This window comes from Coenobita brevimanus, chromosome 84 (genome assembly GCF_032717465.1).
Source record: "Coenobita brevimanus isolate Jiangsu-jjx chromosome 84, ASM3271746v2, whole genome shotgun sequence".
Classification (NCBI taxonomy): Eukaryota; Metazoa; Arthropoda; class Malacostraca; order Decapoda; family Coenobitidae; genus Coenobita; species Coenobita brevimanus.
The window spans coordinates 40,064,666-40,208,844 of NC_137037.1; the positions used below are offsets into that span (position 1 = coordinate 40,064,666).

The following is a 144,179-nucleotide window of genomic DNA, read 5'->3' on the forward strand; positions in this document are numbered from 1 at the left end:
GTGAGTAGGTAAGTAGGCAGATAGGCAGAAAGGGAGGTGCGTGGGGAGGTAAATAGGTTAGCGGGAATGTCGATAGGGGGATAGGTGGAAAGGCAGGAAGGTAGGCAGACATGTTGATAGGGAGGTGCGTGGGGAGGTGGATGGGTTGGTAGGTAAGTAGGAAAGTTTTCGGAGAGAGAGAGTTTGATGGTACTGCTGCTGCTGCTGATGATGATGATGATGATGATGATGATGATGGTGCTGTTGCTACTGATGATGATGATGATGATGATGCGGAGGAGGCAGAGGAGGAGTATACTGACACCGGGAGAGAAGGAGGAGGATAGCACTGAGGAAAGATGATAAGGAGGAAAAGGCTGAAAATGGAAGAGGATGAGGCTGGTGCCTTCATACACCCAATTAAATCCTCTTCTCTTTCCCTTCTCTTCCCCCAGACAAATCGCATGTGAAAACGGTGTTCTCAGCCCAAATCACACATCAAAAAACAAAACTGCAAATATATCGAAAACGGTGCATTTTAGAGGAAAACTGAGTGGCGTCGACAACTGTTTAACTAATAATATCCCTTTTTTCAGTCCTCTATCCCATGGGCCAGGTCTCATCACGATACCTTCATAGGGAAATAGGCAAAAATGGGTCCCTTTTTAGATCTTGGGCATATAGAGGGAACCAAAGGATATATTGAGAAAAAAATGAAGCCTCAAATACATCTGGGTTTCACCTAAAAATGGTGTCCAATATTTTTGATGAAAATGCAGATGGGTAGGTAGAATAAGGAAGAGCTAAGAAATAAAGTCTACGGGTGTTTCACACCTCTTTGCATTCGTGATTTTTCATCAGATCTCTTTGTAATTTTGGCAGGAAAACGACCATCAGAGGTAAGTTGGTAATAGGCTATTTTCTGAAAAGGAGCATTTTAGAAGTAATCAAATGTTAAACGGAACAAGGTAGAGAGGTGGATGTACAGTAGGTAGGCAGGGAGATGGGTATGCAGGCAGGTAGGTAGGGAGTCGGGTGGGTGGGTAGATAGGCAGTTAGGCACTAGGTATATAGTGAGATGGAAAGTTAGATGGGAACAAGTAGGTAGGCATGCAGGGAGGCAGGTAAGCGGGGATGTAGGTAGGAAGGTTGAGAGGGAGGTAGACAGAGAGGTTGGCAAGGAGGTAGACAGTGTTTCTCAAACATTTTCACTTCATTCCCCACATGTGGGGATCTTAACATCCTCGTGGCCCCCTTTCACAAATAATGATGAAAAAAAAAATGTTGTGGTGCTCTTCATTTATTTTAATGTTTACAACTGTCGATCAGAGTGCATACTTGAATACATATCAGTGGGATGGGTGACACTGTTTTCTTTCAGTCAATCGAATGATTAGATTCAGTCGCTGATATCGCGCATCTCGTGTGGGTCAACAACCAACCAGTTTTGGCTTTTTATATATTAATAGGCGGAGAAACCAGATTCACACTAAAATGTTGTGGCAAATGGCAAGAGGACTCTAAGTGGGATTTCACAAACACTCTGAGTTACTACTTACACTAGCCCGCCATGGTCCTTCTAAAATCCTGCCGTGGCCCCTTTGGGGGCAATGGCTCCCAGTTCGGGAACCAGTGCTCTAGAGTGACTGGGATGCAGCATATGGCTTCCACCCTTGAATGGATCCCCATTTAATCATCATCATCAACATCATCATCATCATCATCATTATCATGATCATCATCATCATCATCATCATCATATACCTTAAATAGGTAAACTGAGAAATAATGATAATCACTGCAACTGGCATCATGTAATATTTGATAATGTTTATTAAGATCTTCATATTGTAAGATCCTTCTGGCAATCTCTGATGATTAAAGGACCCACTAGGCAAAATTTCGATGGATATCTGTCATTTCTCGATCTTTATTCGTATTAAAATGATCATAACTTTACATCATCACAAAGTTTTATGATGATAAATAGTTTCGAAGTACTAATCCATCCCCTTTTTTTTTGTGATGCACCTGACGCTCGTCTCAATTAAGGTGTTCGTCTACATTTTTCGTATAAATCTAATCACCGTTTGTGCATGTTTTTCACCCTAAAATCAGACACTCTAGGAATGTCAGGCAACTCTATGTTGTGGTGGGGTGTGGAGCGGCAACCACTCTTCCCAGTTTGTGGCCTCTCCAGCCTTCACTGAGAGGGGTGGATATTACACTCCGTCCTACGTATGTATAAGTTTATGTTTTGCTTTATAAATATGACATTTAGATGTATCTCTGTGCTGAATCATGAAGTTAATTTGTAAGTCACTTAATGAAGTGCATAATTGTTATTTGTGTTTTTCTTTATTATAATATTACATTATGTTGTATTAGTGTTGCTATGAAGATGGGAAGTCACTTAATGTGGTGCTTGTTTTATATTACCTAGCTTACAAGTCGATGAATCTAGGTTCCTAAATAATGTTAATAAAGTTTGTCTTCGTCAGTGCCAGCTTGAATCTTGTTCTTTGATGAAATATAGCATGCCAGCGTGAATCTTGTTCCTTGATAAAATATAGCATACTCCTTTTTGATGTAGTCTTGGGTAGGGTGCCCCCGTGTCTAGTTTAGCCTAGAGACCCCTGCCGACCATAGCCTAGTGCCAGAAGACTGTTCACAGTAGGAGAGATCCCTGGACCTGATGAGGATGGGATTAGTCTCCATTTGAGTCGAAATCTGTTTGAGGTATCCCAGACGATTTTATTCAGCTCAAAAAAGACTTAGGTAATGGAGGGGTTACGAGTAGATAATATCCTTCATTAACATTTCCTGGCCGATGACGCATTCCTTCATGGTTTTTCGTAATTGCCGTTTCTACGTCTTGAATGCTCAGCTGTAAAAGTAGATTATTACTAGAATATGGCGCTAGTCAAGAAGAAATACCATGGAAAGGATGTAGAGCTATATTCTGGCACTGAGCTTCGGTATAAAAGCTGCCATGAATTGAAAATATCCTTCTAATTAAAGTGACTCTACTGTAGTTAGTCCCAGACGATATTATTCAGCTTGGAAGAGACTTTCCGAACTGAAGGAAGAGTTAGATATAGCCTCCAGTAACCCTTCAGTCCAATGACGTATTCCCATGTTAATCTAGCTAATTCCAGATGATTTTATTCAACTTAAGTATAGACTTTTCAAATTGGAGGATTAATAAAGATTTGAATATCCCCTTCACTGTATGTCCTTCTTAATTCAATTCTACCTTATATTGGCATCTTGATTAAAATGAAAAAATCCCATCGGAATGAAGACCTTAAGGTTGACGTCTTTATTTTTGCCATATCCAACGGTTATGTCTATCATGGAAGAGACTTCTCGAACTGGGGTGCAACGAAATACCGAATTGGCGGTCATTTACCGAATTGGCACCGAATCGGCAGTTTTTATGGAAAAAATTGTTATAATTTTTATCACCATACAGGTTCATACACAGCTAATTATCTTAAATGCGATCAAAATTTTGTGCTTAATTTAACTGTTAAAAAAAAAAAAAAAAAAGAATCAGGATTCAGAGCGAAAACAAACTAAAGTAAGCGGAAGTGTTTCGCCTGTAGCTCGACAACTCGCCTTGACAGATTTGTAGTGTGTATAGATATTGATTTAACATGCAGATACATTTATTTGCTCGCCTTGACAGATTTGTAGTGTGTATAGATCTTGATTTAACATGCAGATACATTTATTTGCACTGTAAATCAATAATGATGCAAAATGGCAATCTGTCAAGGCGTGTTGGCGATCTGCAGGAGAAATATCCGCTAACTTTAGCAAGTTTTTGCTCTGAATCCTAATTTTTTATTAACAGTTAATTTAAGCACATTTTTTTTTACAGGATTCCAGATAATTCGGCGTGTATGAACCTATATGGTTAAATATATAAATATAGGTAGATAGATAGAGAGATAGATAGATAGATATAGACAGATAGAAATAGATGGAGAGATAGATAGATATAGTCCTAGTAAAAGTGAAGATTTGGTATATGACCTCCGATTCGGTATTTCGTGGCACCGTTCGAACAGTAGGGGTCAGATATGAATGACCTGTATTCCCTTCACAACCAAAGAATTTCCACACCTGGAAGCAAGTAAATCGTGTGGAAGTAGCAGTTACTGAAATACGTAAAGACGTCATATTAAACATTAAGATAGCATGACGTATTCTAATTGGCTTTGGTTATTTCCTGACACCCTTTGTTTAGCAAGTATCTTTTTGCATGTCCCTGATACATAGTATGTCGATACTGAAACGATATAAGGATTAGGGCACTTCATCCTTTCGATAGCATTTTTTTCGTGTTTTTTTTTTTTTTTTTTTTTTTTGGTAAATGAAAAGATGGTAAATTAATATCCAATTAAGGATGGTAGAACAGTTCAACAGTAACTGCCGAGCAGCCGTAGAGCGCAGGTGTGTGCCGACAAGACCTCCCGCAGCCTTCACCGCAGTCACCACCTCAGTCACCGCAAGCGCCCCGGGCCTCGCCCTTCAGACCATACCTATAGCAACATGGCCCAGACTGATGCCCATGGTAGTCTCCCGTCCTCGGAGAGGCCGGCGATGTGCCAGCACCTGAACGTGACATGGACTTCGTTGTCTCAGAGGAACGACGTGATGCCAGAGTGAAGCTGAATTTTCCCTTGGATTGTGAGCTCTCCCTCTCACAAAAAGCAAAGTGGGCCAAGTCAGTGGCAAGATAGTTTCCTGCTTTTGAGATATTGTTCAAAGAAGGTAAGACACATCCATACGTGACTGTGAATACTGGCCCTGCGGTAGATTGCCTGACCAGTGATACCTTCGGCCACGGCTGGTGCTGATTTGTTTCACTTTATTCCTTTACTATTCTAGTACTACCCTTTACTCCTGTATACGTCATACGAATGCCACTGTATTTCATGAAACAGAGTGTAACCTATATATATATATATATATATATATATATATATATATATATATATATATATATATATATATATATATATATATATATATGATAATTTTTTATCAATGGGTATGTGGCTACACACACACACACACAAAAAAAAAAGTGTGGCCACACCCACGAAAGTCCATTTACTAACTGTATGTAACTGCATTGCAGTGATTCTCAAACTATGGGTGGCGACCCAAAGGTGGGTCACGAGAGGAATTTTGATGGGTCGCAGGGACATAGAATAGGCCTAATGTTTTCAGTGTATTTTATTTACTTACTCGAATTTATAATTATACTTATTACACTATTAGCATATTCATAATAAGTAAGCTAGGCTATATAGCGGCCACTTTCTGTGTGTGTGTGTGTGTGTGTGTGTGTGTGTGTGTGTGTGTGTGTGTTTCATTTACTTTCCCTGTGGGTCGCGAAGTCTTGAAATATTCCAAATAGGGTCACATACTAAAAAGTTTGAGAACCGCTGCTGTATTGGCTGAAGAAGGTGTGTGGCACGACCCACCACCTTCTTCTGTTGTATTAGCATTCTGTACCTCTTACAGCAGTAAATATTTCAGTTCAATTCAGATAGCAGAGCAGTCTTTTTTTTTTTTTTTTTTTTTTTTTTTTTTAAGGTTCTTGATTTACCATTCAGTACAAGCCCCAACACTCTGGGGAACACTGTCCCTGAAGGCCAAGCAGGGAGGGGTGCATGAGGAAAAAATCGGTATCACAGGGCATAGAAGGTACAGAAGGGATTATCATTACAAGCACAATAATGAACAAAGACATACAATGATACATACATGGTACAAAGTTGGCACAGTAATTATCATTACATGTTTTGATATGAGTGAAGTGGTACATAGATACACACGTATGTACATATATATGCAGGGAGAGGCACATATGCACACATACATATACGCATATATCTATACATATATGTATATATTCATGCATATGTAGCAACAGACATACTGCATGTACAGGATAGGGTACGTATATATAAAGATATGGGTATGTATAGCATACAGGCGTGCATACATATACAGTACATATGCAACACGCACATATATATGATATATTCATATATACAGATACATAGACAGGGAGACATGTGTATACATAAACACCCTAAGTAGATACCTTTATATAGTCACATACACAGGTGGATAGAGAAAAAAAAAATAACGCGATATGCATTATAAAAGTACCTCTTGATTCAAAATCCCAGCACTAGGACACTACATGCACGTACACCTGATGTGTGTGCGTATGCGTGGACAACACACACACACACACACACACACACACACACACACACACACACCTAAATGTCCGATCATTGTCCTAGTGCCAGGGCATTACAATGAAAGGAAGTCGGGGTGGAGGGTGAGAATGTCTTCGAGTACACCAAGATGTGTGATGAAGTAGGTACACAAAGCAGAAAACAGGAGTCCAGGGGGTCTGAAGGGGGCAATAACTGGGCAGTTAACGATATGATGGGATAATGCTTCATCCATTGGATTGTGACTGAGTTTACATGGCCTGTTGGCGGTCGGTCGTCCGGTGATTTCCCCTGGGGAGCGATACCCCAGGCGATTGCGGACGACTGTCACATCACAGCGGCGGGTGTGGGTGGGGTGCTTGCCATAGGTATGTCTCACGCCACGGTAGGTGTCACAGTGCTGGATGGTGACACAAGTGGGATGTTCAGCATCGGTACGCAAGGCTAGGTCCTTCCTGGATTCCTCGAGAAGGATTCTCCTGACAATTGTCGTGGACACAGGGAGGCGGATGGCAGCTAGGGGGAGGTTGCAGGCAGCTCGGGCTAGGCGATCTACCTGGTCGTGGCGGATGTGACCAACATGACAGTATCAATAAAAATTAGTGTAGTTACGGTTTAAAGTTCCGTTTTCTAGGATTACAATATAACAGAAAATGATTATTTTGGATAGCCTTATGTAAAATATTTAAATTCTCGACTACATTCCTGTTTGGCTTACAAACACATCTCGAGAGCTTGAGGGCTCACATTGAATACTAAATAAGAAACCTAAAAGAAAACATTTCTAAACTGGAAATGAACGCTGGAATTCTGATCAGCTATGTTATGGCTGTATAAGACTTACCTTTTTCGATTTAACGTTCCTCTTTTTCAGGGATGGGAGAGGGGGAAGTAAGGGACATTTTTATAACCTGACAGTGGAGTCGCCCACTTATATCGATGCCATCACGTTAAGGTATTTCTGTCCAGCATCCCTCAAATGGTAAAAAGGTTAATGGAGGCTATACCTAACTCTTCCAGTTTGGTAAGGCCACACTTAGACTACGCAGTACAATTCTGGTGTCCTTACTATCTATCTATCTATCTATTGCCAGACGCCATAATCCCTTAAGGAGTGGCCATTTGACTTTGAGTAATTTGTTTTACGGGGAGGGGCACTAATCCTCCACCAACCCACTTGCTGACACGTAGGGAACACGTATGATTTGGTTATATGGTTACCACCCAGCGTTGTAAATGGTTTCTTGGCTTACAGGAAACCATTTGGCTTGTCACTCAATGTAAAGCGACCTGTAAAGGAGAGAAAAGCAATAAGTGACAAGAGAGATGGGAGAAATAGGAAGAGAGGACGACAGGCACAGAAAAAGAATGATAAAGGCTAAGGAAGAAGTAGGCAGCACTACATCAAGTGAGTGGATGATGGATATTAACTCGTTAGAAAATGTACAGAGAAGAATGACAAAAATGATAACTTGATGTTCGGAACCTGTTATATGAAGACAGACTGAAAAGACTAAGTCAGCACTCGTTAGAGAGGCGTAGAATAAGGGGAGACTTAATTGAGGTGTTTAAGTGGATGAAAGGTATAAATAAGGGAGATATTAGCAAGGTACTTAAAGTTAGCATAGAGGATAGAACTAGCATTAATGGTTTCAAACTAGAAAAATTCCGTTTCAGTAAGGAAATAGGTAGAAATTGGTTTGGTAATAGAGCAGTAGACGAATGGAATAAGCTGCCTAGTAAAGCAGTTGCTGCCTCTTCCATTCAGAGGTTCAAGCATAGGCTAGCTAAGCATATGACAACTAAGGGGTGGGTATAGAAAAAATAATCTTATAACCAATACTAATTCATAATTTTTCCTTTTCAGGTTACACTATGATAGTCTCTATTCTCCTTTCACACTTTCCTATAAAATGTCCACGCCAGTTTTTCTATACTGTGTGGTGTTCTTTCTGACTTTTTCCTGCCGGCTTCAGCTGGAGGGTTTGGAGGGCGGGGGAGAGCCTTCTTCTTTGCTATCCTTATCTCATTCTAGTAGTTCAGTTACTCTTCTAGGAGCTGACAAACATGGGCCAACCGGCCTGCTGCAGTTATCCTCTCTTCTTATGCTCAATGTTCTTATGTTACTTCTACCCTGTCCTGTTATGCCCTGTCCTACTTTGCACCACCCTGCCCTGCCTAGCCATGGTCTACCCTGTCCTGCCCTATCCTGTCCTGTCCACTGATCTGCCCTGCTTATTCATGTCCTGCCCTACCCTACTGCCCAGCGCGTGTGCGACGAATTATCGAATCGGCATTTTTAACTGGAAAATGTTATAATTTTCATCACCATATGAGTTTGTAGCCTACACATCTAGTTATCTAAAATCCGGTCAGAAAATTGTGTTTAACTATTAATATTAAAAAATCAGGATTCAGAGCAAAAACGTGCTAAAGTTGGCGGAAGTGTTTCGCCTTTAGATCGCCAACTCGCCCTGGCAGCCTTCTATTTTGCATAAAATTTATTGATATCAAATGCAATCAAATGTAATGGCAGGCATATTTTCACTTGTTACCGATATTTTGGTAGTTATCCTTACTTATATTCCAGTAAAAAAATTGAGGATTTGCGGAGTGTGTTTTTGGGCTATAGGCTATTTAAAGCAGTAGTGTGACTATCTATTGCCAGACGCCATAATCCCGTAAGGGGTGGCCATTTAACTTTGAGTTATTTGTTTCACGGGGAGGGGCACTAACCCTCCACCAACCCACTTGCTGACACGTAGGGAGCACGTATGCTTTGGTTATATGATTACCACCCAGCGCTGTAAATCGTTTCTTGGCTTACAGGAAACCATTTGGCTTGTCACTCAATGTAAAGCCACCTGTAAGTGAAAGAAAAGTAATAAGAAGTGACAGGAAAGATAGGAGAAATAGGAAGAGAGGAAGGCAGGCACAGAAAAAGAATGATAAAGGCTAAGGAAGAAGTAGGCAGCACTACCTCAAGTGAGTGGTTGATGGTCGCCACCACCTACCACTAACCATTGGGCTATTTCTTGGTGCCTGGGATAAACTCTGGCATTGAAGCAGATGAGTTTCTTTGTACTATTTAGAGCGTTTATGTTACTAAAACTGTGCTTAGAACAGGTAAAGAAAGCACACTTGGTGGTGATGGTGATAGTGGTAGAGGAGAAACTCAAAATATGCCCTGGAGAGGCTCCAGAGATTTACCTCATCACGCCTCTCTCTCTCTCTCTCTCTCTCTCTCTCTCTCTCTCTCTCTCTCTCTCTCTCTCTCTCTCTCTCTCTCTCAAACTGTGCTTAGAACACGTAAAGAGAGCACACTTAGTGGTGATGGTAAATGCCACCAGGGAAATTGGCTGGTCAGCTACCATTAAATACAGTGGACCACAGTAGCCTGGCCTAGCCTCAGGCCCATACACCTCGTAAAGAGGGTAATCTATAGCACTTATATGCAGTGCCCTACTACCTACCAACTACCTACCTGCCTACTACATGGCTACTGACACATCACAATGACCATTTAGCTACCCTCTCACCTTCCTATCTACCTGACTACCACATTGCCTACCTACCTACCTGCCTACCACAGTGCCTACCTACCTGTCTACCACCGTGCCTACCTACCTACACGCCAGTTTCTCACAGTGCCTACTTACCTACCCGCCAGTGGTGAACAAAAATCATGAGATAAAAAAGTAAAACGAAGGCGTCCTTGGCCTTAATGCGTTATCTTGAGATGAATCGTCTGTCGGAAGTCTAAATATGATAAGAAATGCGTCCTTGTAGTGAAAGAGCTAAATGTTGCTTTTGTCTCAGTTTATAATTACGGAATAGACACAGACACACCCAAGACAGGAGGTGCTAACAGCGATAAGGTGGAAATTCACGATATCTACGAAGCCGGTGGGGGTGGTACAGGGGGAAGAGGGAGCGATGACTGGCAGAAAATGTCCCCCCCTTCTCTCCCTCCTCACCTCCCTATTCCCTGTCACCCCCTTCCCCTCGTTCTCCCTCCTCCCCCTCGTTCTCCCTCCTCCCAGCTCCGCCACATCACATCAACATATTATGGAGGGCAATAACACTCACCTAACACTGCCTCATCACCTAATATTTTTCGTGTGCCTCCCGTGACAGCAATACTTCCTTCATTTTTACTAACAGCAATATATTTACGCTCTTCATTGTTAAATTCATACATTAATATTGCTTTCGCAGATCACCTCATGTAGAATTATTATTATTATTGAGCATTTTTTAAACAGGTGAGGAGATGGACTGTTGTCATGCTACAGGTTTCACAGTCGCAGTAAAAAATCTATCAACTGCGATGGCCGGGTATCGAACCCGGGTCAACTGCTTGGAAGGCAGCTATGCTCACCACTATACCACCATCGCTATATTAATACAGGAGAAACTAGAGTAACTAATCTTTTTTCTCTTTCACACTACCTGAGCTCTGGAAAAGGAGGAATGCATATTATAATTATTTTGTGCCTGTTGACTATACGAGGCCCATTAAGACATCTATTTTTTTTCTGTCTCAATCTTCCCTCAGACTACGACACGCAATCGTCGAATGAACAACCCAGGTCCCTATTTTAGTTTTAGGGGCGAACAGTTTGGGTACTTCGTCGTAGCTTTTCTGTGCCAAGGAAGATGTCATCCACTCTCACAGGCCTAAAGTAGTGGCCATGGCTGAATTATATCCCTGTAATTATCCAGCATATTGATTTAACTATACCTTTCTCACTTAAATTTGGACAAAATTTGCCATATCTTCACCTTCAATGCAAGTGAAAAATGGATGGACTGCTACTACTATTGCCACCACCACCACTACTACTACTACTACTACTACCACTTCTATTACTACTACTACCACCACCGCCACTACTACTACTACTACTACTACTACCTGTACTACTGCAACAGCAACAACAACAACTACTACTACTTACCAGAACTACTGCTACAATAACAACAACTACTACTACTACAAGTATTACTACTGTTACTACTATTATTACTACTACTACTACTACTACTACCACGACCACCACTACAACTACTGCTATTGCTGCTGCCACCACTACTACTATTGCAACAACAACAATAACAACAACAACAACAACTACTACTACTACTGTTTTTCCTTACAAACGATTTTATTGGGTCTGGGAGTGTCCCTGTAGTAAAAGAGATAACAGAAGCTACATCTAACCTCTCCGGTTCAAAAATTTTAGCCTAAGCTGAATAAAATTGTCTGGAAGTAGAGAGAATAAAGTGGAAAATGCTTAATTGGACTGGAGAGGCTAAATCTGAATTCGGTCTATGTAAGAGGGCTATAATTCGTGATGCGCTGTGAACCCTCGCCCAAATTCCAAATATTAAGTCAAAACACACACACACACACACACACACACACACACACACACACACACACACACACACACACACACACACACACACACACACACACACACACACACACACACACACACACACACACACACACACACACACACACACACACACACACACACACACACACACACACACACACACACACACACACACACACACACACACACACACACACACACACACACACACACACACACACACACACACACACACACACACACACACACACACACACACACACACACACACACACACACACACACACACACACACACACACACACACACACACACACACACACACACACACACACACACACACACACACACACACACACACACACACACACACACACACACACACACACACACACACACACACACACACACACACACACACACACACACACACACACACACACACACACACACACACACACACACACACACACACACACACACACACACACACACACACACACACACACACACACACACACACACACACACACACACACACACACACACACACACACACACACACACACACACACACACACACACACACACACACACACACACACACACACACACACACACACACACACACACACACACACACACACACACACACACACACACACACACACACACACACACACACACACACACACACACACACACACACACACACACACACACACACACACACACACACACACACACACACACACACACACACACACACACACACACACACACACACACACACACACACACACACACACACACACACACACACACACACACACACACACACACACACACACACACACACACACACACACACACACACACACACACACACACACACACACACACACACACACACACACACACACACACACACACACACACACACACACACACACACACACACACACACACACACACACACACACACACACACACACACACACACACACACACACACACACACACACACACACACACACACACACACACACACACACACACACACACACACACACACACACACACACACACACACACACACACACACACACACACACACACACACACACACACACACACACACACACACACACACACACACACACACACACACACACACACACACACACACACACACACACACACACACACACACACACACACACACACACACACACACACACACACACACACACACACACACACACACACACACACACACACACACACACACACACACACACACACACACACACACACACACACACACACACACACACACACACACACACACACACACACACACACACACACACACACACACACACACACACACACACACACACACACACACACACACACACACACACACACACACACACACACACACACACACACACACACACACACACACACACACACACACACACACACACACACACACACACACACACACACACACACACACACACACACACACACACACACACACACACACACACACACACACACACACACACACACACACACACACACACACACACACACACACACACACACACACACACACACACACACACACACACACACACACACACACACACACACACACACACACACACACACACACACACACACACACACACACACACACACACACACACACACACACACACACACACACACACACACACACACACACACACACACACACACACACACACACACACACACACACACACACACACACACACACACACACACACACACACACACACACACACACACACACACACACACACACACACACACACACACACACACACACACACACACACACACACACACACACACACACACACACACACACACACACACACACACACACACACACACACACACACACACACACACACACACACACACACACACACACACACACACACACACACACACACACACACACACACACACACACACACACACACACACACACACACACACACACACACACACACACACACACACACACACACACACACACACACACACACACACACACACACACACACACACACACACACACACACACACACACACACACACACACACACACACACACACACACACACACACACACACACACACACACACACACACACACACACACACACACACACACACACACACACACACACACACACACACACACACACACACACACACACACACACACACACACACACACACACACACACACACACACACACACACACACACACACACACACACACACACACACACACACACACACACACACACACACACACACACACACACACACACACACACACACACACACACACACACACACACACACACACACACACACACACACACACACACACACACACACACACACACACACACACACACACACACACACACACACACACACACACACACACACACACACACACACACACACACACACACACACACACACACACACACACACACACACACACACACACACACACACACACACACACACACACACACACACACACACACACACACACACACACACACACACACACACACACACACACACACACACACACACACACACACGGCGAAAATGCTGGTCATTTTGGATGTTCAAACATGCAGGTGGGGCTTCGAATAGTCAGTCGTAGATTCACAGACTTACGATAAATATCCTCTCCCAACCAGAATTTGTTCCTGCAGGAAGGGCCAGAAAATGAGAAATTAGAATATTCCCATGTCTCTTGCTTCTCCTGCCAAAAGCAAGTCACAATTTCGACAAATAATTAATCAGATAATTGTTTGTGAACCTTTGCTCAGATGCGTAGCTATAAGGTATGAAATTGCCCGTTTTCATTTGCCTTCATACCTACCGAACACTTAACAACCACAATGGAGTGAATATTAAAGTGAAAATTACGGAAAAGAAACCTGATAATTAAGCGCCTAGAAAACCAGCTGTTTAAATACAGGCTCAAATCCTTTATGAAGATTTGCTTAGGTTCCGCAGATGTCACGACCCCGTTGCGCAGCACCGCCACGCAGTCGCAGCGCCTTGCTCTCATTCCTCCCTCTCCGCTCGTTCTCAGAGCACTTGCACGCATACCACCACTCTCCTGCATTTTGGTGAATATTTATTATACTTAGTTTGCTTTATCTTCGCCTTAAATCACCACTGCTTCACCTTGAATGCTGAGTTTTAAGAGACTGACATAAGATTATATGATGCTAGTGACGGAGAGTGCTGTGAGTTGGATGTAGATTGTAGATACTGTAACTTTGCCTAAAATGATCACCTCTCCATCATCAGTGTTTAACTGTAATTTTAGGAGATTAGCACCAGAATATGATGCTTAAAGAGAGGGTCACATTGTATGATGTAGAGTGTCTAGCCGTGTCATTGCCATTCTGCCACTGAGCAACGAAAAATCTGCTTCAGGGGAAAAGATCTTCGCTAGTTTGTAGGATGACTGCAATGACAGGTTAGTCTGTCGATTGTTTCGCAGTTGGCGCTGTTTTTATGGTAATTTTGATGTTCATTTATAAGCTATTATCGCAAGGTTAGTATGATAATTGTATTTAGATAATTAAAAAATTTGTCAGTGTTACAGGTATAGTAGTGACGAGTGCTGATGAGGCTAGCTATGATGAGAGGAGGGATTACCAACATAAACGACCGTCATCTTGCACTACGGTGCATCAAACAAGGTTAGTGGTCGCTTGTGACTTAGCTACCGTAATTTTTGTGCAATTTTGGTTTGTTGGTAATTTTGACATTCATCTTTGGAGTAAAGATTTTAAAATATTGATAGTGTATACTGAATAGTTAGCCGTGTGGTGTAGTAAAAAAAAAAAAAAAAAATCTAGATTATGTGAATTGCTTTTCTGGACTACTGGAGAAATGTGCAGGTGTTGATGACGTGAACAGGTGTTAATGGTAAGTTCTCATATGTACACGACGTTCTGACACCCTGCTCGTCCACCTTACAAACGAAAAAAAAAAAAATCCTCTTCCTGCATTTTTCGGTGGTTTATTGATCTGTTTTCGATACATTCCTCCGATTTCACGGACTTAAAATAAAAAAAAAAGTCAGTGTCAGCGTAGTTGTTCCCCCCTTGTCTCACTTCATCCATCTGCACGAATAAGGACCTTGATGTGACATAGTTGCTGGTCGTGTTTTGGGGGAAGATTGGGAAGTGGCAAAAATGAGTGTCTGTCTTAATGACCCTAAGTCAGTCTTGTGTATTTATTTATTTTTGCCATCTTCCATTCCAACATTCCTTCAATCTGTGTTTCCAGTTAACCTATTGTCAATATTAGATAGATTATATATTCGTACGTTTGTCAAAAGTTCTCTCTCTCTCTGTTCTTTGCCTAAGTCACTCGTTCTTGACTGTATATGTTTTTAGGATATTCTAATTTGTCTAACTGAGAGCGAATAACAATTAAAAATGGTGTGCTTCTTCATGATTAACCTGCATTGACTATTCGTCTTAACTTGCATTTTTTCTCAATCCACCAAAAAGTAACACAATTTTTCTTACTGGCTCAGCATTCAGATTACTTTCTATTCCCATTCAGAATTTTAAGTGTCCTGGGTACACAATAACTCAGTCATTCAGGCATCTGATCTCGGTATTTCCTGACATCTTTGAGTTTTATGGTAGGATTCAGCTATGACACCGTTGCTCGAGGTACCCTTGTTTGGCCATGAAATGTTCTATTCCAGTTGGATCAATAGTTTTTTTTTTTTTTTTTTTTTTTTTTTTTTTTTTTTTTTTTTTTTACAGGTGGCCTACGGTTTACAGTACAGACCCTTATTACCGTACTACTTCAGAGAACGGAACTTTGTTAACTGTCTTGACAGCACGAAATCTCTTGGTCTGTTTGCTTCAATATGAACACTTTGAAATATCTTACATGATTTGCGTAGTTAAATCCGGTTACTTAAAAAAAAGGAAGGGGAGCATTTCATTTATTCCCTAGCGATAAACCTGCCTTGTATGATTAACCCGTTAGCTGTAACTTAAACCATTAGTGTCCATGCCTGTGAGAAGGATTTTGCTGGATGGGTATTTAGCGTACCGCCCTCCGCCTGTCAGCTCATAGTTTTTTCCGTATTTCTACCCTACGTGAGAAACGTTTTTTCAGTATAAATATAAATTTGTCTATCTATCTGTCTATCTATCTATCTGCCTATCTATCTATCTGTCTATGAGTGTGACCTGATATGACCACTTTCTTCACAGGTAAGCTGTTGACTCTTCGCATCGTCTTCACATCATAGTCATGCAGCATCGGCTTGTGTCACCTTTGATTAACCTCCACAGCGTCGCAGATGGTGAGTGTTTACTCTTCCATTCCTTAAATGCTAGGACGTAAGGGCATCTAGAATATTGGAAGGAATTTTTTGGAACAAATAAGAACACTAGTTTCTTTTGTAGGTTCATTGTTCCAGATAGGCAGGAGCAGACTTTTGGGACAGTGATTAAGAGGTGAGGTATTGCAGTCTGTGGCAGGTACTTTGAGGAGGGCGAGGGGAGTACTGTAGGGAGTGGGAGCACTTGTTAGGGCAGCGCGAGGTGGTGTGGTGAGGGAGAGACGGATTGGACAGTATGATGGAAGGAGGTGGGTGGTGGTGTAGTGGAGGAGAAAGGTGGATAGGACGGTGCTCGTATGGTGGTGGAGATATGGACAGTAGTAATAAACAATGGAGAGATAAATAGGGCATGGTGGCGATGGAAAAGATGAGATGATGGAACTGGAGAAAAGAACGGGGAAACATGAGGGTGGAGGGAGGGAGAAGATGGGAAGGGACGGGACGGGGATGACAGTGAAAAGGACAAGGAAGGTGGAGGGGGAAAAGGAAGCATCAGAGAGAGGAATTGGTGGGGATGAAAGGGGATGAAGGGGGAGAGTTGGGGATAGGGAAGGGGAGGACAGGGTGAGTTGGAGATGGGAAAAGGGGTGAATAGGGAGAATTGTAGATGGGGAGGGAAACGAGGAGAGATGGGGATAGGGATGGGGAAGAGGGAAGACATGGAGAGTCGGGGAAGGGAGGATGACGGGGAGAGTCTGAGAAGGGAGAAAGACAGGAAGTTGGGGAAAGAGGATGACTGGAAGAGCTGGGGAAAGAGGAAGACAACGAAAGTGGGGGAAGGAGGAGGACAGGAAGAGTGAGGTGAGGAGGAGGAGGACAGGAAGAGTGAGGTGAGGAGGAGGAGGACAGGAAGAGTGAGGTGAGGAGGAGGAGGACAGGAAGAGTGAGGTGAGGAGGAGGAGGACAGGAAGAGTGAGGTGAGGAGGAGGAGGACAGGAAGAGTGAGGTGAGGAGGAGGAGGACAGGAAGAGTGAGGTGAGGAGGAGGAGGACAGGAAGAGTGAGGTGAGGAGGAGGAGGACAGGAAGAGTGAGGTGAGGAGGAGGAGGACAGGAAGAGTGAGGTGAGGAGGAGGAGGACAGGAAGAGTGAGGTGAGGAGGAGGAGGACAGGAAGAGTGAGGTGAGGAGGAGGAGGACAGGAAGAGTGAGGTGAGGAGGAGGAGGACAGGAAGAGTGAGGTGAGGAGGAGGAGGACAGGAAGAGTGAGGTGAGGAGGAGGAGGACAGGAAGAGTGAGGTGAGGAGGAGGAGGAGGACAGGAAGAGTGAGGTGAGGAGGAGGAGGAGGACAGGAAGAGTGAGGTGAGGAGGAGGAGGACAGGAAGAGTGAGGTGAGGAGGAGGAGGAGGACAGGAAGAGTGAGGTGAGGAGGAGGAGGAGGACAGGAAGAGTGAGGTGAGGAGGAGGAGGAGGACAGGAAGAGTGAGGTGAGGAGGAGGAGGAGGACAGGAAGAGTGAGGTGAGGAGGAGGAGGAGGACAGGAAGAGTGAGGTGAGGAGGAGGAGGAGGACAGGAAGAGTGAGGTGAGGAGGGAGGAGGAGGACAGGAAGAGTGAGGTGAGGAGGAGGAGGAGGACAGGAAGAGTGAGGTGAGGAGGAGGAGGAGGAGGACAGGAAGAGTGAGGTGAGGAGGAGGAGGAGGACAGGAAGAGTGAGGTGAGGAGGAGGAGGAGGACAGGAAGAGTGAGGTGAGGAGGAGGAGGAGGACAGGAAGAGTGAGGTAAGGAGGAGGAGGAGGACAGGAAGAGTGAGGTGAGGAGGAGGAGGAGGACAGGAAGAGTGAGGTGAGGAGGAGGAGGAGGACAGGAAGAGTGAGGTGAGGAGGAGGAGGAGGACAGGAAGAGTGAGGTGAGGAGGAGGAGGAGGACAGGAAGAGTGAGGTGAGGAGGAGGAGGAGGACAGGAAGAGTGAGGTGAGGAGGAGGAGGACAGGAAGAGTGAGGTGAGGAGGAGGAGGAGGACAGGAAGAGTGAGGTGAGGAGGAGGAGGAGGACAGGAAGAGTGAGGTGAGGAGGAGGAGGAGGACAGGAAGAGTGAGGTGAGGAGGAGGAGGAGGACAGGAAGAGCGAGGTGAGGAGCACAGGAAGAGTGAGGTGAGCAGTGTGGGAAGGCAGACGGGAAGGGGGAGGAAGAAGATTCAGATTGGGTGGAGGACGGGGCTTTGGAGAGGGGAAATGGGAGAAGAAAAATATCACATACTGGGCAGGACAGAGGAAGGGCAAAATGGAATAGGAAGGAATGGACGAAATGAATGGATAAGATGTGGTTATGGTAATAACTATACGCAGCTTCAAGTAATACACATCCATTTAGAGGGTAAAAACATCTCCCTGTCTAGGGAATTTTTGGTGCATAGCTTTTTGCGATTGGGTGGAATCGATTGCCTATCTTCTCACTCGATTAGAGCTACAAAAATATGCATGGATTTTTTTTTTTTTTTTTTTTTAGGTTACATCATATATGGATCTTTGTGGTGGAATGTCAGTGAATATAATGTAACAGAAAGTTTGACTTCAATATGGAACAGTAAAGCGAAAAACAGCATGGCTGAATCCGTGCTGAGAATCCAGCACTCGACAGATCTTATTGCACGTTTGGGATTTCTTTTTCCCGACAGTTTGCAGCAATCGTCGGAAGTATGTAGCTGATTTTAGATTTTGATTAGGCATCAGGTCAATAGAGAAATTCATCTGTAAGATGACGAACTGCAGTAAGGAGTTTGTGAGAGGGAAGCGTGGCATAATTTGTTTATTTGACTTAATTTAATGAATGCTAGAAAAAAATGTGCCGTAAAGTTTGACGTTTTAACTCATGGTTGCTTTCTCTCAAGTGCTTTATTCCAGCTCACCGTGGACGATTTTACTCAACTGATTCATATGAGCCTGAGTGCAGATACTGTTACCATTAACCTTTTCATGGTCTCAGACAATACTCGGCACAGGTGAGCAACAGAAAAGACTGACTTAACGGTACATTCGTGTTCTTTAGCGGAGTAGAGTAGGTTCGAATCCTCCTCAGGTACAATATTTTTTCGCAGTAAGTTTCTCTGTGTTTTTAAGGAATAATTTTAGAGACAACACGAGGATTAAATGCGCAGCATTTTGGTTCATTTATCATAGTATGGGAATCGTTCTTGTCGTTGAGAATAGTTTAAAGTGACAGAGATTAAACAATTTTTTTTTTTCCTAACTTAGTGCTGAAGATGAGAATGTGATAACTGCTGTATCAGAGTTGTCACAGAATGTAAACTGTGAACTGAAAGTTCAGTGTCGTTGCACTGCAAACTGATGTGTACGCATACACCTTCGTTGTTTTAATTGCAACATCTAAAGCCTTGCAGATATTTAATTTTTCCTCCCTATAAAAATTTGAATGACTTCATTGACACATACAGAAGTGCACAGTGAATTACGGTATTGAAACTGAATATACGAACGCCCAGGCGAGGCTGGGAACGGCTGAGACAAGCGACCCCAACGAGAGAGCACAGCAGCCTGGTGCAGGGTGGTGGTGTTGGTCGTGAATGGGGGGTTTCAAAGGGTCCCCGCCTGGTGGCTCCACAGGCGTCACTCAGCCACCTGCATTACGCACCCCTCTGCCCCTCTCCCCTCTCACCCCCCACCACCACACACATGCCGCTGTGCTGGTCTGGTTTAGGTTTGCGCAGAGAACTGAGAGCACACGCACACCTGGTGATCCTCCATCATCATCATTATTGCTTTTGTCTGAAGTACAGGATAGGTGCATGGGACAGGAAGTTCGATTTTTTTTTAGCTGTTTATTTTTTACTGTAGTTTCTGAATAGTCACTTTAGGAGTTGAGTGGAGAAACAGGAGGACAGATGAAGTTCGGGAGCGTTGTGGTGTTCATGCTGAAATGTTAGAAGTACCCTAGATGATTTGGCCATGTGGGGAAAAAAAATAACAGTGACTGCGGGAGTGTACGTGAGGTAAAGCGTCGGGATGGATAGGTAGCCTAGATGAACGATGGTGTACAAAAGGGTAAGGGCTATTTGCTGTCTCATTTAGCCAGTTAGCGGTGTGCACCCTCCTTTCATCGTCGTTACGCATATAATATCTATCAGTAAATGTTTCATCTCAGCCCAAAAGTACGAGTACTAAACGGTTCATGAAAGGTTAGCTTAATCAAGAGAGAAAGTTGGGTGTGGGGGTTGAGACTGACCCATTCTTGTGATCCAGATTCGAAGTTAAACTCTTTTGTAATGGTTTCCTTTATTGATGAAGATGTATCTGTCAGTTACTTTTAGGGTGAAGAGATAACGTAATGAATTCGGAACGGTCACCCAATAATAGCCTATGATGTAGTTAATACTTTTACAGTAGCTGTACCTAGTATCGGCTACCACTAACAATAGCAACCATCCTCAACAAAATCAGTATTAGCCTTTGGTAACCGTATAACCAAACCATACGTGCTCCCTACGTGTCAACAAGTGAGTTGGTGGAGGGTTAGTGCCCCTCCCCATAAAACAAATAACTCAAGAGTCAAATGGCCACCCCTTGCGGGATTGTGACGTCTGGCGGCAGATAGATAGAATGTCGACCAGCTTGCCTACTCTGCTTCCATCCACGTAGATTCAAGCTTAACCCCTTGAACCCCATGGCGTACTTTGTGGTTTATGCTTGGTATATTCAGACGATTTTATTCACCTTAGGGAGGGTTTTCCGAATTAGCGAGGTTAGGTATAGTCTTCAGCAACCCTTCCACTAGGAGATCTCCCCACAGCTGAACACATTTGTCTGGAAATAGCAAGAACATTACAAAATATACTCATCACGTTAAAGGAGGCAAATCATCTTCAGGTAGTTTACAACTCATTTTCACGGTACCACCAGTAAAATGTATTCAGCACTCCCACTTGCGCCCAGCCACCGTTCGGTCCTTTATGAGCTCCCTCCCACCCATAGAATCCCTTTGGCAAAACCTCTAGCTCTGTCAGGGGCGATTCACAAAGAAACTTAGGATCGGTTTTTTGTCGTAAAGAAGATGTATTTTTGCAAAGGGGACAGAAAGGATAGTGCAGAATCCTACAATGTCTCTTGAGCTTCCTGTAAAATTATATCTAAATTATGAGAGGTGAGTTATGGTGTCATCTTCTTATTTTCAGTCCGGCGCTCAAAATATCACCCCGGGGCGTAAAGAGATTGTAGAAGTTTGCGAAAAGGATGCGATCTTTCCAGTACTCGTTCGTGCCTAGGTCAGCTTCGTTCGTGAGAACCGTAAATCTGTATTGTTGTAAGAGAGGATCATTTTCTTGACTCCAGCGATAATACTGCTTCATAATTTATCCAAAGACATGTGTGTGACGGGGGTTGCATAGACAGGCAGAAACGACGTGATCTGTACTTATGCAGGTCAGCGCCTCTCTTAGGTACCGCAAATAGCAGTTCTTGAGGATTATTTTCTTGAGAGATTCCAGCGATAATAAGGCTCCACAACCTAACCAGGGGTGCGTGCGAAATGAGGGCATAGAGTCCTTGTATCGGTACCGTACGCGAAAAGGTGTCATTTTTGCGTACATAGGTCACCATCTTTCCTGACTACCGTATATCTCTGCAACAGTACTTAAGTTTTGTTTACAATCTCGGGTCGATGGCACGGTGCTTCCAGATTACTGTAGTTAGCTCTCCGTACTCATTGCCTCCTTATGGTGTATTGCAGCTGCGTTATTACCAGGAGTTGTGTGTATCAGCCAGGAACTACGAATTGCAAAATGAGCACCAGTGAAAAATAACACCATCACCCAGTCCATAATGTTCCCATCGATAAAGATGAGGTGAAGTAAAATATAGAAATAGAAAAGGAGGAGGAGGAGGAGGAAGCATGCCTAGTGAAATGGATCAAAGAGTCATTTACACATCACTCAAGCCTTTGGAATCCTGGCTCCTCTTTGCAAGCATCATGGTCTGCGAATATCCTTTCCTCCCCAAATGCCTGACATGCACCTGTCGGTTGTTATTACACAGACTACCAAGTTCAAACCAGGAGTGCCAAACTTTTGTCATGCGATTCTTATTTACTCACTTCGATCTATTGTCAGTTTCTTAGTCATTAACTTTCATACCTCATCTTTTCAAGCACAGAGTGTTAAATTATGGCAACTTATGGAAACATAAAAACACAATATAATTTCCATTATATTATTGGAAACTAGATAATTATAGTTCACTCACTCTAAACTGGCCCAGGTTTTCATCGTTTTGCAGCTTATTTCACGTAGTCCTGTGGCAGAAAAAAAAAAAATGTGGCTCTACATCCTTTATGTAGCATTTCTTGTGACTTGCATCATAGTCTGTTGCTACTCTTTTGTTTAGAACCCAGCGTTAGTGATGATGGGATGGCAATTTTGGGCCTAGGTAAAGTGAAGACAGTATAGCTTTCCCATCCGCCGTCAGAGTACGACTGTGCCACGAACTGCTCAGATAGAATAATGATACATACTAAATTGTCCTCACAGTAAAGGCATTCAATCTCTGAGAATATTTCTGTGATTATAGCTTTCTTCAGCCAAAGCAGTGTTCTTACATTATTTTTTCAGCAGTTAATTGCCTAGAACTACATCACATAATTCAAGATCGTACTGATTGTACTAAAGTACTTCAACGCTCTCCTAGACCATTTCTCCTCCGAGTCTAACAGTTGTCCTATAGTTTTAAGAATTTCACTGCCTGGAGTAAATAATAGACTACACCGTTGTTCAAAATCATATCACTAAAGTTATTCAGGTATCTCTAGCACTCTCCACTGTCATTAAGTTTTGGATATTTTTAGCACACACATTGCTGTCAGGGTGAAGGATAGCCTGTCATCCGTATCAGAACTGTTCTTGATTACTTTCCGCACTTGATTACATAGATAAAGCTGATATTATTAGCACAGTTGATCTGATGGTAGCATCTTTCGCTACATCTTAGAGTTCAAGATGATGATAGCACAATAAGGGGTCATTAGCACTCTCCGTTTTCATTGTTTTGGGTCACTTCACCTGGCCAGAGCATTTTTTTTTCTTTTAGTGTTCGATTGCCAAGAATTACAGGTACTTGAAGGACGTACTATTCGTGCAATTTGTACCGTAATTTCCAGCATTCATAGTTCAAGGTGGTGCAAAATTTCCGGAGTTCTTCCTAATAATTTCCCTCAAGTTAAAATCGCAACTCTTAAAAGGAATAAATTTGTCTGGAGTTTATTAAGGATGTAATTTTAAAAAGGTTACTGTACTGAAAAAGTTGGAGATGACTGCACACGACAATGACCGCATGTGATGTGCGGACAGAGGTGGTGGTGATCAGAATGACGACGACCATGGCTATGGGTGATGACGTTGCTTTCTCCGTTTTACCCCGTCACTTGAGTCTCATTCGACCACCCACACACCACTCATCCCGTCCCGTCACACCTGCCTCCCCCCCTTACCGCTTCACCTGTCTTGGCTCACTCCTTCTCTTATCCTACTCAAACGAATGACTTGTATGTATGTACGGTATGTATGTACAGTACAGTATGTATTTATGTTTACGAGTATATGTATGTACTGCTCACCTCACAGCTAAAGGTCTTGTACATGTGACAATTCTTGTTTTCAAAGCATCTGTTAGTAAAAAAAAAAAAAAAAAAAGGAAAAGAAAGAAAATGTTATCCTCATAAACTTTCTTTTCAGTGGAGAAGGGGATATTGTCGGCCGCGGGCTCTGATTGGCTATAATTTCTCCTTTAGCGATAAGTGCACAGAGATTCAAAATATGGCACCCGCTACACTGACCTGCCTCACTTGCCCTTCAGGTTGCCGTTTCGTGGAAGTAGTCTTCTAATATCGAAAAACAAGTGAGCGACGGACCTAGACGTAGAAGAGACGGACTTCTTTCCACACTAGTGTGGAAAATTTCCACACTACCCCTTTGTGCTATTTTTTTTGCTATAAATGGGATTTTGACATGAATAGGAGTCATTAATATGTACTGCTGCTTACAGTATATCGTTTTTGAATAATACACACATTTAAAAACAAGGAAAAATACGTCGTGGACCAATGTCTACTTGCACCCGGCCGGTAGAATCGCTGCCACTGAATATAGTATTATTTAGCAAATTATTTACAAGACAAATGCCAAACACTGTCATACTTACTTTAAGGTGTTCAGGAACAGCAGAAGCAATTATCTCAGTAAATCGCTTGTACCTGAACTGTGAACGAATTCGGCATAGTATGATGGCCAGCAATGAATAACAGGAACCGTAACAGCTATTTTCCTACTGACTGTGGATAAACTCAGGTGATCTATTTGTGGTTGGTTACCTGTACATTTTCTTTTATCGTGTAGGGAAAGACTACTGAATGTAACAGCTGTATGTTCAGTTTCTTTTATTATTTGTTGGTTGTAGATAAAATTATTTTTTTCTTGTTTGGTTACTTTTCAGCACGTCCTGAAGATTTACTTTGATATATTAACCCCTTAACTTCAGTGCACATCAGTCAGGATCGGTTTTATTATTCACACCTTCTTCAGCAATACTCACATAAAATAAATATATTTTTAGTTGTGCCATCATCACGTTTTCTATCATCCTGGCCACTAAACAAGAACGTGTGGAAAAATGAAGTCAGAACCAGCGTGGATTTACGGCACTCTGCTTCCAGTTCCCACATCACTCACTCGCCTTACCACCATCATAAGAGAGAGAGAGAGAGAGAGAGAGAGAGAGAGAGAGAGAGAGAGAGACCATTATTCGCACCCACGTATACATTCTTAGTGATACTCGTGCATGTAATCACTATTCTCACTCAAATGTCAGAGTTAATGGTGTAACTTCCACGCATTACACCTCTTTCCTCCCAGTTTACGTGAGAACCTGCAGTGTTCCGCTTCACGCCTCTCATAAGCATGTTTTATAGGGACATATATGTGACACTGATCTTTGGCCAATTAAATGATCTGTGTCGGCTGCTGCGGGTTCACCTCAATGGGTTTTCAAACGCCCGTGGAGAGAAAACCAAGAAATATGGCAGAACTTTTGATGCCGACTTTGCCGCATCAGTCAGCGTTTGAAGGAGAGAATCTCGTAAACTCTGAAAAAATATTCGGGAACTACCAAAAGCAGGTTTTGGTTGAGTGTGATATCCTGGTCAGCGACTCCATTTTACTGTGCGATAGGGGTTGTGGGTAAGGAGTAACACATGGCTCTCAAGTGTGTATTGTACGAGCATCCTGCCATTGAAAATATTTGCAAAGTAGCCGCAACAGTACCCTACCTCTCCCTACCTCACTCTACCTCCCCCTGCCTCCCCCTACCTTACTCTCGGACTAAATCTCCCTACTTCACTAACTCCCTCTCTCTCTGTCTCATTCTATCTCTACATCATCGTACCTTATCCTCCCTTTCCCTGCCTCTCCCCACCTCAGTCACTCCGTACTTCACCTTTTCTACCTCTCAGTGCCTCACCTTATTCCTGCCTCTCCCTGTCTTTGCTTATCTCTACTTTTCCCTGCCTCACCCTCTTCCTACCTCTCCTTACCTCAGCTTCGATCTACCTCTCCCTGCCTTGCCCTCTTCCTACCTGCCCCAACCTCAGCGTTTCTCTGCCTCGCCCTACCCCTTCCTGCCCCACTCTCCCGCTATCTTAAATTAATTCACATTGTCTCTACCTGTCTGTGCCTCATCCTCTCCTCTTCTCTCTCCCCTCCCCTCTCTCTCCCCCTCCCCTCCCCTCTCTCTCCTCCCCTCCCCTCTCTCTCCTCCTCCCCTCCCGTCTCTCTCCTCCTCCCCTCCCGTCTCTCTCCTCCTCCCCTCTCTCTTCCCCCCTCTCTCTTCCCCCCCCTCTCTCTTCCCCCCCTCTCTCTTCCCCCCCCTCTCTCTTCCCCTCCCCTGCCCCTCCCCCTCTCCCTCCTCCTTACCCCTTTTCAAGGCCACTTAGTGAAGGGCAGTCGTGTTGGGTACGTCCGCGCACTCGCACGCGCTCATGTGCGCGCGGTCGCGCACACACACACACACACACACACACACACACACACACGCACACACACGCACACGCACGCACGCACGCACACGCACGCACACGCACGCACGCACGCACACGCACGCACGCACACGTACACGCACACGCACACACTACGAGTATTTAGGTATGTATGTGCCTTGTATCTCTCTTTCTCTCTCTCTAACTGTATTACTGTTCCTCCCCCTCTCCCACTAACCTCCCCTTCTTGCTTCCATCCCTTTACTTTCCCTTTCCCTCACTCTCACCCCTTACTTTCCCTCTCCCTTCTTCCACCCTGTCTTTCTTGCTTTCATATTATCTTCTCTCTCCCTCCACACCTACCCCGCCTCTCCTATCCTCGTTTATGTTTCTCTCCCTCCCTCCCTCCCCTTTCCTCTCCTCTCTTCTCCTCTTCGCTCCTCTCTCCTCTTCTCTCCTCTCTCCTTTTTTTAATGGAATGGGCATCAGAGAGAGAAGAATTTTGGATGAAGAATATACATTATGTGAAACAAAAAAGTGACAGAATTGAGCTCTCTTGTTTAGGTTACATGATATTAGTGTTTCGGTTGGCTTTTTTTTTCTTTTTTATTTCTATACCCCCAGCATATCAAGGGTCTGTATGTTCATCTGTTGTGGGTTTAGGATCCTTACTCTTACCCCCTTCCCATTCCTTCCTCACATGTAGCCCTTCCCTCCTTCCAAATACTTTTCATCTCTCTCTGCCTCTGTCCGTCTGTCTGTCTGTCTGTCTGTCTGTCTGTCTGTCTGTCTCTCTCTCTCTCTCTCTCTCTCTCTCTCTCTACTTATATCTCTTCTCCCTCTCGATCTTCCTCCCACCCGCCTCCATTTATCTCTATCTTGCTCGCCTCCACCTCCGTCTCTCCACTTCCCTCCCTCCCACTGTCTCCCCCACACTATCCCTCCCATCCTACTCATCTGTCAGCCCCCCCCCCCTTCCATTCCACCTTAAACTATCGTACCCACCCACACCACCATCATAGGCACTACCAATCCCCACTCACCCAGCATCACTACCACCACTGAAAGCATCAGCCAACATCGTCTGAGGCCACATCTCCCGTAACGCTCCTACCATCTACCACAACTACCACCATCCTCGTAAGTTTGTTAATACCAGGAACATACACGTATCTCCTTTACTACGTTGGTGCCTTTTCACGATAGGCAATCTTCACATGATATTATTTAGCTGTGATGAGAGGTTTCGGGCTGGGGTGGTTAAATACAGGCTTCATTGACCCTCTTCCTTCATTGACCCCTTCACTGTGAGGGCGTTTTCCTAAACTGGAGAGAATCGTCTGGTAGTGACAAGATTACCAAAAACAGGCCATCTTACTGGAGGATATACAGATGAGAGGGCGAAGGTGGATGGAGTGTCTCAGTTTCAGGATCTACCCTTTTCACTCTCATTTGGCCTAAAACTGCCGTCTCCTCATCTTCAATGCTGAGTTAGTTAAACCAAGAGATTAGTCGTGCCAATAGCTGTTACTCATCGTGCGTATTTTGTATATCAGTAAAATATGCAGAGATAAATATTAATGAGTATAATGATAAGTATGGTGATTGATGAGATGATGATAAATCACAATAATAATAATAATAATAATAATAATAATAATAATAATAATGATGATGATGATTTTGATGGCGATGATTTAAGACAGCAATAATAATAATAATAATAATAATAATAATAATAATAATAATGATGATGATGATGATGATAAATTAATAATCATTAATATTCAAAATAAAAAATATGAATGATCATAATGATTTGATAACAGTAATAATACTGATAAAATATTATTAATCATGATAATTATAACACCATTGCTAATAATAATCACAACAATATAATGTAAACTGACAAAGCATATCATATGTTGCAAAAAAAAAAGATCTACATGAAGGACTGGAAGCAAACCCGATCACTGCAAGTCTGGAAGGTAAGGCCGATGGAGTAGCATAGCCTGTCATGCATCTTGTTTGTCATCCAGTGCGCTATCACCACACCAGCATTACACCATCACCGCATCACCATCACACCATAACATCATCATCATTATACCATCGCTGCAACACCGCCACACCATAATAACACCATCATCATCCTTGAACTCAGTGCCTTCCACGTTGTAATAAGCAGGGATGAGGGGAAACGAAAGGAAGCATCATAACTGCGTGTCGGCCGTCTGTCTTCCAAACCTCTAGTGATAACATACGTTTCGAGGCCGTCATGTAGTGATTTTTAACAGGCCAGGGGTATACTTGGACATGTCATTCTACGTAAACAGCTGACTCGGCAAAAGTACCCTGTAGCGATGATATAGTGCAGTGCTTGTGGCGGTGTGATAGGGTACTGATAACCCTATAGTGTTGAATTCTGCTGTATCTACTGTTTAGAATATCACCATCATCATCATCATCATCATCATCATCATCATCATCATCATCATCATCATCATCACACTGACATTTTTCTTTCTTAAGGATGGGGCAAGGTGATAATAATGAAATGGATGAGAAACAAGGCGTGTGGTTGACTGGGTTGTTGGGTGAAATGTCGCTCCAAAAGCAATTCTCCACCATCACCGTTAGTGTGCAGTTTTAGCCACCCATAGTACTACTGGCATTTACATTATTATTATTATTATTATTATTATTATTATTATTATTTAGATATTGCTGTTGTAATGAAAATACAGCAATATCTATAATTCTCTCTCTCTCTCTCTCTCTCTCTCTCACTGTATTACTGCGTCCTCAACCTCCCCCCCCTCTCCCTCTACCCCCCTCCTCTCTCCTTCCCCCTCTCCCTCTACCCTCCTCCTCTCTCCCTCCCCCTCCTCCTCTCTCCCTCCCCCTCCTCCTCTCCCCCTCCCCCTCCTCCTCTCCCCCTCCCCCTCTCTCCCTCCACCCTCCTCCTCTCCTCCTCTCCCTCCACCCTCCTCCTCTCCTCCTCTCCCTCTACCCTCCCCCTCTCCCACTACCCTCCCTTTCTCCCTTCCATCCCTTTACTTTCCCTTTCCTTCACTCTATCCCCTTACTTTCCCTCTCCCTTCTTCCTCCCTGTCTTTCTTGCTTTCATATATCTTCTCTCTCCCTCCACACCTACACCTCCAACCCTATCCTCGTTTATGCTTCTCTCCCTCCCTCCCTCTCCTCTCCTCCTTTCTCCTCTTCTCTCATCTATCCTTTTTATAATGGAATGGGCATCAGAGAGAGAAGAATTTTGGGTGAAGAATATACATTAGGTGAAACAATAAACAGTGACAGAATTGAGCTCTCTGGTTTAGGTTACATGATATCAGTGTTTGGGTTGGCTTTTTTTTTTTTTTTTTTTTTATTTCTATACCCCCAGCATATTAAGGTCTGTGTGTTCTTCTCTTGTGGGTTTAGGATCCTTACTCTTCCTCCCTTCCCACTTCTTCCTCTTATGTAGCCCTTCCCTCCTTCCAAATACTTCTTTTTATCTCTGTCTGTCTGTCTGTCTGTCTGTCTGTCTGTCTCTGTCTGTCTCTGTCTGTCTGTCTGTCTCTGTCTGTCTCTGTCTGTCTGTCTGTCTGTCTGTCTGTCTGTCTGTCTGTCTGTCTGTCTGTCTGTCTCTCTCTCTCTCTCTCTCTCTCTCTCTCTCTCTCTCTTTCTCCTCAACTTATATCTCTTCTCCCTCTCGATCTTCCTCCCACCCACCTCCATTTATCTCTATCTTGCTCGCCTCCACCTCCGTCTCTCCACTTTCCTCCCTCCCACTGTCTCCCCCACACTATCCCTCCCATCCTCCTCATCCGTCAACTCCCCTCCTTCCATTCCACCTCACACTGTCGTACCCCCCCACATCACCACCATAGGCACTACCAATCCCCACTCACCCAGCATCACAACCACCACTGAAAGCACCAGCCAACATCGTCTGAGGCCACATCTCCCGTAACGCTCCTACCATCTACCACAACTACCACCATTTTCGTAAGTCTATTCATACCAGGAACATACACGCATCTCCTTTACTACGTTGGTACCTTTTCACGATAGGCTAGCTCCACATGGTATTATTTAGCTGTGATGAGAGGTTTCGGGCTGGGGTGGTTAAATACAGGCTTCACTGACCCCTTCACTGTGAGGGCGTTTTCCTAAACTGGAGAGAATCGTCTGGTAGTGACAAGATTACCAAAAACAGGCCATCTTACTGGAGGATATACAGATGAGAGGGCGAAGGTGGATGGAGTCTCTCAGTTTCAGGATCTACCCTTTTCACTCTCATTTGGCCTAAAACTGCCGTCTCCTCATCTTGAACGCTGAGTTATACCAAGCGATTAGTCGTGCCGATAGCTGTTACTCATTGTGCGTATTTTGTATATCAGTAAAATATGCAGAGGAAAAAAATTAATGAGTATAATAATAATGATGGTGATTTGATGATGACGATGATGATGATTAATAACGAAAATAATAAAAAGATAAAATAATAATAACAATAATAATAATCATCATCATCCATCCATCCATCCATCCATCCCCCAGTCCTATGTTGCCTCATGAGGAACGGAGGAACCCGGTATTAGGCAAGTTGGTCCTGGCATTAAAGACGAGTGACCAGCCTCACTCATCCTTGAGTGGCATTACTTGAGCAATAAATACTAACCATCCCTTGGATATAAACCTACACAGGCTCAATCCGGCTGGAGCCCCTCAATTACCCCCTAAACCACCAGACGCCAAAATCTGGTTATATGGTTACCACCCAGCATAGTAAATGGTTTCCTAGTGTACAGGAAGCCATCTGGCTTGTCATTTAGTGTCGTCACCCATAGGCAGAAGGAAGGCGAAAGAATGAAGGAAAGACAGAAGAGACAGTGTAAAGTCGCCCGTAGGCAGAAGGAAGGCGAAAGAATGAAGGAAAGACAAAAGAGGCAGTGTAAAGTCACCCGTAGGCAGAAGGAAGTGGAAGAATGAAGGAAAGAACGACAGAAGAGGAAGGAAGGACGAGAGGAAAGGGCAGACACCCAAAGCAGCACTACGTCAGATGAGTGGATGGTGAGCCTCCCCACCTACCACCATATAATAATAATAATAATGAATAATTGTAATATTAAGAATGATTTGATATGAATCAAATTAATTTGATAATAACAATAATAATAATATATTATTAATCCTGATAATTATAACATCATTTCTAACAGTAATCACAGCAATGTAATGTAAATTGATAAAGTATATCAGATGTTGAAAAAAAAAATCGGGCCGTTTTAAACATCTCGACACAAAGGACTGGAAGCAAACCCCATCACTGCAAGTCTGGAAGATAAGGCAGCTGGATTAGTGTAGCCTGTCATGCGTCATATTTGTCATCCACCTCCCTATCACCACACCAACATTACACCATCACCGCATCACCACCACATCATGACACCACCACCATTATACCATCACTGCAACACCGCCACACCATAATAGCACCATCATCATCCTTGAACTCAGTCCCATCCAGACTGTAATAGCAATGATGTGGGGAAACGAAAGGAAGCATTATAACTGCCTGTCGGCCGCCTGTCTTCCAAACCTGTAGTAATAATATACGTTTCTAGGCCGTCATGTAGTGGTTTTTAACAGGCCAGGGGTATACTTGAACATGTCATTCTACGTAAACAGCTGACTCGCCAAAAGTGCCCTGTAACGATGATACTGTATAGTGCAGTGCTTGTTGTGATGTAGTATGGTACTGATAACCCTATTGTGTTGAATTCTGCTGTGACTGCTGTTAAGAATATCATCATCATCATCATCATCATCATCATCATCACACGGACATTTTTTTTCTACCTCAGGATGGGGTAAGGTGATGATAAGACGGTAATGGATGAGAAGCAAGGAGTGTGGTTGAGTGGGTTGGTGGGAGAGATGACGCGCCACAAGCAATGATCCACCATCACCGTTAGTATGCAGTTTTAGCGACCCATAGCACTACTAACGTTTACATTGCATTGCTCTTATTATTACTGTTACTACTACTACTACTATTATTATTATTTTTATTATTATTATTATTATTATTATTATTATTATTATTATTATTATTATTATTATTATTATTATTATGTAGTATGGTGGTGATGGTGATTTTGATATTGCTCTTGTATTGAAAATAAAGCAATATTTATGATTGTCTGTCTGTCTGTCTGTCTGTCTCTCTCTCTCTCTCTCTCTCTCTCTCTCTCTCTCTCAAGCCCTGTTCACCTGACAGACTCAAGTAGGTGATAAGCAGGTACATTTCATTATCACGTTTCAATCGCCAGTCATACTTATTACTTTCATCACATAAACATTACCCTAAAAAAAAATTACCATCCTCCTCCTCCTTATCATCATCATCATCATCATCATCATTATCATCATCCTACATCCAGAAACAAGAAGAATGAGGGTAAAGTTGGTGCTTGTAATTTTAGATCAGCTTATTACAGTGACAAATTACATGACTGATGAGAGAGTATGTGTGTAGGGCATTTACTAAACATTATTTCATAGTTCACTGGCTTTTGTAATTTACTGTTCTTGTTTCTGGATTCATATTAGCCAGGAAAAGGATGATGCTAATTGTGGTACTAGTGATGATGATGATGATGATGATGATGATGATGATGATAAACGTGAACTAAGCAAACTGCAAGCTGAAGTCGTCCATCTCTTCGGCAGTCAACCATCCCCCTTTCGTGGGATAGAAAGGGCCTTGAGGGACGTTTCTCTTGGTCAACAGATCTGCCTAACTGCAACGATGGCACCGCATGATGGCGTCCGTCTCTAGTTCATGATGATATCTTTTAAATACAGCAACACATTTATTCCTATCCATATCATACGACTACAAATTAATCGGTCAGAACAATGAACATAGGTGACTGTGGTGTTCATTGCAAATTCACTCAAGGCAGGAGATGATATAGTAGTAAGAAGTATGCGTCCTCATCATCATCGTCCTCGTCCTCATCATCTTCGTCCTCGTCCTCATCATTTCCGTCCTCGACATCATCTCCCTCGTCTTCGTCGTCGTGATCGTAACCCTCATTTCCAACTAAGAAATGGGGTAAAGTAAAAATTATTCAGATCTGGGAGTCAAACGTCGGTCTTGTACTTTTATGCAGCTGATAATTATAATAAAGTCCTATGCGTTAAATCAATCAGTCGTTCAAGTATAGCTATAGTTTTCAGTTTAACACTATTGTCAGTTTAGTGTTCGTCTATTTTTGTATTCATTTAGTTTTGTGGATATCAGTTTTCTTTGTAATTAAAGTTTCTGCCTGTCTATACGGGTGGTTGTCATATTCTTCGCGTTCACTCAGTACATCAACAGTTCGCTAAAATTAATAAACTCTGTGAATTTAACCACACGTGCCTATAACAGGGGCAGCAACATGGCAACCGTTGTGCGCCAGGTGGGACGCCATGTTGGTCCTCCACTGCGCCGCACCCTGGCCAGCGCAGCAGTAACAGCAACAACAGAGGAACAGCACACAGCCACAGCCACAGCCACAGCCACAGCCACACCACGCCCTGTCACTGAGATACCAGGACCTAAGATATACCCTGTCATTGGATCACTGCCCGAACTGCTCAGCAATAAGTGTAAGACGGAGAGGAAGTTTGTCTGTGCGTGTGCGTGTGCGTTTGCGTGCGTGCGTGCGTGCCTGAGCGTTTGCGTGCGTGCGTGCGTGCGTGTGTGTGTGTGTGTGTGTGTGTGTGTGTGTGTGTGTGTGTGTGTGTGTGCGTGTGTGTGTGTGTGTGTGTGTGTGCGTGTGTGTGTGTGCGTGTGTGTGTGCGCGTGTGCGCGTGTGCGCGTGTGTGTGCGTGTGTGTGTGCGTGTGTGTGCGTATGTGCGTGTGTTCTTACCTAATTGTTCTTACCTAATTGTATCTTTACAGGAATGAGTCAAGCTCGTACTGTCCCGTGTCTTAAACCATATTTATCGTACATATCCTTAAATTTGTGAATTGTTTTGGCACGCACTATTTCATTCGGTAGTGCATTCAACTGATCAATTGCTCTGTTTGGGAAACTGAATTTCCTCACGTCTTTATCGCCTCTCCTCTTATGCAGTTTTTTGCAGTGTCCTCTTGCTGATGCTTCCCCATATGTTAAGTAATCATTTATGTCTATTTTCTCCTTCCCTGATATTCATTTATATAGCATTATCATGACACCTCTTTTCCTTCTCTCCTGTAGCGTTGGTAGATTCAGTTTATTTAGTCTTTCTTCGTAGCTTAGATCCCTTAAGCTTGGTATCCATCTTGTAGCGGCCTTTTGAGCTTTTTCAATCTTTGTGTTTTTTGAGATGAGGACTCCAGACTACTGATCCATACTCCAGGGGTGGTCTGATGAATGATGTTATTATCCTTCTTAGCACGTCTTCATTTATGTATGTGAATGCTATTCTCATATTTGCAAGCAGTGTAAACATGTTCCGCACCTTCTCACTGATGTGGTCAGCCGGAGATAGTCTGTTATTGTCTTTCTCTCTTTCTGATGTGTGTAGGGTTTTATTTCCTAACGTATAATCCCAATCAGGTCTTTTTCCACTTTTACCAAACTTGATTACATGACACTTGTCCACATTGAATTCCATTTGCTATGTGTTACTCCATTCATGAAGTTTATTAAATTCTTCTTGTAGCTCTTTACAAGAGTCTGTGTTAGTAATTCTCCTTTGTATTTTTGCATCATCTGCAAACATATTTAGATAGCTTTCATTTCCAGTGTTACTGTCTATATCATTTATATACCCTAAAAACATGATTGGTGCCAGCACTGAGCCCTGTGGTACTCCACTAGTCACTTCTTTCCATGATGAGTAGTTTCCCCTTAGTATTGTTCTCATTTCCCTCTTTATGAGAAAATCTTGCATCCAACAAAACAGTTTGCCTCGAATTCCTCCTTGATGGTACAGTTTCCATTAAAGTCTTTGGTGTGGTACTGTGTCAAATGCTTTCTTGAAATCTAAATAGATACTGTCCACCCATCCTTCTCTTTCCTGTATTGTGTATGTTACTCTGTCATAGTAGCTCAACAGATTAGTAACACATGATTTTCCTTTTCTGAAACCAAACCGTCTTTCTGTTATCATATTGTGTTGTTCTAGATGATTTACCCAAGCTTTTCTTATAAGCTTTTCTAATACCTTGCTTACAACACTGGTCAGTGAGACTGGTCGGTAGTTGAGTGGATTTTGTCTATTCCCTTTCTTGAATAAGGGGACAATATTTGCTTTCTTCCAAATATCAGGTAGTTTTCCTTGACTCAAGATTTTCTTGAAAATTAAAAATAATGGTTTACTTACCTAACTCCTTTGCACATTCTCGTAGCACCCAACATGAAATTTCATCAGGACCATTTGCTTTTCCTCTGTCTAATTTACTTAACTCCTCCTGTATTACTTTTTTTACTTTTTCTGATATTTGTATATCTGGTAGTGTGTGTGTGGACATGCATGTTCCACATAGTCCCTCTCAAAATTTTTTTCTTCTGTAAAAACTGATTGGAAATTCTTATTTAGTGCTTCACAAATATCTTTCTCTTGTGTATAGGTGATTCCCTCGTCCGTAATGGATTGTATTATATCTTTTACTTTGGTTTTGCTTCTGATGTAGCTGTAAAATAGCTTCGGTTGATCACTACTTTTATTTAGTACATCCTCCTCAAACTGTTTTTGGGCTTCCCTCCTTACTCTTATATAATCGTTTCTTGCCTGTTTGTAATTATTATATGACCTTTCACTATTGTCTTCTGTATCTATTCCACAACAAATCTCTTCTTTTTTTTTTGTTTACATTCTGTATTGAACCATTTCTGTATTTTCTTATCTGCTTCTTTGTGCTGTGGGATGTACTTCTGGACTCCTATTTCATAAAATTCACAGAATTTTTCATATACAGCATTTAAATCTTGTCCTCTAAGCTCATTCTCCCAATCAACTTCTAAGAAATACTTCTTTAGGTCATGATAATTTCCCTTTTTATAGTTTAGGCTCTTTTTGTAACTTTCATTGCTGTTAACTATGTCCTATGCTATCCTGAAGTTGCAATTTAGTACTGCATGGTCGCTTTTGCCGAGTGGAGCGTGATATATTAAACTGTCTATCATTTTCTTGCCGAGTAAATATCAATCTATCTATCTATCTATTGCCAGACGCCTCAATCCCGTCTAGGGTGGCCACAAACAAATCGCCTCCAAGTCGCCCTGTCCCCCGCCATTTCACTGCCCTGTTCCCAACTCATACTCCCCTCTCTCATATACCTCTCCACCCCATCCCTCCATCTCATCCTCGGCCTCCCCCTCCCTCTTCCCCCCTCCACCTCACTCACATACACTCTCTTCGTCAGTCTTTCACCCTCCATCCTCTCCACATGGCCAAACCACCTCAGTGTGTTCCTCATAACGCTTCCTATCACATCCACATCCACACCACAACGCTCCTTTATATCCTCATTCGTCAGCCTCTCTCTCCACGTGACTCCACAGGCTCCTCTTAAATAACTCATTTCCACTGCTCTCACTCTTGACTTGTGTCCTTCCAACAGTGTCCAAGCTTCACTTCCGTACGTTAGAGTTGGTATCACAATACTGTCATGTAGTAACTTTTTCACTTCCATGCTCACTTCCCTGTTTCTTATCACTGCTTTCAAGGAACCAGCAACCTTTCTTCCCTGCTGTACCCTTTCAAGCACTTCACCCTCCAAACCTCCATCCTTACTCATCACACTACCCAAATACTTAAACGTACTCACATTTTCCAATTCCTCACCATCCAACCTCGCTGTACATCCACTAACTTCACCTCTCTCAAAGACCATCACTTTACTCTTCCCTACATTCATCTTTAGGTTCCGTTTCTTACACACTCTCTCAAACTCATCCACCAAGCCTTGCAGCTCCCCTTCGTCTTCACTCAACAACACAGTATCATCTGCAGACAACAGTACAGGGAGTTTCCAAACACTATCCTCTCTCACCAGGGCCACTCCAACATCCACTACCCTACCTTGTACCTCTTTTATTACCCCATCCATGTACAGATTGAACAACCATGGAGACATGACATCCCTGTTTCAAACCAACTTTCAAAGAGAAAAATTCACTTAGTTCACCATCCACACGCACTGCAGCCTTCGCACCATCGTACATACTCTTCACAGCATTCAACAACTTCCCATCTACTCCATATATTCTTAACACTTTCCACAATCCTTGTCTATCCACCCTGTCATATGCTTTCTCCAAATCCATGAAAGCCGCATACAACTTCTTTCCCTTCTCTAGAAACTTTTCCACTAAAGTTCTAAGAATGAATATCTGATCTACACAACCTATTCCCTTCCTAAAGCCTCCCTGTTCTTCTCCAACTTAATTTCTCTGTTCTTTCTCTAACTCTGTCTATAAGTATCCTACCATACACTTTTCCTATTATACTAAGAAGACAAATGCCCCTATGATTACCACACACTTCTTTTTCCCCTTTTCCTTTGTACAAGGGAATAATTATACCTGACTTCCAATCCTCCGGGACTTTACCTTCCTCCCAGGCCAATCTGCACATCTTCCACATCCATTCTACTACTATCTCTCCCCCATGCTTCAGCATTTCACCACACACTCCATCAATTCCTGGGGCTTTCCCCGATTTAACTTTCTTCATTGCTTCCACAACTTCTATCCTACTGATTTCTTCCTGTCTTCTCACCTCCCTCCTTCTCCCAGCCATTCCCCAGCCACTTATACTTGCATTACTTCCATCCTCTACGTTCAACAATTCCTTAAAGTGTTCTCTCCATCTGCTCACTTTTTCTCCCTTCTCCACTAGTAATCTACCATTTTTATCTTTCACTCCCCTGCTAACTTCACTTCCACCCTGTCTTACTCTTTTCACTTCTCTCCAGAACATTTTCTTACAGTCCCTCCACTTTACACTCAAATTCCTTCCAAATTCCTCATCCACTCTCTTCTTACTCTCTCTTACTAATCTTTTCACCTCTCTCTTCCTTTCCACATATAACTCTCTCTTCCGCCTCTCAACTTCTTCCATGCCCCTATTTCTCATCCATTCATTGTATGCTTTCTTCTTTTGTGCCACAGCCTGTTTCACCTCTTCAGTCCACCACGCTGTTCCTTGCACCCCCCTCCGTCTTCTCTTCCTTCCACACACCACATCACATGCTGCACATATTTCTTCTGAAAATATCTTACACATACCTTCCACGTCTCCCATCTGCTCCAATTCATATTTGCCCAATCGTTCCTCCACTTCTCTCTTATACTCTGCCTTTTTCTCATCCTCTTGTAACCTTTCCACTCTCCTTGCAACTACTCCTTCCTCTCGTCTTTCCTTTCTTCTATTCCTCCATCTTACTTGCATCCTAATTCTGGCCACCACCAAGTAGTGGTCAGAAAGTCCACTCCCCCAACCTCTATACACTCTTGCATCCTTTACACATCTTCGCATCCTTTCATCCACACACACATAATCAATCATTGCCTTCCTTTCATTCAGTTCACCACCCACCCTTCTCATCACTCGCCATGTATACCTGTGGATCATTTTATGCCTGAAGAGGGTATTGGCTATCACCAACCCCCTCCCAGCACAAATGTCCACTAACGCACTCCCATTCTCATCTATCTCAGCAGGCACACCCCACTCACCAACTATTCCATCCACGTTCACATTACCAACTTTACCATTCATATCACCAATCAAAAACACAATCTCATTCCTTCCAAACTTTTCCATGCACACTTCCACATTTGTCCAGAACTCTTCTCTCACTCTTCTAGCACGATCTTGCGTTGGCGCATACACACACACAATCGCCCACATTTGTATTCCAACTTTCAACTTTACCCACACAATCCTTGACCCAACTGATCCATACTGTCTTATGCTCTTCTTCCATCTTTTACTCACAACTATACACACTCCTTCCTTTGCCCTCTCATTCTCATCTACTCCTGCACATATACCCCTTCCATACTCCCATTCTCTCACACTTTCTCCTCTCCATTTTGTTTCAGTTATTCCACATACATCCACTTTCGCATCCTCAAGCACCTGGACAATCTCTCTCTCTTTCACCTCATCATTCGCTCCTCTTACATTCCATGTACTCATTACCAAGTCCTTTGTCTGGTCCTGGGTCGTCATCGTTTGGTCAGTCCTTGTCCGAGGCTTCTTGTTTGTTTTTTTTAGTTAGTTGTTTTCCGGGGAGGGGCACTAACCCTCCGCCAACCCCTTTAGTCGCCTTTTACGACAAGCAGGGATACTTGGGGAGTATTCTTGAAAACCCCCCTACCCCCCAGGGGTAAATATGAGATCTAGCATTGAAGGTACATCGAGTCCTCTTTTTCTGGTGGTTTACCTCACATGTTGCATTAGGAAAAACTCTTGCACGAGGTCCAGGAGCTTTTGGTCCCAACAGCTTTCTTGGCTTATTATATCTAGAGTATTCCAATTTATATTTGTATTAAAATCTCCAGTTAGTATAATTCTTTCCGATTTCTCTTCCATTTTATGTAGTAATGCTCTTAAACTCTGAATTGTACTCTCTGCCAGGTCCTCATATTCGTCTCTTTCCCATGTGTTTGATCTGGGTGGCATGTACAAATTGGCTACAGTTATTTTCCCTTCAGATGTGTTGATCTCTACTGCAATCAGTTCTACTTGTGAGGGTATATCTAGTTTTATTTCATTGACTTTTAGATTTTTCTTAGTTAATATTATAATTCCTCCTCCTTTTTTTAAGTTTCTATCTCTTCTCCATATATCATATTCCTCTAAGTTTAGTATGTCATTTGATATCCTTGGTGTTAATTTTGTTTCAGTTAGGCATATTATATGTGGTTCATTTTCTGACATAATCATTCATCTCTAATAATTTAGATACCATTCCATCCACAGTGAGTACATCAACTTTATCATCTTGTTTATATATTTGTCATGACTTGGTTCTACTACCTTCCTCCTTTTTATTCCCTCCTGTTTATGTACCACTTTCGTACCTGCAATCCTATTACTTTGTAAAAAAATGTGTTCTCTTCTGATCTTCCCTCATAATTTGTTTTTGCTTCCTCCCTCTTCTCTTTCAGTAATTCCAGTTCCTCTTATGTTAAGCATCTTTTTATCCATACATTTTTGAACTCCTTTTTTTCCATAAGATTCTTTGCATTTTTTAGTATCTCCTCCACGGTGTTTACACTCTGGAAAGTTACCTTTAGAGGTCTTGACTTGCTTTTCTCGTATTTCCCTAACCTTTTGTGTTCCTCTATGTCTTTACTACAGATTTCCTCTGATATTTCTTTCAATAAGCTCATTACATTTGCCATCTCCTTTTTGTCTCTTGAGATCTTGTTTTTTACTTCTTCCTCTTCTGTGTGTTTGTGTGTGTGTGTGTGTGTGTGTGTGTGTGTGTGTGTGTGTGTGTGTGTGTGTGTGTGTGTGTGTGTGTGTGTGTGTGTGTGTGTGTGTGTGTGTGTGTGTGTGTGTCTGTGTGTTCGTATGTTTGTATATGTGTTTCTTTGTATGTTTGTTTTTCAAGAACCCACTACCTGTATGTTTAATAGAATTATATTTACCTATCTCCCAATCTATATATATATATATATATATATATATATCATCAGCCGAAGTCGGGACGATACAGCCAATGTATCTCTACCAAGTGGCTTAGGCTGTCTGGTAGAGATTGTATGTAGGGTGAGAAGTGCTTGTAAGTGTAATTGTAGTGTTGGAGTGGCTTTGGATGTGTGTGTACTCTGCGAACCAAGTGTAATCGGCCCGCGCAAGCCGACTGGGTGCAAGCATACTTTACTGTAAGCGACACTGGTTCAACCACAGCACCCCTTGTGTCCGCCATTGCAGTACGTGGCCGGGTGAACACTCCCAAAGTTTATTACCCTGGCGGGGCGCGAACCCTGGTCCACCCTTGTACGAAACGCACACTACCACTTTACCACAGAGGCTCTCTCTCTCTCTCTCTCTCTCTTTATATATATATATATATATATATATATATATATATATATATATATATATATATATATATATATAAATATATATATATATATATATATATATATATATATATATATAATGAACTATTCCCTCTCACTTTTTTGCATCCCGTCACAGGTAGGCCTATCACTGCTTCCGCACAGGGGTGATGAGTATATCCGCCTCACAGAAAACAAACGGCAGAATTAAATTAACATTACCTTCCTCACGACCTCTCCCAAACAGCTTCATCTGGACCATTAATAAAGTGTGGCTGGGGATGATAGGACTCAACAGCCCTATCGTCTTTATCCATCTATCTATCTATCCCCAGACTACTCCATCTCGACCATCGACAAACTATGGGCTTCTCTGATCGACCGATACGGCCCCATCGTCCGCCTCATCAACCCTGGCATGGAACCAGTCGTCTTGGTCAAGGACGCTGACGAAGCGGAGACGCTCAATAGGTAAGCATCGTAGTAATCTTCATCACCATCATCATTATTATAACCTGCAGAATCATCGTCGTCACCGTCATTCTGTGCCGCCTAAAACAAGACCCAGTGACGATGACGATGACTCTAAGGATTACGATGACGACAAGGATGACGACGACGATGATGATAATTACTGTTGCCAGAGGGTGGAAAAATGTGTTGACTCTCTCAATCTTTATACTGAAGAAATGGTGACCTGCTGCATCTTTTTTTTTTTTTTTTCTTTTTTTTTGTGTCCGACTCTGGGCAATAGGCTTCACAGCCTTCTCCCAATGCCCAGTAGTACTCCTACATACCATACACCTCGACATGGACTTACTGGCATTTCTCTGGGAGAAAATTCTGCACTTTTTAATTAATAATAATGATGTTGATGATGATGATGATGGTGATAATAATAATAATAATAATAATAATAATAATTGATAATAATAAATAATACTGCTGAAAATAAACTATTATTTATTATTATTATTATTATTATTATTATTATTATTATTATTATTATTATTATTATTATTACTATTATTATTATTACACATCCTCTTCTGTCTTTTTCCTTCATTCTTTCCTCTTCCATCTACCTATGGGTGACTCTTCATTGAGTTACAAGCCAAATGGTTTCCTGTACACCAGGAAACCATTTACTACGCTAGGTGGTAACCATATAACCAAATTAAGGCGCCTGGTGGTTTAGTGAGTTTTTTTTAAGGCGCTCCAGTCGGATTGAACCTGTGTAGGTTTATATCCAGGGGGTGGTTAGGGTTTATTTGCTCACGAAATGCCACTCAGGGATGAGTGAGGCTGGTCACTCTCATCTTAAATGTTAGGACCAACTTGCCTAACCCCGGGCTCCTACGCTCCTCATGGGGCAACACTGGATTGGATGATGGATGGATAGTTGGATTATTATTATTACCCTTGTTATTATTATAATTATTATTAAGCTTCCCCATACACGTGTACAGTATATGGCGACGCTTATTGTTTTGTTTTGTTTTTTCCTCTTTCACTGATTTTTCTTAGATCTTGATGATGATATTATACAGGAAGGTACTGTAGGGCAGTCCAAGTACTAGTGCCAAATATAGATGACCTTGACTTGTTACTGAAGGTCATATACTAATTTTTGGTGCAAAAACTGCATATTTGAAACTGAAATTTCTCAGAAACAAGTTGAGATACAGCTATTTAACTGAAAATCTTATGATATAACTTTTTGCTGAGAATTTTGGCTGAATATTTTGCCATTTAACCAAATGGAAAGTACCGAATTCAAATCTTCTTAGTGTCTAATTTGTAACACGTTTTAGAGAAAACCACAAAGGCTGTAAAACCGTAATTTTACAGAAATATAATTGTGGTCCCTCTCATTATGTGGAAGGAGTATGGTTACGATAGGTATACAGTCATCCAGTTTTGAGATCACTGTAAAATGTACCCATGCCTGCAAAAACAATCATTACCGGCGCCATAAGCAGTTATGGCGAAGCTTTCTTATTGTGGCTACACAATAAGTAAATAGGTAACTAACTATTATTATTGTTGCTGTTAGTGGTGGTAGTGCGGCTGCTGCTGCTGCTGCTGTTGTTTGTGTTGTTGTTGTTTGTGTCGTTGTTGTTGTGGTTGTTGTTGTTGTGGTTGTTGTTGTTTGTTGTTGTTTTTGTTAATCCAACCTAAAAGGGTCATATTCTCTCCAGGGCCACGTATAACATGCCCCAGCGACCCCCTCTGGCCTCACTTAAGAAGCTGAGGGATGAGATAACCGACTACTTTGAGAAGAAGGGAGGGATCTTGGTTGAGTGAGTACAGCCTAGAGTACTTTGCTAGGGAGAACTTCTAGAGTCAAGTGCCATGAGTATATACACTGAACAATGCTGGTGAGTACAATGTACAATAGTGTCATAAGTACAGTCTAGTGTATAGTGCCAAGAGTATGGTCTAGAGTACAGTGCCATGAGCACATCTAAAGTGCCCTAAGTACAACCTACAGTATTGCCAACGAGTACAAACTAGAGTACGGAGTCAGTGAGTACAACTTAAGATAGATTAGGTTGTTTGGTTAGACTGTATTCTTGTGTTTACAGATTAACAACGTAAGTTAAGATTACCTTTGGAACAAGACTAATTACTCCCCCTTGCCCCCAGCTAATCCTGATCCCAAAAGGACCCCGGTGGAAATACGCCGCATAGGCCTTTTGGGGTTAGGCTTGGTTGGTTTCAAGCATGACTGGTACTTACAATAACTTGTTCAGTGTTTAATGTGCCACTGTTTGAATATGCTTCAAATAAAATTGTATTATTACCATTTATTTTTATTATTATTATTATTATTATTATTATTATTATTATTATTATTATTATTATTATTAGGACGGTGTGGTTATCACGTTAGGTTCGGCTATTTAATTTGCTAGAGCCTGTCCACAAGGGTCCTTAATCAAACATATTCTAACGCAATCTGCCCATTCTGTAGGTTAGGATACATTCTGGAAGAACACAGTTTCAATCGGCCGCGTTCTGAACAAGGCCTTTCTCACTTCCAGACGCAGCATATGTTACGAGAGAGAGAGACAGACAGACAGACAGACACAAACAGACAGACACACAGAGACAGAGACAGAGACAGACAGAGAATGAATTACTGTGATTTTGTAACAGGCATAATAAATCGCTAAGTGAATGGTGCTAGGAAGCCTACAATGTCACGAGTGTCTAACACTGGAACTATGGCTTCAGACAGAACGAGGAGTGGTGGCGGGTGAGGAGTAAGGTGCAGGTCCCAATGATGAAGCTGCAGAGCGTCGAGGTGTATCTGCCGGACATGGACGCCGTCTCCAAAGATTTCCTAGATAGGCAAGTGCTATTACCTGTTCTCGCCCCGGAGGGGCTCGGGAACCGGTATTGTTTTCACTCAGTTTGTCTGTTTGTTTGTCTGTCTGTCTGTTAATAACTTTATGCAAAAACTATTATTGAGATTTTAACCATTTCGTGCGTGGATAATAAAATGCAGTATAATATCACCGAGGGCAACCCAACACCCCAAGAAGGAGCCCACAGAGAAGCATATACGGTACGCCTGGACTCCGGGTGACAGGGACATAAGTTTGCCCGGGCCGTGCGCCCCTATGACCCGGAGCTCATCCGCCGCCACCATAGCAGGAATGTGAGACTACCTTCCGGGCGAGCCGACCATCGACAACCACAGGGTGGAACTGTTACTCTAGCTTTAGTCAACACCCCTGAAACGGCCGGTATCTGCTCAACCCTCCTACAGGAGATAGAGGGCAACCACTCTGGAGGTAACAAGGAGACGGCTGGTAGCCGCTCCCGCCTTCATCAGGAGACAGCCTGAAGGTGCCCCTAACGAGATGATTGGTAGCCGCTCGACCCTCCTACAGGAGATGGCCTGCAGCTGCTCCGGAGGTAACAAGGAGATGGCCTGCAGCTGCTCCGGAGGTAACAAGGAGATGGCCGGTAGCCGCTCCCGCCTTCGTCAGGAGACGGCCAGTAGCCACGCTGAAGGTGCCCTGAACAAGACGGCCGTTAGCAGCTCGACCCTCCTACAGCAGAAAGCCTGCAGCCACTCTGGAGGTAACAAGGAGACGGCCGGTAGCCGATCCCGCCTTTGACAGGAGACTGCCAGTAGCTGCTCTGAAGGTGCCTGAGTCAGCCTGTAGCTGCTCCCTTCCCCAGGCCACGGCCAGTAGCCGGGCCTTAGTGACGGCTGGTAGCCGCACCCCTGGAAGGCCACAGCCAGTAGCCAGGCCCTACGGTAGGAGACAACCGGTAGCCACTCCTCTGTCAGGTTGTGACTCCTGCTCAGCAACCTACCACCCAGAGGGAGCCCCCAGCCTGGAGGAGTACTGGAGAGGCCCCATGATTACCACCGGGCTCTTCTCCCTGCAGTTGGTTCCTGAGAGGACTCGCCTGATGGACCCCGGCATAGGCCGACACCGCAGCCCCCTCCTGACAGCGTCCCTGACCGCCAGGGACTGCAGCCCTTGGGACCTCCAGACCGCCCCCAGGACCCCCAGGCAGGATCTCCCTACACCCCAACGTCGGATATCTTCGTCCTCCATCAGGCACCTGAGCGAGAAGTTCAGGAAGCTATTCAGCCCCGGCCTTGAGGGCCAGACTCCCGCCCCAAGCCCTGAAAGCATGGGACCCTTTGCCACCAGCAGCCCCGGATGAGAGACGACGCCCCTACGTGTGATTCCGTGGCCCCTGAATACAGAGGCCCCTGGCTGAACTCAACCCTGCCAGTAGTGAGGCTGAGTCACCTCCGCTGCCCTTGTACCTGACCGCCACTACTCCCAGAACCGAAAGTGAGCGACAGTGAAAGCACAGTGTCCATGACATAGTGAAGTAAGGACAGAACAGTGAGTTAACAGAATAGGGGAAGTAAAAGCACCAGTAATAATATAAGAGTGGTCCAAGATAACGGTGAAACAATGAACACGGCAAGGCAGTGAAATACGGGTCTATCTCAGTGAACACGCCACCAGATAGTGACACCGCCTCACACTAAGATCATACAGAGGCCCAAGTGCTAAAGTAATAATTAACTACCCGACCAACAAACCCGTTAGCCTACCCGCAGTGAAATAGTACCACCAGCTCCATCAGTGCACAGAACCTAGACTTTCCTACAATAATAGTGCATAACCTCTCTGCCCTAAGTGCTATTCACCTTACCCGATCTTGTCCTGAGTAGTATCCTGAGCGATACTAACACCCCATATCTGGGCCTTAGAATTATAATTGTCCAGTATACTCATATTTGTGACATCTGCCCGTTCCACAGTAGAATTTAACAATACACATGTAAGGTTGTTGCCTTGAGTTTTTGTGTCCTCCCTCTCTCTTATTTGTCTAAGCTCTGGTCTAGAAAAAGAACCCAGCTGCACACTAGGCGTTAGAGGGATGGGAAGCCGACCCTAAAACACCCAGCATTACAGATCAATTTTTAAGTTTTCTGTTCCACGACACATCGGCTTTTCTCCCCTCCCCCCCTGACCTCCGCATGCACAGAAAAATATGTATTCTCTGCTTATTTTTACGACGCGAACATATTTATTTTGCCTCAAAACCCACATATTCCTATTCGTCGATGTTTGTTCTACACGATAAGCAAAAAAAAAAACACACACACACAAACTATACGTACGTTAGGGCCGTGTGAATAAACATTCAGGAACATACATCTCACTTGCCAACATCATAAATCGAATGTTTACTAATCAATCTCTCAATGTTATGTGATCATTGAAAAGGGAATTTTATGAGCTTTCGAATGGGTGTGGTCCCAGTTTGATGTGAGGTACGGTATTCGAGTAATAAGCGAAAAAGTAAAACCCATTTCCGACAGACAACAGATTTTTTATTCGGGGAGCTCTAGCGAAAAACTTTTCTTAGCAGTGTTATGTTTGTATCATAATATGCAGAATTTCATTGGCTTTTATATGAGACCACAACGGTGATCCTAGGCCTCACAGTTTTTGAGAAAAATGCAAAAAGCTACGGTGTACCCATCCGCACGCTGAACTGCTGTCAGTTGCGTTCACTTACGTTATTTTCCCAAAGTTTGCAAACATTTTTATGCTTGATAGGTATGGTTTCTTTGGTTTTATACCAGCAACTATTTTATACAGCTCTGTTTTGTTTTTAGTCCTCTCAGAAACCATACTTGAACACTAAACCTGTTGCTAACAACTAAAACTGAAGCTGTACTTATTTCCCTGTCATTTGTATTGAGGTAAATAACAATATAAATGTGTATGTGTAAATATACTGACATAAAGATAGGTAAATAGATAAATAAAACAAGAAAATCACTTACTTCTCCAGTGGTGATAATCTTCCTGCAGGACCATATGGGTTGGGAGGTGAGGCGTTTTGTAGTGTGTGTGTGTGTGTGTGTGTATGTGTGTGTATGTGTGTGTGTGTGCGTGTGCGTGCGTGTGCGTGCGTGTGCGTGTGTGCGTGCGCGTGTGCGCGTGCGTGTGCGTGCGCGTGTGCGTGTGCGTGTGCGTGTGCGTGTGCGTGCGCGTGTGCGTGCGCGTGCGTGCGCGTGCGCGTGTGCGTGCGCGTGTGCGTGCGTGCGTGTGTGCGTGTGTGCGTGTGTGCGTGTGTGCGTGTGTGCGTGTGTGCGTGCGTGCGTGTGCGTGTGTGCGTGCGCGTGTGTACGTGTGTGCGCACTCTCCACTAGTGAAGGTATCGCTCGGCATGGTACCGCTCGAAACTATCACCGATGCAAAGCGGCACATCACATACAGGACACATGTTCCTTGTGTCCTTCCTCACCCCCAACTTGAAGCACAAGGTACACCTGAGCCTCTTCCCATTGGGGATCCATGCCCAGTTGTGGCCCAGAATGCGGTCCAACATCACGTCGTCATCAATCACCCGGCGATGCTTGCTTGGATGCCCTCGTGCTCAGTGATCCTGTCATGCAGGAGTGGCAGCTCCAGGCTCAAGCACGGGTTCTTCTGACGGACCAGCAACTGGAGGTGGTGGCGATGCTGGCACCCATGATGGGCGTCCTGCAGGCGGTGCTGGTGTTGGTGATGGCCCCCATGATGGGCCTGCTGCAGACGGTGCTGGTGGTGGTGATGGGACCCGTGATGGTCCTCCTGTAGGCAGTGCTGGTGGTGGCCGAGCCAGTCCAGGCGCTGGTGCCTGTGCCTGCTGTGTGCCAGGTCTTGCTGGTGCTGGCCGTTGGGTAAGTAGGTCTGGGGCGTGGTGGATAACGTGTCCAGATGCGGGCCAGTCCGCTTCATGGAAATGCAGAAGATCATAGATGATCTGCTCCACAAATTCAAGGAGAGTTACTATCCCACATCTGTACTTTTTGTACAAGGCGAATGCGTTGATGAGTGCCATGTGGATGAAGTAGAAGGTGATCTTCTTCATCCACTTGATGGTTTGCCATTGGATTAGGTAGTACTGGACCATCTGATTGAAATTATCCACCCCACCCATGTACTTGTTGTAGTCCTCCAAAATGACAGGCTTGTTGACGACCTTCTCTATATAGGTTGTCTGCCCGTCATTACCCCGCACCTTCCCACCAACCCTCTTCGGAATGATGTCATCACTGTGGAAGGTGGACACCATGCTGACAAAGCACTTGTCCCTCCACAGCAAGATGAGCACATTGTCCTTGTGCCTGAACACCATGTCCCCCTCAGGCAGGCTCTTAGCCCTGGCAATGGCCTGCAGCTGGCATGGTGCTCCTCTAGGCAGTTGTAGTGTCCCACACACGTAAAAGCCTGCAGTGAAGAGTCGTTTGCACAGGGCTACAGAATTGTAGTAGTTGTCCATGAACAACTTGTAGCCCTGGTCCTTCAATGGTTCCACGAGGCTCTACACGGTGTTCTTGAGGGTGGGTCCGCTGCACCCCTGCGTAGACCTCGAGGTTCTGGATGTAGCCCGAGGATGACTCGGACAACATGTAGAGTTTGATTGAGTATTTGGTGGGCTTCTGGGGGTTGTAGATGTGGAAGGACAGCCAGCCCTTCCACCCCAGAGAGCCCTCATCCAGGCTGAGCTGCTCCTCAAGTTGGTACATTGACTAGAACTGCTGAAGGAGGTACTCCACGACCATGTGAACGCGGATGAGCTGATCTTGGTTGTTCCGGGATATGATGAGCGTGTTCCGGGTATGATGAGTGTGTTGAAGGTGCGTAAGTGCTTGAGGATGGTGGTGAAGCGCCTTCCACTCATCGCCCGCCTGAACCTTGGGTAGTTGTGAAGCTTGGAGCTCCTCCAGTAGTGCCTGATGGTTGGCATGTGCACGACCCCCATGAAAAGGTACAACCCCAGGTGAACCAGGCATCCAGCTGAGTCCCCAGGAATGTGGCATACCGGCTCATTTCCACGGTGAGATATGACAACAACTCCCGCATGAAGAAGAGCTCGAAGAACTGTAGGAGAGTTGTTGGAATATCCACCTGGATCCCTGGGGAGCCAGTTAACAGCCCATGGTTCGGTGTGAATGGGCCACTGCTCTTCCCGGGATCCTCTTCAGTGGCAGTGGCAGCGGGTCGGCCTGCCGACACTCTTCGGCCTACTCTTCAGCTCCTTGGATGTCTCCTGTGTCCAGGCAGCAGACCACGGCACCCTCCTCTAGGAGGGGATGGTTCGGACAAGGACAAGGCAGAGGGCTCTGGGGACACAGTCTCCTCGGCCTGGCTGGCGAGGATGTCATCGTAGCATCCTGCACAGCAGATGCGCTGGAGGGACCATGACAACATATGATGGCCCGGCTTCTGGTGACACTGGCTCGCCTAAGGGGGCAAAGGGGCCTGGAGATCGCGAGCCAATGAAGAGAGTGGTAGGACTGGCAGGTCTTAGAGGTGGGGAGTGCTCTGCTGTGGGGCCGGCCGCTGATGCTGGTGTTCTCTCCCATGGTGGAAGGCAGCGGGGCAGCTTCTGTTCACGGCTGGAAGGAGTCAACTCAATTTCCTCCACCCCAGAATGGTCACTCTCAAAATCACTCTCCAACTCAGACTCATCAAGGAGTTGTCTCCACCGATCTGGTGCCAACCAGCGTTTCATCTTTGCAAGATTGATGTCGTTGCAAGCCCACTGGAGGATGAATTGCTGTCAGAGGGTAGTGGAATCCTGTGCTAGAGGTGTGAGCTGGAATAAAGGAGTCAAGATATTGTATTATTCACAGCCAACCAAGAACTTTGCTCAACACTGGCACAAAGCGAGGATTCATGATATACATGTATGTCCTTGAAAAACATCGTCTACACCTGACTTAGCGCACAGGTAGGGGCCACGAGCACATGGTTCACTTTCATTTCCTTTCACATTACACATAACCAAATCTATCATACTGTAAATGCATGTGTTCTGTAGGCTCTTACCTGTGTGCTAAAGTGTAGCAGATGATGTTTTCCTTACAAGAACATGCTGCAGTGTTTACACTTTTATTTCACATTACACATAACCGAGTCCATCATTGTATGAGAATTACAGTATATTTCACCGCTACAAGTATATGCACGTGTTCTGTATGTCACACTGGATTTTGCTATCTTTGTGCTAACTCAGGTGTATGAGATGCAGTCTTTCTTACGAGCATGTGTTTCACTCTTTCATTTTCTTTTCACATAACACATAACTAAATCTATCAATATATGAGATACACAGCATATTACACAACTACAAGTAAATGCATGTCTTCCGTAGGTCAATTACATGGCCCCTACCTGTGTGCTAAGCTGTAGCATATGATGATTTCCTGATGCGAACACACTGCAGTGTTTACACTTTTATTTCATATTACACATAACCAAATCCATCATTTTATGATACACAGTACATTACACCATCTAAACTTCTGTATGCCACATTGGATTTTGCTACCTTTGTGCTAACTCAGGTGTACAAGACAGAGTCTTTCTTACGAGCACGTGTTTCACTTTCATTTTCTTTTTTCATAACACATAACCAAATCAATCAATATATGAGATACACAGTATATTACGCCACTACAAGTACATGCACGTCTTCCATAGGTAAATTACATGGCCCCTGCCTGTGCTTTAATGTGTAGCAGACGATGATTTTCAGACAATCATGCGGTTCATTTTCATTTTCTTTTCACATTACACATAACCAAATCTATCATTTTATGAGATACACAGTATATTACACCATCTAAAATTATGTATGTCACGTTGCATTTCGTTACTTTCATGCTAACTCAGGCGTACAAGACACACACTTTCTTAAGAGCACATGGTTCACTTTTTCATTTCCTTTTCACATTACACATAACCAAATCTGTCATTTTATGAGATACACAGTATATTTTACTACTGAAATGTAAATGCAAGTGTTCCGTGCGTCAGGTTGGATTTTGCTATCTTTCTGTTAACCAGGTGTACTGTATGTTTCTTATGAGCACATGGTTCACTTTCATTTTCTATTCACTTAACACATAACCAAATCCACCAGTATATGAGATACACAGTATATTACGCCACTACAAGTACATGCACGTCTTCTGTAGGTCAATTATGTGGCCTCTGCCTGTGCGCTAAGGTGTAGCAGACGATGATTTCCTGATGAGAATTTGCTGCAGTGTTTACACTTTTATTTCACATTATACATAACAAAATCCATCATTTTACGAGAAATACAGTATATTTCACCACATCAGTACATGAACATGGTCTTTATGTCACATTTGGAATACTAAGGTATCGCAGACGATATTTTCTGACAAGCACGTGGTGCAGTGTTTACGTTCTTCCACACAAGCATTCGATAAACATATCACTATTACACTCGTGCTTTATTTCACACACGAAGCATGCAGAATAAATATAACAATAAAATAAAATGAAATATCCCTATAAACCTCCTCTATTTTATCCCCTCCTGTCAGCGGCATACCGTGGCTGTAAGGTGTACGTGACTCATGCCCTAGCCAATATTTTATCATGTACACTCGCTGCACTATACTTCTATTTATTGCACAATAACACTATTCACCATATATCAGCATAAAACAATGATTTTATCAACACCTTGGCAAATATTCCGTTAATGACAAACGCCGTGTTGTAAGGCGATTTCCCACCCACCCCTAAAGCTGCTGAATGTTTAACAATATCCTTGCTTACTAGGTATTGCACACTACAGTATATTCACCTGATTCACTGTCACTATTGTTCAGTGGTTGAATACTCACATTTGGTGCAGGGTAGAGGCAGTGTACAGTAGTTGCTGGGCTACGGCAAAAAACAGATAGGCCTAGCACAATCTTCGTTGGGCCAACGGCTGATAACGGCCTGGAATGATTCACAAAAACCTAATTTCCTATTGCAAACACCAAATTTAATCATAATAATGGCCAAAAAGTAAACACAAGCACTAGTGGTATAGTGAAACATGATGCACGCCTGGAACAGGGGTAAATAGAGGAGGATTTAAAGGGCCCACTGCGTGCTACCTTCTCCCTTGACAGCCGGCATGGTACTAATCAACCTGTCTGGGCTGTTGTGCGTCTTGGGCCCCACAGTTGTCAACTCCTTATTTTTGACAAGAAGCAGGGAAACTGACACCTCCAAAAATGACAGCAATCAGCCAAAAACTTTTTCTCTGACAAAGGTTTTTATATTTTTATGACAACAAACGCGTCGTTGTGTATGAGTGCAGCCACACCCAAATGGCGACAAATGTGTCATCATGTACAAAGGGGTTAAGTAAAATTACAGGGATGATGGGCTGTGACCTAATCACTTGATTAAATTTTGGCCCAAGCTGGGCAAGGCCCAGGCTGTAGGCTCAAAAAATGTTAAAAAAAAAAAGAAGAATGGGTAAAAATCGTCATATCAACATGAAACAAAAACCTGCATGAAACCAAAACCTAATGGTGCATGTTTCAAATCTGCATCCCATAACATGCCTCATTACACCAGGGGGGTCACCCACCAGTTAGCAGTAGGGGGGTCAATGTCGGATGGGCATAAAATGGTTAGTTTTCACATAATTTACTCCAGATTTGATATGTGACATCTTTGACTAGATATCCTGTTGTGTTTATACGTCAGCACTAAAATGCATGCCGGGGAAGAGTATGATGTGCCTTGGCACCACTTCTTATTTTCTTATTGGATTTAACGGATCTAAATTATGCCAACAGTTCTCCGCTTTATGCTAAATCATGCTAACAGTATTCCCATTTATGCCAAATTATGCTAACAGTAGTCTCTCTCTTTTATTTTATTCTTACATACCCTTGTTTAACTCATTTGTAGTCATAACCAAGCAAAGGTGTTTAACTGGCTGCCTAAAGGTGGTGTTATAGGATTTATTTATTTATGTATTTATCTGACATCTGTGAGAGGCATGTCCATTTTGGTGGAGACTTTTGGAGGCTTGCTGGCAACTTGGACTGCAACAGTCCTGGTTCCAATACCTTAAAAGTTAAGATAAAGTCACCCTGATAAGAGGTGCTAGGGAAAAGTTGCTAGAAACATTGACAGGGTGACACCATGTTAACCAAACCTTGCCTTACTCCTGTGAAAAACATTAATCTTGGTATTTATATATCCATCTGCCTTATCTCTGTTCATCTATCTATCTATCTATGTCTATTTGTCTGTCTGTCTGTCTGTGTATCTATCTGTCTATCTTTCTATCTAATATTACTGGAGTCTGTGTTATTAACTGGCTTGGTAAACGTTATTCAGTGGTAAATAACTGACACTGCATTTTCTAAATCTTTTTCTTATGAACGTTGTTAGAGGGGAGAGGGTAAGAAAAAGAATTGTATGCATTTATATACCGAGATGAAAACCTCGGTAATAAGTCCGTCACACTTATCGAAATTTCGAACCATGGAAGATGTAAGCACTCCTTAGAACCTCAAAAGTGGTATATATTGTTCAAAGGCCTCTCAGTTCACAGAGTTGCATTGGAGTCGTGTTGCAACAGACAGTTTGTATGGACCTTGGTATGGCAGTCCAGAAACGTTATATCGTAGAAGCTATGAGACAGATTGCTAAAATAAGACCAATTGGAGGAGTCCAGTGCAAAAAGAAAGAAAGAAAAAAAGAAAGAAAGAAAGCGTATGCAGAGGACTCCTGTGTGTTATGAGGAGGTGGTGAAGCATGTTTGAATATTTTGCCAAATGATCAGAGCTGTGTGTTGGGTGTTTCACAAGATGCTGTAGAGTGTTATGGATAGGAAAAATATAAAAATATTCCCCAGATGATTCAGTTACTGGTTACCCATTCTTTTTACCCTTTTCTGTAACAACTGATCTGTTCTTTGCTACCGCTATATGTTATTTCAGCTAACTTCAACCCGAGAACGTATTCTCTTTGTTTTATACTTGCTATTTCCAGGTGATCCTGTTTGCCTTGGCATTTACTCGCCGAACTGCAAAGGTTAAAGATCGCGTTTATTAACTCCCATACAAGAAGACTCCCAGTAATCTCCCAAAATGAATAAAAACATCTACAGGCAGAATAAAATGTAATAAATACGATACGGGACTGAACAAGGTTACTTACTGCAATTATTCTTGTCCCCAGGATAGCATTGCTGCAGGCGAAACACGGGGAGATGCCGAGTAACTTCCAGGAGGAGTTCTACAAGTGGGGTCTTGAGAGTAAGTCTGGGACTCTGGGGAGGGAAGGCAGGGCTGGAATTCACCTTAAACTCAAAATTGATTCCATATCGTAACTTAGATTTGTTTTTGAAGAAAGATTAGGAATGTAGTGTGCAAAACCTTCCCACGTCTATTGTTATACTTGGTACAGTAGTTCCGATAAGGAATTTATTATAAGTTTGTGATTCTGTGATGGCAACACAGATCAACATAAATTCGTTTTCGCATGAAGAATAAAGAAAATTGACAGTGCAAAACGTTCCTGTTTTCCCTGACATTTACATCAGGAACCTGGTAGAAAGTTTAATTTTGACTTAAGGATTGTAACTGAATCACGATTAGGCCACAGGATATAGAGTAGAGAGTAACTTAGAAATAAACAGGAGTGCAGTTAACCCTAGTGAAGGTGAAATTACCTGTTGGAAGTAAATTATGGTGGTAGTAACCTTTCACCTGCCAGAAGTTTCCCCTATTTAAATGGTACCGTTTGCCTCCATCATCTTGGAATGCTTTAACTCTTTCAGTAAGCCGACGTTGTTTATGCTCTGTTCTTGCTTAATTAAGACGATTTTACACAGTTTAGAAGAGCTTTCCTAGAGACTAAAACCTGAAATTTCGAAGGCTCGAATGATATGTGCATGGACGTGTGGCTCTTTTCACCAGACCCAGTGCTGCTAATAACACTTTTTGTGTTTTCTTGTAGCTATATCTGGATCCCTCTCATCTTATATATTAGCAAGAAATATGACGATGATGATGATGATGATAATGTGTATCTACATTAACTTAAAATTCTAGTATACAAAGCTATTAACTATGTATCCCATACCTAACCGCACAATGTGCAGTCCTAATCCTATCTCATATTAACCTTGCCTAATACATTTTGGTAACCTATCCATTATAGCCGACCAGCCATTCTACTTGCTACCCTTTACCCTACCATAACCTACCTTAGCTTGTCCTCTATCTGTTACTACCCTGACTTCCGTTTTCACCTGTAACATAGCATACCATCCCCTCTTCTTCTATACCATTGCATATTACACCTTCTTCTTCTGTATCACAGCGTACCACACCTTCCTTGTCCATCACATAGCACGCCACGCCCTCTTCTTCCATATTATGGCATACCACACTTTCCTCTTCCATACCATAGTGTACCACACCCTCTTCTACCCTACCATGCCATACTACACCCACTTCTGCCCTACCATAACATACAACACCTTCTTCTACCCTACCATTCGATACTACACCCTCTTCCTCTGTCACACCCATCCCCGACACCTCACCCCTCACCTGCTCTAATGTGCCCTCCCCTGCCCTACTGTGCTCTTCAGACCCTTACCTGCCCCCTTCCTTACCAACCCTGCCCTTTCCTCCTCGTCTCTTCCCTGCTGTATATTGCCTTCCCCCGCACTGCTGCACTACTGTTCCCCCTACACCCCTGGTACCCATCCTCCCCCTTCCCATTCTATGCTCCTCAGTCCATTTGCCTGCCTTCCTTTTCTATACTCCGCTGTTCCCTTCTTTCCCTTACCATATTGTGCCCTCTTCTCCCCTACTATACTAATCCCTCCTTTTTTCTGTCACACTTTTTCTTCCCTCCCCTGGCATATTATGCCCTTCTTTCCTCCGTCATAACTTGTCCCATCTCCACTGGCATGCTAAGCCCTCCCTTCTTCCGCCATACTTGTCTTGTCTTCGCCGCATACTATGCTCTCTTTTTATTTTTTTACAATACTTTGTCCTCTCTCCGCTGCCATACTAAGCTCTCCTCTCCCCTTCCATTCTTTCCCCCTATTTTCCAGCCGTTGGCGTGGTGGTGTTCAATCGCCGTTTGGGCTGCCTGTCGCCGCAGCCTGACTCGGTGTCCCTGCACCTGATCGAACTAGTCAACACCATGTTCAGTTCCTTAGCCGTCACTGAGATGGGCGTGCACCTCTGGAAGATCTTCCCAACCCCCACCTACAGGAAGCTCAGGAAGTGTCATCACGAGTTCCTTAGGTGGGATTTAGTGGCACTTTTATTCGGTTCAAAAATTACCAGACTGCTCCACTCCTTTATACAGACGTCTTTTTTGTACCTCCTCCCCGATATAAGGGGGAGTTAGTAGATTGTAGGAGGAGGGTAACTTCAGCCTACAGTCTACTGGGTTCACATTCATATGATCCTCGGGTTGCGACTACTGCTACTGCTACCTGGATCAAAGAAAAATGCTACTCTCAGAATTTTGTTACTGGCTCTCAGCTATATAAAAACCATCTGGAGTTACCTAGAATACAGTAAAGTGCTAAAGTACAGAATCCTCACGAAAAGCCATCACCAGTTTCTCATGTAGGATAAAAGACGACTTTTATCTGGACTAAAACCTCTGAGCAGTTCTCAGGCATCTATATTTCTAAGCTAAATGACATTGTCTGGCTTTTGCTGGTATGCAAGACTACTGTAAACTTGTCCCGACCTTGAGAAAGTTATTGGAACGAGTATGAAAACTGTCAGGCTCCTATGACACACTTTCGGCATTATAGAATCGTCTGCAACATTAGCTAGAATAAAATACGGACAGAATTAGGCCATGAAAATTTTTCTATTCAGATTAATCCAATTAAAATCCCACTTAACAATATGTACCCTAACCCGATCTGCATTGCTACAATTTTTAGAATGGAGTGGCCAACCTCACTTATGAGGTGGCCCAAGGTGAGCTATTCAGGGGGGACCGGAGATATTCTCCCGGAGTGGCTAGTGGGATTACCTGGTATATTTCAAGGATGGTCAGGGCCTCCCCTGGCCACTTTTCAGGCTATACAATTGGCTTGTCCTAACCTAACCTATCCCCACCCCAATCTATCCGTAACCCAGCCTGGTTAAAACTATATTCCATCTAACACTGCATAACCATCTCTGGAACAGAATAACGGACAGCTACATCTGTGACACGGTGAAACGCTTAGAGGAGGAGACGGAGGCAAGGAATGGCAGTGAGGATGGGGCTGAGGTTGAGTCTAGGCAGCTGAGACTGATGGAGACTCTGCTGCTCAACCCGGGACTCACGTACAAGGACGTCGTTACCTTCGTGCTCGATCTTGTCTTCGGGGGCATCGATACGGTCAGCCACTAGAACGTCTCTGTCTTTCTGTCTGACTGCATGTCTTTTCACTGATGATGGTGAGGGATGCCTTATGTTGTGGCACGGTATACAGTAACTAGTGTACACCATTACCTGGTTTTACAAACGTCCCACAGCACCTTCCCTGTCCTCGAAAGGATTATGGACTGCAGAAGGGCAGTTTAAGCCTGGAGTCCACCGGGTTCACATTCAGATGCGCCTAGGGTTGCAGCTACCACTGCTACAATTCCTGCCTTATTTCAGTTTTCCCCATATATACTTATGAGAGATATTTCGAGCTAAAGGAGTCGAATATATCCTTCATTACCCTCCTTGCTACTAGAGAGCTCTTTTTAGGTGATTAAAATCGTCTAGAGGTGGTAAGAATAAACTAAGAAGTATGTTACCAGATTCAAGAGAGTTTACCTTAAGATCTCTGACTCCATATAATGTCAATAAGTAATCCATACCCACTTGCACATTCCCATCCCACACGAGTCTTCACATCCTCACCTACACTCACATCCACATCCCCACCGATGCCTATATTCCCTCGCCTTTTTCAGGATTCACATCTCCACCTACTTCCATTTTCCCACTTTTCCACCACTAATATCTCTCATCTTTTCCTTCTTCATCTCTCATTTGCACCCACCTCCAAATCTTTCACTTTCCTCCACATCTCGCTTTAAATTTCTGTCTGCTGCCACATCCCCTACAGCAGGAGGTGGACAGGGTGATAGCCAGCCACCAAGGGACACTCACTCGCTTCGATATACACCATCTGAGCCCACGTCCGCATCCCGCACGTACACCCATCAACACACACGAGTACCACACCTACAGCATAACACACCAAAACCCACCACCACTTAACACACCAACATCCACCACCACTTAACCAACACCTACCAACACATACCATATCTACACCCACAGACATATCCCTAACTTAGACTTACATTCCACACAGTTTCAAGCCTTCACATCTTAACCAACGACATCTATCTATCTATCTATTGCTAGACGCCTTAATCCCATATGAGATGACCACAAACAAATCGCCTCCTCGTCGCCCTGTCCCCCGCCATTTCACTGCCCTGCTCCCAGCTCACATCCCTCTCACTCATATACCTCTCCATTCCATCCCTCCATCTCATCCTCGGCCTACCCTTCCCTCTCTCCCCCTTCACCTCACTCACATACTCTCCTCGTCAGTCTTTCACTCTCCATCCTCTCCACAAGGCCAAACCACCTCAATGTGTTTCTCCTAACGCTTTCTATCGCACCCACATCCACACCACAACGCTCCTTCATATCCTCATTTGTCAGTCTCTCCATGTGACTCAACATGCTTCTCTCGGATAACTCATTTCCACTGCTCTCACTCTTGACTTGTGTCCCTCCAGCAAGGTCCAATCTTCACTTCCATACGTTAGAGTTGGCATGTAGTAACTTTTTTACTTCCATGCTCACTTCCCTGTTTCTTATCACTGCATTCAAGGAACCAGCAACCTTTCTTCCTTGTTTTACCCTTTCAAACACTTCACCCTCCAAACTTCCATCCTTAATCATCACACTACCCAAGTACTTAAACATATATTTTCCATTTCCTCCTCATCCAACTTCGCTGTACATTCACTTACTTCACTTCTCTCGAAGACCATAACTTTACTCTTCCCTGCATTCACCTTTAGATTCCTTTTCTTACACACACTCCCAAACTTATCCACCTAATCTTGCAGCTCCCCTTCATCTTCACTTAACAACACAGTATAATCTGCAAACAACAGTACAGGGAGTTCCCAAACACTGCCCTCTCTCATTAGGGCCACTCCAACATCCACTGTCCTACCTTGTATCTCTTTTATAACCCCATCCATATACAGATTGAACAACCATGGAGACATGACACATCCCTGTTTCAACCCAACCTTCAAATAGAAAAATTCACTCAGTTCACTATCCACACGCACTGCAGCCTTAGCCCCCTCATACATACTCTTCATTGCATTCAGCAACTTCCCATCTACTCCATATATTCTTGGTAAATTCCACAGTTTTTGTCTATCCACCCTGTCATATGCTTTCTCCAAATCCATGAAGGCCGCATAAAACTTTTCCTTTTTCTAGAAACTTTTCCACTAAAGATCCAAGTGAATATCAGGTCTACACAATCTCTTCCCTTCCTAAAACCTCCCTGTTCATCTCCAACTAATTCCTCAGTTATTTCCCTAACTCTGTCAATAAGAATCCTACCATATACTTTTCCTATTATACTAAGAAGACAAATGCCCCTATGATTACCACGCACTTCTTTTTCCCCTTTTCCTTTGCACAAGGGAATAATTATACCTAACTTCCAATCCTTCGGGACTCTACCTTCCTCCCAGGCCAACCTGCACATCTCCCACATCCATTCTACTACTATCTCTTCCCCATGCTTCAGCATTTCACCACACACTCCATCAATTCCTGGGGCTTTCCCCATTTTGACTTTCTTCGTTGCTTCTGCATCTTCCATCCTACTGATTCCTGCCTCTTTTCTCACATCCTTCCTTCTCCCAGCCATTCCCCAGCCACTTATACTCACATTACTTTCATTCTCTATGTTCAACAATTCATTAAAGTGTTATCTCCATCTACTCAGTTTTCTCCCTTCTCCACTAGTAATCTACCGTGTTTATTTTTCACTCCCCGACTAACATCACTGCCACCCTGGCTAACTCTCTCCACCTCTTCCCAAAACATTTTCTTACAGTCCCTCCACTTTACACTCAAATTCCTTCCGAATTCCTCATCCACCCTCCTCTTACTCTTTCTCATTAATCTTTTCACCTCTCTCTTCTTCTCTACATATAGCTCTCTCTTCCGTCTCTCAACTTCTTCCACACCCCTATTTCTCATCCACTCACTATATGCTTTCTTCTTTTGTGCCATGCCCTGTCTCACCTCTTGAATCCACCATGCTGTTCCTTGCACCCCTTTTCGTCTTCTCTTCACCTCACACACCACCTCACATGCTGCACATTCTTCTGTAAATATCTTGCACACACCTTCCACGTCCTCCGTCTGCTCCAATCCATATTTACCCAATCGCTCTTCCACTTCTCTCTTACATTCTGCCGTTTTCTCATCCTCTTGTAACCTTTCCACTCTCCTTGCGCCTACTCCTTCCTCCCGTCCTTCCCTTCTTCTATTTCTCCATTTTACTTGGACCTTGATTCTGACCACCACTTGGTGGTGGTCAGAAAGTCCACTCTCCCAGCCTCTATATGCTCTTACATCCATTACACACCTTCGCATCCTTTCATCCACACGCACATAATCAATCATTGTCTTCCTTTCATGCAGGTCACCACCCACCCATCTCATCACTCGCCATGCATACCTGTGGATCATTTTGTCCCTAAAGAGCGTATTGGCTATCACCAACCTCCTCTCGGCACACATGTCCACTAAAGCACTGCCATTCTCATCCATCTCAGCAGGCACACCCCACTCACCGACTACTCCATCCACCTTCACATTCCCTACTTTACCATTCATATCACCAATCAAAAACTCTCTCTCATTCCTTTCAAAGTTTTCCATGCACACTTCCACATTTGTCCAGAACTCTTCTCTCACTCTGCTTGCACGATCTTGCGTTGGCGCATACACGCACACAATCGCCCACATTTGTATTCTAACTTTCAATCTGACCCACACAATCCTTGAGCCAACTGATCCATGCTCTCTTATATTCTTCTTCCATCTGTTACTCACAACAATACACACTCCTTCTTTTGCCCTTTCATTCTCACCTACTCCCGCACATATACCCCATCCATACTCCCATTCTCTCACAGTCTCACCTGTCCATTTAGTTTCAGTTAATCCACACACATCCACTTTCGCACCCTCAAGTACCTGGACAATCTCTCTCTCTCTTTCACCTTATCATTTGCACCCCTTACATTCCACGTTGCCATCCGTATCATGTTCTTTGTTCGGTCCTAAGTCGTCATCTTTTGGTCCGTTCTGGTCCGAGGCTTCTTGTTCGTATTTTTAGTTGCTTTCCGGGGAGGGGCACGCCAACCCACTTGCTGTCACTTAGGGAACACGTGTTGGTTGGTTATAAGGTTACCATCCAGCGCTGTAAATGGTTTCCTGGTTTACAGGAAATCATTTGGCTTGCCACTCAATGTAGAGCTACCCTAAAAAACAGTACCACTACACTAAGCGGGTAGATGATGGGTGCCCCCACTTACCACATCATATGCTAAATATTTTCTCGCTCGACATGTCTCACCACACCTCGCTCTCCAGACGTCGCACACGGTCGCTTTCGCCATGTACCTACTAGCAAAGAACCCACAGGCGCAAAAGACGCTACGGGAAGAAGTGGACAGTGTTCTGGCCGGGCACGATGGTCCTCTCACCAAGACCCACCTCGCCCGCATGTCATACCTCAAGGCTGTGATTAAGGAGACGTTGAGGTGGGTATGTAGGGTGTGGGTAGGGAGCAGTTTTGGTAGGATGATTGTAAGGAAAATTGGAGGAGGAATGAGAGAGGTAATAAGAGAAGTGGGTATGGACAAAGATGAAAGAGGGAGTAATGAAGAAAGAGCATAGTCAAGGAGATGAGTTCCTCTATTATTTCAGTTTACTCTTAAGGCAGGTCCCTCACTATCCTCCCGGAAGCATCATCTATGGACTGAGAAGCATACCAGGCCTGTCTCAGCTTAGGATATTAGCACAGCAGAATAAAGTGAAAGTAGAAGTGCAATATTAACCGAACACATTTCTGACTCTATGTGGAATATGAATGAGTAAATAATTATGAAGAGGAACATAAAGGCGATGCATAATTATATCCCAAATATTCAGGAGGTAGAGATGGGTAAGGTGCACTATCAATTTCTCTTTCAGAATCTATCCCCTCGTGCTAGGCCTGGGTCGCATCCTCACCAAGGACGTCGTCATCAAAGGCTACAACGTCACTGCTGGGGTGAGTCGTTGGGTGTGTTGTATTTGACTTACATACTCCATTGCACCACTCCCTTGCACCACTCCCTTACACCACTCCCTCCCTCCCTCCCCCCCCTCCTATTGTTGTGTTTATCCGTTATTGTTTCTGATCTCTCCTATCCCATGTATGTGTGAGACAGTGGTGATGATGATGATGTGATGGTAAATATCTTTTCCCATGTTAGTTATGGGAAAATAATACTCTCAGACTTCTGTGACTCTCTCTTAACTGAATGGTATCATGAACAGTTAGCGGAAGTAGAAAACCAGAATTGTCCGACCATGAGAGGGTGTTAATGCTCATGTTCTTGTCCTCACTCATTTAATAAAATCGTCTGGCGTTAAGTGGAATCCTAGAACTGCCCCAACCGTTAGAATGATATAATTGGCGTAACTTAGTAAGCTAGACATCCTAACATAGGTACATGGATGTTTGGGAGCGTCTTACCCCGCGCAACAAAATTACATACTGGATTTTCATTCTTTTTTATCTATCTATTTTAGTTTATCCTCCAAAATCAGGGTAGATCAGAAATGTACCCTTAGTAGCTCAGTCTTTACAACCTGAAACAGTAGACGAAATGTTTGAAAAAGGTTATCCACTGACCTGTCATTCATTTTTGTATATAAGATCAATAAAGGAACTGTGTAGAGTAAAAATGCACTAATCATACAAAGCTTATGTCCTCAGAAGAATGCGAGTAGCAATAACGCACTTTATGAAGTCATCAGTCCCCTTGGCAAAGATATAGTCAGTTGTCAGTCATCTGGGTAAAGAGAGTCAGTTACAAAAGCCCGTTTGCTTCTCTTGCCTTTTTTTCGTCGCTGGATTTATAGAAGTTTAAATGTGACACAGTGGACAAAGATGCATGTTATCCTCCACTGATGGATGATATGAGACTAAGGTCATTAAGTCACATTTACTGTTTATGAATCCAGCAATGGTAGAGAAACAGGAGAGGCGAACGGATCATACTATTTACTGTACATTTTGATCGAGCACATAACCCATGGCCCCCACAGCACATAACCCAAGACCCCCACAGCACATAACCCAAGACCCCCACAGCACATAACCCAAGACCCCCACAGCACATAACCCAAGACCCCCACAGCACATAACCCAAGACCCCCACAGCACATAACCCAAGACCCCCCACAGCACATACCCCAAGACCCCCACAGCACATACCCCAAGACCCCCACAGCACATAACCCAAGACCCCCACAGTACATAACCCAAGACCCCCACAGCACATAACTCAAGACCCACACAGCACATAACCCTTGGCCCCACAGAACATAACCCAAGGCCCCACAGCGTGTAACCCAAGACACCCACAGCATATAACCTAAGACCCCCATAGCACATAACGTAAGACCCCCACAGCACATAACCCAAGACCCCCACAGCACATAACCCAAGACACCCACAGCATATAACCAATGACCCCCACAGCACATTGTCCTCTCCCTGAATATGCTGCTGGGATGGGAGGATAAGTATTTCCCCCGCGCCAACGAGTTCCTGCCTGAGAGATGGTTGCGACACAGGCCTCTCGGTCCCATCCACCCCTTCGCCTCGCTCCCCTTTGGCGGCGGTACCAGGATGTGTATCGGCAGGCGTGTGGCAGAGCAAGAGATGTACACGCTCCTGGTTAGGGTAAGAGATGTGCCTTGCCTGCTTGTTCTCACATAATGGTTCTTAGTGCTCTTGGTTAGTCGTGTTTGCCTACTTGCTCTTTTGTAATTGTTCCTAGAGTTCTTGTTCTTGCCTTTTCATGTATACCTACCTGCTTTTCCTAATTGTTCTTAGTTTTCTTGCCTATGTATTCTTTTGTAATTGTTCCTAGCGCTCTTGCCTACTTCTTACGTAATTGTTCTTCATGTTCTCGTCTGTTTGTTCTTCGATGGCACATGGGAATTTCAAAAAGTATAAATCATTATCAACAGTTTGCTATCCTTTCCAGAGCGTGAACCAACACTTCGCCATTACGATACTTTAGTGTACGTATCCTTTGGCCTCACGAAGGGATAATCGAAAATTTACGTGGGCTGATAATAGTAATAACTTTCTAAATTCCAGTGCGATTAATAATAGACCTAATTATTGTTCCAGGTCTTTGATTCAAGGCAAAACATGAGCAGACTAATTAACAGGTTTACAGATGACAAAATTCACTGGATAAAAAAGCACGAATGTTTGAATGTTTGCTTTACTGATGATAATTTACTGTTACTGACTCTTAACCAGCCTTTCTGACACAAATACTCTTGCCTAATTGTTAATATCCAGTTGTTTTACCAGATTGTTTTACTGCAGTGTTGTAGATGACTTTTTAAAGGACTGAGTCAGTCACGTATTGTCCCGTTTTCTGCTAGTTTTCTCATCAACTTAAGTCTGAGAGAGAGAGAGAGAGAGAGAGAGAGAGAGAGAGAGAGAGAGAATGTATGTATGTATGTATGTGTACGTGCCAGTAAAGTTTCCCATTCCTCCTCCAGGCTGTGCAGCGCTACAACATCGACTACAAGTACGAGGACATTGGCATCGAGACCGGCATGGTGTTCAAGCCTAACAAACCCCTTAGGTTCACTTTCACAGAACGGCACTGACAGAACACACAGACCAGCTCTTAGGATAGTTAGGATTGACAGAAAATGCACACCCTCACATCCTGTTCATAAGTATCCCAGCACTTTAAGAATACATGCATACCCTCAAATCCTCTTCACATATATCCTGATTTTTAAGTTTCTCCTTCTAAAGACCCTAACAAGGCTGTCAGCTCACGTCCTTTGCTTATGTACCCAAGTTTTAAGCTTTTCCAACTTTAAATGCAGCTGATAAACCTTTGTTACGGGCTGAGGCTCTGGCACATTTGACTTTTGACATGACTTAAAATATGATTAAATGAAAAGAACCGTTTATGTGATGGAGTGAAATGTATTTCCTGTTCATCCACTTTTGTACAGGCTATATCTTTCCTTTAAAACTTACCATATTATATTACTCATTTATTAGTGTAACCTTAAGTAATATGCACTATTGTATGCAAAATCAACACAAACAAATATTACTTAAGTGGGAAACATAACAATTAGGTTCCTCAACAACATGCATTAGGAAATAGGGATAATCGCCTTGTATGAAATATATTTGTCCACCTGTTTCTCTACTTAAATAAATCTTTGTATAGGTTGCTAATCTGTCTGCCAGCTTGTTTCAGTGGATGCCTGGTGGTCTTGTGGGTTATGGCGCTTCAACAGGGTATGGCTCCCAATGGTTTAAATCCGTGGAATGGTTGGGGTTTATTGCCTGCATGATGCCGTTCAGGGGTCGGCGAGTAGCCATTTTCGCCTTAAATTTGTGAAGTGAGTAGCCTAGCGCCGGATTCTTACGCCCCGAATGAGGCATGAAGGGGGGAAGTATTTGATTAAAATGGAATTCCTTTTCGAGAATTCCCCAGCCCAAAGATAAACATACTGGATTCACTCTCTTTGAACTTCAGAATTTTGGTCTATTTACTTTAGAGAAGAAACTACTCCTCTTGACACTCAGGCTCCTGTGACTCACTCAGCTGAATAAAATAGTCTGGTGTTGGCTAAAGTAGAATGCGAGAATTGTCCCTGTCATGCGAGGTTGACAGTAACAGTATCAGCATTTTCTGGCTCCTGTGGTTCACTCTCAGCTGATTCGAATATTTTGATGTCATCAGAAACTGAATACTAAAGTTGTCCCGACCATGAGAGGGTTAATGTAGGCTATTAAATTCAACTTTTGTAAGATTACAACTTTAACATTCATTCCTCATACGACCCTCAGCTTTTCCTTTCCTTTTCTTATCTGTACCTTTTGTTCAGGATCAAAACTTGGGATTTTCTTGCCCCTGAACAAATTCCTGAACTCAAGGCAGTGCAGAAATAACTGACCGCGTGTTATGTGGGGAAGTGAAGAAAAACAGCACTGCCGGCCATACCTCTGTGGCGGGTAAACCAGTACCACGTCAGTCCCCTCGTCACTCACCCCCTTCGTCACTCATCCGCTTCGTCACTCACCATATCAGTCTGCATTTATGAGCCGGATTTAGAAGCTGCCCTCTATACCGACAACTCCTCTTTCAATACTCTCTCTTCACCCACACTCACCACTTCATTCAGGTCTGTGCAAAAAAAAAAAAAAGAAAAAAAAAAAAGTAAGCGGTCAAGCCGATTATTAGGATGATAGGCAGGCAGGTTATTATCTGAGAGAGAATGGGACAAGCTGCTGATTAGAACGGCAATTTAATTGATTAGAATGAGAAGCGATAAGACTGATGATAGAATGACACTAGGGCAGCTGACGGTTAGAATGCATTAGCGGAAAGACTGGTAATTAGAATGAGTCAACTCTCCTGTATAGTGGTTTCAAATAATGCACTCGTTATAGTGTTATCGCTGGGAATATGAGATAGAGAATACTGCTCTGATGAACACCATACTCTGTAGGTGGGGTGAGTGAGGCCTGTAGAAATCCGGACAAGAATTTGGCGTTGCTAGATACGTCATACTTAACATGAATTATCACTGTCCTCTGTAATTTTTCTTACTGCTGTAGCCTAACTGCATCTTACCCATACACAACAACAAAAGACTGTAAATTGTACCCGAGTATTATGAGACTAGAAGTGTAGCTTTTAGTCACTCCACACCAGTATGAGACTTCCCGCGGGAATACATTACGTGGGTGAACATTTGCAGGAGAAAAATTTTGCCTTCGTCATGCACAGGGCACGTGAGGATGACATTTGGTTAATAATCTTAATTTTTCTCCTGTCCCCCCGTGATTTCCTGCTTTTGTCATCACCCTGTCTTAAAAAAAAAAAAAAAAAAAAGATGCAGCTGATGTTTTGTTCTCTTCATTTTGATCGTCGTCTTTTTCGTTTCTTCATTTTGGTTTCTTCACTTTAGCACAATAATTTTGGTTGGTTCATATTGATATGTTCATCTTGTTTTTTCATGTTTATCTCTACACTTTGACTACTTCAATTTAATGTCCTCATTTGGGTCTCCTCATTTTGGCCTCTTCATTTTGATCTTATTTGGCCTCCTCCTTTTTGCTTCCTCATTATGATCTCATTATGGCCCCCTCATTATAGTCTCCTCATTTTGGTGTCCTTATTTTAGCCTCTTCATTGTGGTACTGTTCATTTTTGGCCTCATTTTGTTCTCTTCATTCTGGTCCATAATGCCATGATGTGTTTTTGTCACCACCAGCCTCTCTCTCTCTGAGGACTGATATGACGGATTTAGCTTGGGTTTTTTCCTGTTCTTGCTTCCACCAAACTACTCTTTATTTCATGACGTAAGAAATTGAATCGATATATACAGTATTCATGCTGACCTCAGACAGATCTGTTTTGCTCAAGAATGTCTCCTCGTTGTAGAAGTTAAAACATTCCCCACCAGCCCTCTGAAGACGAAATAAATCATAACCAATCTCCAAGACCTAAACTCGCTCTACCAGTGATCCAGCAGCGGCGGAAAGAACTGCCAAATGAATTACAGCGGCTGGCTTGCACACGCCTTACATGAAAAGGTCACATCTGGCAGCGGAATGATAATCTGTGTGGTCGGTCTAACGTTGCTTTTGTATCTGTTTGCGGTGTGGATAGTGAAACAGCCTAAATTTTACGCTGGTTGATAACGAGCAAGATAGAGTGTGAAGCCGGTCGTGGTCGCACCTGAGTGAAGGTGAGGGATGACTGGCAGAAATGGTTCCTGCTCCCTCACTCCCCCCTCTCCTCATCTCGACTTTCCCACCCATCGCCCTTCCGTGGCCAGGCCTCATCATATCACATCAACATATGGAGGCTTGAAACATGCATCCCACACCACCTCATTACTTCATTTTCTCAGTGTGTCATCCATGACGGGTACACTTCCTTCATTTTCATCAGCATCACAATACTTCACCTTTATAACTAACTTCATATCCGGTAATAAGCTTGCTTGTATACGTCCATCACGGTTTATACTTTAAAGTATTTGCAAACACTGTGGGAGGAACTACTGACATGCGTACATTAATTTTATTTGCTTTAAAAGTTCATTGTCTGCGATGGCCGGGAATCGAACCCGGGTCAACTGCTTGGAAGGCAGCTATGCTCACCACTATACCACCATCGCATGAAATTCTGGTGTTGTTTGACGTGTGTGGAATGATCATATTTACCAAGGATCACTAACATGAAGGCAGGTGAGGGTCGAGGGATTTCCCCCTCCTCATATATTGGTTATCTGCCTTAATGACAGCAGTGCATTCACATTCTATCTATCCATACCCTTTCCTAAATACTCTCCAGTCGGAGAGTTACTGGTCTTTCATCAACCAAGGTTTTGAGTGACCAGAGGAGGAGCTGTCAGTGTCCTTGGATTGCGTCGTTGAATGCGATTTGTGATATGGATTGAAGATACATTAACTTTTCTACCCATCATCTATCGTAGCCCGCGAATGATGGCACTGTCCATAACAATGGACAGTGTGTCGTTCCCATCGGCATGAAACTGCCTGCCAGAAAAGGACGACGACCTTATTAAGATCCGCCACGGCGCGGCGGGTCACTTTCATACTGTCTGCCCCTCACCAACCTTCAGTTGCGGTGGCCATACAAGCATTAGCGAATCCTGCCCTGAAAAACAGGATCGAAGCAATGCCTGTACTGGCCAGCTTTCCACTCCATCCGGTGTCATGTGCACCAAGTTTGTTCACACAGAAAGTTAGTTATTGTTATGTACTGAGTACTCTCTACCACTTTCCTGTTCTGGGGCGTACTATATACTACTAAATAGGTGACTTCCTTTGATAGACAGAGAGGCACTTTGTGCAGAAATCAAATTTTCCTATGCCTATTGTAGGAAGTTACCAACTGTATTTAGGATTATAAGGCTGAAGGTTAGCGATGCGGCATAGGGCATTTTAGTGGTTATGACACCGGTCTCCCATTCACATGACACCAAGATTGCTGCTGCTGCACCTGGCTCAGCTTGTCCATCATTACAACCACTCCATTAGTTCCTGCTGCACCACCTCTCTTGGTATCAGTAATATTTTCATGTCTGTCCTTTTAAAAGTTGGGACTAATAATGTCTGATTAGTATTTGATGGTCCCATGACGAAGGGTGCTGTGGAATAAGAGGCTAGAGATCAACCATGATCTGATCTTAATCATGAGGTGTGTGTGTTGGGGTGGGTGGGTGGGGTGGGGACATAGTGGTGATGGGTACAGGTGGAGGCAGGGAGCTGGGTGGTTCTCAGGTTGAGTGGGCTACTACCCACTGACCGTACGCATTCTTTCCATTCCTCTGACATTCCTCTCTATTCCCCCTCCATTCCTGGTCGCCCCCTCTCGTGCGCAGATGATGTACGCCAAAAATTTTAATGAGGCTTAGGTATTAATGAATGTATATATTTAAGTACAGGACAATATTCAGTGTGGGTTATATGCGTATACTATTCCAGTGGTTAATTCCTTACATGATCCCCATTATGGCCTTAATTGAGTTAAACGAGGAAAAAGACCCACCTCCTCCTTTTGGCTTAACTGACTGATCGCTCGTTCGGTTGAATTCTACAGTACATAGTGTAGCCTCCCTCTGCACCGTTCAGTCACGTAACCGTAAGGAAGGGTGTTATTGTAATTACATTTCTCTATTGTGTACATTATCCAATAGTAATAATATTTATAATAATAACAATAACAATAATAATAATAATAATAATAATAATAATTTCCCTCTTTCACATCTGAAATCCAGCACATCGGGCTCTGACTTAACTCTTTCTCTCTCCTCCCTCTTTTCAGCACACGCAAAACTTTATTAAGATTGCCTGAACATAATCTCGGACTTTCAAAAAGTAAAAGAACATTCACGTTAAACATGCGATGGTGGTATAGTGGTGAGCATAGCTGCCTTCCAAGCAGTTGACCCGGGTTCGATTCCCGGCCATCGCAGGCACTAGTTTTTAATAAATGAATGATCTTAGACCTGAGCAGTATCATGGGAAAAGAACATGTATGACAGTAGGAGTGTGTGTTATTCCACTTCTTATCTCTTTTAGATTCGGTGATGAATGAAAATACATGTATAAATCGGTGTTTAATCTTATCAAATGACAGGCTGCTGATTGTATACATTTCACATAGCTTTATGCATGATCATGAATTGTTTTATGAAGACTCTGGAGCATAAATAAAGTTGTGTGGATGGAGTCTGTGTGTTGGTGCACTGGATGTGAGCGAGGACTCAGCCGGCCATGTGTATGGACAGCCGGTGTGGCAGTCAGGGCTGCTCCAATCACCCTAACCGTTACTAACACTACCCTACTTAACACCTCTACACCTCACCACCACTTCTGAAACCCCATCCCCCACGAATGCCTCTTTCCGTTTCTCCGAGCTCCACCACCGACACCACCACCACCACCACCACCACCACCACAACCACATTACAAAACAACGCCCCACACATACCACCACTACCACATTGTATAACACCACCACCACCACCACATTATATAACAACAACCCACCATATACTATCCTATGTAACAAATCTTCACTCCTCTTCATCTCATCACCACTCTCCTCAACCTCCCCCCCCCCCACCACCACCACTACCCTCCTCTCTATTCCCCTGCAGTTCCATCTCTTCCATCCACCACCCTCACTACTTTCACACCATCACCACCAGTACCACCACCACCCTCTCCAACGATATATTCCTTCCAGTTCTCTCTAACCCTTCAAAACCACTCTCTCCTACTTCCCCACAGTTATTACCTATACCACCACCCCCTCCAACCTCATCTCCCCCTACCCTCTCTCCTACCCTCTGCCAGCACCCTCTCCCAGTACAACCACCACTACCATTCACCCCGACTTTTTTTTTACTCTCGGACCGGTCAGATTCACCACCACCTCTACCTTCTCCTTCCTCCATTTGCTTTTCTCATCCTCGCCACCTCATGCCCATCCTGACTCTTAAAAGTAGCACCTTTCGCCTTTCCCTCCATAGTCCTTCATTTCCTTTTGTCCTCTTCGATGGCATTTTAACTTGTCATGTTTTCTGCTGGTTCTTCCTTTTCACTTTTCCTGCCAGTTACACTTGGAGGATTTGGTAGTGAGCCTTCATAAATGTTATAAACTCATGTCATATTCTTGTGTTTTTTTGTTACTCCTAGATAAGAGCAGTACCCCTGGATAAGAGCTGTCTATTGAGTCAACCGGCCGTGCATGTAAGACTTGAAGGAGCGTGACTTCTTTGCCATATGTTGTACAAAATGTTACTCTAATCTTCAAGCGATGGTGGTATAGTGGTGAGCATAGCTGCCTTCCAAGCAGTTGACCCGGGTTCGATTCCCGGCCATCGCAGTGATGTCTTTTGGGTGCTGACAGATCAAGTTGATTCGCCAGGCAGGTGTTGTGGAAACTACGGGGTAACGTTTCCAACAGCAATGATGGGATCTAAGCCATGGCGAGTGCGTTGTGATGTGATATGTGATGTGCGTGCCGCCTGGTGATGTTTCCACACACACTGCAACCCTGGCGAGTCCAGATATCTGACGTGTAGTTCATTCACCCGGGAATTTTTAATGGTAATTTGTAACAAACTGATATGTAGTATAAGATTATGCTGTCTGAATATTGCAATGTCTTCAGTCTGCCCGTGTAATATATAAACATTCGTGTGGGAAAACCACAACTTCAGACCGTGAGTCGATTTCCTTTCTCCACTTTTGCTTTCCTTCGCTCCCCCGCTCCTCCTCCTCCTCCAGACACCCACTACTTCTCCCCTTCCCCTCCACCCTCCTTCCCCAGGACTTCACTACCACCCCTCCCTGCCGTGGTTGGTTCCCTCACACCTCCGCCTGAGGGCCCTCGTTAAGTGCAGTTCAAGCGACGCTGGGTATGTTATGTCCTGATATTTTTATTGATTGCATAAACAATCTACAAGACAGCATTAAAGTGTCATACGCAAATAAATCTGTATGCTAAGGTGTCGATAATACGATTATAGGGAGTAGTAGTAGTAGAGTAACCCCGGTCAGTCTGGTCGAGCAGACCAATTAATCGCAGGAAAGCAATCGCCCCTGCAGTGTCATCGCATGCAGTGTCATCGCATGCAGTGAACCGATGCTGACCAGCAGTGGACAGCGCCTAGTCACTGGGAATGGCTGGAATGTCGAAATTTGGTTCTTGGATGGACGCTGCATTTGGTTAACTCCATCCGGTTAAAATGTGCGCCATAGTAGGTTCCACATCATACCTTTATTTGGTAATATGGTTACCACCCAGCGTTGTAAATGATTTCTTGGGTTACAAGAAGCCAGTGATGCTGTTGCCTACTTCTTTCTGCTATGCAAACTAAACCTGAGAGAGAATTTAAACATTCCAACCTGCGGTCCGCAGTCTGCAGGGATGCAAACCAAATGTTCGCATGAGGATCACATGAATTTTGATTATTTTGTTGCAGTTGATTAGGCTCATATTCTACTTCATTTGCCCTTTCTATGCATTACCTCTTGCTTTAACAGTCGCATGATTATCTATAAGATACGTATTTTAAAACCTCCCCCCCCTCACAAAAGATAACATTGATCTCATTTGAATATCACTGCGATGGAATAAATAAATAAATAAATAAATGTGTGTGTGTGTGTGTGTGTGTGTGTGTGTGTGTGTGTGTGTGTGTGTGTGCGTGCGCTCGCGTGTGCGTGTTCGTGCTGCGTGCGTGCAGCGTGCGTGCGTGTGTGTGTGTGTGTGTGTGTGTGTGTGTGTGTGTGTGTGTGTGTGTGTGTGTGTGTGTGTGTGTGTGTGTGCGCTCGCGTGTGCGTGTTCGTGCTGCGTGCGTGCAGCGTGCATACGTGCGTACGTGCGTGTGTGTGCGTGCGTGTGTGTGCGTGCGTGTGCGTGCGTGTGTGTGTGTGTGTGTGTGTGTGTGTGTGTGTGTGTGTGTGTGTGTGTGTGTGTGTGTGTGTGTGTGTGTGTGTGTGTGTGTGTGTGTGTGTGTGTGTGTGTGTGTGTGTGTGTGTGTGTGTGTGTTTGAATACAGTATCTTGTTGGCAAATAGTTATTATTAGTTGTTTACGAGTATATGTCGTCTTATGTCTAGTAATACTGTAAATTACATCGGTATGCTCGTAATGTATAATCAAACTCAATATTTCTCTCAAATGACATTTTTCCTCAAGACTCTAATAGGCTTGTACTGGACATCGATATACAACTAATGTATAATCAAAATCAGTGTTTCTGATAGTGCGAATTTCTTTCAGCTACCCCTTATTTTTTTTTTTTTTCCAGTAAAGATGCAAATCAGAGAATGGCCGTGCGAACCAGAAGGCGCACCAAACGTCAAGAATCCATTAGGCTTCTCACTTAGTGTAGTCACTGATGTGAGTGGATGATGATCGCCACCACCTACCACTAAGGTAATTAACATTATGCTCTGCCCACTTCAACTTGGTATTCAGTTTAAAAGTAGTTAAATGTTAGACGGTACAATCAACACTACATTTATTGAGCTTGATTTTCACTTTCCAGGTTGCACACAATGCTGGACATTATCTCAGTGGACTGCAGGCTGAAGCTGTCATTCTCCCGCACCCAACCATCCTCCTTTGGTGGGATAGGGAAGCTGAGGGACTATTGTATAACCGTGCAGTGGAGCCTCACGGTTATATCGGTGCCACCACATGAAGGCGTCCCTCTCCAGCACCTCCATTATATGTGTACAAACTGTAAAGATGCATAATCTGTTAAGTATGTATTTTATTGACACATAGATTGTTTACATGATTTCCTTCCACTAGACACATTTTCAGGAGTAAAAACCCCAGACTCCCTCGTTTCCACCAATTTTCCTCCCCTTAACCTCGCCCCCTCTTACTCTTTTCACCTCTTCTCCTCCTCCTGTCCCTTCCCCTTTCCTCCCTTCATCCGTTCCCAGTTTCCTACCCTCACTTACTCCCTCCATTCCTGTCACGTCTCTTTCTCTTCCTCTATTATACTTTCTCTTCCTCTATTAAAATCGGCATCTCTCGATCTTGAATGCTGAGATTAACACTAAAATAATGCTAATCAGGGAGAAATGCTATGGAAAGGATGCTGCGCCATTGCATTGTCTTTTTCTGTCACTGAGCTACGTGAAATAAGCCGACGAAGACGAAAATCTGGACCAAGTTAAAGTAAAAGGATTATGACAATATTTACGTATAAATAAGACTATCTTGAAGGGTACATGAGAGCTTGCGTGAATGAATGAAAGTGAATGAGTGAGCGAGTGACTGACTGAGCGAGTGAGTGAATGGGTGAGAGTGAATGAAGAAATGAAAGTGAGTGAGTGAGTGGGGACAGAGTAGGTGAGTAAATGAGTGAGTGAATGAGTTAGTGTGGAGTGAGTGACAGATTAAGTGAATGAGGAGTTAGTGAATGCGTGGGTGAATGAGCAAGTGAGTGGGGAGTGAGTGATTGACGACTCTAACAATAAATTCTCGTGTTATTCTTTATTATAAATCAATATTTAAAATGCAGACATGTCAATTTTAGGGCTAGTTAAGGTGAAAAAAGTTTAGTCAAAACGAAAGACACGATAAATACTACTCAGCATGATAAAAAACGAGTCGTGTGCCCCAAAATGGAGCTCAGTGAACCACAGAAGCCTCGAATCCCGTCAGTCACCCTCTAACCACGAGAGGGGGAGGACGCTGGAGCTGTGTGTACAGTATATTTTGTCAGCAGTAAGATAGTACGTAAACAGCATCCCCATCTTGCTGAGATAAACAAAGGTAAGTGAGGATATTGTTCTTTAGTCTTTCGATAGCTACAAGTTCTTTAACCTGTGCCAAGTCGTCTGTACAATTCTGAAAAGTGATGAAGCGTTGTGGTGTTGATGCAGATGTGACAGAAAGTGTTGGGGGACGTAGAAGAGATGGTTTGGTTACCTGGAGAGCACGGAGAATGGGTGATCGATTAGGAGCGTGCATGTGAGTGAGGAGGAGGGAAAGAAGGGGGGGGAGGGGAAGACCGAGGATGAGGTAGAGGGATGAGGTGGAGAGGTACTGTACGTGTATATGAATGAGGGTGGTGGGAGATGAGATAGGGCAGCCGGATGATGAGGGCAGGGTGACATGGAGGCGGTCTGTGGCCACCTCCAAGACTAAAACGTTAGGCTATAGACAGGCAGGCATATAGACATAGATAGACAGACAGATAGATTAATAGAATGATAGATTAATAGATAGATAGATAAATAAACAAACAGATTAACAGACAGATAGATTAATAGAGATGGATTAATAGATAGATAAACAAATACACATTAATTGATAGAATGATAGATGAATGTATGGATAGATACATACATACATGCATACATACAGGCATTCAGACACTCCATCACATTGCTCTGAACTCAGTTAACACACAGAATAAGTCTGTGATCACCAAGTTTGTACAGTTTAGATATGAATGTAAAGAGTAAGGATTCGATATAATAAAACTGAAGGGGAAACTTAATTAAATTTTTTGTGAGTCGCTCAAAAGGTAAGAATTATTCTTATTCTTATTCTTCTTATTATCATTATAATTTTTATTATAGCAGAGAAACTTGTCCAGATTTTCACATTAAAGTATATTCCCACACGCATAATTTTTTGCTTTTTATTCTTTTCGAGCATTATACATACATACCAGTCTATACACACACACACACACACACACACACACACACACACACACACACACACACACACACACACCGCTCGCTGGCGCAGTGATAGCGTTCTCGCTTGCCATCTGGTAGGCGGGAGTTCGCGCCTCGCTCAGGTTGCGAAAAGTTTCACTGACGAAGTGGGTGGTTACTGTCCCCCTTGAGCAAGGGGACGGGTGTGTGCGTGTGTGAAGGTCACAGCCTTGCCCTTAGATCGGACTATATGAGCTCTCAGCTCCCTTCCGCGAGGGTAAAAGCTGACGATCACGACCATCAAGTGATCCTGACCGACCCGGTGAATTACACACACACACACACACACACACACACACACACACATATATATATATATATATATATATATATATATATATATATATATATATATATATATATATATATATATATATATGTATATATTATATCCAACCCTAACCTATCTTCCCTTACCCTACCCAAATCTAACATCACACCCTACCCCTGACCTTATCTAACCAGTCCTATCCTTACCTACCCAAAACTTCTTACGCTATCCTCCCTCCTGCAATGTTTTACCCGCCCTACCTACCCTAACCAAACCTTACTCAGCCCTGCCCTTAACTTACTCTACCCTACCCTACTCTACCCTACCTTACTCTACCCTGCCCTGCCCTTCCCTGTCCTGCCCTAGCCTAGTTTGCCCTGCTCTTCCCTACCCCTCCCTATACTATCCCACCCGACCTTGCCCTGCCAAATTTAGGACATCCTACCCTTCCCTTACCTAACTTCTCCATCCTAGCTTTAACCTACTCATCCTTGTATTAACCTACCCTACCCAACCTAACCTACCCTACCCTACCCAACACAACCTTATCTTTCCTTCCCTACCCTACCCTACCTTACCCTAACCAACCCTACCCTAGCCTTACCCTACTCTACCCAACCATGTCTAAAACCTAATCAACAGCGCTTCCTCAGCCCCTCCATAATCCATAGTAATAATGTATAACAACAAAAATAATGTTATTTGGTTTAGCATATACTCGTACAATTAGAGTGGCACATTAAACACTGAACAAATGTTTATAAGTACCAACCAAGGATAACCCAAATAGACATATGCAACGTATTTCCATTTGGGTCCTTCTCATGGGACCAGGGTTAGCTGGGTGCAAGGGGGAGTAGTTAGTCTTATTCCAAAGGTAATCTTAGCCTAAGTCATATTAATTTGCAAGCACAAGAATATAATAAATAAAGAATATTAGTTTGCTGGTAACCTACTTAAAACTAACATTGACTCTGAAGTGTTTAGTAGTACAACACTACGTCAGCATCTCTGACAGAGGCTGCCTGTTGAAGGTATCATTTCATATTTCTCTAGAAAGAATGAAGGCTTCTGCTTGCTTTTATACTGTGAGTTACTGTATATCATTTTTAATCACCAAGTTTAAAGAATTGTTTTTAAGAAATTCATTGCAGTAAAATTTTCATGAAATTTAGGAAGTTGGACAGATTACATAACTTTTATTTTTCATGTCTGTTGATTTATTATTTGTGTCCTTGAATCTATTGTGTGTTTTCTCTTATCACTTTAACATGGCCCAAAAATGGCGTCTCTCCATCTTGATGATTGAGTTGCAACGAAAGATTAACACGGAGCATGTTGCTGGTCACGAAGAAGTGCATTAGAACGGATACTGAGCTTTTGCTGTCATCTTATCTTGAGTACTGACTTGTGACGAAAAATTAACACAAAAATATGATTCTTGTAATAAAAAAAAAAAAAAAAGTCTGTGAAATGGATATGGAGTCGTAATACCATCTCCGTCAATAAGTTTTGTTACATACTCTTCAAAGGGAGAATATTCTGTGTCTGGGCAATATGTAGTGTGTTAATGGCGGTGAAGGGTTGGGTGCAGTGGGGTTGGTGCAGTTGGGTAGGATCGGGGTTGGGTTGGGTGCGTTGAGGTACGATCGAGATTAGGTGGGGTGCAGTGGGGTTGGATCGGGACTGGGTGGGATGCAGTGGGGAGGAAGCGGGTTTGCGTGGGGTGCAGTTGGGTAGGAGCAAGGTTTGGCTGGGTGCAGTGGGTTAATGGCGTTGTTTTGGGGGGTTCATTAGGGTAGCAGCAGTGTTTGGTGCGGTGCACTTGGGTAGGACCAGGGTTCGATGGCGTGCATTGGGGCTGGAACGGGGTTAGTAGACGTGCTGAGGGGGTTAAGTGGTGATGATTGAGGTGTAATGGGTTTGATTGATTGATTGATCATTCGATCAACCCAGTGCAACGGAATCACCACAACTCCTACACCATCTGCACCCACTACATGCGGTACAAGCAGTGTTGGATGGGGTGGAGTGGGGTTGGAGCGGTGTTGGGGTGGGATACAGTAAGTTAATGGCATTGTTAGTTGGATTGCAATAGGGTAGAAGAGGAGTCTGATGGGGTAATGGCGGTGTTGGGTGGCTAGCAGTGGGTTCAGGGTTGGTTGGGGTACAGTGGGTTGGAATGGGGTCGGGTGGGGTGGGGTGGGTTGGAGTGGGGTTGGTTGGGGTGCAGGGGGTTGGGGTGGAGTTCGTTGGGGTGCAGTAAGTTGGAGCAGGGTTAGGTGGGTTGCAGTGGTGTATGATCGGAGTTGGTTGGGAAGCAGTCGGGTAGGATCCGGGTCGGGTGGGAGCAGTGGAATAGAATTAGGGTTGTGTGGGATGCATTAGGGTAGGACCAGATGTTGAATGGGGTGGAGAATGGTAGGAGCGATGTTGAATGGGATGAAACAGGGTAGGATCGAGGCTGGGTGGGGTGCAAGAGGTTGGAATGGTGTGGGTGGGGTGTGATATTAGCTTGAACAAAATAAATCATTCTCAGTCTGGGAGTAAATAAAGACTATTCCTGCTCAATCATCCTAAGAGTTTTTTTTTTCTTTCTTTCTTTTTTTTACCTGATTGAAATCGTCTGAATCAAGAGGAGTAAGTGTAAAAAATGACGTCGGCCGGTGAGTGCTCCGTGTTCTAGGTGCTGCGGGTTAGTCCCAGAGGTGTCCAAATGATTTTATATCATGCAGGCGTTTTGTATTTTATTTTTGATACCTTCAGAAGATGTTAATCAGCTTTAAGGAGCCTTGTCTTACGGAAGAACTTAGTGAAATTTATATCCAACACGTCCAGTTCGAAAAACTAAGTATGCGTCCTCGTGCTGAATGGCCTGGAATTCCCGCATTCCATGCACACGGTGGCGGAACCGCGTGATAGGAAGAAGTCAAACAGACGACACTGCTATTTTTACACTAACTTGAAAAATAATTGCCATTTGTCCGTGTTGAATGCTGGGTCGTAAGTATAATTTAACTGGGCAGAATTTTTCGTCCTTTTATAGGTTACTTCTCGCAGCTCAATGGCAGATCAAGAAAATACTACGGCCCTGCATCCTTTCCATATCACTTCGTCGGGACTAGCATCGTATTCTAGTGTTAATGTATTGTTCGGATGCAGTAGGTTAATGATGTTGTTATGTAGGCTGCAGTAAAGTAGAAAAGGTGTTTGATGGGCTTCAGTGGGGGAATGGCGGTGTTGGGTAGAGAGCAGTAGGGTAGGGAGGGACTGCGTGAGGTGTAGTGGGGTAATGGCGATTATTATTGGGGTGCTGTGGGGTAGGAGCAGGGTTGGGTAAGGTGCAATAGGGTAGAAGCTGGGTTCAGAGGGGTGAGAGGGGGCTGGGTGGAGTGCAGTGGGGTAGGACCGGGGTTGCGTGGGATGAAGTGGGGTTCGAGTGGGGTTGAGCGTGGTGTAGTGGGGTAGGATCAGGGTTGGGCGGGATTAAGTGGGGGTAGGATCGGATGTGGGTTGGGTGCAGTGGGGTTGGGTGAGGTTCTGTGGGGTAGGATCGGGGTTGGGTAGGGTGCCGTGAGGTAGGAATGGGGTTGGGTGAAGTTCAGTGGGGTAGGATCAGGGCTGGATAGCGTTCAGTGGGGTAGAATCGGAGTTGGGTGGGGTACAGTGGGGTCGGATCGGGGTTACGTGGAGTGCAGTGGAATAGGGTGGGGTTGAGTAGGGTGCAGTGGGATAGGTGTGGGTTTGGATGGGGTGGAGTAGGGAAAGATTTGAGTTGGTTGGGGTGCAGTGGCAAAGCATCTGGGTTGCGTGGGATGCAGTGGGGCGGGTTCGGGGTTGGGTGGGGTTCAGTGGGATAGGATTAGGGTTGGGTTGGGTACAGTGGTATAGGATCAGGGTTGGGTTGGGTGCAATGGGATAGGATCTGGATTGGGTGGGGTGCAGTGAGGTAGGGTCGGGATTGGGTTGAGTTAAGTGGGATTGAATTGGGGTTGGGTGGGGTGCATTGGGGTAGAATCGGGGTTGGGTTGCGTGCACTGGGGTAGGATAGGGTTTCTTGGGGTTGCAATGGGGTAGTATCGGAGTTCTGTTGGGGCAGTGGGATAGGATCAGGATTGGGTAAGGTGCAGTGGTGTGGGATCGCGGTTGGGTGGTATACAGTAGGGTAGGATCGGGGTTGGGTGGGGTGCAGTGAGGTATGATCGGGTTTGGGTGGCGTGCACTAGGGGATGATAGGGTTTGGGGGGGCTGCAGTTGGGTAGGATCGGGATTATATGGAGTGCAGTGGAGTAAGGGTGGGGTTGAATGGGATGCAGCAGGGTAAGAGTGGGGTAAGGTGGGGTGGAGTGGGGAAGGATTGGGGTTAGATGGGGTGCAGGGGGGTTGGAGTTGGGTTGGGTGGGGTGCATTGGGAAAGAATCGGGTTTGCGTGGGGTGCAATGGGGTAGGATAGGGGTTGGGTGGGTTGCAGTGGGATAGGAACGGGATTGGGTTGGGTGCAGTGGGATAGGAACGGGATTGTGTTGGATGCAGTGGGATAGGATCGGATGTGGCTCGGGTTTAGTTGAGTGGGATCGGGGTTGGGTTGGTTTCAGTGGGGTTGGGTCAGGGTTGAGTGGAGTGCACTGGGGTAGGATCGGGGTTGGGTTGGGTGCACTGGGGTATGATCGGGTGTTTGGAGGTTGCAATGGGCTTGGATCGGGGTTGTGTGAATTTCAGTGGAGTAATGGTAGGGTTGAGTGGGGTGCAGTGGGGTAGGGCTGGGGTTGGGTAGGGTGCGATTTGGAAAGAGTAAGCTTCGGTCCGGTGCGGTGGGTTAGGACCGGGGATGAGTGGGGCGCAGTGGGGTTGGAGTGGAGTTGGGTGGGGTGCAGTGGTATAGAATCGGGGTTAGGTGGAGTGCAGTGGGGTTGGATCTGAGTTGGGTGGGTGCAGTGGGAAAGAATCGAGGTTGTGTGGGGTGCATTGGCGTACAACCAAATGTTGAATGGGGTGGAATGGGGTACGAGACATGTTGCATGGAATGCAAAGGGGTTGGATCGAGGCTGGGTGGGATGCAGGGCGGTTGGAATGGGTTGAGCGGGGTGTGATATTAGCCTGAACAGAGTAAATTAGCCATACTCAGTCTGGAGTTAAATAAAGTCTGTTCCTGTTCAATCTGCCTAAGAGTTATTTATTATTTTTTAACCTTCTTGAAATCGTACCAGTCTAGCAGAGTAAGTGTAAAAAACGACGTCAGCTGGTGAGTGCTCTGTGTTCTAGGTGCTGCGGGTTGAGTCCCAGAGTTTTCCAGATGTTTTTTTATATCATGTAGACGTTTCGTATTTTATATCTGATACCTTCAGAAGATTTTAATCAGCCTTAAGGAGCCTTGTCGTACAAAAGAACTCAATGAAATTTATATCTAACGCGTCCAGTTCGAGAAATTAGATAAAAGTCCTCGTACTGAATGGCGTGGAATTCCCGCATTGCACGCACAAGGTGGCGCCACCACTGCTTTGCTGTGAAGAGATGAAGTCAACCAGACGACACTGCACTTTTTACACGAACATGAAAAATGATTGCCATTTTTCCGTCTTGAATGCTGGGTCGTAAGTATCGTTTTAATTTGGCGGAATTTTTCGTCCTTTTGTAGGTTATTTCTCTCTGCTCATTGGCAGATTGAGAAAATACTATGGCCCTGCATCCTTTCCACAGCATCTCTTCGCGACTAGCATCGTATTCTTGTGTTAATATATTGCCAGGGTTTAGTAAGTTAATGATGTTGTTGGGTAGGTTGCAGTAAAGTAGAAAAGGTGTTTGATGGGCTTCAGTGGGGGAATGGCGGTGTTGGATGGAACGCTTTCGGATAGGGAGGGACTGGGTGACGTGCAGTAGGGTAATAGAGATTTTTATTGGGGTGCAGTGGGGTAGGAGAAGGGTTGGGTAAGGTGCAATAGGGTAGAAGTGGGGTTCAGAGGGGCAAGAGTGGGGTTGGATGGAGTGCAATAGGGTAGGACCGGGGTTGGGTGGGATAAAATGGGGTTGGAGTGGGGTCAGGTGTGGTATAGTGAGGTGGTATCAGGGTTGGGCGGGATTAAGTGAGGCAGGATCGGAGTTGGCTGGGGTGCAGTGAGATATAATCGGGGTTGGGCGAAGTTCGGTGGGGTAGGATCAGGGTTGGGTGAGGTTCGATGAGGTAGAATCGGGGTTGGGTGGGGTACAGTAGGGTAGTATCTGGTTGGGTGGGGTAGGATCAGATTTAGGTGGCGTTGGGGGGCTGCAGTGAGGTAGGATCGGGCTTATGTGGAGTGCAATGGAGTAAGGTTGGGGTTGATTGAGGTGCAGTAGGGTAGAAATGGGGTTGGGTGGGGTGGAGTGGTGAAAGATTGGGGTTGGTTGCAGTGAGGTGGGGTTGGAGTTGGGTTGGTGAGGTGCAACGGGATAGAAACTGGGTTGGGTGGGGTACATTGGGGTGGGATCGGAGTTGGATGGGGTAAAGTGGGGTGGGATCCGGGTTGGATGGGGTGCAGTAGGGTTAGAATGGAGTTGGACTGCGTGCAATGGGATAGCATTGGGATTGGGTGGGGTCCAGTGGGATAGGATCAGGGTTGGGTCGGGAGCACTGGGGTATGATCGGGGTTGGGTTGGGTTCACTGGGGTAGGATCGGGTTTTTGGGGGTTGCAGGTGGGTTGGATCGGGGTTGTGTGAAGTTCAGTGGAGTAGTGGAAGGGTTATGTGGGGTTCAGTGGGATAGGAATGGGGTTGGGAGAGGTGCAGTGTGGAAAGGGTAGGGTTCGCTTGGGTGCGGTGGGTAGGACCGGGGCTGTGTGGGGTGCAGTGAGGTTGCAGAGGGGTTTGGTGGGGTGGGGTGGGATAGAATCAGGGTTTCGTGGAGTGCAGTGGGGTGGGATCGGGGTTGGGTTGGGTTGGGTTCAATGGGGTAGGATCGGGATTGGATGGGGTGCAGTGGGATGGGATTGCGGTTGGGTGGGATGCAGTGAGGTAGGATCGGGATTGGATGGGGTACAGTTGGGTAGAATCAGGGTTAGGAGGGGGCAGATGGGTAGGATCGTGGTTGGGTGGGGTGCAGTGGGGTAGGATCGGGGTTACGTGGAGTGCACTGGGGTATGAAGGGGGTTTGGTGGGGTGCACTAGAGTAGGATTGGAGTTATTTTGTGTTGCAGTTGGGTAGGATCGGTGTTGGGTAGGGTGCTGTGGATTAGGATCAGGGTTGAGTGAGGTGCAGTGGAGTAGGATCGGGATTGTGTCTATTGCCGTTGGATAGTAGCAGGGTTTGGTGGTATTCAGTGGGGTAGGATCTAGGTTGGGTAGGGTGCAGTGGGAAAGGATCAGGGTTGGGTGGGTGCAGTGGGGTAGGATCAGGTTTGGGATGGTTGCAGTGGGGGAGGATCGGAGTTGAGTGGTGTGCAGTGAGGTAGGGTCAGGGTTGGGTGTGTGCATTGAGGTAGAATCGGGGTTGGGTGGATGCAGTGATAAAGAACTGGGGATGTGTGGGATGCAGTGGAATACGACCAGATATTGAATGGGGTGGAGTGGGGTACGAGAGATGAACGGGGTGCAAAAGGGTAGGATCGAGGCTGGGTTGGGTGCAGGGGATTGGAATGAGGTTGAGTGGGGCGTGATATTAGGTTGAACAAAGTAAATAAGTTATTCTCTGTCTGGGGGTTAATAAAGACTGTTCCAGTTCAATCATCCTAAGCGTTTTATATGAACCTACTTGCAAACGTCTGAATGAAGCTTAGTGTAAAAAATGACGTCAGCGGGTGAGCGTTCTGTGTTCTAAGTGCTACGGGCTGAGTCCCAGAGTTGTCCAGATGTTTTTATATCATGTAGATGTTTATTTTTTTTTAATACCTTCGGAAGATTTTAATCAGCTTCAAGGAGCCCTGTCGTGCAGAAGAACTAAGTGAAATTTTTGTCTAATGCGTCCAATTCTAGAAATTACATAAACGTCCTCGTGCTGAATGGCCTGGAATTCCCGCATTCCACGCGAAAGGTGGCGCTATAGGTTTGTTGTTGTGAAGGGAAGAAGAAAAGCAGACGAAACAGCTCTTTTTACACTAACTTGAAAAACAAATGCAATTTCTCTGTCTTAAATGCTAGGTCGTAAATATAGATTAAACGGGCAGAATATTTTATCTTTTTCTAGGTTATTTCCCGTACTTCTGTGGCACAGTGAGACAATATTACGGTCCAGTGTCCTTTCCATAGCACTTCTTTGGGACTAGCATCGTATTCTTGTGTTAATATATTGCTGTGGTGCAGTAAGTTAATGATGTTGTTGTATGGGTTCCAGTAAGGTAGAGGAGGTGTTTGATGGGATGCAGTTGGGGAATGACAGTGCTTGGTGGAGCGCAGTCGGGTAGGGATGAACTGGCTGAGGTGTAGTGGGGTACTGGCGCTTTTTATTGGGGTGCAATGAGGAAGGACCAGGGTTGGGTAAGGTGCAGTAGGTTCAGACGTGGGGATCAGTGAGGTAAGAGCAGGGTTGGGCTGGGTTAAGTGGTGTTGGAGTGGAGTTACGTGGGGAGCAGCGGAGTAGGTTTGGGGTTGGGTTGGATGCAGTGAGGTAGGATCGAGGTTGGGTGGGGTGCAGTGGGGTAGGATCGGGGTTGTGTGGGGTGCAGTGTGGTAGTATCGTTTATTTGGGGGTTGAGTGGGGTAGGATCGTGGTTGGGTAGAGTGCATTGGAGCCGGGGTTGGGTTGGGTGGGGTGCAGTAGGGTAGGACCGGGGTTGGATGGGATACAATGGGGTTAGAGTGGGGTTGGGTAGGGTGCAGTGCGGTAGGATGGGGGTTGCGTGGGATGAAATGGGGAGGGATCGGTATTCGGTGGGGTGCAGTGGGATGGGATCGGAGATGGGTGGGGTTCAGTGATATAGCATTGGGGTTAGGTGGTGTGCAGTGCGTAGGATCCAGGTTGGGTGGGTTGCAGTGGGATAGGATCGGGGTTGGGTGGTGTGCAATGGGGTACGATTGTGGTTGGGTGGGGTGCAGTGGGATAGGATCGGTGTTGGGTGGGGTGTAGTTGGGTTCGATCGGGTTGTGTGGGATGAACTGGGGTAGGATCCTTTTTTTTTTTTTTTTTTTCTCGATTGCCGCGGGGTAGGATCAGGGTTTGTGGGGTGCATGGAGTTGGACCGGGGTTGGGTGGTGTTCAGTGGGGTACGATCAAGGTTGGGTGAGGTGCAGTGGGGTAGGATCGGGGTTGGGAGGGTTGCAATTGGGTAGGAACCGGGTTTGGTAGAGTGCAGTGGAGTAGGATCGGGGTTGGGTTGGGTGTAGTAGGGTAGGATCGGGGTAGGGTGGGGTGCAATGGGTAGGAATGGGATTTGGTGGGGTGCAGTGGAGCAGGATCGGGTATTTTTTCGGTTGCAGTGAGGTAGGATCAGGGTTGTGTGCGATGCAGTAGGGTAGGACCATATGTTGAATCGGATGGAGTGGGGTATGAACGATTTTGGATAGGGTAGAAAGGGACTGGATCGAGATAAGGTGGGGTGCAAGGGGTTGGAATGGGATTGGGTGGGTTGTGATATTAGCTTGAACAAAGTAAATGAATCATTCTCAGTCCGGATGCTAATAAAGACTGTTCCTGTTCATTCATCTTAAGATTTTTTTAACTTGCTTGAAATCGTCTGAAGCTAACAGAGTAAGTGTAAAAAATTACGTCAGCAGGTGAGTACTCTGTGTTCTAGGCGATATGGGTGGAGTCAAAGAGTTGTCCAGATGTTTTAATATCATGTAGACGTTTTATATGTTATTTTTGATGCTATCTATCTATTGCCAGACGCCTTAATCCCGTAAGGGGTTGCCACAAACAAATCGCCTCTATGTTGCCTGGTTCCAAGCCATTTCACTGCTCTGCTCCCAGCCCACATCCACGTCACTCATATACCCCTCCACGCCAGTCCTTCATCTCATCCTTGTCCTCCCTCTCTCTCTCTCTCTCCCCCCTCCACCTCACTCACATACATTCTCCTCGTTAGTCTGTCGTTCTCCATTCTCTCCACATGGCCAAACCACCTCAGTGTATTTCTCCTAACCCTCTTTATCACATCCACATCCACACCGCAACGCTCCTTCACTGCCTCATTTGCCAGTATGTCTCACCATGTAACTCCACATGCTCCTCTCAGATAACTCATTTCCACTGCTCTCACTTGCGTCCTTCCAACAAGGTCCAAGCTTCACTTCCATATCACAGTTCTGTCATGCAGATAATTTTTTACTTCAGTTCTCACTTCCCTGTTTCTTAGCACTACTTTTGATACCTTCTGAAGATTTTAATCAGCTTTAGGTAGCCATGAGGTACACAAGGACTCAGTGATATTCATATATGTATTTCTCGTAACCCTTTCTTTCACATCCACATCCACACCACAACGCTCCTTCACTTCCTCATTTGCCAGTATTTCTCACCATGTAACTCCACAAGCTCCTCTCAAATAACTCATTTCTACTGCTCTCACTCTTGACTTGTGTCCTTCCAACAAGGTCCAAGCTTCACTTCCATACGTTAGAGTTGGTATCACAGTTCTGTCATGCAGCGATTTTTTTACTTCCATTCTCACTTCCTTGTTTCTTATCACTACTTTTGATACCTTCAGAAGATTTTAATCAGCTTTAGGTATCCATGAGATACAGAAGGACTCAGTGATATTCTTCTCTAATCCCTCAAGTTCGAAATATTAGATATGCTTCCTCGTGCTGAATGGCCTCGAATTCCCTCATTTCACGCGCAAGGTGGCTTCACCGCTGCAATGCTGTGAAGAGCAGAAGTCATGCAGACGACACTGCCCTTTTTACACTAACTTGAAATAAAATTGCCATCTCTCCGTCTTGAATGCTGAGTCGTAACTATAGATTAATAAGGCTTGATATTTCGTGATTTCGTGGCTTATTTCCCTCACATCAGTGGCAGAGTGAGACATTACTGCTGCCCTGTATACTTTCTACAGCACTTTTGCGCGGCTATCATTGTATTCTAATGTTAATGTGTTGCTGGAGTGCAGTCAGTTAATGGTGTTTATTGCTTGGTTGCAACGAAGTAGAAAAGGTGTTTGACGGGGTGCAGTGGGGGAATGGCGGTTTTGGGTGGCGTGCAGTCGGGTAGGATGGGACTGGGTGACGTATAGTAGGGTAATGCCGGGTTATGTTAGGGTGCAGTGGGGTTGGAGCGGAGTTGGGTAATGTGCAGTAGGGTAAAAGCGAGGTTAATTAGGGTAAGAGCGGGACTGTATTGGGTGCAATGGGGTAGGACCGGGGTTGGGTGGGGTGTAGTGGGGTTAGAGACGGGTTGGGCGGGCTCTACTATGGTTGGATCGGAGTTAGATGGGTGCAGTGGGGTAGGATCGGGGTTGGGTGGGGTTCAGTGGGGTAGGATTGGCGTAGGGTGGGGTGCAGAGGGATAGGATCGAGATTGGGTGGGGTGCAGTGAGGTAGGATCAGGATTGGGTGGGGTGCAGCGAGGTAAGGTCAGGGTTGGGTGATGTACAGTGGAACAGAATCTGGGTTATGTGGGGTGCAGTGGGGTAAGATCTTTTTTTGAGGGGGACATTGGAGTAGGATCGGGGTTGTGTGAAGTGCAGTGGGATAGAAGCAGGGATGGGTGGGGTGAAGGGGGATTAGATTGGGGTTGGGTGGGGTGCTGTGGGGTAGGATCGGGGGGGGGGGGTTGTGTGCAGTGATATAGAACAGTTTTATTATTATTTTTTTTTTTTGGGGGGGAGGGGGTTGCATTGGGGTAGGCTCGAGGTTGTGTGGAGTGCATTGGGATAGAACCAAGGATGGGTGGTGTGCAGTGGGGTAGGATCGGGGTTGGGTGGGTGCAGTGTGGAAGGATCGGGTTTCTCTGAATTGCACTGGGGGTAGGATCGGGGTTGTGAGGAGTGCAGTGGGATGGGAGCAGGGCTCGGTGCTGTGCAATGGGGCAGGATCGGGGTTGTATGGGGTGCTGTGGAATAGGATCGGGGTTAGGTGGGTGCAATGGGGTAGGATCGGGGTTCGGTGGTTACAGTGGGGTAGGATCGGGATTGGGTGGATGTAGTGGGGTAGGATAGGGGTTGGGTGGGGTGCGTTGGGATAGGATCTGGGTGGGTTGTGTGCAATGATATAGAACTGTTTTATTATTGCTTTTTTTTTTTTGGGGGGGGGGTGCATTGGGGTAGGATCGAAGTTGTGTGGAGTGCAGTGGGATACGAGCGGGGTTGGGTGGTGTGCAGTGGGGTGGGATCGGTTTTTTTTTCGGTTGCAGTGGGGTAGGATCGCGGTTTTTTCAGTTGCATTGGGGTAGGGTCGGGGTTGTGTGGAGTGCAATTGGGTTGAACCTGATTTCGAATGGGGTGGAGTGGGGTACGAGCGATGTTGATTGGGGTGCAAAGGGGTAGAATAGCGGTTGGGCGGAGGTTCAGGGAGTTGGAATGGGGTTGGGTGGGGTGTGATATTAGTTTGAACAAAGTAAGTAAGTCATTCTCAGTCTGGGTGTTATTAGAGACTGTTCCTGTTCAATCATCCTAAGATTTTTTTGTTAAGCTGCTTGAAATCGTCTGAATCTAGCAGAGTAGGGGTAAGAAATGACGTCAGTAGATTTAGTGCTCTGTATTCTTGGTGCTACGGATCGAGTCCCAGAGGTGTCCAGATGTTTTTATATCATGTAGACGTGTTTTATTTCATTTTTAAAACCTCCAGGCAATTTTATTAAGCTCTGGGTAGCCTTGTCTTTTGTATGGACTCAGCAAAATTGTTATTTAACCCTTCCACTTCGAAAAATTGCAGGTATGCGTCCTCGTGCTGAATGGCCTGAAGTTCCCACATTCCATACACAAGGTGGCGCCACCTCTGCATTGCTGCTGTGGGAAGAAGCCAAGCAGACGACACTACTCTTTTTACTCCAACTTGACCTAAAACTGCTAGCTCTCCATCTTGAATGCTGAGTCGTAACTATAGATTAACTGGACGGAATTTGTTGTCCTTTTGTAGGTTATAACCCGCGGCTCAGTGGCAGAGTGAGACGATGATACGCCCCTTCTTCCATGTCACTGCATTTCATCGTTGACTAGCATCGTATTCTAGTGCTCATGTATTGCTACAGGTAAGAAATCAAGTTGGAGAGATTGCAAAAACTATTTTTTTTTTTCTCGTCAAGCTAATGTGAATAAGGTATCGTATTATCTCTCTCGGGCTTCTATGATCCACGCTAAGCCGAATAACTTAGTCCCCCCACCCCCGTGTGCTTGACATAGAGTACTCCCAAGAATAGAGGGTTAACGTAGGCATTTATTAACCCCTTGACGCTTGGGACAATTCTCTTGTCATTTCCAGTTGAAGCAGACGATTTTATTCAGCTGAGAGTGTGTCATAGGAGCCTAAGAGTTAATATACTGACAGCATTAACTCCCGCATGACCAGCATATTCTTTACAGCTGATTCCAGGCGATTTGGTCCAGTCGGGTGGGACGTAGGAGCTTGAGAGACACGGTAAATAAAAATAAAACATTGGGAGTAAATAAAGTATTGTAAATTATTCAGAATAAAAAATGAAAAATCAATTAGTAAGTTCCATTTTTTTTTCGCTTCCTATATGTAAGTTGATACACGATATTCTTCACTTCACCGTGGCTAGCACTGAATGAGTCTTCTAATATTCCAAGTGGTTCTGGAATGTAATAACTCTTCCTTAGAAACTTACTCTGCACATTAGAGCTTGGTATCGTTTTGTTTATCACCGACACCAAACAACCAAAATACAGTAGAAGTTCCGGGCGCAATGTTCGTGGGGCCGTGGTGGCCGAGTGAGGAGAGCGTTGGCTTGCCAATGCTGATGACCTGGTTTCGACTCCTGGACAAAGTAGAGGAATATTTAACAAGTATGACAGTGTCCTTAGTGGCCTGTCATTGAACCCGGGTTCGACTCCCGGTTGATATAGAGGTAAACTGAGCCAGTTTGGCAGCCACTTAGTGATCTGTCAGGGGTGGGGTGGGCAATCACGTAGTGGCTGCCTGTAAGGGGGAATGTTAAAGTAGGCACACATGCACATATACATACACGCACACTTACACCATCACAAACACCTCAGTCACACACATACCACATTTACACAAAACACAGACACACACATACCACAAAACACACAGACACATACTACAAAACACCCACACACACTAAGACAGACACAAGGGGCTTATACAAAACAGTAGGGCGTGGAAAGGAGGGGGTTTTATTTCAAAGTCCCGAAAAGGGTATACCCTTTTTTGGACTTTGAAATAAAACCTCCCTCCTTTCCACGCCCTACTGTTTTGTATGGACTCGCTGTGTCTGTCTTAAGGTGTGTGTGTATGACTTATGTGAGTGAGGTGTGTGTGTATATGTCATGACTGTATGTGTGGAGTGTCCATGTGTGTGTGGATGCTTGTATGTGCTGCTTTTACATTCCCCCCTTGCAGACAGCCATTACGTGACTGCCCACCCTACCCCTGACAGACCACTATGTGACTGCCCCAAACCACCTCTATATCAACCGGGAGTCGAACCCGGGTCAGATGACAGGCCACTAGGACACTGCCACATTTTTTAAATATACCTCTATTTGTCCAGGAATCGAACCCAGGTCGTCAGCATTGGCAAGCCAATGCTCTCCTCACTCGGCCATCACGGCCCCACTCAATTTGCGCCTGGAACTTGTACTGTATTTTGGTTGTTTGGTATCGGTAATAAACAAGGGGAAACTGAAGTGTATTGTGCATATTAAGTCGCCAGAATAGCTTGGTAATAGTGCAAAAGGAATCGGTATTTGGTTATCCTTTGAAATAAGGACATATGTAAATGGAATAGCCATTAACTACACTGGAAATGGCTTGGACAAGAGCAGTGGCTTTGATAACACAGGCAGGCCTCTTCATACGTCTTGACAGAAAACATACCAACCTGGGGGGAAACTAGCAAATCTGTTCCACTGGTAACAATAGAACCTTTAATTGTCTCTTTTACTTCTCTATGGACCTAAGTTATGAGGACTTCTGTATACACTGGTTACATAAAGCTTACTAAACTGTGAGAAGCTGGCAAAGCTGTTCCATAGATAGCAATGGAACTTTTAATAGTATTTTTGCTTCACTATAGACCTAAGTTATGAGGAGTTTCTGCATACACTGGTAGCTGAACAGTTTTGAATGAGAGCTTTGATAAAATAAAGGAAACTTTTTAAAGACTGCTAATAACTAGACAGTACTGATATACAGCATGATATAAACAGTGCTGGCATGAAGTAGTACTGTTATATAAAGGATCAATCTGAGTAAGAGATAAAAGTTACTAAGAGAGAAAAAAAAAGACCTGGAGGACAGGTGTACTGGACCATCACCAGGCATCTACCCTAATCCGTATGAAATAGCCTGGCAGTAGCGAGAAATATTGCAGGTACTACATAAAACTAGCATTGTAGAGGATTGTAAAGTCAAACCGAAATGAGGCTAGTAGGGCTAGTCACTTAATATGGCAGCAAATAGAACCTGGGACTCATGCTGTCATGTCCATTTAGTAGAAAATTACGGTACTTATCTATTAATAAGCATAAGTGTGGGAAGTCTTGTTTTGCTGTTTTTTATGCAAGGAACCAAAGGCCTGGGGCCTGCAAATTGTTCCCTTCAAGAAAAAAAAACAAAGACAAGATAACAGAGCCAAATCCAAGATCTACTCATTTCGAGATGCCTGGACACACTGCGTTTGAAAGATTGGAGATCGTAGGCAGTACGAAAAACAGAGAGACAGACAGTTCCAGATTTGACCTGTTTCATACATGATGGACTGGGAGTAACGGTTAACTCTTGCATTAGAGAGTTGGACAGAAAAAGGATGAATGTGTTGCTAGATAGATGCTACGTCCTCGCCGTAGTGGTGGAGGGATGCAAGAAGACAGTTCAGAGGAGCGGTGACCATTAAATTAGCGATAGAAAAGAAATAAAGATGCAAAAGTGCGGTGCAGAGACAAATATTGAAGGAAGCCAGGAAGAGGACGAGAGTTAATGAGACAAAAAGCATTTGACTCCACCCTGTTGAGAAGAGCCATGTGTGCGGAACCTCCCCGCACATGAGAGTTGTACTCTATACAGGGGTGAATAAAACCCATGTATAAAGTAAACAACTGTGCAAGGGTAAAGAAGATATGGAGTTGGCCCAGAATACCCAATCTCTTGAAAGCAGATTTTACAAGACAGGTAATATGTTCTTTCCAAGATAATCCCGAGAGAATGAAACCCCAATTATGTTTAAAAACGATTCAGGATTGAGCTGTGTATTGTTAAAAAATAGAGGGTACTCCTGTGGACGATTGTGTGGGGTTGATACATGTAAGAACGGAGTTTTTGATGCATTAAAAACAACGTTATTTTTACCACAGTCACAGATATGAGCCAAGTCAGACATTAGGTGTGCCATAGCCTCATCCCTTGTTTGCTGAAGTAACCACTGAGATGGACGCTGTGGGAAACGAATGGAAAGGTGAAGGGTGAAGTCATCAGAGTATGAATGGATGGGGTTAGATGTACAGTTTAGGTCACTGATGAATAAAAGGAAGAGAGTTGGTGATAGGACAGAGCCCTGAGGAACAAAACTAATGATAGCTCTTGGAGAATGGTGGTCGTTTACAGCAGCAACTATAGAACGACCCGAAAGGAAGCTAGAGATGACGGCACACGTAGGCTAGAAACCGTAAGGGGGTAGTCTGGAAATTAAAGATTAATGCCAACTCGATCGAAAGCCTTTGAGATGTCAAGTGCAATGGCAAAACTTTCGCCAAAGTCACGGAAGGAGGTTGACAAGGAGTCTGAAAGGTGAGAAGATCGTCTCTGGCGGAACCCATACTGACGATCGGAATGAAAGTTGTGACAGGAATGATGACTTATAGTTTTTTTTGTTAAGAATAGACTCGAAAACTTGAAATTCAGGATGTTAAAGCAATTGGGCGATAGTTAGAGGGCTGGAAATGGTCACCTTTCTTTGGGGCAGGTTGAATGAGACCAAACTTCGAGAAAGTACAAGTTGATAGATAAGGACAACAGAGTTTACCTAGGCAGAGTGTAAGCACAGAAGCACAATTCTTGAGGAAAACGGCAGGGACCCCATCAGGCCCATATGCCTTGTTAGAATTAAGGCCAGTAATGGCAGAAAATTCATTAACTGAAGAAATTTTAATGTCAGCCATGAGGAAGTCAGAGGGGGGAAGAGATGCGGAGACTGCACCGGAATCATCTCAGGTGGAATTGAAGAAAGTCTGAGTGAAGAGTTCTGCTTTATCAGTAGAAGAAATAGCTACAGAGCCATCAGAGTGGAAAAAAGGAGGGAGGGATGATGAGGTAAAGTTGTTATAAAAGTTCTCGGCAAGGTACTAGAAAGAGAGGGAAGAACGAGTTGGAGAGTTCAAAGCATTTGATATGGATGAAATTTTTTTAGCGGGGCGAGAAGCAGACTTCTTAAACTACGTTGAAATCAGGGTTTTACACTTGTAGAGTTTATATCATACTATACTAGGTTTTGAAAGTTTTCTGAAATGTGGGTTTTACATCCATATATTTTTTACGAAGTTCCAATGGGTCTAAGAAATACTAACCATACAGTAAGAGGTCGAATAAACCATATACAACGTTCTTTTATTAGCCTAAGTTTTCTTACAAGTGTTCACATTTGCAATGCATATTTACAAATTGCATTAGTAGCTATGACGGCAGCATGTTAAGTTACCATGGAAGAAGGCAGTGCTATTATCTAAAACTGCATTGAAAGTATAATGCAAAAAAAGTTTCAAGTATTTTGCAAAATATTTCAGGTATTATCAGAGTATATTAGTGAATTTAGTGCAATAAACTATCTTCATCTCCAGCTGGCTTGCTCTCCTACTCCTCTCCATCCTGCTGTGCAATAAACTATCTCCATCTTCAGCTGGCTTGCTCTCCTACTCCTCTCACCTTGCTGTGCAATAAGCTATCTCCACCTCCAGCTCACTTGCTCTCCTACTTTTCTCTACCCTGCTCACTGTAGGACAATACAAACACAAATCACACCCTAAAAGAATAATACAAAGAAAAATACAACCTGTCACCTGTCCTGTCTGGTCCTCCCATATCCTCTCAGGTCTCTTCTAGATGGTTCTGTTTTTCTCCCCTCTCTCCATAGCATCACTCTTTCTATCACCTGGGGAAATACAAGTACAATAAAGTCTCTCAGCTTGCTCTGATTCTGTCTCTCTTCTCTCCCTAGCATCTCTCTCTCTATAGCCTGAGAACATTAAAGGTGCCTAAGGAGAGGATTGTTTACCAGATTAATGGCATACTAGTGCCGCCATAATTGTTTCTATCGTCCCTACTACATCACCTACAAATACACACACAGGGTAGTATTCTATGCGGCTGTAGAAGCTTCATAACAACTCTTCCCTGGCGATTTAGTATACACATTTCACTTTAATCTTGTTACTGATGCAACTATCGATATTAAAACTAAAAAAGGATGTGAGAGAAAGTCTGGGTGTAAAGGAAAATAAATCACTCAGGGAAAGGTGCTACAAAGTCTTCTAAGCCACTTTGGACTCAGATGCTGATGGCTTCTTTGGGTTGCCATTCTTACTCTTCAAGGTGGCCATCGTGTTCCCAGGTTGTCCGCTATTGTTGACATCTCACCATTAAAGGTTGCCATTTGCCATCCTAGATTGCCATCTCGTGGTCTTCTGTTGCAGTCTTGTTATCCTAGAATGCCATCTCGTCGTCTGCATTCGTTTTGTTGTCATATAATGCCATCCCGCTGTCTAGGGTTGTCTTGTCTTCTGGTGTGCTCATCTCGTTGACTTTGGTTGCCGTTCTTCTAAGATTGTGAGGCTGATACTCTGCACTTGCAAACAACTTCTGTGGACGAAAATAACAATTAGGCACACTCTTTTCTCTGTCTTTAGTAATGCACTACAAGCACTTGACTTACCACACACTGTATCCTATTATGTCACTGGGGTTGATGTCAGCTAGGGAATGCAACCAGAATGCTTTGCCCCAACTACCGTGATGGACTTGATAAGAGGCGTGGTGCGAGCTCTGCCGGTGCAGTGTTGGGCCCAAGATGGGATGGAGCTACGATCTATGCCAAAGGGTACAAGGCATTGTGGTTCCCAGGCTGTGGCTTCTACCCAAAAGAGAGGGGCATGAACCTGAAAGTAGTACCCCACGATGCTGCTCTATCATCGGTTGTATAATGGTGGGGCAACTGCAGTGCCAAGTTGTCCTTGGAGGGTGCCCCAGTAGCTGTCTTAGCACTGTGCCCTGGGGCCATTGCCGAAGCCATTGGCCATGACTGGCGGGCTATGGGTCCTTGCCCCTGAGCCTGGAGTTGGGGATGTGCTAGTGAGTGGGGCCTGTGGTCCATCCTCTCCTTTAACCTTTTATAACTAAATCCAAGCCGAGCGTAAAAAACAAGCCTGTGGAATCCAAATCACCCAAGGGGTTCTGAGTGGCATCTTGGAATGTTGGTAGCTTGAAGGGTAAATATGGGGAAGTGGTGGAGACTTTAACCAGAAAACAGGTCGATGTCTGCTGCTTACTGGAAGTTAGGTTCAGGGGAGAGTCAGCTAGGATGATAATTGGAAAGGTTTGCAGGTATAAGTTATTTTGGAAGGGAAATGTGGATGGATAATAGTGGTGTGGGCGAGTTGGCTGAAGAGAAATGGGTGGGGTGTGTTATGGATGGATGTAATGAGATTGACACTAAAGGATTATAACATGAAAAATATTGTTTAGAAACTATTTACATTTACTTTGACGTATGTCCCATAGAGTGGCTTGGATGATGATGAAAAGGACAAATTTTGGGATGATTTGATACATGAGGTTGATGGTACTGGATATGATGAGATTCTCGTTTTGGATGGGAATTTAAATGGTCATGTGGGTGTTGCAGCTCATGAATATGAAGGGGTTCACAGGGAATGTGCATATTGTACGATATGTGTAGAAGGGGAAAAGGGATTAATCCCCGAGCTAGACCTCATCAGATCATATAGCCCTGCTAGGGTTACAGGAGAGCGCTACCCCTCCCAGCACGGCAGCCACCGGGTGGGGCGCAAACTCGCAACCTCACGATTACGAGCCCGACACCCTACCACCGAGCTACCGCGCTCCCCCGTAGAAGGGGAAAGGTATACTATAGTCTGAAGAGGCAATGAACATGATATTGTGCAAAAAAAAAACTTTAGGAAGAAAGAGTAGGCTGATTACATAATTATGAATCTAGGAGTCAATGAAGACAGACTGATTATTTCCTGGTCAGGAGGGTTGACAGGTTACCGAAGGATGTATAAGTTATAAGGGGTGAAGAGTGTGTGCAGAAACATAAATTATTCGTATGTGATATGGTGCTGAACAGCAGAGGGTGAAGAAATGGACCTATGCACCTAGAAGGAAAATATGGCAGTGAAAAAAACAAGCAGTCACAAAGTCACTTCTCCCCCCACATGACACCACAACAGAAATACAATCAATCAAAATACGCACTGGTACCAAATCACACATAACAATCGCTAACACATACATTCCCTCCCAGTCGTCCCCCACAGTACCACACAATTACTCTCCACAGATACACCACATCACTAACATACCCGACATCATCCTGGGTGGTGAGTTCAACGCCAAGTAGTCGGCCTGGCATGTCAACAACCCTGACACCGACAGAGGGCTGGTACTACAATCCCAGACAGATCATCTTTTCATACTGAACAATCTAGACCAACATACCCATATCCCACACCAAGCCCTCTTCCTCCCATCATCCCCAGACATTACTTTCTGCTCCCCAAACCTCGCCCCCACTACATCATGGAGAATGGTCAAAACTATAGGTTCTGATCACCTCCCAATCATCATCACTACCAAAACCAGAATCATCCCAGCTGGCCACAAACACACACACACTAATTATAAGAGAGCCAACTGGGAGGCCTTTGTAACAGAAACAGAACAACATTTCAAAACACTAAACAGTACACTTATCACAAACATCAACACCACTGTGCACACTTTTAATACAATTATACAAAAACGCAGACAAAAGACACATCCCTTGAGGCAACAGAAAGAGAGACAACCCCAACTTCACACCAGAAATTCAAGGCCTCATCAGACAACGGGACACACTGCGACACTCCCCAACACCCCCTACACAAGACACCGTACAACAAATACAAGAACTCAACATTCAAATAAACAATAAAATATCAGAACAGCAAACACTAAACTGGAAAAATTACCTCCAAACACCTGACCACAAAACAAACATCAGCAAACTCTACAACACACTAAACAGCATAACACTTTCCAACAGCAACACCACACAATCACACGCTGCCATCACAACAACTGACACCATACCCTCAAACAAACAACAAGCAAACACTCTCACCAATCACTTTTCACAAGTCAGCCATCTAAATCCCCATCCCGAAGACCGACGTAAAATCCGACGTAAGAGACAGTTCCCCACAGACCCCGACTACGCACCTTTCACTTACAGCCTAACGAAGCACATCATTAACAACCTCAAGCACTCATCTGCCTGTGGACCAGACAACATAAGCAACATTCAACTGAGTCTTAGATGTATTAAAAACAACAAGATTATTTTTACCCCAATCAGAGATACAAGCCAAGTCAGACATTAGGTGTGCCATAGCCTTATTCCTTGTTTGTTGAAGTAACTGCTGAGATGGACGTTGCGGAACAGAATGGAGAGGTGAAGGGTGGAATCATCAAAGTATGAGTGGATAGGATTAGATGTAGCCCTTAGGTCATTGATGAATAAAAGGAAGAGACCTGGTAATAGAACCGAGCCCTGAGGAACAGCACTATTCATAGATCTAGGAGAAGAACGATGATCGTCTACAACAGCAGCTATAGAACGACCAGAAAGGAAACTAGAGAGTAAGGATAGAAACCGTAATAGAGCAGTTTGGAAATTAAAGATTTGTCCCAGACTCGATCGAAAGCCTTTGAGATATCAAATGCAATGGCAAAGGTTTTGCCAAAGTCCCAAAAGGAAGAAGACAAGGAGTCTGAAATGTAGGTGAGAAGATCGCTAGTGGAGCCTCTCTGGTGGAGCCCATACTGACGATCAGAAAGTAGGTTATGAGAGGAAAGATGCTTTAAAATTTTTCTGTTAACAATACACTCGAAAACTTTTGAGACACAGGATGTTAAAGCAATTGGACGATAGTTAGAGGGTTGGGAATGGTCACCTTTCTTTGGGACTGGCTGATTGAAAGCAAACTTCCACCAAGAAGGAAAGGTACAAGTTGATAGACAAACGCGAAAGAGTTTACCTAGGCAGGGTGTAAGCACGGAAGCACAGTTCTTGAGGACAACAGGAAGGACCCCACCAGGCCCATATGCCTTGTTAGTATTGAGACTAGTGGTGGCAGAAAATAAATCAATTGAAGAAATTTTAATGTCAGCCATGAGGTATTCAGAGGGGGTAGGTGATGAAAGAACAGCACCGGAATCGTCTAAGATGGAATTGGAGGAGAAAGTCTGAGCGAAGAGATCTGCTTTATCAGTAGAAGAAATAGTCACAGAGCCATCAGATTAGAAAAGATGAGGGAAGGATGATGAGGTAAAGTTGATAGGAAAGTTTTTGGCAAGGTGCCAGAAGGAGCGGGAAGAATTCGAGTTGGAGAGTTGAGAGCACCTATTACGGATGAAATTATTTTTTAGCTTGGCGAAGAACAGACTTAGCACGATTCCGGGCAGAAACAAAGATGTGGTTCAGGGGTGGCTTGGCTCTGGTACCTTTCATAGACCTTCTCCTTGTTGTGAACCACATTAGAACAAGCGTGTTTAAACAAAGGCTTTTTTCGTAAGTCAATGGATATGAGAAAGGATTGTATGAGTGTATGTTTGCGTGTATGTGTATATTTGTGTATGCATGTCTGTTTATGTGTTAAAATATGTATGCAAGCATGTCAGTGCGTATGAATGTTTGTATGTTGATAGATGCGCGTATGCATGTGCTGTTATGTGTATGTGCATGTGTACATGTGTATTTGTGCAAGTGTACGTGTGCATGTGTAAGTGTAAATGTGTATGTATGCATGTGTACTGTACATGTATGTGTGTTCATGTGTACATGTCCATGTGTGCATGTACATGTGTGCTAGTGTACGCGTCCGTAAACGCAGGCGGGCGTGTGTGTGTGTGTGTGTTCTTACCTAATTGTTCTTACCTAATTGTATCTTTACAGGAATGAGTCAAGCTCGTACTGTCCCGTGTCTTAAACCATATTTATCGTACATATCCTTAAATTTGTGAATTGTTTTGGCACACACTATTTCATTCGGTAGTGCATTCCATTGATCAATTGCTCTGTTTGGGAAACTAAATTTCCTTACGTCTTTATCACCTCTCTTCTTATGCAGTTTTTTGCAGTGTCCTCTTGCTGATGCTTCTCCATATGTTAAGTAATCATTTATGTCTATTTTCTCCTTTCCTGATATGCACTTATATAGCATTATCATGTCACCTCTTTTCCTTCTCTCCTGTAGTGTTGGTAGATTCAGCTTATTTAGTCTTTCTTCATAGCTTAGGTCCCTTAAGCTTGGTATCCATCTTGTAGCGGCCCTTTGAACTTTTTCAATCTTGTCTATATGCTTTTTGAGATGAGGACTCCAGACTTCTGATGCATATTCCAGGGTTGGTCTAATGAATGATGTTATTATCCTTCTTAGCATGTCTTCATTTATGTATGTGAATGCTATTCTCATATTTGCAAGCAGTGTATACATGATGTTCTCAGCCGGAGATAGTCTGTTATTGATAATCACACCTAGGTCTTTCTCTCTTTCTGATGTGTATAGGGTTTTTTTTCCTAACTTATAATCCCAATCAGGTCTTTTTCCACTTTTACCAAACTTGATTACATGACACTCGTCCACATTGAATTCCATTTGCCATGTACTACTCCATTCATGAAGTTTGTTTAAGTCTTCTTGTAGCTCTTTACAAGAGTCTGTGTTAGTAATTCTCCTTTGTATTTTTGCATCATCTGCAAACATGTTCATATAGCTCTCATTTCCAGTGTTACTGTTTATATCATTTATATACACTAAAAACATGATTGGTGCCAGCACCGAACCCTGTGGTACTCCACTAGTCACTTCTTTCCATGATGAGTAGTTTCCTCTAAGTACTGTCCTCATTTCTCTTTTCATGAGAAAGTCTTGCATCCAACAAAAAAGTTTGCCTCGAATTCCTCCTTGATGGTACAGTTTCCATAAAAGTCTTTGGTGTGGTACTGTGTCAAAAGCTTTCTTGAAATCTAAATAGATACTGTCCACCCATCCTTCCCTTTCCTGTATTGTGTTTGTTACTCTGTCATAGTAGCTCAACAGATTAGTAACACATGATTTTCCTTTTCTGAAACCAAACTGTCCTTCTGTTATCACACTGTGTTCTTCTAGATGATTTACCCAAGCTTTTCTTATAAGTTTTTCTAATACCTTGCTTACAACACTGGTCAGTGATACTGGTCGGTAGTTGAGTGGATTTTGTCTATTTCCTTTCTTGAATAAGGGGACAATATTTGCTTTTTTCCAAATATCAGGTAGTTTCCCTTGACTCAAGGATTTCTTGAAAATTAAAAATAATGGTTTACTTAACTCCTTTGCACATTCTTGTAATACCCAACATGAAATTTCATCAGGACCACTTGCTTTTCCTCTGTCTAATCCACTCAACTCCTCCTGTATTACTTTTTCTGCTATTTGTATATCTGGTAGTATGTGTGGACATGCGTGTTCCACATAGTCCCTCTCAAAATTTTTTTCTTCTGTAAAAACTAATTGGAAATTCTTATTTAGTGCTTCACAAATATCTTTCTCTTGTGTATAGGTGATTCCCTCGTCCGTAATGGATTGTATTATATCTTTTACTTTGGTTTTGCTTCTGATATAGCTGTAAAACAGCTTTGGTTGATCACTACTTTTATTTATTATATCCTCCTCAAACTGTTTTTGGGCTTCCTCCTTATTCTTGTATAGTCGTTTCTTGCCTGTTTGTAATTATTATACGCCCTTTCACTATTGTGTCTTCTGTATCTGTTCCACAACAAATCTCTTCTTTCTTTTGATTTTTTACATTCTGTATTGAACCATTTCTGTATTTTCTTATCTGCTTCTTTGTGCTGTGGGATGTACTTCTGGACTCCTATTTCATAAAATTCACAAAATTTTTTATATACAGCATTTAAATCTTGTCCTCTAAGCTCATTTTCCCAATCAACTTCTAAGAAATACTTCTTTAGGTCTTGATAATTTCCCTTTTTATAGTTTAGGCTCTTTTTGTAACTGTCATTGCTGTTTACTATGTCATATGCTATCCTGAAGTTATAATTTAGTACTGCATGATCGCTTTTCCCGAGTGGAGGGTAATATATTAAACTGTCAATATCATTTTCTTGCCTAGTAAATATTAGATCTAGCACTGAAGGTACATCAAGTCCTCTTTTTCTGGTGGTTTCCCTCACATGTTGCGTTAAGAAAAACTCTTGTACGAGATCCAGGAGCTTTTGGTCCCAACAGCTTTCTTGGCTATTTATATCTAGAGTATTCCAATTTATAATTGTATTGAAGTCCCCAGTTAGTATAATTCTTTCCGATTTCTCTTCCATTTTATGTAGCAATGATCTTATACTCTGAATTGTACTCTCTGCCAGGTCCTCATATTCGTCTCTTTCCTATGTGTTTGATCTGGGTGGCATGTACAATTTGGCTACAATTACTTTACCTTCAGATGTGTCGATCTCTACTGCAATCAGTTCTACTTGTGATGGTATATCTAGTTTTATTTCCTTGACTTTTAGATTTTTCTTAGTTAATATTATAATTCCTCCTCCTTTTTTTAAATTTCTGTCTCTTCTCCATATATTGTATTCCTCTAAGTTTAGTATGTCATTGGATATCCTTGGTGTTAATTTTGTTTCAGTTAGGCATATTATTTGTGGTTCATTTTCTCTGACAATCAGTCATCTCTAGTAATTTTGATACCATTCCATCCACATTTGAGTACATCAACTTTATCATCTTGTTTATATACTTGTCATGACATGGTTCTACTACCTTCCTCCTTTTTCTTCCATCCTGTTTGTGTACCACTTTCGTACCTGCAATCCTATTACTTTGTAAAAAAATTTCTTCTTCTCCTCTTCTGATCTTCCCTCATTTTTTGTTTTTGCTTCCTCCCTTTTCTCTTTCAGTAATTCCAGTTCCTCTTGTGTTAGGCATCTTTTTATCCATACATTTTTGAACTCCTCTTTTTCCATAAGATTCTTTGCATTTTTTAGTATCTCTTCCACAGTGTTTACACTCTGGAAAGTCACCTTTAGAGGTCTTGTCTTGCTTTTCTCGTATTTCCCTAACCTTTTGTGTTCCTCTATGTCTTTACTACAGATTTCCTCTGATACTTCTTTCAGTAAGTTCATTACATTTGTCATCTCCTTTTTGTTTCTTGTGATCTTGTTTTTAACTTCTTCCTCTTCTATACCAGTGATTACTATTGATTTGTTTATCTCTACTGAATCTCTGACTGACTTTGGATTGTTTTGGATTATTCTTTTCACCTCCTTTTTAATGCTTTTTTCCTCCACCCTTGTTTCTAAGTCTTTCTTTACTTTCACCATTTCAGCATACGTGGTTTCTACATCATTTTTGTAGCTTTGCACAGCTTCATTCACTTGTGTTATCTTCTCCTCAATATCACTGCTCTGGTCAATAAGACTGCTAACTTGCCTAATTGTCTCTGTGTCATTTTTGAACTCTTCCATAACACTCTCGTGATTGACTACTGTACTTGCCATTTCACTCATTTTCTTCCTAAGTGTACTCAATTCCACTGTTAGTTCACTGATGGTTGTGTCTTTCTTATTGGCCTCCCTTCCTAGTTTTTCTATTTCTTCCTTTTGCAAGTGCATCTGCTTCTTTATTTCATCAATTTCATTTTTGAAAGCCATTTCTAGTTTGTTTACACGTTCAACCAGTCTATTGTGAGTCTCTACTTCAACCAGTTCTTGGTAGAAATCATCATTTTGCTTTTTACCTTTATCCCTTTTCTTTTCCAAATTTGCTTTACTAAAGTATGTATCCATTTTGCAATCCTTAAAGTGCAAAGCATATACTTACAATCCCCGTGTTGTAGTCTAAACAAACCTCAGAGATGACTCTGCGTATTCTTTCGTCTTGGTTCTATTTCCTGTTTGAACAAGTCTTTGTTTAGACTTAATAGTTTTTTCCTTTTAATAATGAACAATCATTTAGTCGAACCTGGTACTGAGCTTGACTCATACAAAGATACAAATTTAGGTAATGCCACTGGCCGTGATGATTCGGCACGGAGCGCCGCCGACGTCACACGTGTGTGTGTGTGTGTGTGTGTGTGTGTGTGTGTGTGTGTGTGTGTGTGTGTGTGTGTGTGTGTGTGTGTGTGTGTGTGTGTGTGTGTGTGTGTGTGTGTGTGTGTGTGTGTGTGTGTGTGTGTGTGTGTGTGTGTGTGTGTGTGTGTGTGTGTGTGTGTGTGTGTGTGTGTGTGTGTGTGTGTGTGTGTGTGTGTGTGTGTGTGTGTGTGTGTGTGTGTGTGTGTGTGTGTGTGTGTGTGTGTGTGTGTGTGTGTGTGTGTGTGTGTGTGTGTGTGTGTGTGTGTGTGTGTGTGTGTGTGTGTGTGTGTGTGTGTGTGTGTGTGTGTGTGTGTGTGTGTGTGTGTGTGTGTGTGTGTGTGTGTGTGTGTGTGTGTGTGTGTGTGTGTGTGTGTGTGTGTGTGTGTGTGTGTGTGTGTGTGCGAGTGTTAAAATAGACATTATGTTAAAGAAATCTACGATCATATTTGCGAAAAGATGAATTATATGCCTAAAAGGAAAAAAGCGCCATGGTTTATATTAAGTCAAATCCATTCAAAATTAAACCAGTCAGGTCCACCCATAATACAAAATACCTGATTGTAAAATCAAGTAGAATGACCTTACATCTGAGTGGTGGAGGTTGGGGGGTAGGGGATTGTGATGGCTGGGTGGAGGTAGTAGTGGTTAAAGTGGTTCTTCCCAGCATCTCTTGTCTTATGTGCTCCTGTCTTGTCTTTTTTATCTCTCGTCTTCTCTCAGCTCTTCAGGTTCAAATCAAGCTAAAAAAAATAAAATCATTAATACAGGCTCTTCAGACATCTATTGGGAACAGAATATTCTCCATTACATCCATCCCAACCAAATCTGGGGAAATGTTAACGTTCTGCTACTTTAACAGCTGATCATGACAACACTAACATTATTTCATTAAACTGGGAAAGGCACAAAAATAATAATAGTACCGAATATTATGTTGGTTGTGGTGATGGGGTTGGAGGTGTTGGTGATGGAGATGGTTGATTGATTATAATTAAAAATCTGGCGACGCAACTGCCAGGGTCATATGCCACCTGTGATGGAAGTGGTGATGGAGGTGGTAATGAGGGTGGTTTTGGGGGTGGTGGGGGTAAATATGATAGGTAGGGGGATGATGATCATGATGGTGGTGGCGGTAGTGGGCTGGTGGTGGTGATACCTGGGAGGGGGTGGTGGTGGCAATGATAAGTGGGTGGTGGTGGCAATGATAAGTGGGTGGTGGTGGCGATGACTGGGTGGTGGTGGTGGTGGTGGTGATAATTGGGTGGTGGAGGTGGTGGTGATAATTGGGTGGTGGAGGTGGTGGTGGTGATGGTGATAATTGGGTGGTGGAGGTGGTGGTGGTGATAATTGGGTGGTGGTGGTGGTGGTGGTGGTGATAATTGGGTGGTGGTGGTGGTGGTGGGTGGTGATAATTGGGTGGTGGTGGTGGTGGTGGGTGGTGATAATTGGGTGGTGGTGATGGTGGGTGGTGATAATTGGGTGGTGGTGATGGTGGGTGGTGATAATTGGGTGGTGGTGGTGGTGGGTGGTGATAATTGGGTGGTGGTGGTGGTGGTGGTGATGGTGGTGGTGGTGGTGATGGTGGTGGTGGGTGGTGATAATTGGGTGGTGGTGGTGGGTGGTGATAATTGGGTGGTGGTGGTGGTGTTGATAATTTGGTGGTGGTGGTGGTGGTGGTGGTGGTGGTGGTGGTGATTGGGTTGTGGTGGTTGTGGTGGTGGGTGGGAGGGCGGATAGGTTGGTGGTTGGTTGTAGTGATGGTGTTGGTGATATTGCAGCAGATTTTTTTCTTGCCCCATCTTCTCTCCTTGTCATCTCTTGTCTCGTCGTCTCCTCACTTCTAGCTATCCTGAAAAAGAACATTTAATTAGCAACGGAATAATTATTGTAATAACAGCGATAATAATAACAGCAATACCAATAACAGCAATGAGTAATATTAGTACTAATAATAAGTAATAAAGTAACAGTAGTAACAATAATTATAGTACAAGCATAAATACCAATAAGGTAATCGAGTAAATGTACGTTTTACTGAAGCACCATTAGGACCTTACCAAATTAGTTCTTATTAATCTTTATGCCTCACCGACGTTTGTAATGGCGGACATACTAAAACTTACTCGAATCTTAGTTAAATAAGTTAGGTTAGTTAAATTGCTTGGTCAGGTTAGGTTAGATTTGGTTAAAATGTAAGGTAAGGAAGAGGTACTAAAGGCGACCTGGATTTTTTTTTTTTTTTTTTTTTGTATCAGCCATTACACTCGAGAAAGCTGATAACCGCGGAAGGAATATTGCTAAAAACAACAGGGGAAGAAACCTAACGTGAAACGTTCATTTACCACCCCAAAAAATAACTTGACAAATATAAAAGATTACCTAGAAGACGTACTTATTTGGTAAGGTGCTTCTTCTTAAAGTAAAATGTACTGTACGTTTACCGGAGAATCCTAATCATAGCAATATCAAACAAAACGGCAGAAATAATAACGATAGTAATAACGGTACTAGCAATAGTAATTCATAGTTATTTTGTCCTCTGGGACGTTATATTATCGCGATAGTTCTCAGAATAAGTCGCTAAGTAAGAGCTGCTAGGAAGCCTCAAATCAGATCCAGAATTTAAAAAAAAGAAATTAAGTTATCAAAACCATACCAAACCACAACCTTATTTGCCAGTGCATATTTCGGGAAACACAAGAATCAGGTAAGACACCTCTCAGCCTGGTTTAAGTCCAACCATATTTTCTCACTTATCAGAATGTTCCAAGTAAATATATCATTGTTTTCTCAACCTTTACTTTACCTTCAATGAAGAAAAATGTCCAGGAAAAGCAATCAGCACTCCTTTCTCCACAGCACGGCTCCAGGTCTAACCAGCTCACATTACACCTATCCTCTTGGCTTAAATTAACTCATAATGACTCTCACACGTATTTATCAAGTCTAAATTGAGATACTGTGAATTTTTGTACACATTACTTACCCTTAATGAAGAAAATGTCCCGGAGATGCCGTTTGTAAACTCACCCCTCAACAGCACAGCCTACACTGAAAACTAATGACTATAAGGCAGGGAATATTGATGGAGGGTAGTATATCTTCAGGTATTTTCGGGCACCAAAATAGTAACGACATCTATTGTACAGCCGGCAGACTAAACCATAACAGAAAACGATCGACACACTACAGAAAATGTACTTTTAATACGGGGACTATGTTATTATTAATGATTTTAAAATATACTGAGGTATTTTACGTGTACAGTATCATCATGACGGGATATATTTCCTTTCCTCTCCATAAAAATAAGTCCCTAGGAAAACAGAACTCTCGCATAAAGGAGAGCAGATTCAGGAGTTGGGTACTGCTGAGTAATGACGGTGTTTTGGTGGGGTGCAGTAGGGTATGCCTACGATCGGTGCCATGCAGGGGTGGAAATGTGGAGTTGGATGGCATGCAGTGGGATAAGGACGGGGATGGATGGAAAGCAGTAGGTAAGAGCGGTCTTGGGCGTGATACAGTGGGGTAAAGGCGAGGTTGGGTGTGGTGCAATTGGATAATGAGGTGTTTGGTTGACGCGCATTGGGTTAATGGAGAGTTTTGTCTGGTTGCAGTAGGTTAGGCAGAGGCTGGGCTGGGTGAAGATAGATAATAATACGGTTAGGTGGGGTCCTGGGTTGGATGCGGTGCTATCATGTACAGTAAGGGCAAGGTTCGGTAGCATAAAAGCAGGTTGGTAGCCGTTCGGTGGGGTAACGGCTAGGTTAGGTAAGGCAAGAGCGAGGCTGCATGAAGTAAGGGCTGGATCGAGGTGTGTTGGGTAAGGACGGGGTTTGGAGCAGTATATTGGAAAGGGCTGGGTTTGGCGGGGCTGTGTAGTCTGGGTGGGGTACAAGTTATTGGTAAAGACTTCGGTGGGGCATGGGCGGGGTTACGTACTGTAGAATGCAGTGAGGTAAGCGAGGGGATGGGTTTAATATAGTATGGAAAGGACGGTTTACATGGGACCTAGATGGGCAATTTCGAGGTTAGTTGTGATGCAATGTGGTGAAGGTGGGGTTGGGTGGCATGAAGTAAGGTATGGCCTGGTTGGATGGGGAACCGTGGGATTAGGATGAGGTTGGATGGGTAAAGGCGGGGCTGGGGAGGGTATGGGCCTTTTCTGGGGTGCAGTGGGATATGGACAGGGTTGGGTGGGATGATAGGGAGTAAGTGAGGGTATGAGTGGGCTGTAGTGTTCCTTTGGCTAGGTTGGAGGGTGTCCGGCGAGTTAAGGCCAAGGTCGAGTTGGGTGCAGGGGATAAGGACAGAGCTGAGTGAGATGCAGTGGAGAAAGGGAAGTGACTGGTTTAGGGTAATTGCGATAGGAGAGATTTTGGAAAAGGTGCAGTGCGTTAACGTCGAGGTTTGCAAGGACGCAGTGGAATGTGGGCCGGGTAGAGTGGAGAAAAAGGGTAATTGTGGGATTGGGTGGGGTACAGTCGGATAGGGGAGGGTTTGGTTGGATGCACTTGAATTAAAGCGGCGATACGTGGAATGTAGTGTTGCGTTAATGGTGTAGGATGTAGGGTGGGGGGAGTGGAATAATGGGAAGGTAGAGTGGTGTGCAGCAGCGTAGTGATTTGGTTGGGTTGGGTGCAAAGGGATAAAGCTGTGTGGTTGGGTAAAAACAGGTTTGGGTGGGGAACAATGGGTTATGGGCAGGGTTGGGTGGAGTACAGCAGCGTAACAGTGAGGTTGGATTGCCTACGGCTGAGTAGCTGCAGGACTACTTGGCATGCACTGGAGTAATGGCGGGGTTGGTTATTGTGTAGTGGTGTAATGCAGAGGTTGAGTGGGGAGCAGTGGCATAGTGCCAGGGTTAGATGGGGTGCAGTCGGGTAATTACTGGGTTGGAATGGGGTGCAGTGGTGTAAAAGGGGGAGCTGGATGGGATGCAACAGGATAATGACGATTTTACTCAGCTTGGGAAAGTCCTCTGGCTAATAAATTATACATTAACCCCTCCTCTTCCAGAGTCTATCCTGATGGGAATAAAATCGTCTGCAGATACGATGAATGTGATAGTATAGGCCATGGGGTGAAGGGTTTAGCAGGGAGGGAAGTGAGTATGGTAGTGGATATATCTATGAATGAAAAGGCATAAGGATGATTGGATGAATGAATGAATTAATGTGTGCATACATGTGTGTACTGTATGTGGGCATGTATCTATTTGTTTGATTTTTTTATGCAAGAAAGAAGGAACCAAAGGTCAAGGGCTCGAAAACCGTTCCTTAAAAAAAAAAAAAAAAAAAAAAAAAGATACAAAAGAGAGCCAAATTCAAGATCCGTTCATTTCGAGATGCTTGGACACACTGCGTTTGAAAGACTGGAGATTATAGGAAGTAGGAAATACAGACAGAGAGAGACAGTTCCAGAGTTGACCTGTTGCATACATGAAGGAGTGGGAGTAACGTTTAATTCATGCATTAGAGAGTTGGACAGAAAAGGGATGAGAGTTTGTTGCTGACGGGTGCTACGCGCCCATCGCAGAGGAGGAGAGATGCAAGCAGACAGTTCAGAGGAGCAGTGACCATTGAAGCAGCAATAGAAAAGAGATAAACAGGCAACAGTGAGGCGAAGAGACGGAGGTTGAAGGGAACCAGTAAGAGAAGTAGAGTTGATGACACAAAAGGCCTTTGACTCCACCCTAATGAGAAGAGCTGTATGTGGGGCGCCTCCCCACACATGAGAGTTGTACTCTAAATAGGGGCGAATAAACCCCCGTGTATAAAGTCAACAACTGTGCAGGGGTAAAGAAGGTGCTGAGTCTGCTTAGCACACCTAATCTCTTGGAAGCAGATTTTACAAGAGACGAAATATGATCTTTTCAAGATAAATCCCGAGTGAATGAAATCCCAAGCATGTTCAAGGATAATGCAGGATTGAGCTGGATAATATTAAACATTAGTGGGTACTCCTGTGGAAGATTGTGTCGGGTTGGTAGGTGTAAAAGCTGGAATTTTGATGCATTAAAAACAACAACAATATTTTTACCCCAGTTAGAGATACAAGCCAAGTCAGACATTAGGATTGCCATAGCCTCATCCCTTGTCTGTTGAAGCAACTGCTGAGATGGACGTTCCGGGAACCGCATGGAAAGGTGAAAGGTGGAATCATCAGCGTACGAGTGGATAGGGTTAGATGTAGAGCTTAGAAGATCATTGTTGAATAGAAGGAAGAGAGTTTGTGATAAGACAGAGCCCTGAGGAACAGAACTATTGATAGATCTTGGAGAGGAATAATGGCGGTCTACAACAGCGGCTATAGAACGACCAGAAAGGAAGCTAGAGATGAAGGCACAGATAGAAGGATAGAAACCGTAATACAGCAGCGTGGAAATTAAAGATTTGTGCCAGACTCGATTGAAAGCCTTTGAGATGTCAAGTGCGATGGCAAAGCTTTCGCCAAAGTCCCGAAAGGAGGATGACCAGGAGTCTGAAAGGTAGGTGAAAAGATCGCCAGTGGAGCGTCCCTTGACGGAACCCATACTGACTATCAGAAAGAAGGTTGTGATAGGAAAGATGATTTACATTTTCTCTGTTAAGAATTGACTCGAAAACTTTTGAGACACAGGATGTTAAAGCAAATGGACGATAGAGTGTTGGGAATGGTCACCCTTCTTTGGGACTGGCTGAATGAGAAACTTCCAGCAAGAAGGAAAGGTACAAGTTGACAGACAAAGGCAAAAGAGTTTATCCAGGCAGGGTGTAAGCACAGAAGCACAGTTCTTGAGGACAACAGGAGGGACTCCATCAGGACCATATGCCTTCTTAGTATTAAGGCCAGTGATAGCAGAAATACATCAGCTGAAGAAATTTTAATGTCAGGCATGAGGAAGTCAGAGGGGGGATGTGATGGAGGAACAGCACCGGAATCGCCTAAGATGGAATTGGAGGAGAAAGTCTGAGTGAAGAGATCTGCTTTATCATTAGAAGAAATGGCTACAGAACCATCAGAATAGAAAAGAGGAGGGAAGGATGATGAGGTAAAGTTGTTAGAAAGATTTTTGGCAAGGTACCAGAAGCAGCGGGAGAAATTCGAGTTGGAGAATTGAGAGCATTTAGTATCGATGAAATTATTTTTAGCAGAGCGAAGAACAGCCTTAGCACGATTCTGGGCAAAAACATAAGCACGATGTGAATCAGGGGTGGGTTATTTCTGGTACCTTTTATAGGCCATCTTCTTGTTTAAGACAGCATTAGAACAAGTGTCATAAACCAAGGCTTTCTTGCATTAGTCAAAGGATATGAGAAGGGAATGCATGCTTCCATGCCCGAGAGAATAACCTCCGTAATGCACAATGCACACTCAGATGGCTCTCGGTCATGGAAGCAATAATCATTCCAGAGAACATCAAAGAAGTGCTGCCTGAAGGCCTCCTAATCAGCAGCTCCAAAATACCACAGTCGACGTTTCTTTGGAGGGTCCACAGGGCGTACAAGAGCGATAGGACAGGTTAAGGTAATTCGGTTGTGATCGGAGGAGCCCAACAGAGAGGAAAGAACAGTTTAAGCAGAAGGATTAGTAGTAAGAAAGAGGTCAAGTATGTTGGAGCTCTCTCCAAGGCAGTCAGCGATACGGGTAGGGTGCTGTACAAGCTGCTCTAGGTCATTAAGGATAGAAAAGATGAAGGCTTGTTCACCAGGTGGATCAGTAAAAGGAGAGGAGAGCCAAAGGTGGTAGTGAACATTGAAATCTCAAGGAATTGAGATTTCAGAGGAAGGAGAAATGGACGGAATGTGTTCCATTGTAGAAGTAAGATAGTCGAAGAATTTTTTATAGTCAGTAGAATTAGGAGACATGTAAACAGCGCAGTTATATTTAGTCAGAAAATGACAAGAAAGCCGAAGCCAGAGAGTAGAGAATTCAGAAGAATCAAGTTCAGGAACACAAGAGCAAGATAAATCGTTGTGTACATATACACAACAGCCACCTTTGGCTTTGAAATGGGTATAGAGAAAGTAGGAGGAAACAGAAAAGGGTTTGCTGTCAGTTGCCTCAGACAGCTGAGTCTCGGACAGGAAGAGAAGATGAGGTTTAGAGGAGGAGAAGTGATGTTCGACAGAAAGAAAGTTAGAGGAAAGGCCGCGAATGTTGCAGAAATGAAGAAGTGAGTCAGACAGTGGTTCCAGGCATCTCTCTGAGCCGTCACCGGGGAGAGGGGCGGATGGTGGGGGAATTTAAGGTCCCCCCCCCTCCTGGAGACTCTGAGGCCATATTTAGTTGTGCCATTTTTCTTTATTTTAATTTTGAAATGGGAGTGTAGTGTGTACTGTGCATGTAGTTTGGTGCTGACAGAGAAACTTGTATTGGAGAGCATGCTGGCCTATTCTGTGTTATTGAGACATTGAAAAAGTTCAGCAAAGGGGGACGGTCAGGAACTCGTCCCGAGAGCTGGTGAAACGGGAGCTCCAGCTCTCCCTGTCGTCAGTTTTCCATCCACCTTGTAAGTATTGCCCTGCTCGACTGGTGCTACGTGTATAGTATGCGTGTATGGAGATGTTCATAAATATATGATTAGAAGTATATTTGCATACCTATGTGCATTTGAATCTGCGTATGTACTGTACTTAAGTGCGCTTTAATGTGCATATCAAATCTATATTTATACATGTATGATTTGATGTGTATAGTTGTTTTCATATATGCAAATGTATAGCCAGATAAGAGTCTGCATTCATGTGTATGCATCTACGTGTGTACTATGTACGTATGCTCTGTATGTAAGTTGTGCACATAAATACTTAAGCATGAGTGTATGTCTCCATATATGCAGGTAAATATGAATGTGGGAATGTGTGAGTACGTATTTAGAATATATATTTGCGTGTATGCATGTACGTATTTTTTTTATGCAAGGAAGAAGGAACCAAAGGCCAGAAGCCCGCAAACCGTTCCTTCCAAGAAAAAAAAAAATAGAAAGAGCCAAATTCAAGATCCGTTCATTTCGAGATGCCTGGACACTGCGTTTGAAAGACTGGAGATCAGAGATCATAGGAAGTAGGAAATACAGACAGAGGGAGACAGTTCCAGAGTTGACCTGTTTCATGAATGAAGGATTGGATGTAAGGGTTAACTCTTGCATTAGAGAATTGGACAGAAAAGGGATGAGAGTTTGTTGCTAGAGGGGTGCTACGCTCTCGTCGTAGAGGAGGAAGGATGCAAGCAGACAGTTCAAAGGAGCAGTGACCACTGAAGTAGCGATAGAAAAAGAGATAAAGATGCAACAGTGCGGTGACGAGACAGAGGTTGAAGGGAGATGGAGGAGAGTTAATGAGACGAAAAGCCTTTAACTCCACCCTATTGAGAAGCGCTGTACGTGGGGAGCCTCCCTACACATGAGAGTTGTACTTTACACAGGGGTGCATAAAACCCGTGTATAAAGTCAGCAACTGTGCATGAGTAAAGAAGGTACGGAGTCGGCATAGCACACCTAATCTCTTGGAAGCAGATTTTACAAGAGATGTAATATGATCTTTCCGAGATAAATCCCGAGAGAATGATACCCCATGTATGTTTAAGCATGATGCAGGATTGAGCTGGATGTTATTAAACATTAATGGATACTCCTGTGGAGGATTTTGCTGGGTTGATAATATAAGAACCGAATCTTTGATGCATTAAAAAACAAAAAAACAAAATTATTTTTACCTCAGTCAGAGATACGAGCAAAGTCAGACATTAGGTGTGCCATAGCCTCATCCCTTGTCTGTTGAAGCAACTGCTGAGATGGGCGTTGTGGGAACAGAATGGAAAGGTGAAGGGTGGATTCATCACCTTATGAGTGGATAGCATTAGATGTACAGCTTAGAAGGTCATTGAGGATTAAAAGGAAGAGAGTTTGTGATAGGACAGAGCCCTGAGGAACAGAACTATTGATAGATCTTGGAGAAGAACGATGGCCGTCTACAACAGCAGCTATAGAACGACCAGAAAGAAAGCTGGAGATGAAGGCACAGATAGATGGATAGAAACCGTAATACAGCAATCTGGAAATTAGAGATTTGTGCCAGACTCTATCGAAAGCCTTTGAGATGTCAAATGCAATGGCAAAGGTTTTGCCAAAGTCCCGAAAGGAGGATGGCCAGGAGTCTGAAAGGTAAGTGAGAAGATCGCCGGTGGAGAGTCCCTGGCGGAGCCCATACTGACGATCAGACAGGAGGTTGTGATAGGAAAGATACTTTAAAATTTTTCTGTAAAGAATACACTCGAAAACTTTTGAAGACACAGGATGTTAACGCAATTGGGCGATAGTTGGAGGGTTTGGAATGGTCACCCTTCTTTGGGACTGGCTGATTGAGAGCAAACTTCCGGCAAGAAGGAAAGGTACAAGTGTACAGACAAAGGCGAAAAAGTTTACCTACGCAGGGTGTAAGCACAGAAGCACAGTTCTTGAGGACAACAGGAGGGACCCCATCAGGCCCATATTCCATGTTAGTATTGAGGCCAGTGATGGCAGAAAACACATCAGTTGAAGAAATTTTAATGTTAGCCATGAGATAGTTAGAGGGGGGGAAGTGATGAAGGAACAACACCGGAATTGTCTAAAGTGGAATTGGAGGAGAAAGTCTAAGCTCAGAGACCTGCTTTATCAGTTGAAGAAATAGCCACAGAGCCATCAGAGTAGAAAAGATGAGGGAAGGATGATGAGGTAAAGTTGTTAGTATGCCAGAAGGAGCGTTAAGAATTCGAGTTGGGGAGCTGAGAGCATTTAGTATGGATGGAATTATTTTTAGCAGAGCGAAGAACAGACTTCGCACGATTCCGGGCAGAAATATAAAGATGTGATTCAGGGGTGGGTTGGCTCTGGTACCTTTTACAGGCCTTCTTGTTGTGGGCCACATTAGAACAGGCGTAATTAAACCAAGGCTTTTTTTGCATTAGTCAAAGACTATGAGAAAGGAATGTATGTGTATGTTTGCGTGTACGTGTATATTTGTGTATGCATTTCTTTTTATGTATTAAAAGCATGATTTATTATATATTTTTTTGTATGTGTCCGACTCTGGCCATAGGTTTCACAGCCTGCTTTCAAGGCCCAGTAGTCCTTCAACGTATCGCACACCTCTACATGTCACCACTTCGGTGCTAACACCCACCGTCCATACTGAATACTTGCTAGGGCTGTCTCATACAGGACTGGTGTACTGGTATTAGCGGGGGTATTTTTTACGACATGTCGGCGGGTCTTCTGGTAGATCAGTAAAGTCTGACTTTTATGAAATTCAAATCCTTAAACTGTTCCCTGCCCCACCTGGATTTGAACCCGGGTCCCTTAGGACTGCAGGCCACCTGTCTACCGATTGAGCCACCGCCTCCATGTATGCATACATGGTAGTGAATATGAATGCATGTTAGATGCGTGTATGCATGTGCTGTTATGCGTATGTGCATGTGTACGTCTGTATTTGTGCATCTATACGTGTGCATGTGTACGTCTGTATTTGTGCATCTATACGTGTGCACGTGTACGTGTACATGTGTATGTGTAAATGTGTATGTGTGCATGTGTACAAAGTGTTCATGTATGCATGTGTACATGTGTGTGTTCATGTGTACATGTGAATATGTACATGTGCATTTGTGCATGTACAATTGCGGACAGATGACTCGAGGCCACCCTCTACACCATCTAGCCGCGCTGGGACCCACATCTCACCTGGCAACAGTGGTGTAGCCGAGTCCTGGCTCTACATTCAAGGGTTCAGTCTGCTACCGGTTCAAAACATATTTCTCTACGTTTCTAACCCAGACTGGTTTTCGTTATATTATATATGTATCATAATAAGCTATAAATACAAGATCCATTTGTGTGGCAAGTTATATAAAACATAAGTCCAGAGGGTATTAAGGGGTAATGCTCAAAAGTAAATTGCAAAGAAAGAAAAGCTGATACGTCTCCTAGGACATCGGGAATACGGTTATATATTAGAACTTAATATAGCTTAGTAGGAAGTCGCTTTGGAGTATCTTTACAGTGCCAAGGAAGAATCTGTACACTGCTTGTCATTGTTGTTAGAAAAGGACTAACAGTTGCTGTATCCTGATATTAAAATGGAGCATGACAGCAAATATTTTACATTATTTCATACTGTAATAGAGTGTGTATAGTTTTTAAGAATTATTACATTCTGTCAAAAGTATGCTAGTCTAAGTCAGACACGTAAAGAACTGTTTCGGAACGGCCGCACACTGAACCCCTGAGTGCTGATCCACGACGATACTCACTGTTGCCAGGTGAGATGTGCACCATACCACGACGAGGTGGTGGATCGGGTTGCCTCGAGTCATCTATCCGCAATTGTACAGTCGTGGTCATAAATAATCACCTATCCTCCAGCATCCCGTGCCTCAGGCTGCCTCGTTTATGCGCAGCAAGTCACAGTGGAGCAAGAGAGGCTGGGAGGGAGGGGCAAGAGAGAGAAGGGAAGGTGGGTGGGGGGACGAGAGATGGTGCTGGGGTGGAGTGAGGGAGGGGAGGGAGGGGAGGGAGAATGAATGCGAAGTGGTGGTCATATTTTTTGTCTCAATTTTTTTTTTTTTTTTTCATTCAGGGCATGATATAAATGAGTTAAAGTTCGGTAGATAAGGATGCACTACACCTTATTACCGACGTCAGAAAACAAACTTTAGATAGGTGGTGATATCAACGGCTGGCTCGTGAGAGAAATATACTGACTTGACAAATCAAAATTAATATTATTGCAGAGCCAGATATTTCTGTTTATCAATATATTTTGACTTCGGACGCAGAATGGAGTCTGGATGGCTTTGACTTCCGTAATGTTTAAGAAACCTCCTTTACTCTTACATGTAATTAATTTTGAAACTAAATATCATATGCAACCTGTGAAATGGCTGTGTCCTCAGTAAATATGATCATCCTCTCGGTATACACTCCCTCTATACAGTCACCATCATGTCAACTATTTTATGGCATCTCATATGGAAAGGCTGTTTCAACTAACTGTGAATAAAACGTAAATAAATTTGATGTCTGTGCACATGGGTGGATATAAAAACGATATCTCCCATAAAATGTTTGAAGGAAAATGAAACAAAATCCTACCCAAACTCCCAAAATATATTATTTATGTCAATGTTTACAGACATTGGTAAAGCCAAAGCAACCGGGAAGGGAAGGTGGGTGGGGGGACGAGTGATGGTGAAAGAGTGGAGTGAGGGAGGGGAGGTAGGGGAGGTAGGGGAGGGAGAATGAAATGCGAAGTGGTGGTCACATTATTTGTCTGTTTTCTTTCATTCAGGACATGATATACAGGAGTTCATATTCGGTAGATAATGCTGCATTACATCTTGTATAGCGGCGTAAGACAATGATCTTTAGACAGGTGATGATATCAACGGCTGGCTTGTGACAGTTCGAACATCAGTGCAGAGCCATCGAGACTGTGTGGGCCCAGACTGTCAACGCGTGGGTGCCAGAGAACGAGATGACACAGGCCCGCCTCCTCCAGCACACCAAGGACGAGTGGGAGCTGTTCAGACGAAACCAGCAAACCATCGACAACATTGTTTCCCCGGTGCCGTGAAGATTGCAAGAGGTTATTGAGGCAGGAGGCCACTGGACTACTTACTAAGGCTTTCCCGGTTGCTTTGGCTTTACCAGTGTCGGTAAACACTGACATAAATAATATATTTTGGGAGTGTGGGTAGGATTTTGTTTCATTTTCCTTCAAACATTTTATGGGAGATATCGTTTTTATATCCACCCATGTGCACAGACATCAAATTTATTTACGTTTTATTCACAGTTAGTTGAAACAGCCTTTCCATATGAGATGCCATAAAATAGTTGACATGATGGTGACTGTATAGAGGGAGTGTATACCGAGAGGATGATCATATTTACTGAGGACACAGCCATTTCACAGGTTGCATATGATATTTAGTTTCAAAATTAATTACATGTAAGAGTAAAGGAGGTTTCTTAAACATTACGGAAGTCAAAGCCATCCAGACTCCATTCTGCGTCCGAAGTCAAAATATATTGATAAACAGAAATATCTGGCTCTGCAATAATATTAATTTTGATTTGTCAAGTCAGTATATTTCTCTCACGAGCCAGCCGTTGATATCACCACCTATCTAAAGTTTGTTTTCTGACGTCAGAAATAAGGTGTAGTGCATCCTTATCTACCGAACGTTAACTCATTTATATCATGCCCTGAATAATAATAATAATAATAATAATAATAATATATATATATATATATATATATATATATATATATATATGTATATATGACCACCACTTCGCATTCATTCTCCCTCCCCTACCTACCCTCCCTCCCCTCCCTCACTCCACCCCCGCACCATCACTCGTCCCCCCTCCCCCCACCTTCCCTTCTCTCTCTGGCCCCTCCCTCCCAGCCCCTCTTGCTCCACTGTGACCTGCTGCGCATAAACGAGGCAGCCTGAGGCACGGGGTACTGGAGGATAGGTGATTATTTATGACCACGACTGTACATGTGTACTAGCGTACGCAGGTGCGCGTGCGTGCGTGCGTGCGCGTGTGCGTGTGCGTGTGCGTGTGCGTGTGCGTGTGCGTGTGAGCGTGCGTGTGTGTGTGTGTGTGTGTGTGTGTGTGTGTGTGTGTGTGTATGTTTATGTGCGTCAGTGTGAGTGTTTGAAAATACTTTAAACATTTTGTTAAAGAAATCGATGAACATGTTCTTTGCGAAAAGATAAGTTATATGCCTAAAAGGAAAAAAGCGCCATTGAATTATATAAAGTCAAATCCTTTCAAAATTAACCCAAAGTCAGGTCCACCCGTAGTACAAAATACCTGCTTGTAGAATCAAGTAGAATGACCTTACATCTGAGTGATGGGAGGTGGGTGGTAGGGGATTGTGATGGCTGGGTGGGGGTAGTTGTGGTTATGGTGGTTCTTCCCAACATCTCTTGTCTTCTGTGCTCGTGTTTTGTCCTTTTTATCTTCTCTCGTCATCCTCAACTCTTCAGGTTCAAATCAATCTGAAAAAACAGAATTAAATTAATACGGGCTCTTCAGACATCTAATGGGAACAGAATATTCTCCATTACATCCATCCCAACCAAATCTGGGGAAATGTTAACGTTCTGCTACTTTATCAGCTGATCATGACAACACTAACATTATTTCATCGAACTGTGAAAGGCACAAAAATAATAATCGTATCGAGAATTATGTTGATGGTTGTGGTGATGGTTGCGGTGATGGGGGTGGTGGTGATGGTGGTGTTGGTGATGGAGGTGGTTGATTGATTATAATTAAAAATCTGGCGAAGCAACTGCCAGGGTCATATGCCACCTGTGATGGAAGTGGTCATGGAGGTGGTGATGAGGGTGGTTTTGGGGGGTGGTGGGGGTAAATATGGTAGGTAGGGGGGTGGTGATCATGGTGGTGGTGGCGGTAGTGGGCTGGTGGTGGTGATACTTGAGAGGTGGTGGTGGTGGTGGTGATAATCGAGTGGTGGTGGAGATGATAACTGGGTGGTGGTGGTGATAATTGGGTTGTGGTGGTGATAATTGGGTTGTGGTGGTGATAATTGGGTTGTGGTGGTGGTGGTGGTGGTGGTGGTGGTGGTGGTGGTGGTAGGTTGGTGGGTGATTGGTGTGATATTGCAGCAGATGTTTTCTTGTGTGCTCGGATGTTTCGGCCACGGATGTTTCGGCCACGGACGTTTGGGCCACGAACGTTAGGTTACGTTAGGTTAGGTTAAGTTAGTTTAGGTTATAGGTAAGGTTCATAACACTTCACACTTCAAAATGTCCATGGCCGGAACGTCCTACATTCGTTTTCTTGTCCCAGCTTCTCTCTGTGTCTTCTGTCCTGTTGTCTCGTCGTCTCCTCAGTTCTAGCTATCCTGAAAGAGAACATGTAATTAGCAACGGAATAATTTTTGTAATAAAAGAGATAATAATAACAGCAACTGGAATAAAGGCAATGAGTAATATTAGAAGCAGTAATGAATAATAAAAATAATAGGATTAAGAATAATAATAGTACTAGCATTAATACCAATAAGGTAATCGTGTAAATGTACTGTACGTTTTAGAACCTTACCAACTGAACTGGACCTTATCAATTCAGTTCCTATTAATAAAATTTGCTTTCTGCAATTTTCTATATTCATGGTGGTAAATAATTTTCTGTTGTTTCCACCCTTATCATGTTCTTATGCCTCACAGACGTTTGTAATGGCGGATTTACTGAGACTTACTCGAATCTCGGTTAAATAGGTTGGGTTAAATTACGGTAAATATTTCCTTTGTTGCAGTTTCCTATTTTTGGTCCATTTGATAGTTTTTTTTAGTTCATTTGAGTGTTCTGATGCCTCATTTGTTGTGCAAATGAATAATAACCATAATATGACTATGGCAAGCTACTCCATTTTTTTTTTTATTGAGGCGAAGATGCACTTGACAGGTTGATGATCGACTGGCTGACTTTAACATGTCCAAAAAATATTTACTATCCCAAGTTTCCCCCTAAGATATTTGTTGTCAGTTAATAATGCTACATAATGAAGTAATGTTGCATTCAGCCAATAATCACCAATCTGTCAAGTTCATCTTCGCCTCGATAAAAAAAACGGAGTCTAGTTATCTCCTAACCCTGCGGGAGCTTTTGATTGCCACCTAACTTAACCTAACCTAACCTAACTAAAGTATCCTAACTTACCCTGATGGTCCTTTTTTGGCTCATCCGACAAGCTAAGCTAAGCTATCTCAACCTAAGATACCTCTACCTAAGCTAACCTAACCCAAGATCATGGAAATTAAAAATATTCATAAAAAATAGAAATATTCATTTGCACACAAAAACACATACGGGCATACACTATATGATAGCACAAATCCACTGGGTATGCTAAGATTGCCCGCTAAAGAAACGACAATAAAGGAAATAAATACCTAAAGGGCTTAGTTAGGTTAGGTTAGATTTGGTTAAAATGTAAGGTAAGGAAGAAGTACTAAAGGCGAAGGAGAGCTTTTTGTTGTATCAGCCATTACACTCGAATAAAGTTGATAACTGCGGAAGGAAAACGGCTAAAAACAACAGGGGAAGAAATCTAACGTGAAGCGTTCATATATCACCCAAAAATAACTTGACAAATATAAAAGATTACCTGGAAGAAATATTTATTTGGTAAGGTGCTTCTGTTTCTTTAAGTTAAATGTACTTTTACCGGAGAATCCTTATCATAGCAATATCAAACAGAACAGCAGTAATGATAACAATAATAATAACGTTACTAGCAATAGTAACCTTGACCTTCGAGAGGTTACGATACATTATCGTGATAGTTTTCAGAATAAGTCGCTAAGTAAGAGTTTCTAGGCAGCCTCCAATCCCATCCGGAATAAAAAATTATTAAGTTATCAAACAACCATGCCCAACCACAACCTTCTCTGCAGGTGCATATTTCGGGAAACACAAGAACCAAATAAGACACCTCTCACCCTGGTGTAAGTCCAACCATGTTTTCTCACTTGAATATCAGAATGTTCTAAGTTAATATATCGGTATTTTCTTAACATATACAGTACTTCACATTCATTGAAGAAAAATGTCCTAGAAAAACAACCATATTCCTTTCTCCACGGCACGGCTCCAGGTCTAACCAACTCACATTACACCTATCCTCTTGGCTTAAATTAACTCATATTGGCTCACACGCATATTAACCAGGTCTAATTTGAGACTGTGAGTTTTTGTCCACATTATTTACCCTTAATGAAGAAAATGTCCCGGGGATGCCGTCTGTAAATTCCCCCCTCCACACCACAGCCTACACTGAGTGACTGAAAACTAATGACTATACAAGGCAGGGAATATAGAGGGAAGAAGTATATCTTAGGTAATTTTTCGGGAACCAAAATAGTGCCGACATCTATTGTACAGCCGACACACTCAGACATAACAGAAAACGATCGACACACTACAGAAAACGTATTTTTTGATAGGGAAACTATGTTATAATTAATGAATTTAATATTACTGAGGTATTTTACGTGTACAGTATCATCATGAAGGGATATATTTCCTGCCCTCTCCATAGAAATAAGTCCCCAGCCTAGGAAAACAGATTTCTCGCGTAAAGGAGAGCAGATTCAGGAGTTGGGTGCTGCTGAGTGATGACGGTGTTTTGGTATGATGCAGTAGGGTATGCCTACGATCGGTGCCATGCAGGGGGAAAAATGATGGGGTTGGATGGCATGCAGTGGGATAAGGACGGGGGTGGGTGGAAAGCAGTAGGTAAGAGCGGTGTTGAGTGAGATACAGTGGGGTAAAGGCTAGGGTTAGGTGAGGTGTAATTGGATAACGAGGTGTTTGTTTGGCGGAGATTGGGTTAATGGAGAATTTGGTTTGGTTGCAGTGGGTTATGCACAGGCTGGATGGGGTGAAGTTGGATAATACTGGGGTTAGGTGGGGTGCTGGGTTAGATGGTTAGACGCGGTGCTGTGGGGTAAGGGCAAGGTTCGGTAGCATAAAGGCAAGTTGGTAGCCGTTCAGTGAGGTAAGAGCTATGTTGGGTGGGGCAAGAGAGAGGCTGCGTGAGGTAAGGGCGGGATTTAGGTGTGTTGGGTAAGGACGGGGTTTGGAGCAGTATATTGGGGTAATGTCGGGGAAATGGCTGGGTTTGGAGGGGCTGTGTAGTTTGGGTGGGGTACAAGTTGTTGGGAAAGATTTCGGTGGGGTATGGGCGGGGTTACGAAGAATGCAGTGAGGTAAGCACGGCGATGGGTTTGGTGTAGTGGGGAAAGGACTGGTTTACATGGGACTTAGATGGGCAATTTCGAGGTTAGTTGTGGTGCAGTATGGTGAGGGTGGTTTGGGTGGCATGAAGTAAGGTGTGGCCTGGTTGGTTGGGGAACGGCGGTGTAAGGATAAGGTTGGACTGGGTAAAGGCGGGCTGGGGAGGGTACAGGCCCTCTTCGGTGGGGTGCAGTTGGGTCTGGACAGGGTTGGGTGGGATGGTGAGAAGTTAAGTGCAGGTATGAATGGGATGTAGTGTTCCTTTGGCGAGGTTGGAGGGTGTCCAGCGAGGTAAGGCCGAGGTCGAGTTGGGTGCAGGGGATAAGGACAGTTGAATGGGACGTAATGGAGAAAGAGTAGGGATTTTGGGAAGGGTGCTTTGCGGTAGGGTAGAGGTTTGGAACCCAATCCATACCCCAACGAACCCCGCCCTAACCACCTGCAGCCGACACAAATCCCGGTCTTACTCCACTTACCCTACTACACGCCAAACAACGTAGCCCTTACACCATAGCACCCCATACAACCCTGCCTGCCCTTACTGGACTGCAGCGCATCCAAACATGTCATCATCCCACTGCACCAAATCCATCCTCGCCATTAAGTCACTGCATCATATCCAGTCCCACTTTTATCCTATTGCACCCCATCCAAACCCATACTTATCCATCTGCATCCAATTCAGCTCAGTCCTTAATCCACTACACTATAAAGAACACCGCTGTAGCCCAGTACACCCCTCAAGAACCCGCTCTTACACAACACAAACGGCCGTCACCCCAAGCAACCATCAATTTTTGTCCCACCCAACCCTATCCTTACCTCACCGAATGGCAGCTAAGTTACCTATAATCTTCTATATTCCAAAGAAACATGTCCAGACCTTACTGCACACCACCTAACCCTGCTCCTGCCCTATTCCGCTTAACCCAACCCTGCCTATACCCCACTGCATTCCTCCCAAACCGCTGTTAATTCACTACATCCCTCTCAACTCGTTAATACTTCTCTGCTTCCATGAATTACCCTACTGCTTCCCAGCTAAACCTGGCCTTTTTCCACTGTACCTCACAAAACCACGGCAATACACCGCTATAACCTAAACAACCCCGTCTTTACCTCAGTGCACACTGATCAACATCTCCATAACTCAACTGCACCCAACCCAATGTCTCCTTTTCACCACTGCATTCCACCCAACCCTGTCCTTATCTCAATGCACCCTACTCTACTCTGTTCTAACCCCACGGCATTCCACCCAACCCTGATACAATCCCTCTGCATCCCACCCTTTCCCTATTGCACCCTACCCAAACCCGACCCAACCCCACTGCAGTCCATCCACCCCCAACCTTAATCCACTATATCATAAACAACAGCTCTGTTATTCCACTGCACGCTTCCCAACTCCATCCTTACCCCATGCAATCTCACTCTTGCCTCGCCCATCCCGACCCTTCCCCCAGTGAACGTTAGCCAATCTGTCCTTATTCCGCTCCATCCTACCGAACCACGCCCTTACTCCACTGCACCTCATCCAACACAGCAATTATCCCACTGAACCCCACCAGTCCCTGGCAGTACCCCACTGCACCCTACTCAATCCTGGCATAACCTACTGCAACGCAAGCCTGTCATTATCCCATATTACACCACCCAACCCTCCCATTGCCTCACTTCATTTCACTCCTGGTACTACCCCACCATACACAAAGAAACCTTTCAGTACCCATTGTACACCACTCAACACACCCATTATTTCACTTCACTCCTCTTAGCCCCACATTTACCTGAAGGCATTCCACACAATCCGCCCAAGAACGTCATTACCCCATTGCACCGTACTCTACCCCGCCCTTACCCTCATGCATCCCTCCCAACCCAGTCCTTACCCCAGTGACCCCTATTTGTCACATCCCTTACTCAGTTACACTCCTTCCAACCTTGTCCTTAACCACCGCACCCCACTTAACCCAGACAATACTCCACTGCACCCACTTCAACCCCGCGCTAACAACATGAACCCCATTCTTATCCCACTTACTCCACTACATCGCACCTAGTTCTTCCTTTACCTACAGCATTCCATCCAACCTTCTATTACCCCCACTGCGCCCCCTCAGCTCCGCCATTAGGCGACTGCAACTCTTCCAACACCACCTTTACCCCACTGCACCCCACCCAGACCCGTCATTTCGTTCTAGCACCGCGGCCAAACCGTCTCTTATCTCACTGCACCCCACCCAACTCCGTTATTTACTTCATTGCATCCCGATCAAATTCGTCATTACCCCACTGCACCCTCACCAACCCCCCCGTTAATCCATTCCATCCCACCCAACCCATCCTTTACGCTACTGCACTCTACCCCACTGAACCCCGCCTTTCCCCACACCACCCCTAGCAACCCCACCATTACCTCACTGCTCTCAGAGCAAACCTGTCCTTACACCACTGCATCCCATAACATCTCATTACCAGAGTATAATCAGCCCAAACCAACTACTAACCTAACCCACTGCATCCCCTGCAACCCGCTGTTACCCCAACGCACCCCGCATAATCTCGATATTACCCTTCTGAACTCCACTCATTTTTGCCCTTACACCACTGCACCCCACCCAACACCGTCCTTACAGCACTGCACCCCTCCTATTACCACTCATTACCCACAGACCCCCAGTCCAACCCCTACCCTCCTCCATTACACCCCACTCAATCCTGCCCCTACCGTACTGCATCATAACCAACCAGTCCGCCCTTACCCCACTGCAATACACCCAGCCACGCTCTTACATAACTGTACCCAACCCAAAATTGCCCCTACCCCACTGCGTCCTACTCAGCCCCGCATATACCCCACTACTCCCCACCCAACCCCACCAAGACCTCTACTGCCCACCAACTAACCCTCTCATTACTCCACTGCACTCCACCAAGCACCTCATGGACCCATTACTCCCACCCAGCCCCCACATTACTTCACAGCACCCCATCCTACCTCGACGTCAACCCACTGCACCCCCTCCAATTCCCCGCAAAGAACACTGCACCCAATTCAATCTCTTTCTTACCCCACTGCACTCCAAACACTCACGCCCCTCCTCACAGCCCTATCATCCAAACTCGCCAAACTCAACCCAACTGCTGAAGCCAGTACACCTATTCCAACCACGCCGTTAACGCTCTGCACCCCAGAAACATCCCTTACCATACCTAACGCCTCCCAACCCCTCTCTTACCTCATTGCATTGCTCACAACCCCGCCCATATCCCACTGCAACCCATCCCATCTCGTCTTTACCTCATTGCTCCTCACCCTACCCCACCCTTACCTCACTGCACCACACCCTACCCTCCCTTTACCTCACTGCATTCCAGTCTACCCTACACTTACCTCCCTGCACCTCACCCAATCCCACCCTTATTTCACCGCACCCCACCCAACTCTTCCCTTGCCCTACCCAACCCCTATTCAACACCGCCATTACCCCACTGATCCCCATCCAAACAGACTTTACCCCACGTCAGGTCACACAGCATAGCCTTTACCCTACTGCACATCCCCGCTAACCGCGCCTTAACCCAGCATCGCACTACCCATCCCCGCTCTCACCGCACTGCATCCCACCCCACCCCGATCTTAACCCACTGCACCCCACCTAAAGCTACACAATTTCCACTGCACCCAACTGAAAGTAACCCTTACCCTACTGCACCCTTCCCAACCCGCCGATACCTCACCCCGGCCACCACCGCCACTACCCAGCTGCGCATCTCCCAGCTCTAGCCTTACCCAACCCACAGTCCACTGAACCTTACCGTAACAGCTTGCACTACAGTAAGATCTCTGTCTTACCGTAGTGCATACCACACGACCCCACCTTCATCCCCATGCAACCGACACAACGGAGTCCTTTCCCTCCTGCACCCCATACAACTCTTCCTTAACCCCAGTGCACCGTATCCAACCACACTACCTCAGAACTGAGCATCACACCTAACCCCTTACTTTCACCTCCCTTTTTCCGATGCACCTCACACAATCCCACCCTTACCCGATTCCGCTTTCCCAAAACACACACTTACCCTTCACCCATTATGCTCTAGAGTCTAGACCATAATTAATACCCACCTTACTCCACTGCACTTCTCCAAACCCTGCACTTAGCCAACCCAATCCGGCCATTATCCCTACTAAGTCTGACCTTACCCCAGCCAAACCTCACTCTTTCCCAACCTAACTCCATCTTTACCCCATGGAGTTGCCGCCTACCTACACTTCCTCTGCAGCACGTTACCGAAACACGCTTTACCCCACTGCACACCATCTAACCCTGTCCCTACCTCACTGCAATCAACCTAAAACCGTCATTATCCTAGTGCATCCCATCCAGCTCCACCCTGTTATCCCACTGCACCCCACCTAACCGCGGCGTTACACCACTGCACAATAACCAACTAGCAGTGCACGCCAAGTAGTCCTGCAGTTACGCAGTCGTAGGCAATCAAATCTCACCGTAACGCCGCTGCACTCTACCCAACCCCGCCCATATCCCATTTTTCCCCACCCAAACCCGTTTTTACCCCACAGTACACCAGTAAGCTACGCTAATACTTCAGTGCACCCCAGCCAACCCCTCCGTTACCCTACTGCTCCCCACTGAATCCTATCATTTCATTTCCCCACTGCATTGCACCTTCCCCAACAATACCCCACTGCACCCAACAAACCTCGCCATTACCCCACCTCATCCGACCCAACCACACGCCTTTACCCCTTTGCACCCCACCTAACCTAGTCACTACGCTACTGCACACCGCACTACCTTCCCATTACTTCATTCTCCCACCCTACACCATTAATACATCACTACACTCCACCTAACCCTCTAATCCAAGTGCACCAAATCCAACCCACCCCTATCCGACTGTACACCACCTAACCCCACCATTACCCCACTTTTCTCCACCCTATCCGGCCCATACTCAACTGCGTCCTTCTAAACCTCGACTTTACCGCACAGTACCCTTCCCAAAATCGCCCTTATCCCACTTACCCCAAACTACTCCCTTCCCTTTCCCCACTGCGTCTCACTCAATTCTGTCCTTATCCCATGCACCCAACTCGGCCTCAGCCTTACGGCGCCGGACACCCTCCAACCTCTTCAAAGGAACTGTACACCCCAGTCATACTTTCACTTCCCACCATCCCACCCATCCCTGTCCGAACCCCACTGCACCTCTCAAAAGAGGGCCCGTACCCTCCCCAGCCCCGCCTTTGTCCAAACTAACCTCATCCTTAGCCCACGGTTCCCCATCCAACCACACTATACATTACCTCATGCCATCCAACCCCACTCTTACCACACTGCACCACGACTAACCTCGAAATTACCCATCTAGGTTCTATGTAAACCCGCCCATACCCCACTACACCAAACCCAGCACCACGCTTACCTCACTGCATTCAACGTAACCCCGCCCATACCCCACCGAAGTCTTTCCTAACAACCTGTACCACACCCAAACTAATCCTGACCCTATTGACCACACCGCCTCACCAAACCCAGCCCTTTCCCCGACATTACTCCAATATACTGTTTCAAACCCCGTCCTTACCCATCACACCTCAGTTCCGCCGTTATCTCATGCAACCTCGCTCTTGCCCCACCTAACCTAGCCCTTACCCAAACTGAACGGCTACCAACCTGTTATTATGCTACCGTACCTTTCCCTTACCCCACACCACCGCATCCAACCATCCAATCTAGCACTCCACCTAACCCCAGTATTATCAAACTTCATCCCACCCAGCCTCGGCATAACCCTCTGCAACCAAACCCTCCATTAATCCAGTGCACGCCGACCAAACATCTCATTATCCAATAGCACCTCATCCAACCTCACCCTTACCCCACTGTATCCCACCCAACACCGCTCCTACCTATTGCTTCTTTTGCATCCTCGTCCTTATCCCATTTTCTCCCTTGCATGGCACCAATCCTGGGTATACCCCACTGGACCCCACCAAAACACCATCATCAACCAGCTGCACCCGACTCTTGAATCTACTCTTCGTTATGCGAGAGATCTTTTTACAAATGGACCTATTATTATGGAGACGGGAGGATATACGTATTCCTCTACCACCTATACATATCTCTCATGGGGAACATAGCTTTTCCCCCATGGACATACTACCCCTTCAAAAGGCCTTGCTTTTTCTGAATGGGGCTATGTTCCCCCTACGGTAGGATCTAAATGTTGCCATGATAGACCTACTTCCTTTCCAAGGGATGACTTACTTATTCTCACCAAGGACCTACTATATAATCTCCGTGGGCCTATTTACCAGTGAACCTGTTATCCCCGTACCCAACCGCTGCTACCAACCCACTTATCCAGTGCTACTTGTCGCAGCGGCAGCAGCACCATGAAGAGCCAGGATGGTTCCACGCACGCACGCACGCACGCACGCATGCACGCACACACACACACACACACACACACACACACACACACACACACACACACACACACACACACACACACACACACACACACACACACACACACACACACACACACACACACACACACACACACACACACACACACACACACACACACACACACACACACACACACACAATAATTCACAAGGGGCTCACTCATTATTAATCCTCTATGTTTTTCCCTTAGGAAGATAGATCCCAAGTCTTACAAATTACTGTTTGATGGATGACTGTATAATCATGCAACATAATGAACACCAAACAGTAATGAAACTTGTATGGTTATGACATTTAATATTTTACCGAATTATTCGTTCATTAATACTATTCCCTACTGAAAAGCATATTATGGAATCCTAAGGAAAATGCATCCATAACATAACTATAAAAAATGACATGACGATGATACATGAGTAATATACTCTGCAAGCTGCTAGTAAAGTAATACTCGACACTTCCACATCTCTTCCTCCCCCTTTCACCGTCCCCAAATCCTACCCCCTTACCCTCCCTCCATTCCCACCCCTCTTCACAGAAACTCTTTATACTCTATAAATGCTCACATGTTTCCATTCATGCTTGCATAGAGAGGCAATAGTGTTGTATACAATCAATCACTGACAATACCGGGTTGTTAATGTATACCCTTTCCTGTATGCCTTTCACAATCCTTAATTTCAAGGTAGATATTTTGTATGTCCGACTTTGGGCATAGGTCAAGCAATCACTTGCCTGTGGCCCAGCAGTCTTACATGTCACACACCGATCACCCCTTTCGACATATGATTTAAATATTACAAATATCCATACCTTTTATAAATCAAATCATAAATTAGCATAAATTTTAGAAAGCCTGTATAGCCTGCTTGTCTACTGATCGGAGTGCAAAACTATCCCAGCATGGCATAAGAGATGGCATGTTAGCAGAAATTCAGGGGAGACTAATTCCATTAAAATAAGTATGGCTATAATCAACCACACACATGACTAACTCGCAGCATTAACCACACGAGATATTTTCCCCATTCCCTCCACGCTAAGTTGCTGAACACATCTCCCCACCTCTGACCATATGCTCGTGATGTCCCGCTACGGTATACTCGTACTCCCATACACACACGAGAGCGCGAACGAAATATTACATTGCTCGAACTGTGCATGGGTTACCTGTCTCTCTGTGTGTGCTGGTGTCTGTGTGTGTCTGTGCGCGCGCCTGTCTGTGCATGCTTTTGTCTGTGTATGTGCGTGTTTGTTCATGCTTTTGTCTGTCTGTGCGTGTGTCTGTGCGTGTGCGTGTCTATGTGTATGGGCGTTCTAAGTGTTTGTGTCTTACTGTGCATTTCTCTCTCTCTCTCTCTCTCTTTCGTGTGTGTGTGTGTGTGTGTGTGTGTGTGTGTGTGTGTGTGTGTGTGTGTGTGTAAATATGTGAATGTTTGCACACAAACACATGTATTGTTGTTGGTGCTGCAGTCCCACGCTTATCTCAACGTGAATCAAGTGGACTGCAAGAGACCGGCCACTTCACATACATTCATGTGACTGGATGTACAATACGTGTGCTTGGCCTTGCTCTTTACCGAGTTATTACCCCTGTACTTGCTGCAATTTTGTGATGGACGGTCATGTAAGCAAGTCATGTAAATCATAGCATCTGTGTATTTCCCTGGTATTTAGTACAGGGTCACAGAAATATAGTATCAGTTGTTTTGCTGTGAAAGTTGAACAAACGCATATTCATGTGATTTGTTGTACGTGTTTATTGTGTTATGTTGAACAGCTTATTTGCTACTTGTATCAAATATTTAGACCATGACTACCCGTACCACACTCGGTACATGTCCGTTATAGCATTCAATAATGTTTATCGTACAAGTGCCTTCTGATGTGCAAAACGAATAATAGGAATATATTACGTAGTTGTTTGTCTTTATTGTGGTTGATCTGCAAATTCTGAAATATATTCCTTCATGATGATACTGTACACTTAAAATATTTCAGTATACTTTAAATTCGTTTATGATAAAACTGATTCCCAATTTAAGGTACGTTTTCTGTAGTGTGTCAACCGTTTTCTGTAGTGTGTCTATCGTTTTGTGTAATGTCTGAGTCTGTCGGCTGTACAATAGATGTCGGTACTATTTTGGTTCCCGAAAATTTATCATAGATATTCGTCCCCCTTCTATATTCCCTGCCTTGTATAGTCATTAGTTTTCAGTCACTCAGTGTAGGCTGTGCTATCGAGGGGGAAGTTTACAGACAGAATCTCCGGGACATTTTCATGAACGTAAATAATGTGTACAAAAACTCTCTGTGTCTCTATTTTGACTTGGTTAATATGCGTGTGAGCCAATATGAGTTAATTTAAGCCAAGAGGAAAGATGTAATTTGAGTTGGTTAGACCTGGAGCCGTGCTGTGAAGAATGGAGTGCTGATTGCTTTTCTGGGACATTGAAGGTGAAGTATATGTTAAGAAAATGATACATTAACTTAGAACATTCTGATATGCAAGTGAGAAAACGTGAGTGGAGTTAAACCAGCATGAGAGGTTCTTACTGGGTTCCTGTGTTTTCCGAAAAATCCTCTGGCAGAGAAGGTTGTGGTTGGATATGGTTGTTTGATAGCTTAATTTTTATTCTAGATGGGATTCAAGGCTGCGTAGCAACTTTTACTTAGCGACTTCTGAAAACTATCATGATAAAATATCGTCATCTTTGACTCTCGAAGCTAAGATTACTATGGATTACTATTGCTAATACCGTTATTACTATTATCACTGCTGCTCTGTTATTGATATTGTTATGACTTAGGATTCTGGTAAACGTATACTTTACCTTAAGAACCAGAAGCACCTTACCAAATAAATACTTCAAGACAGTCTTATATATTATTCATGTTATGTTTGAGGGTGGTAAATGAACGTTTCACGTTAAATTACTTCCCCTGTTTTTAACCATTTTCCCTCCGTTGTTATCGACAGTTTCTCGAGTGTAATGGCTGATACTCCAACATACTGTACCTCCCGGTCGACTCTTGGTACCTCTTGCCAACCTTACATTTTAATATAACCTAACCTACTAACCTACCAAGCAATTTGACCTTGACTAACCAAACTTTAAGAAGATTCGAGTAAGTTTTATTAAGTCCATTACAAACCTCGGTGAGACACAAGGAACATGGTAGCAAGGATGGAAACAAGGTAACAGAAAACAGTTGTTTGCCACCATGAATAAAGAAAAATGCAGAAAACACATTGGATTAACAGGAACTGGATTGGTAAGGTCCTAACGCTGCTTAAAGTAAAACGTACATTTACCCGATTCCCTTATTGGTGTTAATGTTAGTACCATTATTATTATTCACTACTATTATTCATTACTATTACTCATTACTGGTACTAATATTACTCATTACTATTGCTATTGCTATTTTTACTATCGCCGTTATTGCTTTAGTTATTACTACTACTGTAGTTATTGTTACTATTTTCATGTTCTTTTTCAGGATAGCTAGAGATGAGGACAAGACGAGACAATAGAACGGAAGACAAAGAGAGAAGATGGGACAAGAAAATAGCTGCTGCAATATAATTACCACCACCCACCACCAACTCACCCACCACCAACTCACCCACCACCAACTCACCCACCACCACTAACCACCAACCCACAACCTACCCACTCACCATCCACCTACCTACCCACCCACCAACCACCCACCTACCAACCACCCACCTACCAACCACCCACCCACCAATCACCCACCCACCAATCACCCACCCACCAATCACCAACCCACCCGCCAACCACCAACCCACCCGCCAACCACCAACCCACCCACAACCCACCAACCCACCCACAACCCACCACCACAATCATCGACCCCCCTCACCCACTCACCTACCACCTCCACCACCACCACCACCACCACCACCACCACCACCACCACCACCACCACCACCCAATTACCACCAACACCACCACCACCTCCGCCCAATTACCATCACTACCACCACCACCACCCAATTACCACCACCACCACTACCACCACCACCACTACCACCACCACCACCACCACTACCACCACCACCACTACCACCACCACCACTACCACCCAGTTACCACCAACACCACTACCACCCAATTACCACCAACACCACCACCACCCAGTTACCACCAACACCACCACTACCACCCAGTTACCACCAACACCACCACTACCACCCAGTTACCACCACCACCACCCAGTTACCACCACCACCACCACCACCCAATTACCACCACCACCACCACTACCACCCAGTTACCACCACCACCACCACCACCACCACCACCACCCAGTTACCACCAACACCACCACCACCCAGTTACCACCAACACCCCCACCACCACCCAGTTATCACCACCACCAGCCCACTACCGCAACCACATCCATGATCACTACCCCGATCCCACTACCGCCGCCACATCCATAATCACTACCCCCACCACCACCATGATAACAACCCCCTTGATCACCACCCCACCCACCATAATTACCATCCCCCCCATCAGCTTCCTAGCATCACCTCATTACCACCACGTCACCACCCCCATCACCACCCCCATCACCACAACCATCAACATAACTATCGGTATTATTATTATTTTTGTGCCTTTCCCACTTCACTGAAATAATGTTGGTGTTGTCACGATCAACTGTAAAAGTAGTAGAACGTTTACATTTCCCAAAATTGGGTTGGGATGGATGTAATGGAGAATATTCTGTTCCTATTAGATGTCTGAAGAGCCTGTAATAATTTGACCTTATTTTTTCAGACTGATTTGGACCTGAAGAGCTTAGGACGAGCGAGAAGATGAGATGGTAAAAGACAAGACAGGAGCACAGAAGACAAGAGATGTTGGGAAGAACCACTATAACCACAACTACCCCCATCACAACCCCCACCACCACTCAGATGTAAGGTCATTCTACTTTATTCTACAAGCAGGTATTTTGTACTACTGGTGGACCTGGCTTTTGGTTTATTTTGAAAGGATTTGACATATAATTCAGTGGCGCTTTTTTTCGTTTTAGGCATATAACTTATATTTTTGCAAACAACATGATCATAGATTTTCTTTAACATAATGTCTAAAGTATTTTCAAACACTTGCACACTGACACACACACGAACACATACATGTACACACACACACTGACACAGTCACGCACGCAAACGCCTTGCACGAACGGACACATACTCTAGCACACATGAACATGTGCATATGCACACATGCGCATGTGCATATGCACACATGCGCATGTCCATATGCACACATGCGCATGTCCATATGCACATAAGCACACGTCCACATGCACACATGCACACGAACACGTACACATGCACACGTACACATGTTCACATGTTCACATGTACACATGTACGTGTACATATGTAGCCTACACATGCACGTAATCATAACAGCACATGCATACATGCATCTATCAATATGCAAACATTCAGACGAACTGACGTGCTTGCATACATATATTAATACATAACCATACATCCATACATAAGCATACACGTATACGCAAACATACACACAAAATTATACGTGCATACATGCGCATATACAGTATATTCTTATATGTGTACTCTCATACACACTTCCACATTTATATTTACATACACATATACTTAAATTCATGCATAAGTACCGGTACATATGTACAGTCATAAGAAAAACTATTGTCACCCTTCAGAGGTGTGCACTATGACAACGACGAAGTGTTGTGGAATGACAGGCAAGGGAAAGTTTGTACCTCAAACCCGTCAATGTCGGTTATGTGAGACAGATATTAGAATTTGTGCTAGAGGTAATAAAAACTAATTAGATCGTTCGGCCTCCGTGCATAGAGACAATACGCTTTATCATCCGGCACCGAATTCATTAAATAAAAATATAACCGAATGGTCTGAAGTCGGCAACACACATACAGACGGGCAATAAGTATGTGCACCCATGCCAGACGTGTAATAATTGTTCAGCCGATACAAGCCAAGTTAGTAAATTTCAGTGTAATAATGATGTGTATTGCTTTCTGCATATAATAAATGTTTAGAAGGAAAATAATAATACATGTTCAGTGTAATTGCTTTAATATTTTGTATACCCACCCCCTTCGTCCAAAACAGCCTCTAGACGTCTGAAGCATCCATCTGAAGCATTTAACCACCCACCTAAAGCAAACAGATGAAGTAGTGCACCCCTGCTAGACTATCATAAAAAAAAAAAAAAAAGTCGATGCCTATAGATTTAATACCCTCCAAAATAATTTATTTGTTGTATTATATAGATAATAAATGTTGAATAGTAGGAAAATAATAAACCTGCTGAGTTTCATTACTAATCCCTGGCGGGGCGCTCAGGGTAAAGCAAACACGTCCTATATACAGTATTTTCCCGCGAAATGGCTCATTCTTGCTCATTATTCCAACTCTTGTAATGAGATTGTGATATGGCAACACTAGATAGGGGAGGGGCAAACACCAAGGACCCGCCCACATAGCCCAGCTAACGTTCGTTTAGCATCGAACATTCCTGGGGTAACGATACTTTTTCTTATGCCTTTACAATATGTAGTGATGGGCAAACCGAGTACTTTCTGCAAACCGAGTAATTCGGTATTACTCTTCAAAACGGAGTAAACGGAGTACCGAATGATTACTTTTCACTCAGGTGGAAAACAGAAATGAGAAGTGTAGGGATAGCTGGGAGGATGGGGGTGGATGGCAATCTGATCACCAGGAGGCCAGGGGAGCCAATGGGTTGCCAAAGATGAGTATATTTCAAATTTATTAATACATAACATTCATTTCGACCAAGAATATAATGCCTTTAATCAGGAAAAGAAATCTTGCAGTGATAAGCAAATTCAATTTATTAAAACTATTTTGTGATGAAAATTTACTCTTAAATCAAAATTCTCATATCAAAATATAGTAAATATATATAGAACGGAACTTAGTTTTCTGAAGCTGAATAGAGTCTTAAAATGCAGAAAATTCAAGCTCATGATATTCAAGGAATATTGAATTACTCTCATACAGGATATCTGGCTATCTGCCATGAAATCACTTCTATTCCTACATCAACAAAGAAGAAATGTAAAAGGAAAACGATTTTGATGCCACCTAAAGAAAAAAAAAATAAAACATTTCACTTCACATGAATATTCACAGGAATATTACTATGTAAAATGCACAATACTCTCAAAACAATAGAAAAATGATTAACATTATTGTAACATTAATGAATTCTTTGAAGGTCTATTTTGCATTGTTTAGGGATTAAATCGATCAAGTAATTGAATTGCAAGAACCGAGTAAACCGAGTAGAACTCACTCAAACCCAAGAACCGAGAAAACCGAGTACTACTCGGACCGAAACGCACATCCCTAACAATATGTACTGTACATACATAAAAGCATACGTACTGTACATGGTGCACACGTAGATTCATACACACTAATGCAGACTCTCTAATATGGCTATACATATACATATATGAACACGTGCATACACACATACATATAAAGAGAGAGAGTTTGTATGCACATCATTCCTACTTACGTACATACACATAATCCAAATGCACATAGGTATGCACACAATTTAATTACACAAAATCATACATACTGTACATGGACATCTCTATATCCACATTATTCATGTGCATATGGAGATGTCCATATACTGAACACGTAAATACACACGCCCACATACAAAAAAGGATGCCCACATACACAGATGCACACACACATTCATTCATCCATTCGTCCTTATGCCTTTCTGTTCATAGATATGTCCACTGCCATACACACTTCCCTGCCTGCTAACCCCTTCACCCCCATGGCCTATATTATCACATTCATCGTATCTGCAGACGATTTTATTCCCATCAGGATAGACTTTTGGAGCAGGAAGGATTAATGTAAAGTTTATTAGCCAGAGGACTTTCCACAGCTGAGTAAAACCGTCCGTGGTAGCAGGAATACTAGAAGATAGTTATTCTCTCTTTCTCTCTCTCTCTCTCTCTCTCTCTCTCTCTCTCTCTCTCTCTCTCTCTCTCTCATCCTGCTTTATTACTAAATCACCCCCACTCAACTGCCTCACCTCCCCCTGTCGCTCAACTATTTCCCCACCTCCCCCTCCAACTTCACTGATGCCACCGCCTCCCCTTCCAGCTTTACTACTGCCACCAAATTCCCTTCCAGCTCAACTACTTCTCCACCACCTCCCCCTCCAGCTCCACTGCTGCCAGCCCCTTCCCCTCCAGCTTCACTGCTTCCCACCACCACCTCCCCCTCCAGCTTCACTGCTTCCCACCACCACCTCCTCCTCCAGCTTCACTGCTTCCCCACCAGCTCCACCTCCGGCTTTTCTACATCCCCACCAGACCGCCCTTCAAGTTCACTGCTTCTCCACCACCTTCCCCTCCAGCTTCACTGATTCCCCACCACCTCCCCCTCCAAATTCACTTCTTCCCCCTCACCTCATCCTCAGCTTAACTGCTTCCCCACAACCTCCCCCCAGTTTCACTGCTTCCCAATCACCTCCCCCCAGTTTCACTGCTTCCCCATCACCACCTCCTCCAACTTCACTGCTTCCTCACCACCTCCCCCTCCAACTTCACTGCTGCCACCACCACCCCCTCCAGCTTCACTGCTGCCTCACCACCACCTCCCCCTCCAACTTCACTGCTGCCATCATCTCCCCCACTAACTTCACTGCTGCCACCACCTCCTCCTCCAACTTCACTGCTGCCACCACCTCCCCTTCCAGCTCCACTGCTTCTCCACCACCTCCCCCTCCAGCTTCACCGCTGCCACCGCCTTCCCCTCCAGCTTCACTGCTTCCCACCACCACCTCCCCCTCCAGCTTCATTGCTTCCCTACCAGCTCCTTCTCCGGCTTTTCTACATCCCCACCACATCGCCCTGCAGGTTCACTGCTTCCCCACCACCTCCCCCCGGCTTCACTGCTTACCCACCAACTCCCCCTCCATCTTCATTGCTTCGCCACCACCTCCTCCTCCACCTTCACTACTTCCCCACCACGTTCCCCCTAGCTTAACTTCTTCCCCACCACCCCCCCCTCAAGCTTCGCTGCTTCCCCACCACCTCCCCCTCCAGCTTCATTGCTTCCCCATCACCTCCCCCTCCAGGTTCACTGCTTCCCCACAAACTCCCTATCCAAGTTCACTGTTGCCAACACCTCCTCCAGCTTCGCTGCTTCCCCACCACCTCCACCTCCAGCTTCACTGATGCTGCCAGCTTCCCCTCCAGCTTCACTGCTTCCTCACCACCTCCCCCTCCAGCTTCACTGCTGCTACCACCTCCACCTCCAGCTTCACTGCTTCCCCACCATCTCCCACTCCAGCTTCATTGCTTCCCCACAACCACCCCTTCCAGCTTCACTGCTTCCCCACAACCTCCCTTTCCAGCTTCATTGCTTCCCCACCACCTCCCCCTCTATCTTCATTACTTCCCCACCACCTCCCCCTCTACCTTCATTACTTCCACACCACCTCCCCATCCAGCTTCACTGCTTCCCCACCACCTCCCCCTCGAACTTCACTGCTTCCCCACCACCTCCCCCTCCAGATTCATTACCACCCCACCATCTCCCCCTCTCGCTTCACTGCTTCCCCACCACCTCCTTCTCCAGTTTCACTCCAGCAGACACGTCCTCCTCCAACTTCACTGCTTTCCCACCACCTCCCCCTCCAATTTCACTGCTTCCCCACCACCTCCCCCTCCAACATCACTGTTCTCACCACCTCCCGCTCCAGCGTCACGACTACCCCACCACCTCCCCCTCTCGCTTCACTGCTTCCCCACTACCTCCCCCTCCAATTTCACTGCTCCCACCACCTCCCGCTCCAGCTTCACTGCTTACCCATCACCTCCCCCTCCAACTTCACTGCTTCCTCACCACCTCCCCCTCCAACTTCACTGCTGCCACCACCACCCCCTCCAGCTTCACTGCTGCCTCACCACCACCCCCTCCAATTTCACTGCTTCCCCACCACCTCCCCCTCCAACATCACTGTTCTCACCACCTCCCGCTCCAGCGTCACGACTACCCCATCACCTCCCCCTCCAACTTCACTGCTTCCTCACCACCACCCCCTCCAACTTCACTGCTGCCACCACCACCCCCTCCAGCTTCACTGCTGCCTCACCACCACCTCCCCCCTCCAACTTCACTGCTGCCAACATCTCCCCCTCAAACTTCAGTGCTGCCACCACCTCCTCCTTCAACTTCACTGCTGCCACCACCTCCCCGTCCAGCTTTACTACTGCCACCACCTCCCCTTCCAGCTCCACTGCTTCTCCACCACCTCCCCCTCCAGCTTCACCGCTGCCACCGCCTTCCCCTCCAGCTTCACTGCTTCCCACCACCACCTCCCCCTCCAGCTTCATTGCTTCCCCACCAGCTCCTTCTCCGGCTTTTCTACATCCCCACCACATCCCCCTGCAGGTTCACTGCTTCCCCACCACATCTCCCTGCAGGTTCACTGCTTCCCCACCACCTCCCCCGGCTTCACTGCTTTCCCACCACCTCCCCCTCCAGCTTCACTGCTTTCCCACCACCTCCCCCTCCAGCTTCACTGCTTCGCCACCACCTCCTCCTCCAGCTTCACTGCTTACCCATCACCTCCCCGTCCAGTTTCACTGCTTACCCATCACCTCCCCGTCCAGTTTCACTGCTTGCACACCACCTTCCCCTCCAGCTTCATTGCTTTCCCACCACCTCGCCCTCCAGTTTCACTGCTTTTCCACCATCTTCCACTCCAACTTCACTGCTTCCCCACCACCTCCCACTGCAACTTCACTGCTTACCCACCACCTCCCTCTCCAATTTCACTGCTTCCCCACCACTTCCCCCTCCAGCTTCACTGCTTCCCCACCACCTCTCTTCCAGCTTCACTGCTTCCCTACCACCTCGCCCTCCAGCTTCACTACGTCCCCACCACCTCCACCTCCAACTTCACTGCTTCCCCACCAGCTCGCCCCTCCAACTTCACTGCTTCCACCACCACCCCCTTCAGCTTCACTGCTGCCTCCCCACCACCTTCCCCTCCAACTTCACTGCTTCCCCACCCTCTCTCTTCCAGCTTCACTGCTTCCCCACCACCTCCCCCTCCACCTTCAGTGCTTGCCCACCACCTCGCCCTCCAACGTCACTGCTTCCCCACCACCTCGCCCTCCAATGTCACTGCTTCCCCACCACCTCCCCCTCCAATGTCACTGCTTCCCCACCACCTCCCCCTCCAACTTAAGTGCTGCCACCACCACCCTCTCCTGCTTCACTGCTTCCTCCCCACCACCTCCCTCTCCAGCTTCACTGTTTCCCCACTTCCTCCCCCAATGCCACCACCACTTCCCCTTAGCTGCACTACCTCCCCACCACCACCCCGTCCAGATTCACTGCTTCCTCACCGCCTCCCCCTCCAGCTTTACTGCTTCCCCACCATCTACCCCAAGCTTCACTGCCTCCCCACCACCCTCCCCCAGCTTCACTTCTTCCTCCCCCTCCCCCCAGCTTCACTGCTTCCTCACCAGCTTCCCCCAGCTTCACTGATTCCCCACCATCTCCCTTCCAGCTTCACTGTTTGCCTACCACCACGCCCTCCAGCTTCACTGTTTCCCCACCACCTCTCCCTCCAACTTCACTGCTGGCACCACCACCCCCTCCATCATCACTACTGCCTCCCCACCACCTCCCCCTCCAACTTCACTGCTTCCTCACCACTTCTCTTCCAGCTTCACTGCTTCCCCACCAAGTTGCCCTCCAACTTCATTGCTTCCCCACCAACTCCCCCTCCAACTTCACTGATGCCACCACCACCCTATCCAGCTTCAGTGCTACCTCCCCACCACCTCATCCTTCAACTTCACTGCTTCGCCACCTCCTCCCCCTCCAACTTCAATGCCACCACCACCTCCCCCCAGATTCACTGCCTCCCCACCACGAGCCCGTCCAGATTCACTGCTCCTCCACCGCCTGCCGCTCCAGCTTTTCTTCTTCCCCACCATCTCCCCATAGCTTCACTGCCTCCCAACCACCTTCCCCCAGGTCCACTGCTTCCACCCCCCCCTCCCTCCAAGCTTCACTGCTTCCTCACCACCTCCCCCCAGTTTCACTGCTTCCCCATCACCTCCCCCCAGTTTCACTGCTGCTCCATCACCTCGCCCCAGTTTCACTGCTTCCCCATCACCTCCCCCCCAGCTTCACTGCTTCCTCACCACCTTACCTTCCAACTACACTGCTGCCACCACCACCCCCTCCAGCTTCACTGCTGCCTCCCCACTACCTCCCCCTCCAACTTCATTGTTGCCTCCCCACCACCTCCCCCTCCAACTTCATTGTTGCCACCTCCTCCCCTTCCAACTTCATTGTTGCCACCACTTCCCCTTCCAACTTCACTGATGCCACCACCTCCCCATCCAGCTTTACTACTGCCAACACCTCCCCTTCCAGCTCCACTGCATCTCCACCACATCCCCCTCCAGCTTCACAGCTGCCACCACCTTCCCGTCCAGCTTCACTGCTTTCAACCACCACCTCGCCCTCCAGCTTCACTGCTACCCCACCTGCTCCCCCTCTGGCTTTTCTACATCCTCACCACATCCCGCATCCCGTTGCAGGTTCACTGCTTCCCCACCACCTCCCCCCGCATCAATGCTTCCCCACCACCTCCCCCCGCATCAATGCTTCACCACCACCTCCCCCCGCATCAATGCTTCACCACCACCTCCCCCTCCTGCTTCACTGCTTCCCCACCACCTCCCCTACCAACTTCACTGCTTCCCCACCACCTCCCCTACCAACTTCACTGCTTCCCCACCACCTCCCCCTCGAACTTCTCTGCTGCAACCACCTCCCTCTCCAGCTTCACTGCTTCCCAAACCACCTCCCGTCTAGCTTCACTTCTTCCCCATCACCTCCCCCTCAAGCATCGCTGCTTCCCCACCACCTCCCCCTTCCAACTTCACTGCTTCCCCACCAACTCCCCCTCCAACTTCACTGTTGTCAGGACCTCCCTCTCCAGCGTCACTGCTTCCCCACCACCTCCCCCTCCAGCTTCACTGCTGCTACCACCTCCACCTCCAGCTTCACTGCCTCCCCACCACCTCCTCCTACAGCTTCACTGCTTCCCAACCACCTCCCCCTCTAGCTTCTTTGCTTCTCCACCATCTCCCTCTCCAGCTTGACTGCTTCCCCACCACCTCCCTCTCTAATTTCATTGCTTCCCCACCACTTCCCCCTCCAGCTTCAGTACTTCCCCATCACCTCCCCCACCAGCTCTACTGCTTCCCCACCACCTCCCCCCCTGCT

The 144,179-nt window shown here is 44.6% G+C and overlaps 1 protein-coding gene and 4 non-coding genes across 5 annotated transcripts; 3 read left to right on the forward strand and 2 right to left on the reverse strand.

Moving 5' to 3' along the window:
• The first annotated feature begins 4,539 nt into the window (after positions 1–4,539).
• On the forward strand, positions 4,540–66,568 carry LOC145410138 (putative cytochrome P450 49a1). Its single transcript, XM_080280336.1, has 12 exons — positions 4,540–4,652; positions 34,555–34,775; positions 42,521–42,656; positions 44,387–44,488; positions 45,426–45,542; positions 55,751–55,827; positions 57,642–57,837; positions 58,747–58,942; positions 63,254–63,423; positions 63,857–63,935; positions 65,415–65,618; positions 66,458–66,568. The coding sequence occupies exons 1-12, from the start codon at positions 4,540–4,542 to the stop codon at positions 66,566–66,568; spliced, it is 1,722 nt and encodes a 573-aa protein (XP_080136462.1).
• TRNAG-UCC (transfer RNA glycine (anticodon UCC)) lies at positions 10,575–10,646 on the reverse strand. The gene has a single exon. It is a non-coding gene; the product is annotated as a tRNA-Gly (tRNA).
• A 3,480-nt stretch (positions 66,569–70,048) lies between the features above and the next one.
• TRNAG-UCC (transfer RNA glycine (anticodon UCC)) lies at positions 70,049–70,120 on the reverse strand. The gene has a single exon. It is a non-coding gene; the product is annotated as a tRNA-Gly (tRNA).
• A 1,754-nt stretch (positions 70,121–71,874) lies between these two features.
• TRNAG-UCC (transfer RNA glycine (anticodon UCC)) lies at positions 71,875–71,946 on the forward strand. The gene has a single exon. It is a non-coding gene; the product is annotated as a tRNA-Gly (tRNA).
• Positions 71,947–73,293: 1,347 nt separating this feature from the next.
• Positions 73,294–73,365, forward strand: TRNAG-UCC (transfer RNA glycine (anticodon UCC)). Its single transcript has one exon. It is a non-coding gene; the product is annotated as a tRNA-Gly (tRNA).
• The last annotated feature ends 70,814 nt before the right edge of the window (positions 73,366–144,179 follow it).

Excerpts from the sequence above, each read along its gene's own strand:
- LOC145410138 (XM_080280336.1), top strand. The coding sequence starts at position 4,540 with ATGGCCCAGACTGATGCCCATGGTAGTCTCCCGTCCTCGGAGAGGCCG. Across the intron at positions 57,838-58,746 it reads TGTCATCACGAGTTCCTTAG|AATAACGGACAGCTACATCT; the intron begins GTGGGATTTAGT and ends TCTCTGGAACAG. Across the intron at positions 63,936-65,414 it reads GCTACAACGTCACTGCTGGG|CACATTGTCCTCTCCCTGAA; the intron begins GTGAGTCGTTGG and ends TGACCCCCACAG.